We start from the raw sequence: 144179 nt of genomic DNA on the forward strand, positions 1-144179 counted from the left end.
CCAGCACATTGGACATGGCATCGTCTTTGCAGTTCATAGATATATGTAATGCCAAGTTGTGGTCTCTTCCCTCCTCAGGGAGATCAGAGTCACAGAAGCTCAAGTTGTTACAAGCGATAATGTTTGCAACAATGCTATCGAATTGTTCTATCGTGACATCGTGATCCACGTATGCCACATCCAAAACCTTCTGCAGAGCCTCTCGGTGTGGTTCTGAATTTAATAGCAATGATAACACCGATATTTTGGATGGCGTTTGTAGAAGCTGGTCTACAACATTGTACTCACTTCTCTTGATGAGCCTCAGCATCTCATCACAGTCTTCTTTCACATTGCCGCTTGGGCCAAAAGAAGCAGGAGTTCCCAATGTAGAGGAGGGCTTAACAACAGGTGCCGGATTCGGAGTGCTCACAGCATTCCCAATCGGGCGTTCAACAGAATCAATACTAGCTTGGTGTCTTGGTGGTGCTGAAAACACACGACCGCTGCGGGTCAAGCCACTAACATCCGCAATGTTAACAACAGAGGAAGATGGTAAGGACACTTCTTTCCCATTTTCTACCACAACAGCATTTTAGCGATAGGGAACCGCCTTCTCGGAAGAGTATGGTACTGGTCTGGCTGGCTTGATGGTTAATGCAGGAGAAACCCTCTGCTTGCTACCATCATACTTGATGATAACAGGTTCGGGTATCCAGAATACTGGAGAAATTACGTTGACCTCATCAGCATCTTCGTCAACATTTCTGTTTTGAAGGATCTCAATGACTCCTTCATCCAGCATTTCTTGCACATCTTTGCGCACCTAGCGACAACCTCTCTGGTTGATAGAACAGACTCGGCATCTATCGTGGTCATGCTCATAATGACTATACTCACATAGCACGCGATGCATCTCGACCAGCGATTGTCGAATATGACTGACGTATTTGACTTTGTATTTGCCAGGGCATCCCTGGACCATGTTGACAGATTTCCCATGCTCGGGCAATGGGTTCTTCTTCACATTAGGACCTACGTCCTCGAAACACAGAATGCCACACCTCACAAGGTCTTGAACCTTGGTCTTCAAAGGGTAACAATTTTCCACGTCGTGGCCGGGAGCACCAGAATGGTAAACATAGTGTAATTCAGGCTTATACCACCACTGGGGGTTAGCAGGTATAGCCGGTGGATCTCTCGGAGTAATCAACTTCCTCTCTATCAAAGAGGGATATAATTCTGCATACGTCATTGGAATAGGATCAAAGGTGACCCTTTTCCTCTCGTAACTCGTGCTGGTTTGATTACTGTTTCGAGGCTGGTAGACCTGCTGCTGCGGTCGGTGTTGTTGTTGTTGATATTGCGGATGTTGTTGCTGATTGTTGTTATGTTGCTGATATTGTTGACTATCTCTGAAGACAGGTGCTATGTGAGCCACCTGGTGCTGGTTACCGGCGTGACGCACGGTCTTCCTCCTCACAGGGGGTCTTCTTGGTTTCATATGGAAGGTCACAGCATGTGCCTCTCCATCTTTCTTCTTTGCAAACGCCCCATAACGTTTGGCAGAAGAGCCTTCTTCTCTGGTTAGACGTCCTTCTCTAACCCCTTCTTCTAGACGCATCCCCATATTCACCATCTCGGTGAAGTCAGAAGAAGCGCTAGCGATCATCCGCTCATAATAAAAAGAACTTAAGGTCTTCAAAAAGATCTTAGTCATCTCTTTCTCTTCTAGCGGAGGCATAATCTGTGCTGCCAACTCTCGCCACCTCTGGGCGTATTCTTTGAATGTTTCCTTGTCCTTCTGGGACATGGCCCTCAATTGATCCCTATCGGGAGCCATATCCACGGTGTACTTGTACTGCTTGACGAAGTCCTCGCCAAGGTCGTTGAAGGATCGGATGTTCGCACTGTCTAAACCCATGTACCAACGCAAAGCGGCACCTGACAGACTGTCCTAAAAGTAGTGGATGAGCAATTGGTCATTGTCGGTCTGAGTCGATATCTTCCTAGCATACATGACCAGGTGGCTGAGAGTACAAGTATTTCCCTTGTATTTTTCAAAGTCAGGGACCTTGAATTTCACTGGGATCTTCACATTGGGGACCAAGCAAAGTTCGGCAGCAGACTTACCGAAAAGATCCTTCCTTTTGAGAGTTTTCAATTCCTTGTGAAGCTCAAGAAATTGATCATTCATAGCATCCATCTTCTCATAGACATCTGGGCCTTCAGATGGCTCAGAATGATAGATGGTGTCGTCTACCCTGGGCATAGTATGCACGACAGAAGGAGGAACAGCAAGGACCGGGCTAGATGCCGGCATAGAAGCAAAGGTAGGAGCAGGACCCTCAGGCATGAAATTAGGAGGCATGCCCCACGGGAATCTAGCTGGCATGGCCGTTGGAACAAAGTGTGCACTGGCTGCGGGCACAGTCGAGGAGACAATCTCAGAAATGACCGTCCTCTGGGGAGGACTTAAAGGTGTTGGAGAAGATTGGCTCTGGATGGCCAAGAATGATTCCATCAAAGCACTTAATCTGGCCACTTCCTCTTTCAGCTCGCGGTTCTCTTGTTCCAAATGATCCATCAGTCTTGAAGTATTGGCTCTGGTGTAGTACCGGTGAGTCAGCTTATCTTCAAAATAAATTAAGAACACAGAGTTAGACCACAGGACAAGAAGTCGGGAACAAAACCTGCTTATGCACATGATGCATGCAATGCTTGTGCATATGATTTGTTTTTTATTTCAAAGGAACTCTAGGGTTTTATTCGCAAATTTTGGAAATATTAAACATTTATCACGTATGGAAATATCTCATCAAATAATATCAGAGGAAAGAAGTACATCATTGTCAATCATATACAAGAGAAAAGGGAAATAACCATTCTATGGATCCCTAGAAACAATCATCTAAAGCTCGGGACACAGGAAGATAAGATGCACGAAGCCTCTTCACTTCCTCCTCATAGGCTGCCTCCATATCTTCCTTCTCCTTGGCGAGTCGGTCGTACTTCCTCTTCCAAAACTTGGAAGACTGAGGAAGTAGAGAAGTCCATGCATCATCAAGATCATCAATTACCCGATGTTCGAGGAACTCTATCAAAGCATCCTTCTCCTTGATCTGCTGAAGCAACTCTTCCCTTTCAGGGATCCAGGCACGTGATCGGTCTTCGTCTCTCAACTCCTCTACTCCTTGGTCAGGGAGGGTTGAAGGCCCAACCATAACCAAAGGTGTAGGTCTCGGATACTCGTAAGGCATGAGATACTCATACGCTCTCTTCCAAACCCAAGCAGTGTACGACTCCATAGCAACACAATTCTTAGGACCCAACTCATTCCTTCCTTTCCTATGAATCTTGCGCCAGGCGCGGACCATTCTGCCCTTCAAGTTTTTGGGATCTTTACCCTCTTGAAAGAATACACCCTCTAACAGAATGTTATTAGGTTTATCCTTTTGGGGGAACCCAAGTTGACGACGTGCTAAAACAGGGTTGTAGTTAATCCCACCACATGTACCAAGAAGAGGTACATTGGAGAATTCACCACAAGAGTCAATAATTTGCACGCCATCATACACACGGTTGTACCAAGAGATATCATCATTAGTGAGAGACATGAGTCTCGTGGACCACCGTAGACATCCCTTGTTCTCCTTGAAGGCGACCGTCTGCGGTAAGTGAGAAATAAACCACTTATACAATAGAGGCAAACAACACACAATGGCGCCACCACCCTTTGCATTCCTCATATGCAAAGAGAAATAGGTATCACCCAACAGAGTCGGAACGGGATTAAGAGTAGAGAAAATCCTAATAGCGTTCACATCCACAAACTTGTCGATGTTGGGGAACAATACCAATTCATAAATGAGAAGTACAAATATGGATTCAAAGGCATCCTCACTCATGGCCTTCCCATATACAGTAGCTTGAGCAATGAGGAACTCAGAAGGGAGACCTTGAATTCCACCTTTGGTAGCCATATGAGCACCAACCAGAGATTCATCTATGTGCAACATGTCAGCTATCTCTTGAGAAGTAGGAATACTCTCCAAGCCACTGAACGACAACTGGTCTAGAATAGGTATACCCACAAGGTAGGCATACTCCTCAAGTGTAGGCAAAAGCTGGAAGTCCGGGAAAGTGAAACAAAGGTACAAGGGATCATAAAACTGCACCAATACACTCATCAACCCTTCATCCACCTGAGTAGTCAGAAGAGGAAGAAACTTCCCAAAACGAGCCTTGAAACCCAAAGGATCTAATACATAGGATGTCAGATTCCTTAACTCTTTCAAATCTGGTTGTCTGAAGTTATACTTCTTTGTATTCCTTCTTTGTCTTTCCATGTCTGAAAATTTTGCAAATAAACCCCTTAAGTTCCTTGATAATTTTCTTCATTAATGATGATATGGATGCAAATGAGTGCATGAATGCAACAATCACACTCAAGGATCAAGCAAAGCACACCAAACAAAGGTCATGGGATGGATCATAGCATCCTTAATATCAATCATCCATTTTGGTGGATTATGGTTTACACCTTATCAACACCCAAGTTCCATTGATATTAAGGATACATGAACGGATCAACCATGAATCAAGGGTTTGTTGCAAGTCACAATCATAGAGTCTCGGTTAAGAACCACCCAAAGGGAGTGTACTAGGGTTTAAACCCGCCAAACATGTTCTACAAGAGGTTCTCATAGTCATCATCCCATCTTTCGGATATTATCGGAGAAACGACTACTCGTATTCCAAAAATATTCTCAAGAGAGACCCTTATGAGTGTAGTATCGCGTAACAATCTGTCGCAACCTGAAAAATACAGTGTGCGAAAAAAAAACCGGCAAAAGAAAATGACAGAAGAGTCGCCACCGTGCGTTATTCATCCCAAAGGAGGGAAAGGAAACGCTCGAAGTAAACCTGAAAAAGGAAAGGAAAGGACGGGGTCTCACAACCAAATCTTGGGTTCGGGAGTCGGTTATGCGAAGGGAAGGTATTAGCACCCCTACGCATCCGTAGTACTCTACGGGATCCACTTTTGTAGTTCTTGTCTAAAGGGTGTGAGTTTATCTTATGCTGTTTACCAAAAAAAAAGGTTAAATGAAAATGACTCGCGCGGATGTCGCATCCACTGCATACGTATCTCATCTGAATATGAGAATCAGAGTCTTCGTAGCTCGGTTGACCTATGGGTTGGGGGGATGTGTGCTCGCTAAGACATCGCGTCTTATGCCTACGTATCTCATCTGGAATGAGAATCAGAGCAAGCCGTAGTTCGGCTAACTACGGGGTTATGGAGTGGGTTTTGGACGAACGACGTTACTACGCAATCTACCGGATGCTCGACCTTTGGAGACTTACTCACCTGTAGTAGAAGGAGTAAACGTGTGTTTAGGAGAAGAAGAATCAATGAAGGGTTAGGGTTTGGTGAACTCATGCAAAAAGGCAGTCCTTGACGAAGGAACCTGTAAAAAAAACACACAAAAACATTGCCTCCTATCGAGGTCTTCCAGCTAGGAAAGCAGTAAAATGCGGGAAAAATGTAAAAGTACCACGCGGATAAAGATCCGAAGTAACAGCAGTTAGAGGAATGGGAAACCCAGGGATCCTTCCAAGCTAAACACCATCAAAGAAAGTGAGTCAGTACAGGTAATCGGAATGAAACCTCCAGGGGGTATCCCACAAATAAAGTAGAAAACCACGCAAGTTATCCCTGCAAAAGTCATGTGAGCCCTCACAAAAACTCAACAAACAAGTTAGAGACAAAAAAAATAGGGTAATCAAGGGTTGCCCTCAAATCAAAATGTAAACCACATGAATCATGCCATTAAAATTCACAAAAAGACATGCATCAAAAGGGTATCAAATTCACCCATAATACCTCATACATTTAGAGCATTCAAATTAAAGGCATAAAGATGATGGATATAGGGCAAACCTAATTGGAGAGCTTGATTGAAATTGAGTTGCACCCGTGAGGTTTACAAAACAATCTTTAGGGTTTATGTGAGGCAGAGGTGATTCTGTGCAGTTGAGTTCCCTTCAGGGTTTGGAGGCTACTCTGAACTCTGTTAGCTCTTCTCTCACTATCTTTTTCCTCAGGGTAATAGGAATGGAATCCATCTTTGTTTCACTGAAACTCTAGTATTTATAGCCTAATATTGGTAGCTTAGTGGGCTTTTGAGAGAGGTCCAAGTCTGAGATTTTTTCTTTTATTTATTTATTTATTTATTATTATTATTATTATTATTTATTTATTTATTTATTTATTTTGTTTTTTTAAATAAAGTTTCTTGGATCTAATTCTGATTGACATGATGAAATGCAATGTATCTAATGTTAAATGACCTAAAAATGAATGCATGCATGAGGTGTAAAGCGTATGCTTCCAGGAAAAATGAAGGGTAAATTTTGGGGTATTACAGCTGCCCCTATTCAATCAACTGGAGACCTGGAAAGAAGATAGCAGCGGCTTTCGTGCTTTCGAGGTATCAAGGGATTGAATACAATAAAAGCCCAAAAATTTGCACTGAAGTGAAGTGAAGTAACAATGTCTGTTAGAATCGGCAAAGAGGTGGTCTTGAAAGAAGAATCCGTCTGGTACGGTGAGAGTCAGTCTGAATACCGAAAAAGAATGTTAACTTGGATACCCAAAATAAATGGTAACACAGAAATAACCATGGCCTGAATGCCGCTCATCAGTCTGAATACTGGAAATCACTTCGATCTGAACATCGGGAGATATGAGATTATTAATATCGGTCTGAACACCGAGAGGCTGGCCTGAATGCCACAAGTTGCGTCGACCTGAACGTCGGAAACTTCTTCGATCTGAACATCGGAAAATTGGCCTGAATGCCACAAGTTGCATCGACCTGAACGTCGGAAACTTCTTGGATCTGAACATCGGAAAACTGGCCTGAACGCCACTTCGGTCTGCATACCGGAAACTGGCCCGAACGCCACTTCGATCTGAATATCGGAAATTGGCCTGAATGCCACTTCGGTCTGAATATCGGAAATTGGCCTGAACGCCACTTCGATCTGAATATCGGAAATTGGCCTGAATGCCACTTCGGTCTGAATACCGGAAAATTGGCCTGAATGCCACTTCGGTCTGAATACCGGAAAATTGGCCTGAATGCCACTTCGGTCTGAATATCGGAAAAACTTCATGCCTGTCAGCATCGGCAGAAATAGGGAAAGATAATAGAGGCGGCGCATGGGCCAATGACACTTGCTGGGGATAACAAAGGTAAGTCATGAACAATCTTCAGTCTGAGTACTGGAAACAACTTATAGCTTATCACTTGGGATACCGAGAATGTTTTATGCTTACATGCGTATGTTTGAATTTTTCAATGGCGTAATGCTCCATGAAAATGGAAATGCTACGCGATTTGGAAGGATGCAATGCAATATGATTCTACATGCAGGGATGCGAAATGCTGGGTAGAATGCCAAGCTGAGGCAAGGGGATCTGCTGGGGAAATGATCACCATCTTCTGGACCCTGGCAAGGCTGCTGGAGATGCACAGCACAAAGAACTCTGTGGGGAAATGACCCGCCACACGGTGTTCTAGCAATGACGAAATACCGAGACTCTGACTGGGGAGAGAACGACACTGAAAACCTGTTGTTGGGGAAAGCGATTGTGGTTCTGGCAACCACGATCTGTGAGAGATGACTCAGCAGGGGAAGCAAACACCGATACGGTACCGAGGTTCTGCTTCAAGGAAAGAAACCATGGATCTGGCATTGGGATTATCGATCTGGCCTCGAACTCTAAGGAGCAGCCACTTCTACTGGGAAGATACAGTCTGGCACTGTCAACTCCGCTGGGGATATATAGTCTGGCACTGTCAACTCTACTGGGGAGTGTATGTCCTGCAACAAACGCTTGGGGAAGTACAGTGGTGAGAACCTGCTGGGGATTGAAGAATCCAACACTCTGATCAGCTCTGCAGGGATAAGACACCGGATTCGTCTGTTGGCGACTTCACTAGGGAAGATATTCACGATCATCTGCAGGGGATTTTAAGGAAATGCCCCGAGGGTATCTGTTCTGAATAGACGATCCAAAGCACTTAAAATTTACAACAATTTTAAATTTTTATTAAGCATGTACCTGTAAAGCCCTTATGTGTCATGATGCAATGTTTATCAAAAATTCGGACGTCATTTTTGCAAACAAAACAGTAAAATGAAAATGAAAACAGAGATATACTGAATAACATGATTTTATTGATTGAATGGCCTCTGAATAGGCATTTACATCAGGAAGCAATCCCTGGAAAGAGGTAATCGCACAAAAGATAAAAACAGAAATTAATCTAATGGCAATGTGAAATGGATTTCTATTGGGTTTCAATTCTGCTATGACTTGCCCGTCTTCAAGATCCTCCAGATGATCAGCCTTCTGAAAAGGTGATTGGACTGTTTCCTACCTTTCGAAAATTTCCAGTCATCGACATGAGATGAGATTCAGAACTAACTCAGAACGCAGTCATTCGCTTAATCCCTAACTTTTGCCTGGATCGCCCTTTTCGGGTTTTCAATCCACCGGGATACCCATTTTTGCCTAAGTTGCCTTTTCAGGTTTTCACCTTACCGGGTGTACGATCTTTTCATTTTTAATCCCTAATTTTTGCCTGGATCGCCCTTTTCGGGTTTTCAATCCACCGGGATACCCATTTTTGCCTAAGTTGCCTTTTCAGGTTTTCAACTTACCGGGTGTACGATCTTTTCATTTTTAATCCCTAATTTTTGCCCGAACCTTTTCATTTTCTTGGTTCGTCAGGATGCCCATTTTTGCCTGGACTATTCTTTTTATTGTCCAGCGGGTCTATTTTATGCGAAGTATTTTTTAACTGCGTCTGAGTTCACAGGGGAAGTGAAGTTTTCACCATCCATAATTGCAAGCATTAAGGCCCCACCATCAAAAACCTTGGTGACAATATACGGTCCATCATAGTTAGGAGTCCACTTGCCCCTGTGATCTGTCTGAGGAGGAAGGATCCTTTTCAACACTAAATCTCCGACTTGGAAACAACGAGGACGCACTTTCTGATCAAAGGCTCTCTTCATCCGACTCTGATACAACTGCCCATGACAAATGGCTGCCATTCGCTTCTCTTCGATAAGACTCAACGCATTAAACCTTGTCCGAATCCATTCGGCTTCGTCTAACTTGACATCCAACAGGACTCTTAGAGAAGGAATCTCCACTTCGACAGGTAGGACTGCTTCCATACCATACACAAGGGAGTAAGGGGTTGCCCCAATCGACGTACGTACTGAAGTACGGTACCCATGCAAGGCGAAGGGTAGCATCTCATGCCAATCGCTGTACGTGACGACCATCTTCTGCACAATCTTCTTTATATTCTTATTTGCCGCCTCAACAGCGTCGTTCATCTTAGGGCGGTAAGGGGAAGAATTGTGATGCTGAATGTTGAAGTTCTGACACAAATCCTTCATCATTTTGTTATTGAGATTAGAACCATTATCAGTAATGATTCTTTCGGGAATCCCATAGCGACAAATGATTTCTTTCTTGATTAAACGGGCAACCACATGTCTGGTGACATTCGCGAACGACGCTGCTTCGACCCACTTGGTGAAATAGTCGATGGCAACAAGGATGAAGCGATGCCCATTGGAAGCAGTCAGCTCAATCTTTCCAATCATGTCAATGCCCCACATAGCAAACGGCCACGGCGAAGTCATCACATTCAAAGGATTTGGCGGCACATGCACCTTATCAGCATAAATCTGGCATTTATGACACTTCCGAGCATATTTGAAGCAATCTGATTCCATGGTCATCCAATAATAACCCGCTCTCAACAATTTCTTAGCCATTGCATGTCCGCCGGCATGAGTACCGAAGGAACCTTCATGAACTTCCTGCATTAACATGTCCGCCTCGTGTCTGTCCACACATCTGAGCAAAACCATGTCGAAGTTCCTCTTATACAGCACATCGTCTTTGTTCAAGAAGAAACTGCCTGCCAATCTTCTCAAAGTCTTTCTGTCATTGTTGGATGCCCCTGCAGGGTACTCTTGATTCTTCAGAAAGCACTTGATATCGTGATACCATGGCTTGTCATCGACTACCAGTTCAGCAGCAAACACATACGCGGCCCTGTCAAGGCGCATCACATCGATCCTGGGAGCATGGTTCCAACGAATTACCTTGATCATGGAGGATAGAGTAGCAAGTGCGTCTGCCATCTGGTTCTCATCACGAGGTATATGATACAATTTTACTGTTGTGAAGAAAGTCAACAATCTTCTCGTGTAATCTCTGTAGGGGACCAAAGTGGGCTGGAGAGTATTCCAATCACCATTCACTTGATTGATCACCAGAGCTGAGTCTCCGAAGATGTCCAGAGTCTTGATTCTCAAATCAATGGCTTGCTCAATACCCAAGATACAGGCCTCGTACTCAGCTTCATTATTTGTGCACTCAAAAGTCAAACGAGCGGTGAAAGGCATGTGGGCACCTTTCGGAGTAGTAATGACAGCGCCAATTCCACTTCCTCTAGCATTGACAACCCCATCAAACAACAAAGTCCACTTTTCGTTTGGATCAGGTCCCTCCTCAACAACTGGCTCTTCACAGTCTTTCATCTTGAGGAACATGATGTCTTCATCTGGAAAATCAAACTTCATCGGCTCATAATCATCAATCAGCTGCTGAGCAAGATAGTCTGACATAATACTCCCTTTGATGGCTTTCTGGGATGTATACTGGATATCGTACTCTGTCAGTACCATTTGCCAACGAGCCACCCTTCCGGTGAGAGTTGGCTTCTCGAATATGTATTTGACTGGATCCATCTTGGAGATCAGTAGGGTTGTGTGAGACAGCATGTACTGTCTCAATCGCTTAGCAGCCCATGCAAGTGCACAACATGTCTTCTCAAGCATTGAGTATCTCGACTCGCAATCTGTGAACTTCTTACTCAAGTAGTAGATGGCATGTTCTTTCCTACCCGTCTCGTCGTGTTGACCGAGAACACAACCCATAGAATTGTCAAGTACTGTCAAGTACATAATCAGCGGTCTCCCTGGGACTGGAGGCATAAGGATAGGAGGATTCTGCAAATACTCTTTTATCTTCTCGAAAGCCCTTTGACAATCTTCATTCCCCCTGATAGCCTGATCTTTCCTCAGCAATTTGAAAATTGGCTCACACGTGGTTGTTAGGTGAGAGATGAACCTTGCAATGTAGTTCAACCTCCCTAAGAAACTACGGACTTGCTTCTCTGTTCTTGGCTCAGGCATTTCCTGTATTGCTTTCACTTTGTCAGGATCCACCTCAATCCCTTTTCCGCTAACAATAAAACCCAGCAATTTTCCCGATCTCACCCCGAAAGTGCACTTGTTCGGATTAAGTCTCAGTTTGAATTTCCTTAACCGTTCAAACAATTTCTGCAGATTCACCAAATGTTCTTCTTCTGTCCGAGATTTGGCAATCATATCGTCCACATAAACCTCGATTTCATGATGAATCATATCATGGAACAGAGTCACCATAGCTCGTTGATATGTTGCTCCGGCATTTTTCAGACCAAACGGCATCACCTTGTAGCAGAAGGTGCCCCATGGGGTTATGAAAGTTGTCTTTTCCATGTCCTCTGGTGCCATATTGATTTGGTTATAGCCAGAAAAGCCATCCATGAAGGAGAATACCGAGAACTGGGTTGTATTATCCACCAAAACATCGATGTGAGGTAATGGGAAATCATCTTTAGGGCTAGCTCTGTTCAGATCCCGGTAGTCGACACACATCTGTACCTTTCCATCCTTCTTAGGTACTGGGACGATATTTGCAACCCATGGCGGATAATTGGTGACTACTAGAAACCCTGCATCCAACTGCTTTTGCACTTCTTCCTTTATCTTGACAACCATCTCTAGTCTTGTTCTTCTGAGCTTCTGCTTGACCGGAGGACAACCTGCTTTGAGAGGCAAGCGGTGTACCACGATGTCTGTGTCCAGCCCGGGCATGTCCTGATAAGACCAGGCGAAGATGTCAACGTATTCTTGCAGTAATTCAATCAGCCCTTTCTTCACATCATCTCCCAAAGCAGCCCCTATCTTGATTTCTCTCTTGGCGTCCTCGGTGCCGAGATTAATCACTTCAGTAGGCTCTTGATACGGTTGAATGACCCTTTCTTCCTGTTTTAAGAACCTGGCAAGTTCTTCAGGGAGTTCACAGTCTTCATCACCCTCTTTTTCAGCTTGAAAGATTGGATTTTCAAAGTCGAAGCGAGCCATAGCAGAATCGTTATCAATAGGATCCGGTGACGTGCATCTGCATGAGTGATGGTATGTGCTTATGAGTGTGAAAGAAAAAAGTGGAAACTAAACAAAACATTGCCATTTTTTATTTTGAAAAACTGCAAAAATAGAAAGAGAGGGAACGAAATATTTGAATGCAAAAAGACGTCCTTTATTTATGATAAAAAATGTAAGTGTCACATAGATGAGCCCTACAATGAGTCATTACGCCCTGGGCGGAACGTAAGACTTGGACATGCATGAATAAACAAAGAAAAATTACTCCTTCAGAAAAGTGACTTGGACAATCTCCTCAGAAGACCAATTGTTGATGACTTCACCCGGGATCCTCGGACGCACCCAGTTGTCGATGTCACAATCATTATCCCCATCTTCATTGTTGACCGCAGAGACCAATTTGACTTCTTCTTCAACCATGCTAACGTTGGCTCCACCATGCTGGGGCATGGGATTGTTGACGACATTAGGAGCCGGTGCAAGGTTGATGGCTTTTGAATCTATGAGGTCCTGAACTACGTGCTTAAAAGCTTTGCAGTTCTCAATGTTATGGCCAGGTGCCCCAGAGTGGAAGCTACACCTAGCGTTAGCGTCGTAACCCACCGGAAGTCTACCAACAGGAGGAGCCAGAGTGCGCAATTGCACAAGTTATAGTTGTTGAAGACTAGAAAGCAACTGAGCGTACGACATTGGAAGGGTGTCGAAACGCCGGTCCATCATCCTTTGCCTCTGTTGATAGGCGGGTCTGTTACCCAGTTGTTGCTGTTGTTGGTACTGAGCTGGTTGAAGTTGTGGTTGTTGTTGTTGTTGTAGTGGTGCTGCAGCTGGAATGGTCACAGCCGCAACATACGGTTGTTGATGATAATTCTGGAAACTGTTCCTTCTAACACCTCTGTTCTGATAGGAAGTCAAAGAATTCACTCCCCCCTTTCTCTGCTTATGCCCTCAAATGAACGACGTTTTTACCCCTGATGAAGATCCACCTCCATTTTGGATCTTGCAGGTCTTCAGGTAATTCTCCACTCTCTCTCCGGTAGAGACCACATCAGCAAAGTTGGAGGCATTGCACCCCACCAGACGCTCCAGATAAGGTCCAGGCAGCGTATTCATGAACATGTTGGCCATTTCCTTTTCCAACATAGGAGGCTGAACACGGGAAGCTATCTCCCTCCAGCGTTGAGCGTATTCCCTGAAGCACTCATTGCTTTTAAGAGACAGATTCTGAAGTTGAGTTCTGTCCGGAGCCATGTCTGCATTATACTGATACTGCTTCACGAAAGCCTCTGCCAAATCCCTCCAGCAACGGATGTGGGCTCTATCCAGCCTCATGTACCATTCCAAGGATGCCCCAACCAGGCTGTCCTGGAAGAAGTACATAAGTAGCTTCTCGTCATCAGAGTATGCAACCATTTTACGGAAATAGGCTTGCACGTGAGTTTTGGGGCAAGAGCTGCCATTGTATTTGTCAAAGACCGGGACTTTGAATTTCGGTGGCACTCTCACACCTGGGATCAGCCCCAAGTCAGCAACATCTACTCCCAGAGGATTCTGTCCTTCCACAGCTTCCAGCCTCTCCTCTAATCTTCTAAACATGGGGTCCATGCCATGGCCCATGCCAAAGTCTTCCTGAAGTAGGGGGAGTTGATCGTCCTGATCATCATGGACGGGCTGTTGATCAAGGTTGACATGTGGGATCGGGATAGGCCCCGGTCCATTGGGTCCATTAACCTCTCCAGCTGGAGGATCAGTCAATGTCTCTGGTTGAGTAGTGGCGGGATTCCTCTGCATCATCTGCCTGAGCTCTTGTTGTCCTTGAGCCACCCCTTGAACCACATCCATGAATTGGGTCATGCGGATCCTCATCTCAGCGAGCTCTGCTTGTACACCTTCCATTGCTCTCTGTTGATTCCTTCGGGTACCGTATCGGTGAATGCCTGAGTCAGCTATCCTGATGATGGAACACCAAACAACTGAGAACACTGCGGCAACACCTGTTACGCAAGACATGCTATGGATATGCAAATGCAATGACATGTTTATCAGTTCCAAAAAGTATTCTACCCCCTTGATTCCAGTCTCACATTTGATAAACAGTGTAAGAAGAAAACCCCGACTAGAATCAAGAAGAAGATGTAAACCCCCTAGAAATGGATAAACATGTGTTAAATGATATGAATGCAGAATGATGTGATGCAATGATGTGAATGCAATGCAGTGGCATGTCAATCAGGATGGCTGTATCTGCTTGAACATCTGTCAGGTTGCACTGTCTGATGAGAAAACCACTGAAGAATATAATTCAAGATCAAAACTCTGCTCCAGAAAACCGGGTTGGTTGGAGGTTAAGGTTTCCTGAATTTAGCCCGCCCCTCACTGGTAGGTTCTAAGAACAGAAGTTCGTCAGCTTCAGCCCTTCAGTCGCGAATAATACGTTTACCACTGAAGGTTTGGTATTATTACGGGACAAAAGACCTCCATTGACTCCCCTCAACAGGACATCCTAATAGCAAGTTCCCAGTCTCGGGATCCTCGGATTGAGCAGCGAGAATGCGCCCACCAGAGCTAACATAATCACGTCTCGGAGGAGAGGCCTCGACTGAGTTCTCGGGAAATGGTCACCAGAGTCGACGATTTCTAGAGGAACATCCTGTCGTTATGGAACACCCGTAAGACATAATATATCCAAAAGAAACCTCGTCTGGGTGTGGTTCTTCATGAACGACTTAACGTAGCAACACACCACGCCAGCCTCATGATTATCCACTCTAAAACCTGTATGTACACTCAAGCCTGGGTAATGGGCTTATCTCTCATAGAACACCCCATCCCAACAATCAAACAAATAGATCCAACAAATACAACAGATGCATGCAAGCAGGTAAGCAAATAAATGTACAAAAGCATGAACACCCAATAAACAAGAAATCACACAAGCTAGGAGGGACTCGCTTAGGGAAGATAGACCAGCAAGAGGTCAACTTCTTAGTGTCCCCAGCAGAGTCGCCATCTGTCGCAACCTGAAAAATACAGTGTGCGAAAAAACAACCGGGGAAAGAAAATGACAGAAGAGTCGCCACCGTGCGTTATTCATCCCAAAGGAGGGAAAGGAAACGCTCGAAGTAAACCTGAAAAAGGAAAGGACAAGACGGGGTCTCGCAACCAAATCTTGGGTTCGGGAGTCGGTTATGCGAAGGGAAGGTATTAGCACCCCTACGCATCCGTAGTACTCTACGGGATCCACTTTTGTAGTTCTTGTCTAAAGGGTGTGAGTTTATCTTATGCTGTTTACAAAAAAAAAGGTTAAATGAAAATGACTCGCGCGGATGTCGCATCGACTGCATACATATCTCATCTGAATATGAGAATCAGAGTCTTCGTAGCTCGGTTGACCTATGGGTTGGGGGGATGTGTGCTCGCTAAGACATCACGTCTTATGCCTACGTATCTCATCTGGAATGAGAATCAGAGCAAGCCGTAGTTCGGCTAACTACGGGGTTATGGAGTGGGTTTTGGACGAACGACGTTACTACGCAATCTACCGGATGCTCGACCTTTGGAGACTTACTCACCTGTAGTAGAAGGAGTAAACGTGTGTTTAGGAGAAGAAGAATCAATGAAGGGTTAGGGTTTGGTGAACTCATGCAAAAAGGCAGTCCTTGACGAAGGAACCTGTAAAAAAAACACACAAAAACATTGCCTCCTATCGAGGTCTTCCAGCTAGGAAAGCAGTAAAATGCGGGAAAAATGTAAAAGTACCACGCGGATAAAGATCCGAAGTAACAGCAGTTAGAGGAATGGGAAACCCAGGGATCCTTCCAAGCTAAACACCATCAAAGAAAGTGAGTCAATACAGGTAATCGGAATGAAACCTCCAGGGGGTATCCCACAAATAAAGTGGAAAACCACGCAAGTTATCCCTGCAAAAGTCATGTGAGCCCTCACAAAAACTCAACAAACAGGTTAGAGAAAAAAAAATAGGGTAATCAAGGGTTGCCCCCAAATCAAAATGTAAACCACATGAATCATGCCATTAAAATTCACAAAAAGACATGCATCAAAAGGGTATCAAATTCACCCATAATACCTCATACATTTAGAGCATTCAAATTAAAGGCATAAAGATGATGGATATGGGGCAAACCTAATTGGAGAGCTTGATTGAAATTGAGTTGCACCCGTGAGGTTTACAAAACAATCTTTAGGGTTTATGTGAGGCAGAGGTGATTCTGTGCAGTTGAGTTCCCTTCAGGGTTTGGAGGCTGCTCTGAACTCTGTTAGTTCTTCTCTCACTATCTTTTTCCTCAGGGTAATAGGAATAGAATCCATCTTTGTTTCATTGAAACTCTAGTATTTATAGCCTAATATTGGTAGCTTAGTGGGCTTTGTAGAGAGGTCCAAGTCTGAGATTTTTTCTTGTATTTATTTATTTATTATTTATTTATTATTATTATTATTATTATTTATTTATATTCGTTTTTTTTTTTTAAATAAAGTTTCTTGGATCTAATTCTGATTGACATGATGAATTGCAATGTATCTAATGTTAAATGACCTAAAAATGAATGCATGCATGAGGTGTAAAGCGTATGCTTCCAGGAAAAATGAAGGGTAAATTTTGGGGTATTACACAATCGTATCAAATCTTACACTTGAACGACTTTCGCACTACATCCTAAGAATAGGCAAAGATGGGCTTGGTAAACTAAGGTCCTTGGCTTCTAAGGTCTATATTGGAAAGAGTAATGTCTAACCACAACTTACTTGTGTGACATTATTGATCCCAACATGACCTCCACCAAGTGAATGGACTTGCAAGTCAACTTGCTAAGGAATAACTCCACACAAGTCAACAAGACTATGCCATTCTCCTATCCTAAGTGCACTCGAGTTCGGGTATAGAACTCATCTCACAAAGATCACCAAGCATACAAGGAATTAATATCAAGCAATTCAATCATTACATACAATACAATAATCCCAAATTGCACAAAAATATGTCACAAAACAATACAATACAACAAGCATGAAAAGTTGGCAAAGCCCACTAGGCAAATGATCCCCAGCAGAGTCGCCACTTTTCTGTAGCGGGGTATTCGTTACCATTAGAGATATTGACTAAATCCAAGGTAAATCATACAAGTCGAGTCGCCACCGCACTTCTATTTATCCAAAGGAATGGTTAGAAAGCGAACAAAAACCTAATAGTTTTAACAAAAACTAGTAAAAGAAACAGAGATCTGGGTAAGGGGGTTGGTTATGCAATGGGAAGGTGTTAGGCACCCAAAACATCCTAGGTACTCCTAGGGAGCCCTTTGCATACTTGTTGTAAAGGTTGTTTGTTTTGTGGAAAATTTTGTTTGTGCAAACATGATTGAAGAGATGAGAAGAGAATGTACAAATTATTTACATTTTGTGTTTGGATGGATAAACCCATTGCCTACGTACCATCTTATAAAGATTAGGATCAAAACCTCGTAGTTCGGGGTAAAAATCTCAAAATGAGTTGGTGAATTGATTGGTCCAAAAGCCTTGAGGTCTTTTGTTATCAAAGGGAGAAAACTCAACCAAACCACAAATCCACCATGTGAGGATAACTTCAACATGCTAGTGAGGGGTTAACCTTATAATAAGCATGGAAGACTTATTGTCCGTCACTAAGGATATAGGTGAGTATTACATCTACCACAAGGATAACTCAAACCTAATAGACAAAGGTTATGAAAGATTTTGATTAAGAAAGTGTCCATTGGAACCACAAAAGACATTTGAATGGGTTATATTTACCAATTAGAAGTATATACAAAAATGGTCAAAGTTGACTTAAAAGTTCAATTCAAAATAAGTGTTATGAAAAGAAAGTTTGAAAATCAAAAGCATAAGGCTTAGGTTTCTAATGTTTAAAAACAATGGTTAAATGTTTGCACAAAGAGTTTTGGCTTGGGTTAGAGTGGAGAGAAGAAGAAGAAGGGCTAAATCCTAAACATACAAGAGGTGAGGGGAAAGAGAACAAAACCACAATGGAGTTCCTCTCTTGAGATCATGTTGATGATCCAAGTAGCTCCCATCCTTTGGAATAAGCAATCACAATAAAGCATAAGCAATCAAACAAGTCTCATAAGAGATCCTCAATGTGTCTTGTATCTTTCACTTTGGATGAACATGGCAATGGTCCTCCAATTAAGCTCAAATGGAAACTCCTAGCACAAAAGCACACACATCAAAAGTTCCATGAAGTAAAACAAGAATGGACAAGAGTGAGTTTAGAGATTTGGTCCTTCTAATCCATCTTCATCATTAAGGTCCATTTACTCCAATTTTTGCATAAGGAAAGTCCTAGAATCTAAGTCCAATTCTCCATTCTTTGCATAGGGAAAGTCCTAGAAACTAAGTCCATTTCTTTGCATTTGGTTCACAACAATCAAAACAAAACACAAGCATAATAATATATACACAATTATGTGCTCAAGTGAGCAAAAGGAAAATGGCATTAACATAAACATGTGCTCAATAGTAAATTGCATAAAAGTAAAGAACAAAAAGTAAATGTTAATTGTCAATAGTTAGTGTTAGTAGTTAGTGTGCCATAAGGCAAATTTAGCGCTATGTTAAGCAATCGTAATTGGACTTATGTAGAAGTCACAACTATCTGAGGCCGGTCAATAATAATGTAGGCAACAACACAAGTTAGAAGTCTTGATTAGTGAACCAAGTTCCAACAACTTGCCATGCCGAAAAGAAAAAGAGAATTGATCTTGTATTGGTTTAAGCCTTTTGCATGATTTAGAAGACAACCTATCCTTAATGCAAAGCCATTCACTTGATCAATTGATCAAGATGAATTAGATTTGAATCAAGGAAGATTAAGTCTCCCTAATCAATGTTAACTTATCAACCTTCAACTCATTGATCAAAAGGAAAGAAGAAAGAAGAAGATGAAGAAGAAGATGAAGAAAGGATAAGAAAATGGAAAGATCAAAATGCATAAGATGAAATAATATGTACCAATCCATATGTATTGACCAAATGACATTCAAAGTCAAAATCAAACAATGATATATCAGAGATGAGATGAAGATTGGAGATCAAACAATAAGCATATAATTTTTGGCATTTTCAATATTAAAATAAACTTGAATTAAAAATAATGGAAAGGTCAAACTTCAAAATCACTTCAAATCAACCTTGAAAGGTCCAAGTAATTTATCCTAAGTTCAACAAGGTCAAACAAAGTTTGACAAAAAATTTCAGCATTTTTAAAAGTCAGAAACTATTTTTAATCAATTAAAAGTGAATAAAAATAACCTAATTGAACTAAAATCTCAAATAAATCTCAAATCAATTTAAAAATTGATGAGAATATTTTTCATAGATCCATCATCACTCAAATAGGTTAGGAAAATATTTTTGTATTTTTTTGAATATCAAAAACTAATTAAAATGAATTAAAAATAACCAGAAAAGAGAAAATTCACAAAAAATATCAAATGACAAAATAAAAAATGTTAAAAATCAGAAATAGAAACTAGAATTTATTTGGAGACTAATGCAATTGGTCCCATAATTTTTGGATTAAAAATGAAAGAGATATTGATTTTTGAAATAAAATTGAATTAAAGAAAATAAAATGGAAATTAATAAAATCAGAAAAAGCCTAGCGCATTGGATGAGATTCATTAAATGATGTGGCACATCAGATGGCTCACAGGCGCGCGCGTACCAAACACACTAGTCAACTGAAGCGCAGGGTGCATTAAAAAAAGTCATAACAACTGAAGGTCCAGATTAGATCTGGAAAAGAGATCACACGGTCCAGATTTGATCTGGAGTTGGGACGGCCACCGGAGCCACCGTCTTCTCCGGTGAGCTTGGATTTTCCAGCCAAAATTGCAGAGATCCAAACCTTAATGAAAATGCACGATCTATACATCTTTGGAAAGCTGGGATGATGTACATCATCCTTGTACCATCCATTTTCACTCTAGATTTCCATGGTGTGAGAAATCAGAGGTTGAAAAATCTGGTGTTCATCATGAACTCAATGGATTTCAAAAATTGAATGCATAATCATGATGCCTCTATTGAGAGGACTTCAACCAACACAAGATCTAAGCAAATAGGTCAATGGATGATGAGATTCGAATAAAATACCAGTTGAAGAGTAAGCTTGAATTCTGGTAACTTGAGCTCAATTCTTTGCTTGCTTTGCCAAAACAGAAGATTAGTGAGATGAATGATGAAGGTTTAGAAGCTTTAGATCTAAGAATTCAACCAGATGAAGTTGAATTTTGGATCTGAAAAATTTGAAGAAAAATGGAAATTGCTTCTTTGGCGAGGTTGGGGAATCACTTCAGCAGGGTTTCAGGCGCCTTTAGGTTGATTTTGAATGAAGCTGAACCCTTCTATTTATAGCAAAACAAACTGCAAGCAAGGTGAATTCTCATGTGCATGGAATTTGGATCCTTCATGCATGGGTCTGTACAGGCGCGTGCAAAGCCCAAAAGCTGATACAAATGCATGTTGAACACAAACCAAGTTGAATTGGACGTGTAGTTTGAATGGCAATTGCTTGTGTATCAAGATTTCATGTGCATTTCATAATTATGCCTAAATGTTCAACTCTTCGAAAATACCATTTACCAAATCCAAATATGATCATGTGAGTAATGGTTGGAAAGGTCTTAATGTAAGGAACAACTGTTATGTTGGGAAAAAATCCATTTGGAGTGTCTTGCATTATCACATGTATTTCCTTTAAGATTTTGAAATTTTGTTCAACATAAAATTTTAAGTAGACATCTTAAGATTTCCAATTAATTTTATCCCACCTCAAAATCATGAAAAATGAATGAGTTATGTCCTTGGGAAGTTGACCCTCAATTAGGGTTTCAGTCAAAATGACCTATAATGTATTGGAATGGGAGATGATCTTCCAAGCTTCAAATAAATTTTTGATGAACATGAAAGTTGTTCACATTGTCCTTAAGAACATGTTTTATTTTGGAACCATCTCCATTTGACCAACACATAAAAAGTTAGGTCTCAGTGCATTTCAAAATAGTTAGATGGATTGACTGATCAACTTCTCAAGTCCACAACCCATATCTTGATGAATTGATGATTGAGGACACTCAAATAAGTTCAAATATGCATGAAATGATGAATTAAAGAACTTCCCTTGATTGTATTTGATCATGGGTTGAGGTTGCTTCATGAGCAAGACATTGTGGTGCACAGATGAATTAGGGTTTCTTTGGGCACAAACCTCAAACCCTTTGACTTGCTTTGATCAAAATGATGAATTGAGGTGCTAGGGAGGAATATTTGATGGATGAGAGCTTTGGGAACCATTACCATGCTTGCTATCATCTCCTCTTGACCTTACCATTGCATAAGTGATCTCTTTGAGGCTCTTGACCTTGTGATTGCTCAAGCTATACACAAAAGATGTTAGTGACATATTTTTGTGCTTTTGGTTAGTAAACAAAATAAGAAAAGCAATGATATACAATTCAAGCATGCTTGGTGATCTCAAACCATTCACAAGGAGTCCCACCCAAAGGCAAGGGGAACCAAGATGCTTATGATCCTTGAGGCTATGCAAATGCAATGTTATGATGCCATGAGGGATCTTAGGGACAAAATTGGGGTCTTACAGCATGGAAGATTATCCACAACCGGTTACTGGGTTAATGAAGGATAAATCGACCGAAGGAAAAGACATCAGGATACCAAATACCAGGTATACAATGATGACCAAATCAAGGGGAGAAACAATCATTACCAACAACAAATAAATGACAGATGACCCGCTGGGGATACATTGACAAAGGCAATGATCCGGGAGATATATCACCGGTTACTGGGAGATATACTCAAAAAAGGGAATATCAATACCGAATATTGGATAAAGATAACCGTCAAATAGGGGATTACATCTACCAATACTGGGTAGAAAACCATGGAAGAGTAACCGTCATCGGTTAGGATGAACAAAATAAGGTCAACTCTGCAAAGGGATAAAATAGGGTTTACAACTACCGGTACAAGGGTAGAAAACCACAGACTCCATCGGGGAAAAAGATGAATAATTACTGGTTACTGAGTAATCATTCATTTAAACCTCGGGGGGAAAGCGCAGGGAAAACTCAAGAAGCCGATCTAGGATCAAACTAGAGAGGTGCGATGAAACGAGACTCATCCCTACGAGGATATAACTCCGAGGAATAATTCCATCCCAATATATATTCTGGGAGGAAACTGAAATAACAATCATCCACGAGGACATAACTCAGTGGGGAATATGGAAGAAAGGATAAACGCTTTCTGTTTATGGGGGCTGACTCTACATGGGGAGATCAGACACAAACATCTGCTTGGGGAAATATATTACCAACTAGCAGGAGTTAACAAACAAAAATATTTATGGCAAATAATGCGACATGAATATTTGAAATGTCAAGATTATATGCATATGTGCGTGTTTTATGTATGATGAATGCTGACAAAACAGGCATATCTAACACAAACAGGTTCAACAATCGATGAACAAACATCCGGTACTACATCTCGAGAGAGAAAGCCATGCCCACTGGAGAACATCCAATATGATGGGGATCAGAGATACCAGGAAACAACGATCTCTACAGGGGAATGATCATCAGTCATTCTAGCTGGGGACAGGATAATCGCACAGATAAAATCTGTCGTAGAAGCAACTCTATTGGGGAAATTATCAGAGGGGAGGATGGATCTCTGTGGGGAACAACCACCAATCAGAAGTCTCCAGGGTCCCATAATTTTTGGACCAATAATGAGAGAGATATGAATTTTAGAAATAAAATGGAATTAAAAGAAATAAAATAAAATAGAAATCAGAATTTAAAATAGCAAAAAAGGAGAAGCGTTGGATGAAGCTCATTAAATGAGCTGGCAGATCACACGGATCACACATGCGCGCCTACTAAACGCTTCAGTCAATGCAACCACACCTAGCCATTAATTAGGTTATAACATTGAAGGGCCTAGATAAAATCTGGAAATGGAAATACACGGTCATAATTCAATCTGGAGACCAGGCGGTGGGCAACGCCACCGTCTTCTTCGGCCAGCTCCGGCGAAGTCCAAAAATTACAGAGGAATAAATGTGCACGAAAAGCCACGATCCAGGTACCAAATGAAAGATGGGGTGATGTACATCACCCTTGTACCAACCAAATCCACTCTAAATTCCTATTGAGAGAGAAATCAGAGGTTGAATTTCATGGAGTTCAACTAAAACTTGTTGGATTTTGAAAATTCAAAGCATGAAATGATTGCCTCGATGAAGAGGACTTCAGACAACACATCAATAACAAGAAACAAGCAATATATGAGTTGATTCGAAGAATTTAAAATCAGAAGTAAACCTCTGATTTTGCAGAGCTTGGATTCACAATTCCTTGGTGCTAAAGCTTGCAGTACACTCTATGAATTAAGGTGATGAGGTTTAGGAACTTTTAGATCTAAGAAAACAGTCGAGGCAACTGAATTCTAGATCCGAAAATTGAGAGAAAAAAGAGAGAGTTCCTTTGGTGTGAGGGTGAGGTTTCAATTACACAGCATTTGGGGCGCCTTCAGGTTGAAGAAATGAGAGGTTAGGCACTCATATATATAGCAATTGGCAAGGTAGAGGCATGAACAAAGCATTGCATGGGTGAAGAGGGCCTCCATGCATGGGCCTGTACAGGCGCATGGAGGGCCCAATTCTGATTGGAATGGCAAGCTTATATCACAAATAGATGGAATGAACGTGCAGAAGTGATGTAATGAGCTCATGCGATGTGTTTTCAATTGGTTTCCAAAAATGCACCTAAGCTTTCCCCTCTTCGACAATGATGCTTCCAAACATAAAACATAGCCTTATGGGTAATGGTTGGAAAGCTTATTGCATAAGGAACAAATTCTATGTTGATCAAAACTCTAATTGGGCCTTGGAAATTAATGAAAATTGAGCTTGAAGTGTAGGGTGCAAACCATGCATATGTGAAATTTCCAAAATTGGCCAATGTTCAAGCCCCTCTGTCCCAATGATGCAAATTCCAAATGACAAAATCTTCAACATGAAAGTTGTATATCCTTTAAAGGCAATCAATTTGGACTTACATTTTGAATCATTTGGATTTTTGATGAAGAAGTTATGGGCACTTGAAGTTGGACTTTTTCACATTTCAATGCATTTGGTCCAAAGTGACCTATAATGTTTTGCATTATCACATGTATTTCTTTTAAGATTTTGCAATTTTGCTCAATATAAAATTTTAAGTAGACATCTTAATATTTCCAATTCATTTTATCCCACCTCCAAACCATGAAAAATGAATGAGTTATATTCTTGGGAAGTTGACCCAAAATTAGGGTTTCAATCAAAATGACCTATAATGTCTTGGAATGGATGATGACCTTCCAAGCTTCAAATCATTTTTTTATGAACATGAAAGTTGTTCATATTATCCTTAAGAACAGTTTTTCTCTTGGGATCATCTCCATTTGCCAAACACATAAAAAAGTTAGGTCTCAGTGTATTTCAAAATAGTCAGATGAATTAACTGATCAACTTCTCAAGTCCAGACCTCATATCTTGATGAGTTGATGATTGAGGACCCTCAAATAAGTCCAAATATGCATGAAATGATGAATTGAAGAACTTAACTTGCTTATATTTGACCATGGGTTGAGGTTGCTTCATGAGCAAGGCACAATTGATGATCAGATGAATTAGGGTTTCCTTGGGAAACAAGCCTCAAGTCCCTTTGATTTGCTTTGATCAAAATGATGAATTGAGACACTTGGGAGGCATATTTGATGGATGAGAGCTTTGAGAACCATATCCATGCTTGCTTTCATCTTCTCTTGGCCATATCAATGCACATAGGGTCTCCTAGAAGCTTTTAGACCTTGTGACTGCTCAAGCTACAAAAAAAAGATGTTAGTGACATATTTTTGTGCTTTTGGTTAGTTAATAAGATGAGAAAAGAAATAATATACAATTCAAGCATGCTTGGTGATCTCAAACCACTCACAATAGGTCCCACCCAAAGGCAAAGGGAACCAAGATGCTTATGATCCTTGAGGCTATGCAAATGCAATGTTATGATGCCATGAGGGATCTTAGGGTCAAAATTAGGGTCTTACAGAAGCTTTTAAGCAAGATCAAGTATGTGTTCTTGAAGAGTGACTTCTTTCTTTGTAATATTTGTTTTTATATCACTATTGTGATTGAGGGGGAGTGAGTAGGGTCTCATATCTAAGAGTTCTTAGATAGAAGTCACACAGGTAGAGATTAGGTGAAAAGACTGTAACTTGGAGTTGTTTACTGAGAGTCTTTGAACTAATTCTGTTTAGTGGATTTCCTTCCTGGCTTGGTAGCACCCAGACGTAGGTGAGTTTGCACCGAATTGGGTTAACAATTGCTTGTGTCACTTGTTCTATTGTTTCTTTGTCTTTTATCTTGTTTATATTTTAGTTGTTGTTTAGATATTAGTGTCGTGACATTACCTTCGACATCTCATATCTGATACCAGAATTTCAGCTACAATACCGTCAAATTGACCCACAGTCACGTCATGATCTACATACACTTATTCTAAAACCTTTTGCGAAGCTTCTCGATGAGCCTTAAAGCTCATTAACAGGGACAACATGGATATCTTTGGTGGTGTGTGCAACATTTTCTCCACCATGTTATACTCGCTTTTCTTTATCAATTTAAGAACTTCATCATTCTCCACCTTCTGATTTGTACCACTAGATTGACCAACCTTCTCAACTAGAATCTCAACCTGAGTTTTCCCTACATTGACATCTTCTGTTCTTTTGGGAGGTGTAGAGGCAAACACACACCCACTTCTTGTGACTCTGCTTACATCAGCAATATTAACAACAGAAGGCAAAGGAACCTCCACCCCATCTTCAATCATGATGGTGTTATACTTGTATGGTATATCCTTATCAAATTTATAAGGAACTGGACCGGGAAAACTGATAACCAAAGGAGAAGCATAAGTCTTTCAGCTGTTATAAATGATCTTCACAGGCTTAGGGACATTGAACTGAGGTACTATAACATTAACTTAATCATCATCATGGTTCATATCATAGGTGATCTTGATAGTCCTTTGATCCAATAACTTCTGAATATCTTGGCGTACAAGAGGACATGCACGCGGATTTACGGAGTAAATTCTACAAGCAGTGTAATTGTGTTCATGATCAACAAAGGCAAGCCTTGTCAAACTAACATGCATTCTGAATAAGGATTCTCTGATAAACCTAACCTCGAAGACTGCAAAATTTCCTGGACAATTATGCACCATGTTTACTGAAGCTCTCCCATGCTGAGGTAAGGGGTTAGCCTGCACATTCAGATTAACATCTTTGAAGGACAAAATTCTACCTTTAATCAGCCTTTGAACATCATATTTTAAGCCATGACAACTCTCTATACCGTGACCAGGCGCTCCTTGATGGTACATACAAAATTGACCAGCTTTGTACCAATATGGGATTTCTTTTGGGACAGCGGGTGGAGATCGAGTCTGAATGTAAATTTTGGCTACCAAAGCTGGGAACAACTCTGCATATAACATTGGAATAAGATAAAAATGGGGCGTTCTTTGGACACGATTATTGTTGTTGAACTGCGGGCGAGCCTGTTGTTGAGGCTGTTAAGTAGATTGTTGAGTAGGTTGTTGACGAAAATGTGGTTGATAGGCTGGAGCTACCACTGGTAGATTGATGATTGGAGAAACAGGTGTGACATGTTGTGGTTGGTACCTTCTTCTTTGTCTGCCATGCAAAACGGCACTAACTTCCCGTTCCTTTTTCGTAATGAAACCACTTTGAAACTTCTTAACATTATTGGAAGAACCCATTTCTTTAGTTAAACTTCCCTCACGGACTGCCTCTTCAAGTCGCATCCCCATGTTCACCATTTCAGTGAAGTCATTTGGCACGCTTGCGATCATATGGTCATAGTAAAACTAACTCAAAGTCTTTAGGAAAATATTTGTCATCTCTTTTTCCTCAAGCGGAGGACATATCTGGGCGGCCATCTCACTTTATCTCTAAGCATACTCCTTAAAACTCTTCTTGTCCTTCTGAGATATGGCTCGAAGTTGGTCCCTATCCGGTGCCATGTCTACATTATATTTATATTGTCTGATAAAAGCTTCTACAAGGTCATTGAAAGTATACATTTGTGCATTGTCCAAACTCATGTACCACTTGAGGGTGACACCAATTAAGCTATCTTGAAAGTAATGCATTAACAGTCGATTATTATTTGTCTGGGTCATCATCTTGCGAGCATACATTACCAGGTGACTTTGAGGGCAAGAGTTGCCTTTGTACTTCTCAAAGTCTGACACCTTGAACTTGTGTGGAATCTTAACATTGTGAACTAAGCAAAGATCAGAAGCATTCTTGCCAAATAAGTCTTTTCCTCAGAGGGCTTTGATTTCTTTTCGCATTTCTAAATATTGATCTCGAAACTCGTCCATTATCTCATCCATTCGAACACCTTCACTTGGAGAGGTGTGGATGATATGGATATGGCACAGTCATCACGATTGTAACAACTAGAGCTTTGGTAGCTTGTGGACGATACCTTTTTGGCATATAATTAGGAGGCATGCCCCAAGGAAAACCGGAGGGCATGTGGTACTGAGGAGCACTGAGGGGTGTCACAAAAATAGGTGTAGACACGATCTCGGATATCATGGTTCTTTGAATAGTCTCTTGAGAATTAGGTGATGGCTGATTCTGAGCAGCCACCAATGCTTCCATCATGTTGGAGAGTCTTTCTAAGATTTCTTTCAGAGCGTTCACTTCTTCCCGGAGCTCCTAGTTTTCTTGCTCGAGTTGATCTGTTCTTCTTTGTCGACTCGCCCGAGTGTTCTATAGATGATACAGTTTAACTAACGAAGATAAAAGACACGAATGAGTTTCCAGGAATGCAAAATGCTTACATGATGCATGATGTGCTAATGCAAATGAATTTTTTTCTCAAGGAACTTTTAATAATTATTGAAAATGTTATAAAGGATAACATTTTTGAAATAGCCAAAAGAACCTCATTTCATTAATAATTGGAAACAATACAAATCAGAAGTTTTAACTTTCAAAAGTTCTAAACAAAACCGAAAATGATAAAAGCTATAATCTAAGAGTCATATGGTATACCATGAGAAGAATAACCAATCCCTCATTGTCACTTCCTATTGAGCTCTTTGATCTGGTCTTCCATCTGAGTCTTCTCAATCACGAGCTTGTCAATAATCAACTTCCAAGCAACTGAGGCGGGAGGAGTATCTGGCTGAATGCTAGAGGAAAATAAACCCTCTTGCACTTTTCTCTTCTTGATGGAAAACCCCTCTTCATTCTTCTTCTTCGAATGATTTTGGAGTTCTTCATTCTCATTGTTGACAAATTGGTATTTGTTCTTCCAAGCGTCCCTTTCTCGTTGCACCTTGGTCAAAGCAATATGAAGTTTCTCTACATCAGTCATGAAAATCAGAGTAGGCTCTCTAGCAGATATAGGCAAAGACTCATGGAGAGAATAAGGCATATTCAACTTGATAGCCTTAGCTTGTACCTATTGAAGATAAGGCTCCAAAGAAATACAGTTTGGCTTCCCTAGAACTTCTCTCCCCTTTTTATGCACATGATGTTAGACATGCATAATCTTCTCCTTAAGTACTTTGTTATCTTCACCTTATTTAAAGAAGAGGCCTTCCAATAGGATATTGCTTGGTTTATCTTTCATAGGATAACCAAGCTGACGACGAGCCAATATTGGGTTGTAGTTGATACCTTATTTTGTACAGAGAAGCGGCACATTAGGATACTTTCCACAATTGTCGATGATATTCACTTCATCGTAAGCATGATTAGACCATTCAATATCAGAATGTGTGAGAGACATAATCTTCTGTGACCATAAAAGACCATCCTTAAGATCCCAAAAAGCAGTAGACTGAGGCAAGTGAGAAATAAGCCACTTGTAAAGCAAAGACACACAATATATAATCATCCCCCCATTATAAGAGTTTCCCAGATGAATGGAATGGTAGGTATATGCAAGTAGAGTGGCACACAATATATAATCGTCCCCCCACAATATATAACAAAGTTGTCAACATTAGGAAAGAGGAACAATCCATAAATGAGCAAGGCAAGAATAGCCTCGAAAGCATCCATACTCTTCATACTAGCAAAGTAACGAGCTTTATCCATCAGAGACTTAGTTGGAAACTCAAGAATACCTCCCTTGGTGGTCATATGAGCTTTAATAACAACCATTTTCAAATAAGTAGCTTCAGAAATAACTTTATCCTTAGGAATCTCCTCCAATCCAGAAAATGGGATCTGATCAGAAATAGGTAATCCAAGCAAATATGAATAATCCTCTAATGTGGGCATAAGTTGGTAGTCTAGAAAGGTGAAGCAATGATACAATGGATCATATAACTGGACTTGTGTAGCAAGAACTCCATCTATTATATTGGTATTCAATAGTGTCAGAAGTCTCCCATATCTATCCTTGAGACCTATTGGTTCAACAACCAAATCCCCTAGTTCTCTTAGATCTTCTAGCTTAGGACTTTTGAAAGTGTACTTTTGAGTTCTTCTTCTTCTTCCAAAATCCATGGTAAAAAAGTTCCTGTGGTGTTTGCAACAAGTGTTTCTAAGTTCCTTTAAAAGTTGGTTAAAAATGATGAATGTATGCATCAATGTATGAATGCACAAACAAGAACACAAACATATGGGGTTCAAAGGTTCGATGTAACAAGCATGGAGTCATAGGTTTAACCATCCTAAAAGGTATGTACTAAGGTTCTAAGAAGGTTCCCAAAGTCATTGATCCATCTTTTGGACATTACTAGCAAACTGATTACTCGTGAATCTATAATATTCTCAAGAGAACCTCGTCTGAGTGTAGCATCGCGTATCAACTATTTTAGGTTTTACACCTTTATAGCCATCGCATTATGTCCTAAAAGGCCGAGTGGGGTAAAGGGATGCTAAATTCCTCAGTTTCTCAGGCTCCCAAGTTGAAAGTAGCAATGCTTTCACGATTACTCGTTTAACAAAGACTACCCTCAAAGGGGCTTCCACTGAGCGAGGGATTCTCAAGTCAGCTTGTTCGAGATTACTCCACCCAAGCTTTCTTGACTATACCACCCTCATATCTTATTTATATACTCAAGTCCGGGTTAGGACATATCTCACAATATATGAATCACCAAAAGAAACCCAAACAATATAGCAAACAAGATAATAACACAAATATACAAGATAGGTTTAACCCTCTTGGGGAGATCCCCACTGAAGTCGCAATTTTTGTCGTGGTGAGAATAGGAGACCAAGCTATTAGGTTAACTTGACTCGCAAAACAAAATGTCATCACCAAATTTTAATTTATCCAAGGGAATGGGAAAAGATCAAATAACCCATAAATATGCAATGCAAAATAGTGCAATAAAGAGATTGAAGGTCCGGGGGGTTTGTTATGAAAAAGGAAGGTACTAGCACCCTAATCATCTATAGTATCATATAGGAACTTATTAATATATTTGTGTTTGGTTATTGTTGTTTGCTAAATATTGAGGAGATAAGACGAAAAATGTGTTTTATTGCTTTTTTTTATTTGAAAAAACATAAAGTCTTGTGCCTACGTACCAATGAAGGATCAAAATATCATAGTTCGGGGTACAAATAACAAAAGGATTTGTTTAGTTGATTTTAGAAGAAGAGACAAATTTTCATCTTAAGGAGAATACTCATCTAAACTGCCACAAATATGAGAAGATGGATCTTTGCATCATTATGAAGAAAGGGCTCCAACTTGGATATATAGTTTATAAGTATGCCATTAACTCTTTCATATGGAAAAGAATCAACACCAATTTCAATCATTACTATGGGGTAGGAAATTTATATCTCAACTATAAAGATGATCCATGTCTAGTCTCTTTTGAGAAAGAGTTTAAAAATGAAAAAGGCAATTGGCAATAGTTTTGAATGAGATTTGTGCTTTTTAGTCTTATAGAAAGAGTTTGATATGCTTAAAGTTTTTTTTGAAGCATTTATGAAGAAAGAAAGTTTGAAAATTCAATCGCTTAAAGTCAAGGTTTTTTTATGAAAGAAGTTTAAGTTTGAAAAATCCTAAGATTGGACTAGGGTTTAGAAGAGGATAAAGGACACAAGGTGGGTGAAGGAAGCTACAAACACACACAATGAATATGCACATGACAATAAGTCAACTATAATCCCCTTCCCTTTGATTGAAACATAAGCACGAATATCATGAGAGAAATATCATGGATTAACAATATGCATTAAGCAAGCATATACATAAAATCACTACCATGTATCAAGCTTAAACATCTTAAGACACCAATCAAGGCCATCAATAAAGAATAGAGCAAAAGGCATGACATAGAGAATAATTCATAACACATGGATCATACAAGCATACAAGAAAAAGTGCCTTAAGAATAAATTTTCAAAGTTCATTAAGTCAAAACATCAAACAAGATATATCATGATATCAATCATAAGACATGTAAAGCAATGGTCAAGACATTTTAAAAGTGGACCTATAAGGAGAATACAAGCATGTTAAATCTTAAACAACTATGTCATGCATTAAGAATAAAGAAATGTTTAGGAGAAAGTTCAAAGCACATCAAAGTATCATTTTATGACAAAAATACACCTCATACAAGGGTTCAAGTCATTAGGGTTCATGCTTCTAAGGTTCATACATTAGGGTTTCAAAGCAAGTCATCAACCATAAACATCCATGTACTTCAAGCACAAATCAAATAAACAAGTTATCATTAAGTCTAAGTCCAAGTATAATCATGATGCTCAACACACATGGATCAAAATGGGAGCCAATTGATCATGGGAAAAATTGAACCAAAGCATACTTTAATGAAAATAAAATAAAAAGGAATAAATAATAAAGTTTTTTTCCCCAATTTTTTAATATAAAATTAAAAACTAAATAACAAAATAAATGAGCTTTTTATGAGGGAGTTCATGTTCAAAACAAACATAATGGTAACAAGAATGAGTGAAAATAATGCTTTTATGAGGGATTTCAAAATGAGCTTCTTTTTACCTAACGGAGTGTGTCAGTTGCACCTTCAAAAGCACTTCCAACTGAGAAATAATGATCCCTCTAGCTTCCTTGAGTCGAAATGTGGAAAGAGTGGAAGAATGATTCAATGTTCTTTCTTGCTTGATGATGGATGTTTTTGTGTGTGTCTTGGAGCATTGCAATGAGGCCTCCTTTTATAATGAATGAATTCAGATTTGGTGCAATGGTTATTGGTATTGTTTGATGGACTTTGGATCAAATCTAAATAAAATGGTGAAAAATACAAAAGTGATTTTGCTTTTGGTGTTTAGATAGAGTAAGATCAAAGCAAGATCTATTTGTAAAGCTCAAAGCAAAAGTGGTTCAGAAAAGTGATCTTTATGGAAATGACAATGAAGCTTTATGGCAAAATGATCCATGAATGGTATGTTGTTTGGATAATGGGTCAAGCCCTTATGTAATGCATCAATGGTTTGTGTAAAACACTAATTATGCTAAGATTTAGAATCATCATAGGCTGAAAAGCAATATCTTGAGGTTTAACTTTGGTTTGAACATGAAACTTGGCATGAATATGGACTTTCAATTTAGTCTAACATGGTGACTTTCCTTCTTCGAAACTCCTAGCTCAAGTGTGATAAATTCATGCCAATGGGATCTTTGGGAATATTTTACCATCCTCTACAAATTTCATGTTGGACATTTAGAGAGGTTCAACTTAGATCATGGAGATGATTGGACACCAACTTTGACAATCTTAACTGCTAAACACTTGGAAAATTTTCCAAGTGTTGAACAATTTTACAACTTTGAGATCTTATCTTTATCACTTCATATATTTCAATCCTTATGATACCTTTGGTTCATTGTTTCTACAAAGTTGAAGTATGGAACATTATCTACAAGTACATCCTTTGAGCATGAAAAATGATGGCTTGAGGAAGAAGTTACAAACTTGTAAAGTGGGCTTCATGAACATGCAATTTCATAACTTGGAGAAAAATTGAAAACCCTATATTTAACATTCTTGAACATTTTCTTGATTTTATTGATCAAATGCATTCATCAACCATATTTTCATGATTCTTGACTTGAGAAACTCATGGTTGACCAAAAAAATCTCAAAAGTCAAACTTTGACCTTAAGTAGTTAACTTTTCATCAGATGAATTCTAATTCTTCAATGATCAATGAATCAAACTTATTTAACCAATTGAAGCACATGAATGGATCATAAAGAAGAAATTGAGGATCTTGAATAATATTTCAAACCATTAGATCATGTCTTGGTCAAAAAGTCAACATCATAGCAATCTTGATCAAAACCCTAATTTAGGCATCAGATGAATTTGGAACTTGTTGATCTTGAATGGATGCAATCTTGAACTTGATTATGATGAATGGAAATCACTTGACTATTATAAATTAATGAGAAGCTTGAATTACTGAGGAATGCCCATAATCTTGACCAATTAATCACTTGAGCTCCTTAAACCAACACACCTACCTTGTGAAAGAATCAAACGAGACAAGACATGTTTTTGTATTTTCATAAGATTAGTAATGCATAAAAGACACACACATGATATGTTTGATGCCATGCGAATGATGAAAATAAGATGGGATCTTAGGGGTAAAAATTAGGGTATGACACATATCGTACTGCCAAACATATCTGGGATGGAAAGGTAAAATGAGTTGGATTCATTTTTTTAATTTATGTTTATTATTATATTGCAAGTTTCTTACATAAATTAATATTTTTGCAGGATTGTGATCTGCTGAAGATTATTAACCATGGGCGGAAGATTATTGGTTTGCCTCAGCCGAATGAGGAATGGTTTGGGGTTGCTTTGTCCCTAACTAGGATGAATGACTTGTGCATGACCGATTATATTATGGTAAACCACGAGATGCTTAATCCATTCGTAGAGAGATGGCACAATGAGACCTCATCATATCATCTACCACTTGGTGAGATGTCTATCACACTCGATGATGTATCGTGTTTGCTGCATCATCCGATCAGAGGGAAACTTTTAGATCATGAGAGGATTATCAAAGACGATTCACTCGATATGATGGTAGACTGTTTGAGAGTTGACCCAGAGACTACCATGAGGAAATTTGAAAAAACCAGTGAGGCTCATGCTAAGTTTGAATTCCTGAAAAAAGGTATATACGAATGAGACCGTTCGAGCATAGTAGGCTAGAGGCAATGACGGATAGGTGGGGCTCCATAAAGTGTATGCTATGAGAGGATACTTGTTATATTTGGTTGGCACTCCAATTTTTATGGACAAGAGTGACACTTACGTGGATGTCGTCTACCTATGGTACTTCAAACGAATTCATGAGTATAACTGAAGGGTCGCTCGTTTGGTCTACTTGTACTCGAAGTTATCAAAGGTTTGTATATGGAAGATGAAGCAGGTCACAGATAATATCACACTACTGACGATAATACTTATGTGTCATTTTCATTGATTTTTATAATGCCCTTACCAATGATTCATGTGTTCCAACACTTTTCAATCTTGGATACTCCAACACTTCCCACACATCTCGAACTGGTCTTGTGTGCTGACTTATACTGAGGATATTTCGTATGCGTCTGCATTTTCCCCGCTCAGAGGGAACCAAACGATACATTTGTTCAAAGTCTATCTTGATCGCTTGGTTGTTGAGGACATGCACTTCAACAGTTATATCGATCACCGTGAGATGCAACCATTTGATGACATAATGCTATACTCATGATGGTTGGCTTGTAGATCATGTCTCACTGCTCCTCATCCGCCTGAGAGTGTGATGCGACAATTTGGCTACACTTAGACCATTCACAGATACCTTGTTGTCTATGCTCCTCCTTCTATGACACGTAGAGAGACGAATGATATGTTTGATGATTATCTTAGCATCTGGTATCAGAGGAGGCACAAAGTATCATAGCTGAAAGCGACTGAAGCTACATTGACATATACATCAGGTGGTTCTTTAGGGTGTCACATCCGTATATGGTGTAGGCTACTCCAAGAGATCCATCGAGGCCAACTCATCAAGAGATACTAGAGGAGGAGGAGACACAATTAGATCATTCTCATGATATCTTGCCTAGATGTCGCTGTATATTGGAGATTGCGCACGCATGCATTGGCAGAGGTATTTTCTTCGATGAGTTTCTGATGTGAGGCAATTCCTAGATGCCTTCATGTCAGAGGCACGAGAGGTATTGATGTACCAGAGACAACGTTAGAGTACGAGGGATATTGAAGGCAGAGGAGCCAGGGGAGACAGAGGAAATAGAGTCCAACATACGCAGTAGTGGAGTAGTATATAATAGTTGTACTTTTAATTCATTATGAATTATATTTTATTTTTAATTAATTTTACTTTATCATTTATTTCAATTTTATTTATATATGTCATTTTGGGACCATATATATATATATATATATATATATATATATATATATATATATATATATATATTTGTCATTTTTGTATATCAATTATATGATTTAAATCCCATCACATAACAAGGTTTTTAACGTTTATAAATCATCACTTTCAGTTGCGTAAACCATAAAACAAACATAACTTGCACTGTTCTGATAGGGTATAAAAATGTATCTTCGTAAACTCTAAACGAATGTGCATCTCCAAAATAATAAGCATGTAAAATGCACTTTAGAGTGAGATGCATGATATATGTTGTAAAATATTACGGAGATGTATCTTTAAATCAATTAATATTTTAATTTAAGACGTGATGCGTCGGAAAATACATCTTTAAAATCTGAGGAGAATTTTAGATTTTTCAGAGAATATTTTTCCACCCTAATGAGATAAGAAATTCCATTAATATTATTTTAAAAAATATTTTTAAAAATACTTCTAATATATGTACTGTATTTTAAAAGTAACCTAAAAATATTTAGAGTATTCCAAACATTCGAAAATGTTTTTCTTTAATTAAAAAAAATTCAGATATTCTTACCTATCTCTCGTAAATATTGGCAGCATTTGGGTTACTTTCGTCCCAACACTCTTCATTCCGACATAGCTAGCCTTCACACACTTCACAACACATTCTCTCTCAGACACATTTCTCTCCTTTACATCTCTACCCGCGCACTCTCTCTCAATCAGATTAGGGTTTCTTCTAGGGTTAGGGTTTCACCTTCTAATGCATCAAAACCCCTAATTCCAATCTACATCCAACAATGTACAACTCTATCAACATGTCCGACCAGATCAAGAACAACGAAGACGGTGAAAATCACATCCATTATGATTCACACACCCTTGAAGATGGTTCTGGCGATGGAGAAGGAGCAATACAAGATGTTTCCATCGAAGACGTTTATGTTTCCGGCGATGGAAACCATGCTGACATGTCAATTCAGCGATTCGATGATTCTAGCCAGCTCACACTTTCGTTTCGTGGTCAAGTGTATGTGTTTGATTCTGTTACCCCTGAAAAGGTTGGTTTTTCCTCTTTTCAGTGTTTATTATTTTTTCTATGAAATTTACATACAATTTTGAATCACTTTTAGGTGAATTTTAAGATTCAAGTTTTGTGTTACAGGTTCAATCGGTTTTGTTACTTTTAGGTGGATGTGAATTATCATCGGGTTCTCAATGTTTGGACTCATCGCCCCTAAATCAGAGAGTATAGATATAAATTTAAATACTATATTAGATTGGATATTATTGCTGTAGAATTTCAATCCCAAGCTAAAGTTACTGACAATGTTTTTTTTCTCTTTTAAATTATTTGGGTATCGTAGAGTGGTACTGAATTTCCTACAAGATGTAGTCAGCCACAGCGAGCAGCATCCTTGATTAGGTTTCGTCAGAAAAGGAAAGAGCGGAACTTTGATAAGAAAGTTAGATATGAAGTGCGTCAAGAGGTTGCACTAAGGTCTGAATCTGATTGTAAGCCTAGTTGTTTTCTAGTTAAAACTTAAAACTTATCGTGATTTTACTCTAGTGTATGACATAATTAAAGGGACAATTCTGTCTTGATTGCTATAAATTAAATCAAAACTTTACTCCTTCCATCCCAGGAGGAGTATCACATTTGCCCCCACAAAATGTCCCAAGATGGTAGAAGGATTCAATCCTAATTTGATGAATAATTTTGTTATGCTATGCATATTAATGGAAATGGTTAATTTCTAAAGAATACTGTTGAATCTGGGTGTAATGAAAGCACGCTCATTTTCTTTCTTATTTAATTTCTTTGTATATTTTGGGATATTGTTATTCACTCCTTGAAGCTATTTTTTCTAGGCTGAAATAGATGTACTCTCAGTGGGTATATTCTGAAAGCACTTTGCTCTTATTTCTTTTGATGAGTGACATGCATGAAGTTACTTTTCGAAATCTGAAGATTGAAAAGATTTTGGTTTCTAGCTATTTTTCTTGTGTACATGCATGTAAATCTGATACTTTTCTTGTGTACACATGCATGTAAATCTGATATTTTTCTTGTGTACACATGTATGTGAATCGGATATGACAGGCACGTTAGATTTTAAATTTAAGGTGTAGAGGCGATAAATTAAATAAACATATATTGATACATGTAAAACATTAAACACTGATGCCTCACCGCTCAGTGAACCTCTTTGCTCCCAATTGCTGGTGTTGGAGCATTTCACTGTTATGGATGAGCCCTGCAAACAGCTCTTGGTGACTGAAGTGGATGACACTCCTTCCTCTGGTTTGCACCATTCTGTCTGTTTTCACCATACGCTACCCTCTCAACTTTTGTAGTTTTTCTTTTCTTTTCTTTCTTCCAAGTAAGCTGCCGATCAAAGAGGAAAAACCTATTTTTTACGTTACTGTCTTTTTTGTTAATGGCAATTGAAATTACTGTCCTTCCTTTATGGGTAATAGTCCGTATTTTCCTTTCATTTAAATATTATAATACCTGTTAGACTTTCAATATGGTGCCACTTTTTTGTCAGGATAATTGATGAAAGCATTTTCATTTTTGTTTACTGAAACTTCTTTTACTGTTGATTTATTTTGAAGTCCAGTGGGTTTAAAGTCATTAGGATTATTAATTAGATGTGCTACAAGTATTTGCAGTAGTTTCATTGCTGCTGCTGTATTTTCAGTAGCAGCCATTCTACACCGTTTACTATTTCACATATAGCCTTTTTGGGGGTATACACTCCAAGCTCTGTTTTGTATCTGTCCTTAACCAGTTTATATTTTTATTACTTTGTTTCTGATTTAGGAGATAAATATTGACCATAATAAGTTCAAAGACAAAACAAACATTAGTGCTTACATGTTATCCGTTCCTCCTGACATCTGCAAAACTTTAATTGAATACAAAGTGACTTCAAGTATATTTCATACTATGATAGTGTACTCAATCAGTACGCTGGATGCTTGATATATCGGCCAATTATATTTAGGGGTGGCAAAACGGGCCCGGCCCGCTGGGCATGCCCATTTGCCTGCATTTTTTCACGGGCCGAGTCAAGGTTTTAGACTCACGTCCTCTACTATGCCCGCCCTGCTTTTTGCGGCCGCAAGTAATAACGGGCATGAAGTTTTGCAACTTTTAGGCTTTAGGGGTGCAGAGTCCGCCCCACCCTCATCTTTTTTGCAGGGGAGCCAAGGTTTTAGACCTGCTTCCTCTACTATGTACGCTCCGCCCCGTCCTGTTTTTGCAGGCTTTTACGGGGTAGGCATGCCCGTTTGCCACTCCTACTTATATTGCTAGCATGCTTTAGTGAAAGGTTATATTTCAAACTCTGAAATTTGGTTCTATGGCATCTTCATTAAACACACCCTTTATGTTTGGTCTATTTTGTGAAAACTCAACACCCTTGTCTCATATATTGATCACTCTTGTAAAAGTTCATTGACTTCTTTAATAATATACCAATCATTAACAGTATCTCCAAAAGACAGTTGCGAGTGTTCCTCTTTATTGGGATGTGCTAGTTTGGATTGTATTGACAAATGGCTTGGTGCCTCGGTATTTGTTCATAATTTGTTTTCAACTTTATTTGCACCATACCTATTTCTTTTCTATTTTTTAATGCAGGATGCAACGTAGTAAGGGCCAATTTACATCAGCTAAGAAACAAGATGGAGCTAATAACTGGGGATCTGATCCAGAGTCAGGGCAAGATGTGGTTCAATCTGAAACTGCGTAAGTTTTTGACTGAATATGGGTTTGGTGGTGCTGTTTTAGATGTGACATTGGATGTTTCACCATCTCCTTGATTTGCTTGGTTGTACAGATGCACGCACTGTGGAATCAGTTCAAGATCCACCCCTATGATGCGAAGGGGGCCATCTGGCCCAAGGACACTTTGCAATGCTTGTGGTCTGTTTTGGGCAAACAGAGTAAGTATTTATCATCCATATGTTTTGTTCTGGGTGGGAATCCTCTTGTACACGTTCATCTATCTAGAGCAGTTGAAATTGAAAATAGATAAGCTATTTCCTCTATGTCTCTCTCGTGTTATGTGTCAGACTCTTGGTCTTGGATCTCACTTTACTTTGCTATTAAAGATTGGCTTGTCCACCTGCAGTGTGGACAGATTATTCTTCACACCAGATGACTTTGATGTAGGAGTGTTATATCAGCTAGATGTTAGTCGCAGAGCTCTCATTTTAAGCAGAGGCTCTCCCCTTCTAGTACTGTTTTTTCATTTTATTGGAAATGCAAAACAGATATGTGAGTTGTTGGCTGAGAGTTGGTTTCATTTTGAGAAGACGTTGAATGCTTACATGTTCATTAGTTTCTACACAATCATCATTGCAAACTCTTGCAGATTTTTGTCTAATATTTGCTCTTGCTATTTGTGATCATCAAAATCTTTGGATGTTGATTTTGTTGATATTGATTTCATTGCACATGTGAACTATTTTCTTCATGAGTGGCAAATGTTTATTTAAACTCTTTTGCCTTCCATTTCAAAGCACATCAAAGGAGGTGCATCTGTATTATTGCAAGCATTAAATTCAAATTTATCCAACTGTGAATCTAATGATTCTAATTGTAGAGCCGCCAGTAGTTGCGCATTCTGACAATGAAATTTTGCAGGGTACTTTGAGGGATCTATCTACTTCTAGGAGAAACCACGAACAGCACGCTCTTCCGCCACCTGAGCAGGTATGCTGTCATTCACTAGATTGGGTATTGTTTAATTGTGTTTTGGGGAGTACAGCAGTCACATTTTGAAAATGAAATTCTGCAGAGTACTTTGAGGGACCTTTCTAATTCTAAGAGAAACCATGAACCCCACGCTCTTCCACCACCCGAGCAGGTATGGTTTCTATTGACTACAATGAGTTAATGTTTGCTCTTAGTGGTAGTAAATGCATCCTTTTACCTCTTATATACACTTGATGACCAGGTCAGCGAGGTTAATGACTTGAACTGTGAGACTGCTATTCCTGCGCATAATGATTCTGTTGATGATAAAACAGCTTTGACATCCGATCAATGAGTTTTCCAGTCCCAGAAAATGACAGTCAATGGCTCTGCGCTCCCGAGTTTATTGTAATTCCACTCGATTCGACTGATAGAATGTACAGCTCTAGAGAGGCTCTCATCAACACACAAGGTCGATTTAAGACGTGCTCTCGGATTAGTCGTACTAGCTGTTTATTTATGAATGTATAAAGTGGAATTTGAATGATGAAGATTTGTTTTCATTGGGTGGACGCTAGTTTTAGTTTGATATTTAAATTAATGTAAAAATGTGCCCAACAGTATGCAATAGTTCCGATGGAATATTTTTCCTCTTCCCATTTAAAGAAGGCTGGTTAGCCATGTGCCAAAAGGGATATTTTTGGTCCTCCGTTATACTATCCGATAATGTGGCACTCTTATTAATGAGTAGGATACATGTTTTTCTATCATTATTGTGGTTATTAATTTTAAGTTTAAATGCACTTTTTTTTAATCAAAAATAATTTTTAGTTTTTTATTAATTAAATTTTGATCTCTATTTTACTTGGGTCCCAACGGCCTCTGATGTTTTGATATCTTTTTGATGCTCGGACGTGAAGAATGGGGTGTGGTATTTCTTGGTGTTGATGACAAGTTATGAGGGTGGTATTTTTGATGTCAGTTTCTCATTTATGATATTTTTTGCAACTATGAATTTCAACTGCCTTTCACCGCATTCGAGTCTTTTGCTGTCAAATCTACTATTGGATCTCTTGCAAATTTACCCTTCATCATGGTATTTTGTGTTGGTTTCTCAAATCTACTATTGGATCTCTTGTTAATTTACCCTTCATCTTGGTATTTTGGACTCAGCGACGAGTTTTTCATCATTTGTGTGTTTATGTTAATTTGAGGTTTGGTATTTTGTATCATGTTTCATTTTAATTGGGAGTGTCTAGGGTTCAGTTGTTTGTGTCGGTGTTCCTGATTTTCTAGCTCTTATTCCGCCCATATTATAATTATTGTTGTTGTTTTGTACTTTATCCACTGATCAAGATCTCACTGGTTGATGTGCACTTTCAGTGTACCTTGTAAATCGCACTTTAACCAGTGTTGGTCGAGTGACCATTTTAATGAAAATGTGTAGGGTTGCATTTTGCTCTTAAGAGGTTGAAAGATGTGGAGACACGATCTTTGAAGAAATTAAGAGACTACACATGACTTGTGTGCAGGCTGCCCACCATGTCTCATAGATTTCTATATTCTCTTTTTCTCCACGAAGGAGGATGATATTGTCATTTTTAGTGTGAATTTTCCTTTATCTTATCGTCTTTATTTTGTTATCTTGTAGATGATGTGATAGGAGGGAATGTATTCAAGAAGATAGTGGAGCAAAAAACTTGTTCTATAAGTACTGGTATGTCGATCCCCATATGCACCAATCCAAGTCCAATAAGGAAGTTATCATTCCCGATGAAGTTGGAAGGCCGTCTTTGTCTTCCAAACAAATTAAATTGTTGTGATTTTGTTCGTCAATGAGTATCTTAAGATGGTTATTTTTTATGATGAGAATGATTCCATTTTTCTTCGTTTAGTCGTAACTCCTCTTCACCCAGACCCGTCAAAGATTCAAGCTTTAGTCTTGGTTGTAGACGTCAATTGCAGGGCCGATCCAATCAATTCAGAGGGTCTATTCTAATTTTAAAAATAGGCCTAAATTTAAAAAATATATAATTTTAATAATTAAAATGACAAGCAAAAGATAAAATTATATATTAAAGAAATGAAGTACCAAAAACTCAAAGTATTGTTTAAACTATAAATATCATTTCATACAACTTAAAGTAACTAACTATTTAAAAGAGTCTTCCTACGAACATTTTTTGAAGCAAATTCGTTAACTAAGTCTTCATATTTTATTGTCTCCAAAATATTATTTTCCACTACTGTTAATGCCAATCCATTAAGTCTTTCCTGTGACATGGTAGACCGCAAGCAAGTCTTTAACAACTTCAATTTTGAAAAACTTCTTTCTGCAGAAGCAACTGTTACAGGAATAGTCAATAAAATTCTATATGCAATAACTCTATTAGGAAAACAATCCAAGCCTTTCAAAAATAATAATATATCAATAGGTCTTATGATTTCTTCAGGCAACATTTCTCTTAGTAACTTCAACTCTGCAAAAAATTCATTCCCGTCAATATCAGATTGCTCATTATGTCAATACCTGTTCAAAGTTACTACAACAAGACTTCAAAGTTGCATCATTCAATGGTTGTAATTTGTGAGAAGTAAACAAAAAACCAAAAATACTTTCATACTCTTGGTATTGCTCAAATCTCTTATTAAGAGAAACAAGAGCTTGATCAACAAGGTAAAGAAAATAATTAACTCTGAAAGATTCTTCTTCTGATAGCTCGACTTCTGGAATATTCAAATTCTCATCAAATTGTCTTTTTCTTTTAATTATACGCCTTTGAGGAAATGTTGGGGCAATATTCAATTCCATCGCAATTTCCTTTAGCGTTAACCAATGCCTTATAAAAATCTGTTTCTTTATATTCCTCAAAATATAAAATCAACCCCTTTATGTTTTTCATAGCAACATCAATAAGCATATTTTTTTTCTGTAAAAGCTTGCTAACAGAATTAATTGCAAATAATATTTCAAACCAAATAATTATGGCCATCAAAAACTCAAAATCATCAAGCTTATTTGTTGCTAGGGATTTAGCTTCATTTTGTATTTTAAGATCAAGATCATTTTCTGACACTTCAAGTAAAACTTCTGTAAAATCTAACATTTGAGTTCTTATAGCTTTGACACTTTCTACACGACTCTCCCAACGAGTGGATGACAATAATTTTGGTGTCAACCCCTTTACATTATCTTTCAAAATTTTCCATTTCTTAGTAGAATTGGCAAAAATTGTATAAATGCGTTGAATAACTCCAAAAAAAATCCTAGCTTTATTACAAGAGTTAGCCATATCACACAATATCAAATTAAGACTATGACAACCACAAGGAGTATAAAAGGCTCTCAGATTCCTATCTAAAAATCTCTTTTGTACACCTTGATGTTTTCCTTTCATATTTGACCCATTATCATAACCTTGCCTTCTCACATCAAATAGGTCGAGACCAAGTTCTTTCAATTCATTTTGTAAAACATCAAAAAGCCATTTATCAGTTGTATCATTCACATTCAAAAATCCTAAAAATGATTCCTCAATACTAATAGAAGCTGAAGAAATATCCACATATCTTATTATCAAAGACATCTGCTCTTGGTGACTAATATCAGGAGTACAATCAAGTATCACTGAGAAATACTTTGCCTGTTTAATTTTTCTAATGATTTCAATTTTAATCGCAGAACCAAGCAATGAAATCAAGTCATTTTGTATTTTATTTCCAAGATAATGAATGTGAATTTTTTGAGTTGCAACACGTCTAACATGTTCTTGGATGATTGGGTCAAATTCAGCTAACATTTCAATCAAACCCAAAAAATTGTCATTGCTATCTTCGTACAATTTCTCCTTAGAACCACGAAAGGCCAAATTATGTTTAGCAATAAACTTCACTATTGAAATAACTCTTTTTAAAACATTTTTCCAATGATTCTTTTCTTTCTCAATTAATCTTTGAGTCGCTTTATCAATAGTTTGAAATTTTTGCAGCCTTTGACGATACTCATACCAAATAGTCATATTTTTAACATGTTCCATACCTAACTCGTGCTCTTTAATTCTTGCACCAACATGTACCCAATCACTATAACCCTCATTTGCTAATTGTCCCCTAGAAATCCCATTTTTAAAAACTTTACAGCAAAAACAAAATAATCTATCAAGCTCTTTCGAATAAATAAGCCAATCTCTATCACACATCTCTCCATTTGCTAAAGTTCTAGTATACAAATTAGTCATAAAGCGTCTATTCAAACTATCTCTAGGACCTTTCACAATAGAATTATCTCCTTTAGGACCTTTCGCAACTAATAAATCAACCATTTTAGGTTGAAGACGATCCCAATTTCTTGGATCAAATATATCATAATCAACATTATTATCATCATTATTAATTTCTTCAAGATTATCAACATCATCATTATTAACTTCATCAACAATGGACACACTATCAAGATTATCATTTTCAATGGGCACAGTATCAAGATTATCATTTTCAAAAGGCACACTATCAAGATTATCATTTTCAATGGGCACATTATCAAGAAATTCAACATCAATATTATCAACATAATGACTTTCATTTGAAACTTGTGGTTCTTTGATTAAAAATTTATCAAGAGCTCCTACTTGAGATTGAATTAACTCTTCAATTTTTTTCTTTTTCTTATGCTTATCATTTCCACATTCATATTTCCTATTCTTAGGAGGGATAGTAAAAAAACCTGGAATATCTCACTATTTCTTTTATGTTTGTTGATGATCTACTAATAATCCTGTTCTGAAATTGTATCCCTACACATTAAATTATTACATTAGTAATAAGAAAAATAGAAAATCAATTACATTTAAATAAAGGAAATTATACATTAATCATAAAAATAAAACATTGAAAATTAGTAATTAAAAATTAGTTAAAAAAAGTAAATTAATATAATAATATTTAATATAACATAAATTCATCCATAAAATAAAATATTGATACTGTATCACTTTCTTTTTCTTTTTGTAAAAAATAACTATTCAAATCATACTTATTCATAAAATGGTACTACTAATCAAATCATACTTATTTATTCATAAAAATCAAATTCAATTAATAATAATACTGCAGTGCATACCATTTATTTTTGTTTTTCTAACAAGATCCTCCACCAATTTATTAATAGTAATAATATAATAATATTAATATCCAACAAATCTTATTAGCACTACTGTTACTGTTACCGTACCAAATAAAATAAAATCTGCATTTTCAACAATTTTTTTTATATGCAGATTTTTATAATTACTCTCTTTTAATACCTTCAAAGTCAATTTAAATATTCAATTTATTCCAATTAAAATTACTCTTTTTTCTACCTTCAAAATCAAATCACAGTAAAAAGTAAATAATTTTTTAAATGGATGGAAAGAAAGTGATTCAAGAAACAAACCTGATAGAGAAGAGGATTGATGTGCGGCGGTGGTACAACGTTTTGTTACAGTGGTGCGGCGAAAGTTTTGTTACAATAGTAAAGAGAAGGTTTTTAGAGAAAATTTTTTGTTTTCCTTTTCTTTATTTCATGGTTCTGAGAAGAGAAAGAGGGAGAAAATCAAAAGTTTTTCTGATACCAAACGTTTTATTTTCCATTTTTTTTATATTCAATAATAATAATAATAAAATATGGCCCCCCTATAATTATGAGGCCCGATGTTACAACACTCCCTGCACATGAATAGGGCCGACACTGGTCAATTGGGTTGTTGATTTGGGACCTTTGGACCGCTAGTCTACGCTTATATAATGTACTTCTCATATAGTTTGCTTAATGACTTAAACTTGTTACTGCTTAGTCGGCGAGGGAAGATCGACTCTTCGAAGGAATTAAGACATGCTAACCTGGAGGCTCACAAAGGCACATATAAAGTCCTGCAAGTGTATGTTAGGATGGAAGAGGTATTCATGAAATTGCGACAACATGATGTGGAGCTGAGAAGTTCTTGGGAGAACTTAAACATAACTGTTGAGAATTACCGAGCTTCAGAAAGTTATCTGAAGGATCAAATTATGTTGACGAAGGAAAAAGTAGATACGAGCCCATAACATTTATATATAATGAGCGTCAGGAGATAATGAAGGCTCGATGAACTACTTTGAAAAATAGGGTTGCTTCTCTTAAATCATAAAATATACGTTTAAAGAAGTATTCTGATAAAGTTAGACTCGTGAATACTTAAAATAAAATTATCTTGTTGGCTGCATTAAACACAAAATTAAAGATACTCCATCAAGAGGCCCACCTTAGTTATGCTCTGAATATGAGTCGAAAATTACTAGCGTCTATATACAAAGCTTTAAAAACGTCCATGCTCAACTTCGTGCATTGAATCCCAACATGCCTATGAAGACCATATGTCTAAATGCTTGCAAAACATAATATATGGTAGGATTTAGTAAACACCGATCTTTGAGTAAGTGTTTACTGTGAATTTTGGTAAACAAAAACAAGTTATAATTCACTTAAGAGATTAAACTCGAAAAGATCCTGAAACATATTTGTGTGAATCATGAATTTTAAATGATTTGTGACATAAATGTCAAAAATGTGCAATTTGACAATAGTGACTGAAAATGGAAATGCAGTTTAAAAGTAATGATTGGAATTTAAATTGAAATCGAAATACATAAGAAATAAAATGACAAATGCAAAAATGATTTGAATATAAAAGAAACTTTAATTGGTAAAAAGTTGAACGCATATGTACATTCTTGACACTATTTTCTCAATCACACAAATATTTTGAGTTTTTGTAGAATTTTTACAATTTGCGGACCTCTAAAACTCAAAATGAATGCTACTTATATACTAATCCTAAAGTAATTGTCTACAACAGTCGACTAAACATAACATGCCACGTTTTCACTTTCATGCAGCCTCCGTCTTCGACGAGCTTCCACGTGTCTTTCAGTAACCGTTTGATCTTATCCATTTACACGTCATTCGACTGTAGAAAATATCTTAAAAGCTCTAAATTTTACTAAGTCCCAAAACTCTTTAGTCCTTATCTGACTGCAATCTCGATCACAGTGACATTCCTTGTCGACAACCAAAATCATTATTATATGATTCTCATTACATTCTTGTAATCTTGCTGGTGTCGAAAATCTGAGATAACAAATTGTTCCCCAAAATGCCATGTTTTGATTTCAAATCAACATAGAAAAATGTGGCATTTTTGAATGTCTTTTCGACACCGTTTCAACTCCTCTGTTGATGTCATTGTCATCATTACCACTTTATGTGCATTGTCTTTTCCAGAAAATATTTTAAGAATCCCATTATTGCTCCTAATTTCTAGAAGATCATGCTTTTGCATGTCTTATTAACCGCTCAACTCACATCAATTTCTCTACTTCTTACAAACTTTTCCACTTCTTAAGACACGAAGTGATCCATATTTCCATGTATCTTCCAAGTGTTTGATACTAAGGCGGAAGGCAACTTTCTAAATACCTTTACAACACACACTTTTCATCTTCTTCACTTTCGTTTTCAACTATTTTTGCGTACATAACAAAATCCTTTCTCTTCTCAACAAGCTATACAAACTTCATTAATGGCGACTAACACAACATCCAACAAGTTCGATACTAGGAAGAATCCAATGGCTTACACAATAAGATGGTGAATGTAGGGATTTTGTCCCTGAACCACCAATGGAAAAAGAGAGAATCGCCATTTGGAAAAACCAAGCACTCATTCCCTTCACTCTTTCTAGTAAACTGCTAGCATTTCTCGGACCATACCCAACTACTAAAACCCGCATTGAAAAAGTAAAGAACTTTTTCTCGTGTTATCCCATCATCATGCCTTCAACGTTCGAAGAACGCTCTCTCGACTTGTCCTTTATGGAGACACCGACGCGTGTCTTTCAATCTACACCTCCTACCCAACGCAAAGAATACCTTGTCTGGCTCAATAAAGTCGAAAGCAAGAAATAAAATCAATGGTGAGATTTAGGCATCTTCTACATGATACAAATTTCTTGAACGGGCCCTAGGTATAACCCGACCATGTTACTTGTTTCAATCTTCTTTTTGGAAGGTTCGACTAATACCTTTTTGTTCCCTTGTGGAATACTTACGACAACTGAAGGTATGAAAAACACAAGAAATAGGGGTTTGAATTGGGTTTTAAAAATAAAAGCTTTTTACCAACTAAAAAAACTTCACACAATCAAAATAACAAAGAGAGAAAGACACAAGGATTTTTATCCTAGTTCGCTTGAAATCAAAGTTACTCCAGTCCAACTGCAAAGGTGATTTCGCCTTATACACAAGGACTTAATCCACTATAAGTAAACAGATTACAAAAATATCACAAAGAACAACTTTCTTTGTCTTCTCAAGGATCCGACTACAACTTAGTCTCCTTAAGGAAATCACAAAGAACAACTTTTTTTGTCTTCTCAAGGATCCGACTACAACTTAGTCTCCTTAAGGAAATACAGACAAAGAAGTTTGAATACAACTTTTTGTGTTACAAGTTACTTCTACACAAACAATTTTACACAAATGAAATACAAATACTTAAAGAAAAATAAGCACAACTTGAGAGCTTTTTCACGTATAAAACAATATTGTAAATTTTTTTAGCAGCTTTCTTCAAGTCTCCAAGTCATACTTATATATCATAAGAAAGGAACTGTTGGAAGGAAAATTCGGGATACTAAAAAGCAGCTGTCCACAAACGAATTAGTGACATGTGTGAAGAATAGTACTGCCCTTCGCCCATGTTTTTAGGTAATGGAAGGAATATTTGATTTGTACCATGTACTATTTTATCACATATTCACTTTGATCTTATCTTCAAATTCATTGGCTTCTGATGAAAAGTTGATGAAACATGAAAATAAGAAACACAAAGCTAAAATCAGAATCTTCAGAATCTTCAGTCAGAGCCTTGACCACGTCAGCGTCTGGCTTGAGATCTTCAAAGTCTTCAGCTAAGTAACATAACTTCAGAGTCTTCAGTCAGAACCTTGACAGCGTTAGTGTCTGACTTGAGATCTTCAGAGACTTCAGTTAAGTAACACAATTTCAGAAGTTTTCCATTCTTCAGAAGCTTGATAACCAGAGTCACATCCAGCAGCAAAAGCGGAGAGAACATTGCAACAACAAACATAACGTCTTTCAGAACTTCTTATGAGTGAATCAACGCATAAGCAGAAAGAACATTGCAGCAAGAACATAACATCTTTCAGAACTTCTTAAGAGTGAATCGGCACAGGAGTAGAAAAACATTGTAGTAACAACATTGCGTCTTTTAGAACTTATCAAGAGTGATTCAACGCATAAGCGGAATTCAGAAACATATGACGTTGCACGTCATAAAATCATAATCATAACTGGTTGTTAAAGATACACAATAACAAACCATTAGAGTATCAAAATTATTCTCACACAACTACTACATTGTTATCACTAAAACCTAAAGGTATGGATGCAGAACTAAGTCTTATTCTAACAATCTCCCTCTTTTTGATGATGACAAAACCATGTATTTTGATGAACAGTTTTGTACATGATAATCACATAAGGATACATTACAAAGAAGCACAAAGCTCCCCTTGAGATGTACAATCCCCAAAAGATAAAATCAAAATGAAATAACACTTTCCTGATTAATCTTTTTGCAGAACCAGAATGATCTTCTATCAGAATCTGACCTGCCTTCAGAAGTTGCTTGAACTTATCCAGAACACTGGTTGTCAAAGTCAACACTTTGATGAACTTCACTTCAGAATCTTGGTTGAACTCTTTTTGAAGGAGCTTCAGAGCCTGATTCTTTTTTAAAGAGATTCAGAGCCTGGTTACAAACTCTTTTTAAAGAGCTTTAGAACCTGGTTAAAACCTTAGAACTTGGTTGAATCAATTCTGGTTAGTATGGAATTCACAATTACTCAGAACGTGATGCCTGGTTATGTCTGGTTGGAAGTCTTTCTCAAACGATGAAGTTAACACTTCAGACTCAAAGAGTAAACCATTTCTTTATAAACTTGTAACTTAAGTTATGATTTGAAAAACTTCAAGAGCTTCTGATCTTTTTGACTTTCCCTTAAAAACAACTAACAAAATATTCTTCGAATTAGTTGTTAGCAGAAACATTTGAAAATGTTTGGGTTCTGATTCACAATGAGAGTCTTTAGAATCACTTCATAATCATTCCAGAAGAAGTTCCAACAACATTCTGATTCTAAAAAACAACAATTTGTTGTTCTAACTCACAATCTTGAGCTTTCTGTTGCTCTTCAGAAACAACTTGCTTGCCTCGATCCAGCTGAGCAAAAGTATCTTTCATGACAACATCTGCATGTCTAGAAGCTTCCTCAGTCTCATTTGCTTCTTTCTTAATTTCAGGAGCATGAGGACATAATGGAGCACGCCATAACTGTAAGACTTCCATTGTAGGTACAAACCTTAAACAAAATTTCCTTTCAGAAACTTTGTATCCAAAGTTCTCCAACTTAGTAAATTTGGAATTAACCCATCTCCGATATGCTTCTCAGGCTGCATCACTTTCTGCTGGATTAATGGATAGAACATTCATCCACATAGCAGCGCGAAAGCACCTTTGTGAATTTGATTCAAATTTCTTAAGAATCTTACCAACATTAGGTTCTTTAGGTTTTGGTTCTGACATAAATATCAGTTATTTTAGGGTGATAGTCAGGGCCATAGACATTGGGAACAACAAGAGAGGGAATGTCTGAATATTATTCAACATCAGAATCAGACACAACGTGATTTGGTTCAAAGTTGAACAAGCCTTGGGGAGTGCCCTTAGAATCTTGGTCACCAGAATCTCTCGAAGAAGTTTTCTGGGTGGCTCACTTGGATTATTTGGTTAGGGAGAAGAAATATCTATTGATAGTGGTGGAATGAATGATGATAGAATTTGTGGATGAGGTGGTGTTTGTGGTTTTTGTTTTTTTTTGTTGTTATTGTAAATGAGTTTTAGAAACTATAAGAGTTTTTGTAGCAGGTTCTAGAATTGTTATATTTATGGGTGGTGGTTGTGGAATTGGATTTGGAATAGTGAAAATGATATGAGATGGAGATGGAGATGGTGGTGTTGGTAAACCACTTTCAAAAACATTAGAATCAGAAACGAAAAGAGTTCCGGCCTTAGAAGACTTACTAGGGATGGATGCATCAAATGCGTTGGATGACTGCTAGGTAACACCAGAAGTATCCTTCAGAATTATAGTTTTCTGGCACTCACTAAGAGACACATCATCTTCATCCATAAACATTGTTCAAAATCTTTGTGCTTGTCGTATCACTTTTATACTTTTGATTGTACATCAAGTATAATTGTAATATATTCTCTTAAGCTATTTGTTTAGAGTATAGGAAGTCTCTTGCTAGTTTGCTTGAGTAGTGGAAGTCTCTTGCTAGTTTTCTTGAGAAGTGGAAGCCTTTTGCTTATGTGCTTGAGCAAAAGTCTCTTGCTGAATTGCTTGAGCGAATGTCTCTTTCTAGTGTGATTGAGCAATTGAAGTCTCTTGATAGTTTTCTTAAGCAAAGTGTAATCGGTTTAATTATAGTGAAAATCTTTTGTTGGATAAGGGGACTGGACTACTCTTAGTTTAAGAGAGGAACCATGATAACTCTGTATGTTGCTTTGTTTCTTGCTTCTGAATATTATTCATTCCACTGGTATTAACTCTGAGATCAAACTCTGAACTTGTTTAGATTCTGAAGTTAGTTTTTCAGAAGAGATAAAGAATTAACATACACAATTCAACCCCCCTTATTGTGTATTTTTCTCACATTCATATAGTTTCATAAAATAAAATATTTGTATTTTTTAAAAATCAAATTCAATATAGATGTAGCCCGATAATATAATAGACTGCATACCATAACTAGTGTGTGCCTTGATTACCGAATTTGCAAGTATAAGTCTTTTAGCAAAGAAAAGTATTTTAGATGTTCATTGATTAGTTGTTGATTCACCTTTATTCTTACCCCCGATATCATCATTCCCATGGAATTACAAACATACTTTTTTTTTTATCATAATAACTTAATTTATATAACGAGTCAGTTGTAGGCATAAATCATTATGAGTTATAGGGAAGCATACTTTCTCTCGGACACTAAATACTTTTGATCTAAGTTTATAGTCCCCTTAAAACTCCGATATTTTCTATCAAATTTAACTCATATGCTGCTAAACTACAAAGTAGACTACGTAACATATGTAAAATGTGTATGGAATACCGAAATGACAAGTGTAAGTCTTCTCAAAGAGGAACCGATTTTATATTTCCACCGATTCGCCGATGATCCATCTTATCAATGAAAAAATGGAATTAATTCTTGTTGATTCTCTTTTGAATGGTAGTATATTAAAGTTTCCACGTTCAATCTTACCCTAATGTCATCCCTTATATTGAATAATTGGAATCTCACTTTTATCTTATACACTAAATTCATATAATAAATTGGTTGTAGACTAAATCATTATGCTTTCTATGAATGCATACTTTCTACACCAACACATACACTTTGAACTAAGTTTATAGTCTCGTCAAATAAAATTAATGTATTTCTTTTTATTAAACTCAATATATATATATATATATATATATATATATATATATATATATATATATATATATATATATATATATATATATATATATATATATATATATATATATATATATATATATATATATATATATATATATATATATAATATATATATATATATATATTCAGAACCTTTGGTAAACTACACTACATAACTAGCGTGTGCCTTGATTATCAATTTGGCAAGTGTAAGTATTCTAAAAAAAAATAAAAGTATTTTGAATTTCCACTTATTAATCGTTAATCCACCATATTAATAGTAAATATGAATGATGCTTATTGGTTCTATATTGTGAATGAGTGACATAATATAGTTTAAACATTTATTCTTATCCAAATATTATCCCTCATGTGTTATAATTGTGAGTCACTTGATTCATTTAATAGATGCATATCTTTTCCCAGGATAACTAATGAACTTTTGAACTAATCTTATAGTCTCCACAAATAAAATTCCTCTATATCATATCAAATACCACAAAAATGCTTCTATATAATAGAGTAGGACGTATAACATAGTTGAAGTGTCCTTTGATTACCAATTTGGCAAGTGAAAGTCATTATTGCATCGTATCAATTAAAAGGTCAAAAGAATGCTTGTTGATTTTCTTGTAAATAAATGACATAAAAGAGTTCCAACATTTATTCTTACACAAATATCATGCATCTTACGGCATAATTGACATCTCACTTTTACATTCACAATAAATTTATAGAATAAGTTGGTTGTAATTAGGGGTGACAAACAGACGTACCCTCCTCAATAAGGTCCGCCCCACAAAGTCTACAAAAAAACGGGGTGGAGTGGAGCGAGCATAATTGAGGATGAGTGTCTAAAACCTAGATCCGCCTTGCAAAAAAGTGAGTGTGAGACAGAAAAAGCCCGCAGACATGCACCTTTTAAGTCTAAATATATAAAATTTAATGTTAATGCTCGTGCCCGCAAAAGCTCGCGAATAAAATGGGACGGGACATGACAAACATATTAGAGGGTGAGGACCTAAATTCTTGGCCTACCCCGTACTTTAAACGAACATTATCCAACGGACCGGACCCGTTTTACCACCCCTAATCATAATCCAAATCATTAAGTTTTATGGATATGAATACTTTCTCCCACAACACCGAATACACTTTTGAACTAAGTTCGTAGTTCATTCAAATAATTTTTTTTATATTTTTTATCAAAAATTCAACATACATGCTGCCAAACAACATAATAGATTGCATAACTTAGACTAGGTGTGCATGTATTACAGATTTAGCAAGTGTAAGTGTTCTCACAAAGTAAAATTTTTGAACTTTCTAGTTATAATCGTTGACGCACCATATCAATGACAAATTGGAATGAATGCTTGTTGATTCTCTCAATAAAGTTTTCACATTAATTCTTACCCAAATATAATCTCTCCTATGACATAATTGACATTCCATTTTTTTTATCGTAGACACTTAATTCATAGAGCAAATTAGTTGTAACCCAATTCATTGGTTTTCTAAGGAAGCATCCTTTTTACCGCAACAATAAATAAACTTTAAAACTAAGCTCATAGTCCCCTAAACTAAAATTCATGTATTTTACGAGGGTAGATTGCATAACATGACTATTATGTGTGTGAATTATCAATTTGGCATGTGTACACAAATAAAAGTATATTAGATTTCCATTGATTAGTTGTATATTCATAATATCAATGATAAATTAGATAGAAAGCTTGTTGTTTCTTTCTCATACATGAACAGCAAGGAACCGTAAAAAGAAACATACACAAAATTGGTTCACTACACTCTGACGCCGTCAGTCAAAATTTCACCATCGTTACTCCACCGATCTTCATTTTTCTCTATAATAAACTTCTCGAACCTTCTTCACAGAGTTCCCGAATTTCATTTCAGAGTTTGATCTACGTTTCAGTCTTCTAAATTAGGGTTTCTACTCTCCTACGGTGACAACCAAGCGGCGAAGCTGATGGCGGAACAGCCTCTCCCGTTCCAGGATCATGCAATTCCGGTTGTCGACGACGACGAGGACTACACTGGTGGCGATGATACCATGGATGAATTGGAGGAGGAGACGCATGTCAATTCAGTGAAAGCTTCAGCTAGTGCGAATCACGACGGCGTCGTTTTGCCTATAACCCGTACTGGTGAGCTCACTCTTTCTTTCGAGGGTGAGGTTTACGTCTTTCCCGCTGTCACACCTCAGAAGGTAATTATTGTTCATCACTTCTAATAATAATAATAATTATTTCTATTTTTTTTATGCTAGTTGATGTTCTCAGTTTAGCTTGTTGTTTTGTTAGCATAATTCTTAACAATCACTTTGATTGAACTCAACACATGCATTGTTATCCAATATACCATTAATTTAGTCCTAAACTATCACTTTCTCTTCAATTTGATCCCTATAAAATCTGTTCAAATTGTCCCTGCTATTAAGATGTTAGAGATTAAACTGATTAATTTTCATATAGATTAAATTGACAAATTTCATTTACTTTAGGCCCTACTTATAGTTTAGGGACTAAATCAGAGAGAGATTGTTAGTTTAATGACTATGCCAGTTTGTTTTAGCTTTAAAAAAATGGATTTTTTCTTTGTATTTTTAGAAATGGATTCTACAAAAATGTTTTTCAAAATATTACAAGTTTTTCTAAATTTGTTTTTTATAAATTAAAAGATTGAATTGTTCATTCTATAATATAAATATACATTATTGAAGATCAAAACATAGTCAAAATCACAATTTTTTCAAAAAGTTGTATCTTAAAAATGATTTTTATGAAAAGCTATTTGAAATAGCTTCAAAATTAAGTGATTTTTTGAAATTTTGATATCCAAAAAAAGTTTCGATGAAATGATGAAATACCTAAAATAACATTTTAAGAATAACTATTCAAACCAAATTTTCATTTGAAGTTTTTATGAAAAGTTTCTTTGTAAATTTTTTTTACACTAAAATATGTAACACTATAAAAATCATTTTTAAAACAAAACAAAACAAGCGGGCCCTAAATTGATGGTTTATTTGATTGTTATTTGTGAAGTTGTTGTTAGGACTGTATATCACAATGAATTGGAATGCTTAGAAGCGTCCTGATTACCTCTTTTATTAACATCGAACATAGACAGTCTGAAAAATGGGATTGTTGTTGTAAAGTAAAGGTACCAATGCTGAATAAATAATGATCTACTTGGCACATGAGTTGCTTGTCTATACCGAAACTGATTTTTTCATACTTAAAAGAAAGGATATGTACATGGATAGAAACTATTTACTTGAAAAGTGCTGCGTGGCTGGGTTATTTACGATGTGTTTATTTATTGTTAATCTATGTTTTGAATTCCTATTCCTACAAGATAGCAAACCTCTGATATTGAAAATTAAGTGACATTTTGTAAGTATTAGCAAATCAAGGGAACATTGACGCAACAGTCAAAGTTGTTGTTGTATGACTAGGAATCAGATCTCTTGCAATTGCAAAGTAATGCTGATTACAATATATTTACCATGTGTGAATCCAACTCGTCTTTTGACCTGTCAAGGTAGGGGCTTTATAACACCGGTTTGTCATTGTAAATGTTAAGAGTCCCATATTGGACAATATATGGCCTGAACATGTGTTTATAAATGGGGGTAGTCCTCACTCTTCCAACCGGTTTTGTAGGGTTGAATTATGCCCAACCACGTTTCTTAATATGGTATCAGAGCCTCGTTTAAGATCCTGGGCGTGAGGGGGTGTGTTAAGAGTCCCACATTGGACAATATATGGCCTGAACATGTGTTTATAAATTTATTCACTCTACCAACCGGTTTTGTAGGGTTGAGTTAGGCCTAACCACACTTCTTAATAGTAAATTTATTCAAATTTCTGATCACTAATAGCAGATTGATAGAATGGAAGAAAAAAAACCTATGTAGCATGTGGAACAAAATCATAATGAAGTCCTATATTTAAATTTGACATTTATTTTTGATTTGTCAAAAGGACAATGATTGAAGGATTTTCTATTTAGGAGTGCTTGCTGATAAAATTTTACATTGCAGGTTCAAGCTGTTTTGCTGCTTTTGGGAGGACGTGATACGCAGGTGCCTGCTGATGAACATCCATTTGATCAAAGTTATAGGGTAAAACACATATTGACTTAACAAAAGCATTTTTATAACTTGTATTGTATTTTTATGCTTGCTTTGTGCATTGTATCTTACAATCTCTAGGGCATGAGTGATATTACAAGGCGTCCGAATCTTTCACGAAGAATAGCCTCCTTGGTCAGGTTCCGTGAAAAACGCAAGGAAAGATGTTTTGACAAGAAAATTAGATACACCGTGAGAAAAGAGGTGGCAGAAAGGTAAATGGAAATTTTATATTTTGCCCTATTACCCCGTAAAGGAAATAACTTATTTCTAGATCTACAATCTATACACTAGAAAATATCTTAGCTTTGATAAAATATGGTCACTCTGTTGTCTTAAACACTACCTATGCTCTTCAATAATTGTAATAAATCTCTGAGTTATTTTATAAATAAATTATTTATATGATTTTTATCCTGGCCAAAATGTCTACTCCGTCACTTTTGTGCATACCATGTAAGACTGATTACAAATATTGAGTTTTGATTTACATCCTACTTGAGAATATATTTTTAATAGAGCTTACAAAAGGAAGTTTGTTGGAGCACACAATTTGTTTAATCCATAAAAAGATCAAGAAAATGAATACCTGTTCATTATGAACTCTAGAATTATGCTCCATAAACTCTAGAATTATGTTCCAGTGGTAAGTGGTTAAGCTCTACCAATAAAAAGGTTTTCAAGATTAACTGGACAAACATATTACTCTCTCAAATGGAGAAACTGTTATTAAACAATTGCCATGTCTTGTCACCGTAAAAGTTTACGTCTGTTACGTTGCTTAGAATTATAGAAATATTTCAATACAGAATACTTGAACCCGAAAGACTTTTATGTACCCAATCAAGTTTTACCTCACTAGGGCATAGATTAATCAACTTGATTAGTCTATATAAAATACCAAATTTAAAGCAAACTGAATTTTCTTTGCACTTGACCAAGCAGTCTTACAAAAAGGATAATATTTTATTATTTATGAACATTTAAACCCTAAACCTTTTCACGGAGAAAGTATAGTTGAGATCTTATTATTTATGAACTATAATGTATGCTGTAACTGAACTTGATTGTCATATAGAGAGTTATGAATAGAAAAGGTTTCATGTTGGGTCTGAATAAATTTTGTTTTTATATTGAATTATCACATTCACACTATGAAATGTTATACCTGACTTAATATTGGGTAGATGCAGAGCAATTAGGAGATTTCTTAACGACTAAAATGAGGAGGGAGAGACATAACTATTCATTGTTGTTGATAGTAGCTTATTGCATTTTGACGTTTTGACGTTCAATAATATTACTCCCTCCTTTTTAGGTTTTGTTTGATTTTAAATTGTTTTTCAAGTTTATGTGTTCATTTCAACTTATAACTTTGGTTATGTTTTGGTTCTCTTTTATTTCTTGCTAGGATGCATCGAGAGAAGGGACAGTTTGCATCTGTGAAGCCAAGCCCTGGTTCCTCTAATTGGTATTCTGCACAGGGTGCCGGTCAAGATGGCACTCCTAATCCTGAAACTCTGTGAGCTTTAAACATAATGGTTCTTTTGTGGGTGTGAGGGAGAGAAAGATTTGTGAATACACATAGTTTTATTCAAATCCTTCTGTTCTTGTCTTATAGGCGTAGATGTAAACATTGCGGAGTCAATGAAAATAATACTCCTGCAATGCGCCGCGGACCAGATGGACCGAGAACTTTATGTAATGCGTGCGGGCTCATGTGGGCCAACAAGGTTAGTCATTTTATAACAAGTATGGTTGTGATAAAATGCTTGTCTCAACTTTTGTACTGTTTGAAGTACAAACAACAACACAATTCTTTACCAGTAGCTGGAGTTGGCTGCATATGGTCTGATGATGCTTTTGTGTTAATCCAAAAAAAACAAGGTCTTTCAGATTTGTCATTTATATTGAAGTAAAATAATTAATATATGATGCACAATACTTTTTTCTTCTATATATTTTGGATTTCTTTCTTTATCTTCTGCTACTGTTCTATCAAATTCTATAAAATCATTACATTCATTATCTTTCATGGTGCCATGTAATTGTTTACGGTCAAGAGTTAAGAGTTGCACATCGTACAATATATGGCCTTATTGAACATATGCTTATAAGTGGAGACAATTCTCACTTTATAAGTTGATTATGTAAGGATGAGTTATGCTCAACCCGAATTCTAAGATGTGATATTGGAACCAAGATCCATTGGACCATCTGCCATTAGGCCAACATATGCTTATAAGTTGGTACAATCCTCACTTTACAAGCCGGTTTTGTAAGGGTGAGTTAGGCCTGTTGACAATGTTGTCAAATTGCGGTCATGGCGCTGGTGGATTGCGGTTGCTGAAATTCAACATAGCGCCATGGAAAAACTGTGACTTCAAGGATTTTGCATTGCAACTGCAACATATTTAAAGTTCATGGCGATATGGCGGATATTGAATTTTTATTTATTTAAAAAATCTGCAAATCCCTGTCTTGGTATTTTTTACCCGACCCATAAACTAGCCAAAAAGAATTAAAACTTTGATTAAATACTAATAACCCTCATCAAATACAAATATCTCTGATTAAATATTTATAAAATCAAAACACGCCGCAACCTTTTCCATTCTCCACCGGTTCTTTTCTTCTTCTCCCTGTGTCAGTCTTCTCGTCCTCACTCAACTTTTATTAGGGTACTCTTAATTCCATCAAAGCAAATTTTTACAGCAGTTTGGAATGTCTTGTTGGGAATCAGATCATTCTATCTTTCTTAAATGCTCATCATCAAATTAATATATCTATATTGTGGTTCATATTGATGACATCATGATTACAAATGATGATAAGGGAGGTATGAAAGCATTAAAACATCTATTTCAAAACTTTCAGACCAAGGACTTGGGTCCTCTACGTTACTTTATAGGGATTAAGGTGACTCAATTGAAGTCAGGTATTGCTATCACTCTTAGGAAGTATGCTCTTGAGATTTTGGAGGAGACATGTCTTATAGTAAACTAGTCTACACTACTATAGATCCTAATGTAAAACTCCTTCCTGACAAGGAGGAGCCATATTTTGATCCTGCTAGACACCGAAGCCTAGTGAGAATTAATTTATCTCACCTAACCATACCTGACATATCTTTTCCAGTTAGCGATGTATGTCAGTTTCTTAACTCTCCTTATGTCAATCACTGAAATGCTGTTGTTATAAGTCTTAAGTACATCAAAAGAGCACCTGGAAAAAGACTTGTTTTCATTGATAGGGCCCGCACTAGTATTGTTTGGTATTCAAATTTCGATTAAGCAGGAGATGCGAGTGATAGGGGAGCTGCTTTTTGTTATTGCATTTTGTGGGTGGAAATTTGATTCATGGAAGAGCAGAAACCAAAGTGTTGTTGCCCGATCAAGTACAGAAGTTGAGTATCGAGCTATATGGCTCATGCTACATGCGAACTTGTTTGGTTGAGACATTTTCCACAAGAATTACAGTTTTGTGAGGTTGGTCAAATGGAACTCGTGTGTGATAATCAATCAACTTTACGCGTTCTCTTCCAATCCATTTTTTACGGAGAACAAAGTATATGGAATTCGATTGCCATTTTATTAGTTAAAATACTCTCCGGAGTTATCAGAATCTCCCCTGTGAATTCTAGGATCATCTGGCCAATATTTTTACTAAATCTCTTCGAAGCCCTCAGATAACTTACCCTGAAGAGCAGTGTTAAAATATTGATATTTATTATAATTGATTTGATAGTATCTTTGGGAATTATGATAGGATTGCATTCCTATTTAGATTATATCTGTCTTGTATATATAGTTGTTTTTAACCTTTTCAACAGCACAAGAAATATTCTTATTCAATAAGGCCCAACCCAAATTCTAAAATTTTCTGTTGGGACAAATGGTCCCACTGGTATGGGAGCTTCCTGGAGCTTTATAGTTCAGGCCCTTGCATCTTAGCAGTGGCAAATTAGATGTTGTATTCAGACTAGATGTTATGTTGGTCGCATTATATATGCTTCCTTTTTACTTTGCAAATATATTCCTCGTTTCTAAGCATGTTTCTTAACTCTGACAGGGGACACTCAGAGATCTCAGTAAGGGTGGAAGAAGTCTTTCTGTTGAGCAAAGTGGTCTGGTGTGTAAATTGGAGCATTTACTGTTTTATTGAGATTTATTTCCTGTTTGTAAGCTGATTGCACATGCTAAATAGGATAAGCTATGCAAGCATTTTAGTAATCAGTTTGAAATCTAATGGTTTTGGTGATGGATTCATTATAAACTGTTGGGTTTGCTGTAGCTTACTCGTGTGCTTTTGGATAGAAAAGGAAGCATAATATTATTATATTGGTGATGGGAAAATAAAATTTAATAGAGAATAGAGATAAGGGAGGAGAATACAAGTTGGAAGGGGATATGATAAGTATCTTAGATTCTTAGTTGCAAGTCAAGTTATTGACGTGCTAACCAACTGCAATTCAATCACTCTCATTTAATACCGCAATTCTCGCACGTATTTACAATTTTAACTCATATTTTCAAATAATATGTTTGTAACCACATTAAATGCCTTTTATCAACATTTTCAATTAAACTTTCGTGAAAATGGAACAAATAAACAAATTGCATGTTTATGCTTTTGATTATTACGAAGAGAAGGAAACACTTCAGATTAACATCAAAATAAATTTCTTGTAGTTCTTTATGGAAGATTTTATTATTAATCATTCTAACTAAGTATAGTATAAGACTTGGGTTTAAATTATTTCTAATTTTAATTCATTTTTGAACAGCCTTACCTGAAAGTCTTTGGGGCTCTAATTGTTAGATCAGTTTAATTATATCACAGTACTTAAACACCCTATCAACTTGAATGAAATTTGTAGGATCGTCCTATTGATGTCAAGCCTACTAATCTTGAAGGGGAATTGTCTGTCATCAGAAATGAACAAGTAAAACTCTTTCACATATTGCAAATTCATTCACAGATCTACAATTTTAGTTCTATTTGCATAAAACTTTTATGGCCTCTTCAGGGTATTTCTGAAGATCATCCTTCCAAGGCCATTGGTGCTGAAGGTTTGAATAATAACGCATTTAATCCAAGTGATGAGGTAGTTTTAATTTTTTCTTTTCTCTCTCTTTCTTTCTTTATTCTCTTGATTCAATTTTGGGTGTTCTGGCACCTTTTATTGGGTATTGACAAAACCAAAACTTCTATGAATTGTTTATAATACTTGCCAAATGGGTATTTGTTTAGGAATTACCTGTATCTGCAGAGCACTTAGCAAGCACACTGCCATCGGTGATTGATCATTCTTCGGAAAATGATGATGAGCAGGTATTCCTATCAAGTAGCTTGTTTTATAACATTATCTACATGGCTCGTATTCACAACTCACGCAACTATACTGGTGCTCCATCCGTGTTCAAGTAGCCACAGTTGAACTTATCCAATGAAACTTGAAATTGAGCTTCTGGTATATTTGTAAATGCTGGAGTTGTGCAGATAATTTTCTATAAGATGCATTTGAGTTGTTTCTTACATGAGACTCATTTGACCTACAGGAACCCCTTGTCGAGCTTTCTAATCCTTCAGATACAGGAATGTCTAATCCTTCAGATACAGATATTGACATTCCTGGAAACTTTGATTAGAAGTACTAAGTAATTCATTATGTGGGTGTTTTAGACAATGGTCAATTTGTAGAATATTCTTCATGTAGATATGGGATGCAGCTCTAGAAGCAGTGATATCAGACAATTTGGACAGTTGGGTTATGTTAGTCTTACTGTATGTAACAGCGAAATGAAGTGGTAATCCTACCAAAGGTGGAGAAGCTCTGCTCTTCCAGCCTGACATTAATTATTCTGCAATGTTGATGCTGGTAGAAGTGTCAAATATTGTTTGTGTAAAAATTATTTGACTATCTGTAAATAAGATGATGTCTGATTGGCTGACTTCGACGATTGAGATCAAAGCTTTACTACATGAAATTTAGAGATAAAACTTTGGTGATATGTTATGCCATCCAAACGATGGATCTCTAGTGTGCTAGTGCCCACAATTGCTGAAGCTTCCAAACTTGTGCTGCTGAAGAGAAGAACATTCAGATGCTTCTTACAAATAGACATGTTTCAAACTGTTGTAAAATGTACATGTACATATAAATAAAGACTAGCTTGTTTTCTTTTCTTCCTTTATCTGTTTTATCCATACAAGTTATCTTTGTCATTTCGTTACCTCAAAAAGATAACATGTCACATGCTACGTTTTGTTTTGGTGAAAGGAAGGGGCTAGAGCTGTAAAAAAAAAGCCTAACATGAAAAGTCCAATTAATTAACCTCTTAACTCCTTATTTTTAGCCCTCTATTGAATATGTATTTTATTAGTCTCTTATTTTGTCCCCTAATATTAGTTTTTAGAAGCATAATTTTTTTTGAAAATTTGTTTTCAACGAAAGATTTTATTTAATTTTTTTTTTCAAAATCTATATTTTTTTCAAAATAAAAAATCATTTTTTGAAAACAATCCATAAATATATTTTAATAAGAGATATTGTTGAAGTTTTATTTCAATGAGGTAAAATGTGTCTTTTATATTAGTGATGGAATCCTTGGAGAGAAAAGGTGAGTATGAATAACAGTAACTAATCGGTGTTATGTGTGAGAGGTGATTCAATATATGATAAACTATTAAGCTGAGTTTAAAGAGAATGCACACAAGAGTTATTTTGGTTCACTATTGTGGTTAGTACAATCCTCTCAATTACTTGAGATTTTTTTTTACTATTTCTTTTGAATACGTATCTTGCAACTATGTACTTTTTTAGTCTAACAAGGCTTACAATACAGAATGGTAAAGTTCTCAGTAAGCTTATAAATTGTACACCGATTTTTTGTTATCACTTAAGATATACACTATAAATGAATTATTTAGTATCAAGGATAATCTATGAATTCACCATATAACAGTACAGATTTAATACGGTGAGAAGGTGGTTTTGTTTTCTATTGAATATGAACGAATGTTTCTTGCTTTGATGCTTTAAATTTCTTTATGCTTCTATTTGTTCTCGTATTCAACCATGCATTTTACAAGTGTGAGTCTTCCTTTATATACTATGATGATATGACATAAGAAAACTTTTGCAAGATTTGCTTGAAAGAAGGAACTTTACAAGAAGCCATAGTTACTAAAAGCCATTTGAATAAAGTGGCTCCTCGGATCTCATGATGAGTTTACTTTTATGCCTTGGTATTCATTATTTGAGAAACAATTAACATTGTTTCTTTGTACTTTGTGACATAGAGTCCAATGTGTCTTATCCTATCAATATTAAGATATTTGTTTATGATACTTGGTGCTCAAGACCGTTTATATGTACTCGCAGTGCTTGTGAATTCTGGGATGTTTGTATCCTCGAAAACAAAATTTTCTTTAGAGAGTTTACATGCTTTTTTATTAAAATTCTTGAATAATCCTATTTTAATATGATATACTTCAACATACAACATAAACATTAGATAAATTTAAGAATATATTAGCTTTAAAACAAAGTAGAGTGTGTTTTAATAATAAGGTCCTATAGGACGTCATGCGAATGTTCGACAATGTGAAAGGAAATTAGGCCAAAAATATCCCTCTTTTTCTATATGCATATTCTTGCGTTAACAACAAAAGTATGTTTTATGATTATCATATTTATACTGACGGATATAAAGACAATTTAATACTGTTTTATTATTCTAAGTAGGAAAACGATTTTGTGGTTGTTGTGATGTGGAAACTAAATGACAAAAAATAAAGTTGGAGATTTCAGTATTAATAGTAAGAATGCTTGTTAGGGGTATATTTCATTAATACATATCTATCATGCACATTCATATGTCATGCACATTTAGATGTCAGTGTATAATACTACTAGTTGTTACCCTCATTCGTATCTCCTTTCGATCTCCACGTCATGAGATTAATGTGTTATCCAATAGCCGATATAAACAATTAACAACCATTGAGCATTAAGTCCCAATGGTTGCAAAGTAGCGAGACTCCACATCGATCCTACTAGAATACGCGGGGATATTGAGCTTAAACTTATGTCTATCTAGGCTTAGTACTCAATATATGATTATCTTGGATCTACAAATGAGAAACATCTTTTGATGTCAAGTCACACCATAAAACATATTTAAGTTTGCCAAGCTAAAACATGCATTCAAAATAAAGAGTCATAGTATGAATATAATTTTATTATATCCTATGAGGGGATAGTCCATGGAAAAGAGGGAAGTTACCTTTAAAAGTCAGGGGCTTCCCAAAGAGGTCATATGGTCGCCCAAAACGGACTGGGAACCCGCCTGGTGCGGACCCACTGTCCACTGACCTAGTAAACATGGGTGATAACATGGAATCACAATGACTAATTTACAAAGGGTTAGTCAAAAGGATAAACCACTCTCCCCACAATCCAAAGAGACAAAGTCCTCCCATGACCACATTCCTTGGTCACGAAGCTAGGGTAAACCATTATCTGGGTCTCTAGCATAGACCCAAGAGACCTATAAAAATAACTCATTCTTAGACTGAGGGATAAATAATACCTTATACACGCATACCTAATCATCACACTAATATACAAAGTCTCTCACCTCACGTGATCAGATCCTCTAAAAACCAATGTAACATCACCCTACATGGCTTCTCGTTGTCATGGGAAAGACCTAACCACCCCATATTGTTAACAACCTACTAAGGCATCTGAGTATCACCTACCCTTGTAGGGATACCATGCACGCTTGTAGTTTTTGACCAATACAGTTGCACCGACCATGAGGTCCGCTAAAATTTATCTACGCCTTAAGATCAATCTGAGTGACGCCGCTCCTGGTGGTGACTGCAACAACAATAACAAAGGAATGTATGTGAATTTTGCACTGGGTTGTTACATATGGACTTTTTTAGGTAACCGTTTTAGTCCTCTTAATTTGTTTAAAACTTTAGCGTTGAAACACACACACGCACACACGCACACACACATACAATATATATATATATATATATATATATATATATATATATATATATATATATATATATATATATTATATATATATATATATATATATATATATATGAAAACAATAAGAAATTGTTTTCCTAACCATAAAGCGTAACAATCAATATTTGGATACAATGATATGTCATGTTACGCAAAATTAGACATAGTCTCTCTATTCTTATTTTGTTGTGTTCTTCTTTCACGATTATCACGTGCACACTGAATGCCACGATGGTTCGTACTGTTTTTGTTTTTTTTCCTACAACAATGATCATTCAAATCAAAAGGAAGACCTTAAACTCTAACTGCATAGGATTTATTTTAGGGGTATTATGGAGAAATGGTCAATTATGTTATTGGCAGAATTGCATTAACATCCTATAAGCATGATGCACCTTTAGGATTTAAGAATTTCAAGCGATCCATAGTCTTAATCACCCTTGTTGTAAACTACATGGAAAAAATAAAGTTTCCTATTAAGTCAACATTCTTAAAACCAAAAGTTCGCATCATCCACTACCTTCTAACAAGAATCCTTCTCCCAAGGAGCTTCAACCTCAACTATGTCACCAGAGATGATGTCGTCTTTCTTTGGATCCTAACCAAAATTATCCTAACAAATTTGGTGGAAGGAATGTTTCTCCATATGATTCACTTTAAAGAAGACCAACCAATATGCCATCCATATGGAGAAACGATCCCTAAACTCCTAGGGAACTTCAACATTGATACCATGGGATAAACAATGGACTCATCCAACAACAAGACTGACTACATCTCCCTCATAAATATGAAGGTTATCATCAAATATGGAGAATTAAGGGACAAATCAATGGTTGAAGAAGAGGTCCTAGAAGAATCAAAAGACACATCAATCAATCAAGTCATGAAGATATGTAAGAATCTATCCAAAGACATGTCAGAAATCAAGAAAATCATGTCAAGAAATGATGTTTCTTATGGCAATAAATAGTGTATCTTATATGTCTTAACTTTTTAAGTTTGCTTCATTTTTTGTTTTTCACATTATTTCAAATTATGCAATTTTCTACTTTCTATACTTTTAATTTTAGTAATATATGAGTTAAGTGTGACGTTTCTCCTTTCAAAAATATGTTTGTGAACATATGTTTGCATATTTAAATTCTCTCAATGCATCTTTTATCAGCCTTTTTTATTTTGACAAAGGAGGGAGAAGTATACTCTCAGTGGGAGAAGAGTATACTCTCTACTTAATTAAGGGGGAGTTACTCCAAATATATATTTTCTTGTATTTTTTGACTTTGGTTTTTGTCAAACTATTGTTCTTTATTTTCATGCACTAGTGCTACTTAAGTTTTTTCTTTGAAACTTTTCCTTTTATTTTCTCCCCAACTTTTGTTTTTACCATACCCTTGATTTTTTCTTACTTTTCTATCCTTAAATAAGATGTTTAACATTGTTTTTATTTTAAAATTTGGATAAGGGTTGTAACTTTGAAAGAACAAAATAATATTTTATGGTACAACCAAAGGGGTTTGTCAAAGGATTGTCACCCTCACAAGGTAGGATTTTTAGGCCAAATAGTTTTTTCATTCAATATAAACAATGCCTTGACCATATCCATGACTATCTAGTACTCCATTCGTTCCTTTTTAAATTTTTATTTTTTTGACTTTTTACACATACCAATAAAGCTAATCATTATTGTTACTTTTCAAACAATAATTCTCCTTTTACCTATAATACCCTTTATCATTTATTACATTCATTTTACTTTTTCTCTCTCTGTAATAATTACCTGAGGGTAATTTTGACAAAAATGCAGTTAATACTACCTTGAACATTGCAAGTGACAATTAAAAAAGAACAATATTTTTTAAAGAAAGTGACACTTAAAAAGGGACAAATGGACTAATTAGAAAGATTGTTGCAAAGTCTACATAGTTATTATGCATATCTACTCTCAGTATTTAGGTAAAACATGAGGTTTCATATTTCTCACTTAGGCAGGATTTACGATTCATGACTTATGTCAACATGTTTTCTCTAGACAATAGAAAAATAAAACTTTGAGTGAAGCAAAAAATTCATAATCATGCTATTTTCCCTAGATAGTTAGGTATTAATTATGACTGAAGCATTTCAAGAGAATAAAACTTTTTTTCATACCATTTGATCTCTGGCCTTTTGTAGTCAACCTATTGTTTGTTGTTCCATGCATTTTTGACAATTTTAGATCATTATTTGAATCGTCTGCAGTCAAACTTCCACAGGTAGTACTTTTTTCAAAAAAGTTCAAAAATTGTGACACTTAATCATGAAAATAATTTAAAACAAACATGTATACGTTTAGTTTGGATCATCTTTATATTCCATCCCTTGCAAAAAACATTTGCATGTCCTCAAGAAACAAAATAAATGAGTGTTACAAAGATGTCCTTGAATAGCCTCAAACTTAGATCGCCCGTGTGACTAAGCTGCGGTAGGCGCACTGGGTGACGCTTAGCCCGCCTTTGCTTCAATATGCGTTAGGCTCACTATGTGGCACACTTAGCTCACCCTCTATGACAACATCATAATATATTTTATGTGTCATTTTCTTTGTTTCGTGCACATCTAATCAGGAAGTAGGTTAATAAGACTTATCACAATATTCAAAATATTTTAGGAACTTTGGGTGTGCTCGTGTACTTAGTACAAAATGGCCAACACACCCAATTCCATTGTGCATGGCTAATGTAAATAATTCTACTACATATTCAAAACAAACAAAAATTATTTAGTAAGCAAATAAAATTAAACTAATAAAGAAATAAAAACTTCGCAATGATGTTGCTTTTCTCGTGTAGGTCAATCTTCCTCACTAGCAGTTTCTTCATCTTCCCCTTATATGCCTTCCTCATATTCGTCATCATTAGATTCTGCACATGCTTGGTATCCGACTCCGTTTTCACCAGTGTCATAATTTCCCCATTCATAATAGAATGCCATATTCGTAGACCATTGTAAATTATCGTTGAACTCCTCTGGAGTGGGTACTAGCTCAAATGGAGCATGCGGGTCCTATATTTTCAATTGTAACCTATGCATAAAAGTCTCAGTGGTATGCCTCAGAGACATCCCACCCATTGGAAAAATAAACTATCATAGTAGGATCTATGCTATCAAAGCTTACTACCTCTGATAGCAGTTGTGTTAGTGCAACAAGAGATAATGGTTGTGGTGGTGTTGGTTCCCCTTTTTCTCTGTGTCCAGTATAGTATCTAGTGATAAAAGCCTCGCCGAGCTTAGACATTGACTGATTTGGTGATGATTAGGAATTTCCATCCCATAATGCTTTCACAAGCCTATTATCATACCTAGGAGACTAAGTGATTTTTTCTTTGATGAGTCCATAATATCCCACTATTTTTTCATACTACTTATGTTATATCCACTTGTTTTCCTTCAACTATATACTAGATTAAATATGCGGTCTTTAGGGGAGCAGGTGACGTGTAACTTACATGTATAACATTTTTGAGGAGGAAGATCATCTAAATTTGAGCCTGGATGGTTAGGTCATATCTTTTGAAACGGACAAGTAGTCCATATTGTCCCATTTCATATGTTTTCCTGCTTCACATATGCCAGTTGTAATTTCATCATAATTCTGATTTCCCTTTGTAAGTTGTCTTGTGAATTGGTCAAACCGACTTAGGTGTACCACATAATTATGTTCGATGTAGGCATGAATGGCATCCCGATCAAATGGAACTATTCTTCCTCGAACCCAAGAGTCTTGCCAAAGGTCCATCTTTAGTGGGATCAACATTAACATAGAATTCTCGTACATTGTCAAGGTTCTTAACATATTTTAGAGTTGTTAGAGTACCCTAACCTCGAGCATAAATCTCTTGAACTACATTTGAATATTCACGTGGATATTCTATTTAAATTGTCTTCTCTCGAACCAAATACCTGATTTCCAACTCAGTGTAGTATTACTCATGGACGAAGCTTCAGAATCTATGGTCTTCATTTGGTACAACATACACACCATTTCCTGATCTTTGTCTCTTCCTTCTAGTATGTGATCTTCCAGAAGCCACCTGAAACAATTAGTAGACAACATATATGGAATTTGGATATGTTAGCATAATATGATAAAATTTCTATATTTGCCGAAAAACATGATATTTACAGAAGTTCCATAGATATGTTATATCAAAGAAATATTTTAGATACACAAATATATTACGCATGTAATGGATAATTTCAAATTCATCTAAATTCATTGTATGTTGCAAAAATTAACATGTGAAAATTTCCCTCTTTGTTCTTTCAAGGATCCAATTCAAATTTTCTAGTAAATCAACCCTATCCTATCCTAATTTATCACTATGGAGCAATAAAGTTTCCCTAAATTGAATCTGAATTAGGGAATTTACAGCAATTTAAAATAAAAGTCCATAATGAATGGAAATTTAAGAAAAATAAAGTAGAATAACATACCTGGGCAATCTGTGTACTGTATTAAAGTTCTAATTGATGAAGATTTTGATCTTGAATGACGTTCTCTAGTGTGTGCTAGGGTTTTTATCAAGTGGGATAACTGAAATGAGTGAGAAAAATTGAGTGGGAAGTCTAAATTTAAGTCTTTTTGCATTTACCAATGTTCTGAAATAGATCTCGTGCTAGGAAAGCTCGTCGTACTAGTCGAGAGCTCGTGTTCTTGACTTCTAGGCTTTCCCCTAGGTACGCTGGGCGGGAAATGGCTTGGCCATTTTGTGTTTAGCAAGCCCACATTTTTTTGGCTTGGCATATTGAATTTTATCAAAATGTTTGAATTAAAATTACATAATTTAAGCCTAATTATAAAGAAAACTATAAAATGTGATTGGATTGCCTCACAACAAGTGTTTGTTTAAGGCCAGTAGCTTGACATTGATTAGTGTCACATGGAACCAATTATATTGCAACTTACCTCACGATGTTTGATTCTGAACTTGACTTCTCCTTTGTCCATGTCTACGAGTATCCTAATAGTTTTCATAAAAGGTATTCCTAAGATGAGAGGTATTTATGGGTCTGCTTTGATATCCAATATTACAACGTCTACACGAAATGAGTGGTTGTAAACATGTATCATCACATTGTTTACTTTAACCACAAGAGTATTGCATGATTTTTCCTTCATATGTAATGTTAATGTCCATGGCTTTATTCGCAGATACCTAATTCTATCTCTAACTTCGAGATGCAACCTAATAGGGGGGAAGGTGAATTAAGGTTTCCGAATTTTTCTAGTTTTTGCGCTATGTCCTATATTTTCTTCGAATATGCAAATGATATGTTCTTAGCAATATAAAGTTCAGATAATTAAAGTGCAAAAATATAAAGAACTCAAATAGATTTATACTAGTTCCCCTTATCAACCAATGATGCATCTAGTTCTTTCAGACCGTGAATTATTTTTCACTATGTTAGATATTTGTACAAACCTCACACTAATACCTCTCTGACATTTTTCTAACATAAACACCAAACCTATGATGGAAATTAAATCTCTCTGAATCAAAGGACCTTTTACAATAAGCAACTTATCACCACAACCTTGGTGATTAAGTTACAATACACTTTTTTTGAATAATCTTAAGTATTTTAATCTTGAATGAATTTTATAGTGTTATATTTGAAATGTTCTCACATGGGGCGACTCTATGGTCCCTGCCAAGCGTGACATCGCCCGGTTGATATCCCCACAGGACGTGGGGGCTCACCCTTAAGCATATGATGTGTATAGTACTAATATCTCATATTAGGTATAAGAGAAAGAGTCATACCCCAAATCCCTGGAAAGTAGGTGGGCAACTGTCCTCCCTTAGTCATATGTGAGTCGTTGTAGCCTCTGAGGGTTACCTAAACCCTAGGTCCAAAGGGCCCCTATATATACTTATCCTCTAAGGGGATAAGATATATCACAACTTATACGCTTATACCTAAGTGCCAAACTGAGATATAGAGTCTCTCACCCCACGTGAACAGGTTCCCTAAAACCACCATAAAACCATTGCATGAGGCTCCTCACCACCATGAGCAAGTCGTAATCTCTTCAAATTATTATATACCTACTAAGGCCTTAAGTTATCCTTACCAGTGTATAGGTAACATGCACATCGATACTTTTTGACTAGTATAACGGTGCTCATTATGGGCCCATAGTAAAACTAGCTTGGTCCACACCTTCTTCATCATAATCACCATACTACTGTCATCCTCCACTCTTATACTTATAATTTATTGGCCTTGGTTAACATGATGGCTTCATACTCTATACTGGAGTATACTAGTGGTAGTGGTGACGCCAACACCCTGACAGATATTTGTGTCTCCATGGATGAACTATGTCGTCAGAATTAAACTTTGGAGAACAACGTCCACAACATCAGACATCACCAGCAAGGATATAACCCCGTAGAGGAGATGGAGGTACTGGATCCCTAACCACTCTCAAATGATATATGGGAAGCACCTATTGTCGAGGGGTTCAAGCCACCATCTTTGGCAAACTTAGATGGGTGCAGATACCCTTATGAACACGTCACTTCCATCTAGGCATGACAACATTACCCGTACCCGTGGGTACCCACCCGAACCTGCCCCGAAGTTGACGGGGAAAACCCGCTTTGACTGGGTTTGGGTTTGGGTTTTCCCCGATTTTAAAATATGGGGACGGGTCGGGAAATGGGGACACTAGTACCCACCCCGAACCTGTCCCCGAACCCGCCCCGTTTATTTCATTATGTACATTATTATTTATTTTTGATAATTTAGAATATTAAATATGTGGTCAATATTTTGATATTTTAATTTTAATTTATTATTTAAAATATTTGAAATGTATGTATGAAATATTTTTATATTATTTTATTTTATTATTTGTATTGTAGCTTTATTTTGGAAAAAATAACTATTTTTACTAAAAAAATCATTTCACTAAATGAATGGTGGCGGGGGCGGGGCCGGACCCAACCCGAACCCGTTTGGGATGGGTTTGGGTTTTGATTCTCCATCCCCGTTTGGGTTTGGGGTGGGGAACGAGGATTGTTTGGGGATTTGGGTTTGAGTTTGGGGGAGGTAAAAACCGTCCCCGACCCGCCCCGTTGCCATGCCTACTTCCATCAATAGGCAGATGACCATCATTGATGCGTCTGACTCTGTGAAGTGTAAGTTTTTATCTATTAACTTCAGGGATGTAGCCTTGCGATGGTACATGGGTCTTCCCCGAGCTTCCATCGCCAGCTGGTAAAGAAACCCGTTCCTTAATTTTCTACTAGCCATCACAAGAAGATGTCCACCATCAGCTTGTTCAACATACGACAAGGTCTGTTAGAATCATTGAGGGACTATCCTGTCTGGTTCAATAAAGACACCAACATATTTTCCCCCTTAAAAAAGAAATGTTCGTGGAGAATTTCAAAATGGACTCGAGGTGGACATTACAACGAGTTTCATACCCAGAAACCAACATTTTTGTTAGCAGGGATGGTTACCTGAGCATAATGATACATAAGGACGAGGAGAGAAACACCAAGAAAAAGGCGTGTGATATCAAAGAACGTGTTCCCAATTTCAAAGGTTTAATGGTGATATTCTCTAGAGAACAGGTGCAAGTAAAATCATATATCACCCTAAAGACCACTTTTAGAGAGCATGAATATGCAAAAGAAATAAAGGTAAAGTATTTGGTTATTGACGCCCCTCCCTTTACAATATGATTATAGGGAGGCTGAATTTTAACCAGTTGTGCGACTTCTTATCCACTTTGTATTTATGCATGAAGTACCCACTCATATAAGGGAAACTCCATGGTTCTTGCCAAGCGTGACATCGCCTGTATGACATCCCCATAGGACGTGGGGGCTCACCCTTAAGTAGATGACATGTATATTATTGATATCCCCCATTAGTTAAATGAGAAGAAGTCATACCATGGATCCCTAAAAAGTATGTGGTCAATAGTCCCCCTAGTCATATGAGAGTCGCTATTGCCTATGAGGCTTCCCTAAACCCTAGCCCAAAAGGCCCATATATATACTTCTCCCAGATCATAACTCATACACTTATACCTAAGCGCCAAACTTAAATATATAGTTTATCACCCCATGTGAGCACATTCCCCAAAACCACCATAAAAGCACCACACAGGAATTCTCGTCACCGAGAGAAAACCCTAATTTCCACAAATTGATATACGCCTACTAAGGCCTCTGAGCATTTGTGCCTTTATAGGGGTAACATGCACATTTATACTTTTTGAACATTACAAATTCCAAGATAAAGTTTAATCTTCTCTTTCATTGTGATAATTCAATAATGCATAAACCTTAAGTGCTCAGGATATGGTTATGAAACTTTTGAATGATTTGAGAGTTATGTACAAAGTTTTAACATTTTGAAAATGAATGAACAATTGATGATTTGTTTGAATAAATATGAAGATTTATTTTTGGAAAGAGGTAAATCGAATTTTTGAAGAGTACATATTATATACTTCATGAAACATTGTCATGAAGAGAAGCACAATCTTTGAGAAATAATTCATGAAGCATTGCAATGATTTTTGAAACTTTAGACTATGATGCAATGTAATCATTTAGATTTTATGAAACCATGAAGTATTGTAATGATTGTGAAACATTTTGAATTTAAAAAATGCATTGTTTCAAGTTGGTATTCAGATACCAAAATATGGTAATCTAATACCACATAAAAAATGTTCAAAAATTCAAAATTTGAAAACTGGTATTCGAATACGATATATTTGTATTTGAATGCCACTCTTTTAAAAGTGATAAATTCGCATCTTTTTCAACTAGTATTATTTGTGGTTCCTTTTGATGCTGAAGATGAGAAGGGAGAGTTAGTAACCATGAAGTGGAATTTTTGCTTTTCAGTTTTCAGATGGAGAGGATTCAATTGCTAGCTGAATTTTTTCTTCCCCCTAATGTGAGTGGGCCTTGTGTCAGCTTTTTTAGTGGAAAGTTGAGATATTTCCTTTTCATTTTTGAATCCCATGTGTTTTTTCTTGCCACTTGGATATAATGTGTTTCCTCTCTAATGACATAGATAATACATGTGTCCTCTCTTGATTGGAGGAATTTTTCAATCATAATTCTCATTGGCTGATGAGTAGTGTTGTTCTTTACTTATTTTTCTTTATTTGATGATGTGTCAAGTGGTTATTGGTGTAAAGGGATAATTGAGGATAACAAACGGGAGATCTTGATTAAACTTGATTCAATGATCCATATTAAAATAAAGAAACACACATTAATTTATATTGCCAAAGTTGCCTATTCTAGAAGCTTTTAAAAGATTAAAATGAAATTATATGCATTAAGTAAATTAAAGTCCACACCTTAAAATAAAACCAATAAAAATAAAATGAAGGCATGGAAAAATCTATTTAATTTTTTTTGAATATTTTGACAAAAGAATAAAAATAAAAGGGATTCGAAATGAATAAAAATCGAGCGTAAAAGTGCTCAAAAAATTAAAATGAATGCACTAAAATAATAACGCAAAATAAACTTCTCGGAAACATACATGTTTTGATCAAATTTTGAAATAAAAAATGATCTGTTGAATAGGCTCAAGCTGATCAAAGTGCGGCCGAAAAACTAATCAAAAAAATAAAACGAGCAAGTCAGGTTAAACTATGAAAACCGTAGATTAATAATACCGAGGTCTACAAGCTCAATTTCAAAACTTTTTGCCTGCTAATATTACGTATATTTGAAAATTGGTTCAATCGGGCTGTGTGTAGATCCGAAGATTTATTCTGGCTGATATTTTATGTATTATGTGTGATGAAATACATGTAATGTTATGCAAATGATGCAAAGTGAAGTAAATTCAGATATATGAAAATTTTAAAATGTCCAGAAAAAATTGGGGTATGACAGTTGCCCCTATTTAAATATCTTCGGCCAGAGGATATGAAGAGGATCGAATCTTCGTATAATCATGGTTGGAGATAATTAAATATCAAAGGATCCAAATTTTGTCCCTTAATGAAATGATATGAGATGTTGTGAATGCATGAAGGATTTTTTTTTTATCGGGAATATGATATGAGAAATAGACTTTGTGGAAATTATGGAAATGACTTGTAGAGGAAATTATTTGGGATTGAATGGAGTAAGGTGAAAGGGCTTGTGGAGAAAAACAATATATCTTTTGAAGATCAGTCAGAATAATTAAGGCATAACCAGCAAAACTTGGAATAGAAGGGACAAGCCCTGGAAAGATAATATGGACATCCAGAAAAGCATTGGATGCAAAAACTCAAATTGGAGATACATCAGAGACATTCAGAACAACATTGAATGTAACAACTCTGGGAAAATTATTAGAAACATCTAGACAAGCAAAGGATAATTCACTAGGGAAAAACGAACTATTTGAAGATACATCATAGACATTCATAAACCATTGAATGTGATAACTCTGGAAAAACAATAAACACATCTAGAAAAGAATTGGATGGAAAAGGAGTCCAAACTCTAGGGAAACATCAGAGACATTAAGAAAAGAATTGAATTCAAAAGGATACCTAAACCCCATAAATACGTCAGAGTCATCCAAAAAAGCATTAGATGAGAGGGAAACCAAATCGAAGATTTTTTAGTAGACATCTAAGAATGAATTGGATGGGGACTTCTTAAAGTAGATTTCCCCAGACTGACTGATTCTTGAAATAATTGTTTTACTGTGCGCTTGAAATGCTTTCCCTAGCATGGGTCTTGAAGATATTTTCTCTTGGTCAACAAATTCTTGGGATGGTTTTCCCTGATTGGCAGATCTTGAACTAATTTTCTCTGAACAACAGGATCTTGATTGTGATAAGCCTCTGATAGGATCATTGATCAAGTTTCTCAACTGTTTGAACTTCCTTGATGATGTGTGCTTATTTGAAAATAAAATTGTTCATTAACAATGGTAATTTTAATTCAATGCTCATGCAATTTTTGAAATCAAAATCATTATTGGAATGATGTGGTTTGTATACAACAATGGATCATAGGTCAAAACACAATATTGACTTAGACATTCAAAGTGAAAGATAATGCAAAGGTATGATATAAAAATAAATAATTAGCAAATCTCGTTAGAGTCAGTTTATGCAACCTTGTTGTAGTATGCTTTCAAAATAAACATAGCTTCAATTAGGTTTTTTGAAGGTTATAACATGGTCTGGTTTATGGTTTTCGAATAAAGGATATAAGAATCAAAATTTAATTTAAACCCAACCCATTCTCCATGGTGATCTTCAGTCCTACGTTCAATTAATTCAACCTATGCATTCAGGTTGCATTGATGAGGATGGCTCAAAATCCACGGGGATTTTCGAGATGGCATTCACTTCTCCTTTTTTGCTAGTCACAACATTCTATTTTTTTTATCAAGAATTTTGGTGACCATTTTTATTTTGATATGATGGTCACCTCATTTTGTCTTTGCTGATGCTTTTTATTGACCTCTTCTGATTGATTTTTCTTTTTGTTATCCCTAACTTTTGCCTTGACTACTTTTTCGAAGTTTTTAGTCCACCGCGATACCCTAATTTTTTCCTAAGTCACCTTTTTAGATTTTGACTTAGAGGGTTTTTTCTTTTTTTGATCTGAAAAGATAGTGACCGCCTTGCTTAATGGTTAATGAGAACAACCACAATCACCTTTTGATTTTCATGGCTTCTTCGACACTTCTTCGATGTGTGTGAAGGAAAGCTCATGCTTGAAACTTTTGTTGAAAGGTGTATGAGACGATTCCCTTGAACTTGAATGCACATTCGAATAAATTGAGAACTACCATCCCCTAGGTTAAGATTACGGGTTTTTTCATACCAAAAGAAACACCAACTTTTAGGATCAAAAGGTTGACTAGGGATTAACTTCCTTATTTCTCTAGTGATTGGGAATTGAAACAATGCCTTACATAGTCAACAAAGTTTTATTTGAAAGCATATCGTTCAACAACTTGGATATTCCGTTTTTGCCATTCTCCCTTCGATATTTGCTTAAACAGAAGTTTGATAAAGAAAGATGAATGGGAGAAACCTTGATATATTTTGACATTTTGAAAAAGGAAAGCATAAATGTGTGTAGATATGGACATGAATGGATTGATTCAAAATATGCAACACTCATTTCATTAACATTAACATTTGAAGAAAAACAAGTTTGAAAGCAAATATACATGATACAGACAAGGAAAATGTAAATGGAAAGAAAACATGGCCTAGTGACTAATCAGCATCGAGGATGAGCTTTCATGTCTGATCCACTGGCTTTAGGAGGTGACCTGTCATGCTCTAACCCAGACTTTACTCACCATGCTTTGGCAAATGATTGTTGTTAATGTTGGGATCAACCTTCTTAAAAGATATAACCTTTCCTCTAACCAAGTCATATACTATATCCTCTAGTGCAAAGAAACTTTCTAAGTCATGACCTATAACTCCCTCATGAAACTTGCAGTGGAGGTTGGAACTAAACCCAACTAGAAGAGAATTTGGAGGAAGAGGTAGAGACCTAGTTGTAATTAAACCTTTTAGGATCGAGTAAGGATATAGTTTGGTATATGTCATGGGAATATGGTAAAATTGAGTTCTATTCCTAGCATTACGATTCTAATTCTGGCCATCATTCTTTTGTTTTTAAGGAGCCTGAATTGGTTGAGTATTAACCATAGGGGCAACTGCAGCTGCATATGGTTGATTATAGTATTGCTGCCTGCGACAAGGTCTCTTTTCATTTGAAAGAGCAGTTGCTTAACCCTTACTTTTCCTATGAAAAGTTATAGAGGACTTTCTTGTACCACAAGAGGATTCAACAATGTTAAAAAATTTCCATTCTTGATACCCTCCTCTAGTCTTTCTCGAATATTTACCAGGTCAACAAAACCATATGATACACTGCTTATCATCTTTTCCCAAAAGAAAGGTTGTAGAGTGTCCATGAATAATCCAGTCAATTCTTTCTCTGCTAATGATGGCCCCACTCGGACAGGCAACTCTCTCCAGCGCTGCGCATACTCTTTAAAATGCTCTTTATCCTTCTGAGACATGTTCTGCAATTGACGATGATCTGGTGCCATGTCCATATTATACTTATATTGCTTCAAGAAAGTTTCGACTAAGTTTTTCCAGCTTCAGATACGACTCTTTTCAAGTCCCATATACCATTTCATTGAAGCTCCACTCAAGTTGTCCTAGAAATAGTGAATGAGCAATTTGTCATTATTGGTATATGTAGCGGTAAATTCATGACCATCAAGCTATGGATAAGCTTGACGTGAATAAAACCAGAGTCGCCGCCGCGCTTTTATTTTTTCCAAAGGAAAAGGGAAAAGTACGAACAAAACCCAAAGATAAGAAGTTTTCAAATCAAAACTAGTAAAATGCCAGAGATTACAGGTAAGGGGGTTGGTTACACAGAGGGAAGGTGTTAGCACCCAAAGTGTCCTAGGTACTCCTAGGGAGCCCTTTTTTATGTGTGTATGTGTTTTTGGTATAAAACATGTTTGAGAAAAATAGAGTGTGGGGGTGAGAAAAGAGTTCATTGATTATATTTTTGTGTTTGACAAGACCTTCAGACCTGTGCCTACGTACCAACATAAAAATGAGGGATCAAAACGTCATAGTTCGTGGTAACAATTTCAAAGTTGGTGAATTGATTTTAACAAAAGTTTAAGTGAATAGAGGCACAAAGGGTCCAAAAGTTTGAATAAGTGTTAGTTCTTTTTGTCTTTTGAAATTTTAAGTCAATATGATTAGGTTTATTTACAAATTTGATTTAAGAAAAAGTTTGAAAATTCATTGGCATAAGACCGAAGTTTCTAATTTGAAACATGTCGAAGTTTAAAGTCACAAGAAAAGAAAGTTTTTGAAAAGGGGGAGAGATTTTGAAATTTAAGAAGTGGGAGAAGATGAAGAGGCTAATCCTAAGCATAAATTTAAAAGTTAAGGGTTAAAAGATCTGACCAATGGGATGCAATCCAACAGACAAGAATGTCATATAGAAAACTCATTTTCCCTTTGGACTTTGAGTCAAGCAATTATCCACAAGCAATTAGCGATATCAAACATCATGAGGATCAAGGCATCAAATAAAGATAGACATATCCAAGCAAGCAAATCCATAGCTAGAAATCTTCTTTTGTCTTCTCATGTATCAGATGAAATACTCCTTGATTAACTCAAAATAATGCCTCAGACACAAGATCAAACTAACAGTTTCATCAAGATAATGTAGCAGATAAGTTCAAATAGATCCCAATACTTGCATCAGATGCAAGCTAAAAACATAATAACTTGGTCTCAAAATGTTGACATTAGCCAAGTCCTTTTGCATAGGGAATGTTGCCTAATCCTAAGTCAAAAGTTCAGATCAAGCTCAATAGTCCACACAAACATTTTTTAGGGTTTTTTGTTGTTTATTAAGTATTTTAAGGTCCTAAGACCACAAACACAGACAAAATACACAAACAAATATATACAATCACAATATATGGCTCAAATGAGCAAAGTAAAAATAGTATAAACATAAACAAGTTTAATGAAATGAAAATGGAAATTAATGATAAATGACTAGAAATTAAATTGCATAAAGTAAATGACTTGAAAGTAAAGTAATATTAACAGTAGCTAGTGTTAGTCAAAGTTAATTAGATGTTAGTGGAGTTTGCTTTTTTAATTGATCAAGTCATTCTTTGGAGAACACTCAACCATCTATTCACAAGCATGGATCCTTGAACCAAGACATCTTCCATAAGAAGGAAAAAGGGCCAAATTTCCATACAATACCATGAAAGATGGGAGACTTACAATCCCACTTAGTAGAATGCTATGCCTTTAGGGTCAAAATTTAGCTCTATGTTAAGCAATCATAATTGGACTTATCTAGAAGTCACAATTATTTGAGGTCGGGAAATAAAAATTTAGGTGTTAATGCATGTTAGAGATTTGGTATAATGAACCAAACTCCTAAAACATACCACACACTAAAAGAAAAGATCAAAAAGGGATGGACCTATCTCATCCATACTTGTAGTGGTTCATCTGACACAAAGTCATTGATGAACCAATTAGCATTAGGATATTAAGACTTCATTGATCAATAAAAGGAATGGGAAAGAATGGGGATGAAGATGAAACGGAAGAGGAATGAGAGAAACACAAATTGGTCATGGGAGAAATTTTATCAAATTAAAATCATCCATTCATTTTGGGAGATGAAATGTACATTTCATCAATCCCCTAAATCCAATGATTTTAATCCAACAAAAGTTAAATCAACCTTGACCAAGGCCCAAACAAATAGTCAAACATCACAAGACCATAGCAATAGCTCAACATAATTTTTACACAATTAAAAAAATCACATTAAAAATGAATTAAAATTCAATTTAAATTGGCCAAAACCTAAAACCTCTTCAAAACACCAACTAAATGACCAATAGATTTATCCTAGGTCAAACAAGGTCAAAGGACCTTAGGCAAAAAATTTCATGATTTTTGAAAAGTCAGAAGTATTTTTAAACAATTAAAAATATGCATAAAAACATTAAATTCATGAAAAATATCAAAATTAATCCAAAAAATATTTTTAATTCAGAAAATGAAAGAGAAAAATATTTAAATATTATTGGTGATAGTCCCATATTTTTTGGATTAAAAATAAAATTAATATGAATTAAACAAAATAAATGGATTAAACATAAAATCAGAAAATACAAAAAAACAAGGGCCATCAAATATCCCTCATTAATTGAGGTGGCAGATATGATGGCCGCACGCGCGCGTTCGACCATACTCATTGGTCAATGGGTTGTACGCGTGGTAATCACAATGAACACTTAAGATTAAAATATTTGAATCAGAGCAGATGGCCTGGGCTTTGCCAACGCACCACCGGAGCCCTAACTCCGGTCATCTTCTCCGGTGAGGACCACCGGTCTGATTCAAGCTCAACTTCATGAAAAATGGAAAATGAATACACTAATTTGAAAAAAAAATGCTCAGGAGCATGAATTTGACCTCCATTTCTTCCAATTCCAAGTATATTGAAAGATACATGGATTTGAAATTTGAGGTACATGATCTGAGTTGCTTTGATTTGACCTCAAAGCAACTCAATCTTGTTGCCTACATTGGTAAGACTTAAGTCAACCCAAAATCACAAAGAATAGTGGAGAAATGAGAGAGAATCGAAGAGATGAAGTTTCTGAAATTTCACCTTTGAGTTGCTTTAAATTCACTTGATCTTGATCTGGATTTGCTTGATCCCTCTTCCTCTTGCTTGCAGTGACCAAATGAGATGAAAAGGGTAATGAATTCTATGAGTTTGAACTTCCAAACAGGAGGTGAAGTTCAAGCTCGATTTCAATTGAAATCTTCAAGAATTCTATTGAATGGAGGGTTTGGATTCTTCTGGAAAAGCTTGGGCAGGGTGTTAATGAAGTTCTGATCTCATTGCTCTTGTATTTATAGGGTTATCACATGCTTTCCACACACTTCCATTTGAAAATCCAAAATAAGCAACTTTGCATCATGAGCTTGCATGGACGTGTTCAAAGCCCAAAGAATGATTGGAAAAGGTCCAAAATCATGCACAAGTCATGCTGAAAGCAATGCATTAAGCCATGCAATGTTGAAATGAATTTGAACATGAGAAATTTCCAAATGGTACCATGCATTGCACCCACGCGCAAGTCCTTCAATATTGATACAAATGAGATGATCTTGAAATTTTTGGAAAGGTGAGGTCAAGGGAAACAACTTTCATGTTTAACAAATTTCCATTTAAATCTTGGATCATGATGAATTTTGAGGTGAAAGTTTGGAAAATCAAACATATTTGAAAATTTCCTAAGTACCAAGTCATATGTTCACTTCTTCCACCTTGAATAACTTTTGTTATGGACTTCAAATGGAAACACTTACCTCATAAAAGTTGTAGCTATTTCAAACCTATTAAATTTGGTCACAAATTTGACCTAATTTGGATTTGGCATGAAGGAATTATGCATTTTAGAAGTTGAGGAAAATCACTTGTTCAATGGTAATGGCCCAAAATGACCTATAATGTTTCCTCTTGGAACATGCATTTGAAATTTGAATTTGAACTTCACCCAAACATAAATGTTGAAAAGGACATCTTGAATTGGATCATGGAATTTGAATGGATTTAAGATCATTAAAAATGAGCAAGTTATGGTGTTTGGAAGTTGACCTGCTAACTAGGGTTCAGACAAAATGACCTATCATCTTTCACCATAAAAAGTGACTTTACAAGCAAATCTAGCTCTTGACTTAAACATGAAAGTTCTCTGGAATGTAATTATGAGTAACTTTCATCTTGGAATCATTTTCATATGACAAACATTATAGGAGATAGGGTCTAGGGAACCCCAGTTTTGACTAGTTGACTTTCTCTGGTCAACCACCATGAACCATCTCGCTAGCTTGACATTATCTTGATTCTTGGGACTCATGGAGCATAATATATGCATAAGATGATGTAATATGGAGTATCCCTTGAAATATTTGATCAGATGTTGAAGAAACTTGCCGAGGAAGTCACACAAGATACTTAGATGAATTAGGGTTTCCAAGGCAAACAAGCTTCAAAATCTTGATGAATTCTTGATAAAAAATGATAAATAAAGAACATGGGGATCCATATATGATGTCTAGAGATATTGTGAACCATTTCTTGATTGGTCTCCTTGCATTGAGGGTCTCAAACCCTAGATATGAGCTTGATGGAGCATAGGTGAGCATACTCACTACCTACAAAAGAGTTAAGCTATACATTGACATATTTTTGGTATTTTGGTTAGTAAATAATGGAAAAAAAAGCATGATACAATCAAATGTGCTTGGTGATCTTTCCCAATGCAAACCCAATGAATGAGGGGTAAGGAGGATGCCAAGGTGTGATCCCAATGCCAATGCATATGATGAGATAGCATGGGGGATCTTAGGGTCAAAATTGGGGTCTTACAACTGCCCCTATTTAAGGACATTCTAATTGAGGATGTGAAGGTTAATATCTACGTATCAACTCGGTATAATGGGTTTAAATAACAATGTATAGAAATAAATTTTGGTCCCTAAGAGACCTCATGATGCATATGATATGAAGGTTAAAATGATCTTTGTGGGGAAAATATTGCCACAAAGGAAATGAATCCGGAGAGACAGAAAGTCCACAAGAGCATAATGCATTCCATAAGAAAAAATCATTGGGGAGACAGAGACTCTAGGGGTAATAAATAGTTATGCGTAGGCCAGGCTACGACTTAAAACTGCTGAAGACACGAGGGAAAATTCCATGAAAATAAATCAATGGAAAGACTCGGTTGGGGATAAAGCGAAAGTTTGCAGGGGAAACGGGTAAATTAGAACAAAACTGAAATACTCGTACCAAACAGGGGATTAGCGGCTTCACTGAGGAAATACACACTCAAACTCAACTGGGGAAAGATAATCTTCAACACAGGAGTACCAGAAGTATATTATCTATTACCGGTTACTGGGTAAGAAGATAATATACTCTGACAGAGAGGCATCCGTTAACGACCAGGGTAAACATATCAAGGATGACCCGCTGATGAGCAAGTGGGTGTATTCGTTACCAGTCACTGGGTAAGAATAGCCTATTAGGGAAAATATCAAATATGATTTACAAATACCGGTTACTGGGCAAAAGACCAAAAAGAGAGAATATCCGTTATTGGTTAAAGTGAACATATCAAAGATAGACTCAGAGGAAGAATATCCGTCATTGATTAGGATAAACATATCAAGGATAGACCACTAGGGGAATTGGGAAGAATATCCGTTACCGGTTAGGGTAAACATATCAAGGATAAACTGCCTGAAAAAGGTAGGAATCATATCTATCGGTTACTGGATAGAATACCAAAGAGAGAATATCTGTAACCGGTTAGGATGAACATATCAAGGATAAACTTAGCAAGGGGAAGCATGATTTACAACTACCAGTTACTGGGTAGAAGACCGCAAAGAGGAGAAAACCCGTCATCGGTTAAGATGAACATATTAAGGATTAAGTCTCTGGAGAAAGAAATAGGGATTACAATTACCTTTTTACTGGGTAGAAAACCACAAAGGGAGAATATTCGTCATCGGTTAGGATGAACATATCAAGGATAGACTGCCTAGGGACACATGAAAACGAATCCGCTGGGGATAACAAAAGAAGTCAATTACTTTTACCGGGTATTCGGCGACAGTAACATACTCAACAATTGAGAGGAATATTACCAGTTACTGGGTAATAGACTCTCAAGGGACTAAAGGTATCTATCTAGGTAAGAGATAGAAAGAGACGGTCATGCAAGGACTCAACCCAATGATAGTATATCTCAAGGGGAGTGGTTCCATCCAGATAATTAATTGGGGAGAAAACTGAAACAATAATCATCCACGAGGAAATAACTCAGTGGGTAATGAGAAAGGTTAAATTCTTTCTGGCTAAGGGGCTGACACTCTACAATTGAAGGAGGACAGACACACCAAATCTGTATAGGGATATAATATCACCATAACAGGGAATCAAAATAATAAAATCAAATGAAATAACAAATGCATAATGGAATATCCGATGTTGTAATTTATGCATGAATATGTATATGTTTGATGATTATGCTGACAAAACTATCGCAAAGGATACAAATGTCACAGATTTGAATCATTGCTACAACACTCGGCTAATCTCAACAAGATGGAAACACCAACTGGAGAAACATGTTGGGGGATGGATACAAATCATCTGGCCCTGAATGTCTCAACCCTGGATGGGGAAAGAAAAATGAAATCTGCCGAAGATCCAAATTGTCCATTCTGTGGGGAACTTTATATCAACGCCATATCAAATGGGAGATAACCTCGCAGGGGACCACTTCAAACACTGCTCTGAATCAACACTGTCGGGAATCATAAATGAAATCTGCTGGGGACCACAGGAGATAAGACTTTGTACAGGGCCCAAGAAAACTGTTGAGGATGTGAGCCTATTACCTAACTGTGGAGGTGATCCACCGACTCAGTTGGGGAAACCCGCCTTACTGATGGGGAGGAATAGGTTACCAAATCAACTGCTTGGGGAAGACCAACAATGCTTCGCACTTTAGGACTTACCTGTTCTCAAATTGTTGTTGACATTCCTTACTGAAATTGATTGCTTTTTAAAGTGACTGCTTTCATATTTTAAGAAAAAAATGATTTTTATTATTCAATTTATTTTAAAATTATCATCATAAAGTTCAATTCTATTTGATGACACTGAAATTTACCGTATTTTGGACTCCGATTTCACATGCATTTTAGTGGTTTTATTGTTATTTTGTTATTTTATTACTATGTTTCTCTTTGTTTTCAGGTTTTCAGTCTAATCAGAGCCCCGATCGAGAAAAGGAGTGAAAACGAGCTAAAAAGACTAAAATTCAACATTTTGCACTTGTGGCTCCCACTGTGGCTGACGCCATGGATCCAACCATGACGTGTCACAACTCAACTTCCCTCAACTGCCATGTTCCCCACTACCTCCACTTGGGCGCCACACTTTGCTCTTGTGGCGGGCGCCACAAGAAGAAAAGTTTTCCCTCCCAATTTCAAAATGAAGGGCATCCTTGTCTTTTCCATTATTTTACTTGCCTATAAATAGAGACTCGAATTCATTTGTTTAATCATCCAAGCTTAGAGCAGATGCAAACTTAGAGCAAACTTAGTTTCACTTAGGCATATATTCAGTATTTTAAAAGTGGTAATCGCTTCGCATTGAGGTGTTACCACAATTGTGTAATCAAGTCTGTGATCGAGTCTGTAATCGAGTTTGGAGCACTTTGGAAGGAAGTTAATCCTGCCGCCATTTTCATTTCTGCTTCGCATTTTACTCAACCCTCCGATTGGAGCAGGTTTTTATTACTTTGCCTTTATCTATTTTATTTTCCCGCACTGTCTTTACTTCATTTATTTCTCGCACTCGCTTTACTTTATTTATTTCTCGCACTGTCTTTACTTTATTTATTTCTCGCACTCGCTTTACTTTATTTATTTCTCGCGCTCGCTTTACTTTCATTTATTTTCCGCACTCGCTTTACTTTATTTATTTCCCGCACTCGCACTACCTTTATTTATTTCCCGCTCTCGCACTACTTTTATTTACTTTCCGCACTCGCACTACTTTTATTTACTTTCCGCACTCGCACTACTTTTATTTACTTTCCGCACTCGCACTACTTTTATTTAAATTAAAATGCACCTTTACTTTACCATGTCTAACTAAATCTATAAAGGTTAGAATGTAAGGATCGTAATTGAACCGATAATCCGTACAATTGTTCTTAGAAATACTTAAGGGCTATTTTAACTTTCAACTTAAGTTTTCCCGCACTTAATTTCCGATGGGTAAGATCGAAAGTCGTCCAACGTCCTTTTAAACTTAATTGTTTTTAACTATTTCAAAAACAGCGAAAGAACTTTGTTTAGTTCATTAGGAGTTTTTAACTTAAGAAGAAAAGTGATTTTAAGACTATTTTCGGACGCGTTTATAGGTTTAGAGTCTGGTTCGTGAGAACCTCTTTTGGTTAAGAAATCCAGATTAAAGTACTTTTCAACTTAGTCAAGATACTATATTTCTTAAAAATAGGTTTACTACTCTAACGCAATGCACGCATTTTTATAAGTGACAATAAGAGGGTTTGATTAGGGATTACAACTCGGTTCTGAATACGCGAAAGCGACAATTCCTGTTAAATTGGTTCTTTTCAAAGTAGGAAACACTGCCCATAAGTAGTTCTATTAGCAAGTACTTGGATTATTAATTGATTATGTGAATTACATTCGAACTTGTCTTTATTAATTGAACTTTATTCAACACTTTACTTTTCATTGCACACTCTAAAAATCCCTATTTTGATTACCTTAGATAAATACCATAACAATAGATAACGATAGATTGACACTTGATCTTTGTGGATTCGACAATCTTTTATATTACTTTGACGCGTTCGTATATTTGCGAAAAGCAACGCATCAAGTTTTTGGCGCCGTTGCCGGGGATCAATTTCGTCGAATTTCGCACCCTGTGGTTATATCGTTTAGACTTAGGTTATTACCCGCCGGTCAATGCGAAGAACTCGCAGCACCGGAAGCTTAGTATACCCTCTGGAGGAACCTGAACGTTACGCTCGCGCACGTTTATTTTTCCATAGCAGGTCTCGCTACCGAGAACCCAAACCAACATTTAAAAATCTTTCTCCAATTAGCAGACACTTTTAAAACCAATGGAGCTTCTCCTGAGGCAATCCGTTTAAGATTATTCCCTTTTTCCCTCAGAGATAAAGCCCTATCATGGTTAGATTCCCTTCCACCCAATTCCATTACGACTTGGGATAACCTTAGAAGAGTATTCATTGCTAGATACTTTCCCCCAAGTAAAACCGCCGTTCTTCGAAACCATATAACTAGATTTACCCAGAACCAAGGAGAATCGCTGTTCGAAGCTTGGGAGAGATATAAAGAGCTGTTAAGAGCATGTCCACATCATGGTTTAGAAAATTGGTTAATCATTCAGACCTTCTATAATGGACTTCACTATAACACTAATGTGATCATCGACGCTGCCGCATGCGGTGCACTGATGAATAAACCTTATCCTGAAGCTAGTGCCCTCATCGAAGATATGGCTTAAAACCATCAATAATGGGGAGTCGAACGAGCGACAGTTGAGAAGAAGCAAGCCCAAGGAGGAGTACATGAACTAAGCTCTATAGACATGATGCAAGCTAAAATGGACGCATTAGCCCTCAAGGTCGAGCATATATGCATAAACCCGAATACTGCAGCCGCAGTTTCGTCGGATTGTGTGATATGTGGAACCAAGGGACACCAATCTGCAGAATGCAGTCTATTAAATGAAACCCACTATGAGCAAGTGAACTACACCCAAGGGAACCCATATTCGAATACCTATAACCCTGGATGGAGGAATCACCCAAACTTCTCCTATAAGAGCAATAACCCTATCCCAAATAATGCACCTCCGAGACAAACAGGTTACCAAGCTCCAATATCAAATCAACCTATGCAACCTGTACCACCAAAGCCGCGCCTTGAGAAAATTATGGAAAATTTTATCACTGCTCAAACCCAACAAAACAAAGAGTTCATGAACCAGAACATTCATGTTAATGAACTGATTACCCAGTTAGGAACCAAGGTTGACCAAATAGTTACTCATACCAAGATGCTTGAAACCTAGATCTCTCAGGTAGCTTTAAACCAAGCCCCCCAAACCACGCCTGGAGGACAGTTCCCTGGACAACCTCAACAAAATCCGAGAGGGCAAGCCAATGCCATTACCCTACGAAGTGGGAACACTTATGTTGAGCCACCAAACCCAAGATTGAGTGAATCCAAAACTTCTAAGGAATATACCGAACCCACAGACGAAGTAAAGGAACCAGAGGAATCTGAAAAACAGGAAGGTCAAGAAAAAGGAGAAGCGCCTAACGACAAAACTTACGTACCACCCCCACTATATAAACCACCTATACCATATCCGCAAAGACTCAAACAAACACAGATCAATAACCAGTATCAGAAATTTATTAAAGTTATAGAAAAACTTCACGTAGAAATCCCTTTCACAGAAGCCATCACCCAAATACCTTCTTATGCAAAGTTTCTCAAAGACATCCTTACCAACAAACGTAGACTCGACGATCCGAAACCCTTGGAATACAATTCTATTTCCGAGAATAAGTTAGCCAAAAAGGATAAAGATCCTGGAAATTTCTCCATTCCTTGTCTTTTGGGTAGTCATGTCATCGAAAAAGCTTTTCTAGGCTTAGGAGCTAGTGTGAGCTTAATGCCTTTAGCAGTTTGTGAGAGGTTAAACTTAGGAGAACTACAGCCTACTAAGATGTCACTTCAGTTAGCCGATAGATCTATTAAGTATCCAATAGGCATTTTAGAAGATGTCCATGTTAGGATAGGTCAGTTATTTATCCTTACTAATTTCGTTGTCATGGACATAAAAGAGGATAATGATATACCAATCCTTCTAGGTAGACCATTCTTATCAACTGTAGGAGCCATAATAGATGTTAAGAGAGGAAAGTTGACCTTTGAGGTAGGTGACGAGAAAATAGAATTTATACTTTCGAAATTTCTTATGGCACCTGTGATGGGAGACGCGTGTTATGCTTTAGATATCATTGATGAATGCGTTAGGGAGTTAGAACAAGAAGAAATCATAAAAACAATTAAGTTGCCATCAACTCTCATACAGGAAGATGATGACTTTAGAAAACCCTACATCGATGATAACCTTTACGAATGTTTATCCCTTACCTCAGATCCTATGCCATGACCTAAGAAACCAACCTTAGAACTTAAGGAGCTGCCTAAGAATTTGAGATATGAGTTCCTCGATGAAGAGATGAATCGTCCAGTTATAGTCAGTGCTACGTTGAGCCAAGAGGAAACAAACCAACTTTTAGATGTTTTTACGAAGATATCCCTCAGCCTTAGGATATAATATCTCTGACCTGAAAGGTATAAGCCCATCTGTATGCATGCATCGGATTTGCTCGAAGAAGATTCAAAACCCTCTAGAGAACATCAGAGAAGAATAAACCCTATAATGAGTGATGTTGTTAAAAAAGAAGTTCTTAAGTTACTTGAGGCAGGTATGATCTATCAGATCTCGGATAGTAAGTGGGTGAGCCCTGTGCATGTAGTACCTAAAAAGGGAGGCATCACAGTCGTGCAAAACGATAAAGGCGAACATGTAGCAAAACGGTTAGAAGGAGGATGGCGGATGTGTATAGATTATAGAAAATTAAATAAAGCAACCAGGAAGGATCATTTTCCTTTACCATTTATAGACCAGATGTTGGAGCGTCTAGCCAGACACTCTTACTTCTGCTATCTAGATGGATACTCTGGATTTTTCCAAATACCTATCCACCCCGAAGATCAAGAAAAAAAACTACCTTTACATGCCCTTATGGAACTTTTGCCTACAAACGAATTCCATTCGGCCTCTGTAACGCCCCAACCACTTTCCAACGCTGCATGACGTCAATCTTTGCAGATTACCTAGATGGTATCATGGAAGTGTTTATGGATGATTTCTCGGTTTGCGGATTTGATTTCCACAATTGTCTTGCTAACCTTGAGAATATCCTGGAGAGATGCGTGGAGGTGAACCTCGTGCTAAACTGGGAAAAGTGTCATTTCATGGTAACCGAAGGAATTGTTTTAGGACATATAGTTTCCGAAAAAGGTATAGAGGTAGATAGAGATAAGATAGAAGTTATAGAGAACCAAAACCACCCAAAACTATCAGAGAAGCCCGAAGTTTTCTTGGACATGCTGGATTCTACCGGCGTTTTACTAAGGACTTCTCCAAAATAACTAAACCTTTAATTGAACTTTTAATGAAAGATGCTGAATTCATTTTTGATGGAAAATGTAATGAAGCATTTAATCTTTTAAAGCAAGCATTAGTATCAGCACCCATTATGAAACCCCCTGATTGGTCAGAACCTTTTGAGATAATGTGCGACGCTAGTGATTATGTCTTTGGAGTCGTTCTAGGACAAAGGAAATATAAAAGATTACATGCAATTTATTATGCCAGTGGAACCCTAGACGCTGCCCAACTCAACTACGCAACAACTGAAAAGGAATTACTCGCGGTAGTTTTCGCTATAGATAAATTTAGGTCTTATCTAGTAGGAGCAAAAATTATAGTTTACACTGATCATGCTGCCATTCGTTACCTATTAAGTAAAAAAGATGCGAAGCCCAGGTTACTCCGATGGATTTTGTTACTACAAGAGTTTGATTTAGATATAAGAGATAAAAAGGCACTGAAAATGTAGTAGTTGATCACCTTTCTAGGCTAGAACACCTAAAACCAGACTCAGTACCCATAAACGATGATTTTGCCTATGATAGACTGATAGCTAGACTAGAAACCATTGAAGATGATAGCCTAGGCCCTCATGAGCACTTCCAAAATTCCTTAGCAGTAAGTAACGTACCATGGTATACAGACTTTGTTAATTACTTAGCTGCTGATATCGTACCCCCTGATCTTGACTACCACCGCAAGAAGAAGTTCTTCAACGATGTGAGAAACTTTTATTGGGATGAACCGCTCCTTTTCAAAAGGGGTAAAGATGGCATTTTTCGCCGTTGCGTTCCAGAAGAGGAGGTAATAAGTATAATTGAGCATTGTCACTCTGCACCCTATGGTGGACATGCGAGCACCTCTAAGACATACGCCAAGATTCTTCGAGCTGGCATATTCTGGCCTACCATGTGGCGTGATGTCCATGCTTGCGTTGTCAAATGTGATAGATGCCAACGCACTGGAAACATTTCAAGGCGTGACGAAATGCCTCTAAGAAACATTCAGGAAGTAGAACTCTTCGACGTTTGGGGTATAGATTTCATGGGATCTTTCCCACCATCCTTAGGAAACAAGTATAACTTAGTAGCTGTAGACTATGTGTCTAAGTGGATTGAAGCTATAGCTGCACCTACAAACGACATTAGGGTGGTGATCAAGCTATTTAAAAACTATATATTCCCTAGATTTGGAACACCCCGTTTAGTCATAAGCGATGGAGGATCACACTTCATATCGAGAATATTTGATAAACTTTTAAGAAAATATGGAGTTAGGCATAGAGTAGCAACACCATACCACCCACAAACTAGTGGCCAAGTAGAAGTATCCAATAGGGAGATAAAACAAATCCTAGAAAAATCTGTTTTAATCTCTAGGAGAGACTGGTCTCAGAAGCTTCAAGAAGCATTATGGGCCTACCGAACCGCTTTCAGAACCCCTATAGGAACAACTCCCTACCAAATAGTTTATGGAAAATCCTGTCACTTACCTTTCGAGTTAGAGCATAAGGCCTATTGGGCCATTAAAACTTTGAATTTAGACTACCTGACCGCTGGTGAAAAGCGTATCCTTGACATTTACAAACGAGAAGAACTCAGGCAATCTGCCTACGAGAATGCCAAAATCTATAAAGAGAAAACAAAAGCCTGGCACGACAAAAGAATAGTTAAGAAAGATTTCAATATAGGCGACCCTGTTCTCTTGTTCAACTCTAGGTTACGACTTTTCCCTGGGAAGCTGCGCTCGAGATGGACTGGCCCTTTCAAAGTATCCAAGATTCTGAGATTCGGAGCCGTAGAAATCAAGAACGAAACTTGTAGTCCATTCATTGTAAATGGACAAAGACTGAAGCTCTACGAAGGAGGAGACATTCCAACGGACTACTCAAGCCACACCCTGATTGATCCACCGATTCCTACTACTACAGGTGTATAAATTCCGATCGTCAAGCTAATGACGTTAAACAAGCGTTGCTTGGGAGGCAACCCATGGTTTCTTACCTTGTTTTACTTTTTTGCATTTACTTTATTTTTAATTTTTAATTTTTATCATATTTTCACCGAGACTAAATATTTGAAATGTTTGTATTTTCAGGATCCCTTCACTAACTTTTACAGGATGCAGGACTCCGACGATATGCACGTAGCCTATAGAGATGATGCTCAGAGAGAGCGCTACATAGCTCTTTACCAGCTCCCTATGGTGCCCACACGCTATCCAGATCAGCACTGCATGGAAGCCCTGGGTATTGAGCCGAGTATCTGATTTCTGAGCCACCAGCTCCATTGGGACGAGTTCGCTGACGACCTGAGCAACACCTACAGGAACTTGACATTGGAGTTCCTTAGTTCATTCGATTATGACCCTTACTCTGGACCGGATGGGTATGCTGCTTTCATACTTTTTGAGATTGATACTCCTTCAACCAAAAGGAGTTCGGTGACATATTAGGCTTCCAGACTACCCCTGACGCTATCCCTGAGACACCGATGGGATGCTTTATGGGTAAGGAAGTGGAAAAGTTCTGGAGTGATATATCCGGTGGAGGGAGTCAGGATCCTTCTACGCAGTTGTCCCAGGCTATACATAACCCTGCTTTTAGATACTTCCAGATGATACTGGCTCACTCCTTCCTGGGAAGACCAGATGCTGAGACGTTACTGAGTGAGGAGGAGATCTTCCTATTATTTTGTGCATCCCAGTCTCGCCCAGTGGCATGTGGGAACTTTCTGTTATGTGGCCTCAACGGTGTTTCCAGATCGTCTGAAGGAGTCATTCATGTAGGAGGGATCATCACACAGATCACCATCGCCTTAGGTCTATCTCGCAAGCTGTTACATCTCCGGACCTACTGAGGGTACACTACCATGGATATCGACTTTTTCTTGACCAGAGGGTTGATGAGGAGATCCTCCTTCAACCCAAGGCAGTTCAGATTACTGGTCAATAGCAAGGCGATTCATTATTTTACACTGCCTGATCCTATGATGACTAGTGTTCATGACCCAGCTAATTGGAGTTATGCCTTGGAGGGTCAGGGAGAGACTATCGAGGAGCCCAGATCCCCACTTATTGCTGAGTATACCCCTACACCGCCTTCACCTAGGATCATTGTATTCTCTAACAATTTATCATTGCAGACCCCAGACATCCGCATCCAGATTGCAGAGTGTCGTCGAGAGATTGCCGGGCTTAGGCAGGAGGTGGATGACCTCACCTTACATATGGGAGTATCCGATCTCACACACGTTACCGAGGCTGACTGTTTATACCAGGAGATCGCCGAGCTTCGCCAGGAGATAGCCATGCTTCGCGGATCTACTCAGGCAGACGAACCCCCTACTATTTGATTTTACCATCTCAGTTTATTTTGTCTCATTTATGCTTATATTTTTCGCATTTACCTAACTTATTTTATATCATTGCATTTGGGATATTTTTTAACTATGCCAGCACATTGATATTTCCACATCTATATATATATATATATATATATATATATATATATATATATATATATGTTTTATATTTGTTTATTATATTTACATCATTATTATAGTTTAATTATACTAATTATTTATTTATTTATTAGTCTAATGTTTTAAATTTTATTTTTATAAAATTATGTAAGCCTTATGTCAATAGGAAATTACAATGCAAACGCTATCCAGACCCCCCAACCGAAAAGAGAACGAGAAGCCCAAGCCAAATGACCAAAATCCGGCCCAGCCGAATTTAGCCTTGTGGCGCCCACCATAGACCTTGTGGCGCCCGCCGACGTCTGTATAAGCTCGGGGCAGACTCCCATTTTTCACCATTTTCATACCTTCAAACCTTCAAAACCCATTTTTCCACCTTGCAAAAACGCCCTTGAACCCCACAAAAGCTTCCACATTTCTCATCTTCACACCATACAAATCATTGTCCCTACTTCCATTTTCATTTTCATCCGTCAAATCTCATAAAAATCCCACCTTTATACAAACTCATCTTCATCTTCTTCATCACATTCCAAGAGCTGAAAAATGGAGTTCAACGGATTCATTCTTCGAGAAGGGAAACCGGGAGATCGACAGAGAAAAATTATCGAAAGGTTGCAAAATCGGGAAATCCTCCCGACAAGGTATGTGGATGAAAATTGTCTTTACACTTTGGCTATCTACCATAGCATTTTTTATTTATTAGATAATTTAGGCTTGCATAATATCTTTTCTAACAAAGAATCTACCTTTGAGCGATTGACAATCGAATTTTTAAGTTCTTTAATTTATATTGTCAATCCTAACACTGCTAGCACAATTGGTACTGTCCGATTTAGAATGTTTGTTGTTGAGTATGAATTCAGTACCGACGAACTAGCAGGCATGTTAGGTATTCCTCATGGGGACGGTGCTATTTGTGAGGCCCCTATGGATTCAGATTGGTCGGTCGAGGTATTTTCCTTCTGGCAGAGATTGTCAAACACTTCCATAAATTCTTTTGAAGGAATTCTTGCCTCGACCATCCATAACCAGGCCATCAGAGTTTTTAGATATCTGTTGGCATGTACTATTTTTGGCCGGGAGAATCCAAACAAGGTCAATGCTCGAGAGCTTCTATTTTTGCAAGGAAGCCTCACAAATAGAAGAATTAATTCGGTCCCGTTCATGCTCGCTCATATGGCTTTAACTCTAAATAAAGCGGGACCGATTATTTTCGGAGGACTTATTACGTCTATTGCTTGGGCGCTTAACCTGAACAATGAGATAGCTACCCTAGATCCCTTACCTCCTCGCACAATCAACCTAAAATTTCTGAGAGATATGAAATTGTGCCGATTGAGGAGAGAAGGAGGTTATGTGCTTATGGTTCATGGTATAGCTATCCCATCTGTTGTCTTACCGTGCACTAGACGTATTGATGTACGTAATGAAAGGAATTGGACCTATGTTTTAGATGCTCCACCTGTTTTGGGTCCTCTTCCTCCTAATGTTCCTGATGAGGAGGGACACGACACTGATGAAGAATATGATCGGAGAGAGTGATCTCCAGTACCTCATGTGTCCCTCCATCACCCTTCACCACCACACACCGTACCATCTTCTTCTTTTGCAGGTTCTGCTCCTGGCTTCTATATTACAGAGGAGATGTGGCGTGACCACATGGCTACACTACGCCAAATAAGGGAAAAGAGGGCGCTTATTTTGGTCTATAACAGCGCTTTTAAGCGCCCTCTAAAGTGGCGCTGGCATAGGTAAAGACAACGCTTTATTTTCCTGGAGAAAGCGCTGTCTAAAGTGGCCCTTTAAGGGCCACATTATAGTGCGCTTTCAGAAAAAAGTGCCCTCTGGAGTGGTCCATAAAGGGCCACCTTAGAGGGCGCTTTCTGGACAAATCGCCCTCTAAAGTTGTCAATGTAAAGTGTTTAGAGGGCGCTTCCTACAGAAAGCGCCCTCTAAAGTGTTAGTTATTTTAAAAAAATTTGTTTGAAAAACAGTGAGTATTTAATTGGGAACCTGTTCGCATGCTGCAAAAGTGTAAAATTCATATTGATTTCATCCTTTAATCCAATGTTATACACCATTAATCCATTGATGTATACAACATGAATCCATTTATATACAACATTAATCCTCCATATATACAACATTAATATATGATTCTTTGATCAACAATATACAACAACATATTCATGATTTAGTAAAAGTACAACAACAATATACAACATATATACAACAACAACATACAACAACAACATTCCATACATATATGTACAACAATATACAACCTGGCTATATGATTCTTTGATCAATAATGAATTGACACAATTCATCCTTCATTTCATCCAAATGAGCTCTTGAGTAAGATTTGTATTCGTCAAAGTACTACAATTAAGAGAATAAAACATATTCATGATTTAGTAACAAATTAGATGAAATATCCGATAATATTAAAATAAACCCTAAGTTATTATTCCATACCATTTTTGGGATGTCTATACGATTCAACGCAATGATATCTCTCATAAATCTCAATACAAAAAATCCGCAATCGACCGAATTGTTTTGCTGAGGACACTACACAGAAAAACAAACAATATATATATAGTTAATTTCTTACAAACACTATTATAAGCAAAAAACAAACACTATTATAAGCAAAAATAAGATACTTAATATATACTTGAACTCTGACCCAGGTAATGTCCTTCCTATTACGATAATTCTTTTTCGATCTAAATTTTAGTATTGCCCTAACAAAATAAAAACGTATATTGAGATCAATCTGACAGACATAATTAAATATACAAATACACACGAATATTTAGGGGAATTTCACTTACGCGTTAACCGTCTTCTTCATACTCGGATATTTACTCCAATCACCCGATAACGAATCGAGATAATACACCATTAGTCTCGAAAGATCCATAGCAACCAACACCCAGTGACCACTGTAAAATAAAACAAAAATTTAGATGCATGAAAATTTTCTACGTAAAAGATATACATAGATTAGAATGAAATTATTAGAAAGAAAATCTAACCCGTTGCCAGAATTAAACGGTAAAAAATACAAACTGGGTGTAGTATTATCGCCGGCCGCCATGAATCTATCGACTAGTTCATTCTTTACGGATGTTGGATTTTTCGTTATAAATATTGTGTTGATACGGGAAGCAGCAATAAAATTGAATCGGTTACACAATTCAGTTCCCCGCATCAATGTGTCATACATATACCTTAAATAGAAACATAATAAATATTAGACTACTCATTGAAATGTGTAAATAAATTGTTCAACTAAGTAAATAATAGATTGATCGGAGTACCATATGTATGTATGAATGACAGCGATGCCCAATTCTTCGTGTTCAAAAAGTTGTTGCATGTCCTCCTTTGCAATTATTTCGGAATGAGCAATTCCGAAAACACCTTCATCAAAATCTACACTACGGATGGCGCCGTGCATAATATCGGACTCTTCCACCATTTTCTCAAGACGCATCATAATTTGAGATTTTGTCCCGGACGTCGTTGGAATATCCTTACCAGCTTTTTTCAACTTTCGACCGGGAACCTAAAAATTCATATAAATTAAATCATGACTTTTTGTGATGCAACATAATCGTTGCGTATATAATTCAATGGGTATATATATTTGTACCTCTTTTTGAGATGCAACCGACTCGATGCGTCTTGAAATCCCTTTACCAGCTTTATGTGTGGGTCTTGTAGGAGTCTAACATTACCATGTAATAAGGATTGATTAAATATCATAATTGTAGCTGAATTGAAATGTGAATACTAAATATTCATAATCATTTAGAACATATATACCTCGGCATCTGGGAAAATTAGATCTGACGGCCATCCAACAAAGGATCCGACTGCATCTCGCATCAACGTTGTCTCTGAAACAACGTCAGGTAATGGTAGAAGCGCGTCGGTATCTAATACAAGGTCAACCGAAACTTTCATATATCCCACCGGGAGGGGATTATGGTGAAGTAATTCACCCGAAGTGTTGTGCACTTTTCCCTTGCCAACTATGCGATAAGTTGGTGACGATAGATACAACTGACAAGGTGTAATGCCCTAAACCAATAATAAATGTTATTGTTAACGTGTATATGTGTCAAGTAAAAAAGTGCTATTTTAATTTCATAATAATATATATAATTACCTCGGGAAATTTCGGTTGACAATTGATACTAGCTCGGTCACTAGTATCTTTTGCCTCGGAACCGCACCTTTCCTCTCTATACCTTACATTCTCCTTTTGCAGTTCGAGTACTTGTGCCCTTAACTCCGCCAAGGTCTCCATCACCTCTTTGTTGGTAGGATTTTTTGTTTTTGGTTTTTTATAAAATGACGACGGATTCACACCAAAACCCTTACCCCTCACACGACCGGAATACTCAGGAACATTTAGTACTCGACTAAGTACGCTCCTGCAATCCTGGACCTCGGTTGAAGGTAAGGTTTGGGATAAAGTCTCCTGAAATATTATTAGAGGAGATTAAAAATGAATTATATGTCTAACAAAATTTTCGATATAATTAAAGAAATAATGTTACATATACTTACACATTCGTCATAAACATTTTGAACCGCTTCAACGACAGCCCCATCCTTCCCAACCCGAGCAGCCTTCCACAATACGTGCTCCGGAAGAGATGTTGCGTCACTTTTCTCCTCGGCTAGCTACACATTGAATCAGATTATAAGATCATCAATTATAACATATTGTGACAATGTATAAGCTCATAGCATTTGAATATACTCACAATTCTTTGTTGTAACCGTGCATATCCCGTACGCCCTTTTTTGTACGGATACGCGGGTTTTGATGCCCTTTTCCGATTTTTGTCGCTTACTTCCTGGATAAAAAAGTTTAAGACATATTAGAACCAAGTAACTTAACAATTGTATAATACCATAATTAATAGACATTACATGGAATTTTTCGTTTCTTTGTTTGGCGACAAAGTTATCCCATTCTTCGGCTGAAATAATCTCCGCATACTTCATTGGCCGTTCTGCTTCAACAAATTTTCCTTCCTCATCCTTGAGAAATTTGTTGGACAAAAAGGATCGAAATCCTCGGAGTCTTTTTCCGGCCAATTGAATACAATATTTTTGCCGGCTTTCATCGATGTGAAAGGATCTCTAAAAAACATACACATGGAGTGTGTTATTATAAGTAATATTATAACAATATATGGTCAACAAATAGTCAAAAAAAAAACATATAACAATATATGGTAAGTACCTGTATCTCGGACCATATTTTTTCTTTGCCAACCTTCAATTCCGGACTTCTCCAATTATCACATGTAATCGGAATATGTTATCGAACAAGGGAACCAATGTAACTTGCCAACATTGAACCGTTAGGCTCAATTAGTTGGTCTTCAGCACTCCAATGTACTTCGAATTTTTCACCCTTATCTCTTGCACAAATGATTGACTTCATAACAGTCAATCCTCGTTTGATTTCGTTTTCAACATTGTTACGTGATCCACTCGCGTCATGGGTATCGTCTTGGTTAGCCATTTTATCTGTAATATAGAAATGATTCAATAAGACCCAAGTAAGACAATGACCATATTCGTGAAGCTACACAAAAAACACATTCATATACCTTCCATTTCTCTCATGTTACAACAATCTAAACTCTCTCTTTTTTTCATCATTATTGAATACAAACTCACACACACCTACTGCATACAAAAGACCAATGCAAACTTATGGTGTTTGGAACATGAACAAACTTGCATCCATAATCATCAAACTTCCAAGCACAAGCTCAAACACACTCCAAATGACATCAGTTTTCAATAAGAAATAAAAAACCTTACAACAAGGTGCTCATGAACACCATATAGTGCTCGTTTGCCCTAAACAACATTAATCAACATAATGCACAAAATGTAAAACTCAGTTTAGAAAATGCCCTAATCAAACACCTGAAAATACAAACTATTAAGAGAAATACCTTCAAGGTGACGGTAACGATGGAGAAGAAAGTGAACAGCGACGGTGGACGCAGATAACTCAGTGAACGTGAACGCAGCAGCAGAAAAAGGCGACGGCGACGACGACGGTGAGGGAGGGAGAACGAACGGAGGACGAGAGTAATCGCAGTAGAGAGAAAACCCAGTTACGTAAATGAAATAGCATATAGAGAGGGAAAATAAAGAGACATGCAGTATATATGTTATAATTTTAATGTTTAATAAAGGGGACCTTAGAGGGCGCTTGTGTAAAAAAAGTGCCCTCTAAAGGGGGCCTAAGAGGGCGCTTCTAAAAGCGCTCTCTAAGGCTTTCCAAAAGCGCCTTATAAACTGGAAATGTACATGGACTTAGAGAGCGCTTTTTTAAAAGCGCCCTCTAAGGGTACCCTTAGAGGGCGCTTTCATAAACGCGCCCTCTATTGGTGTCCCTCCATTTCCTCATTATTTTTTCGCTTCACTTTAGAGGGCACTTTGTTACAAAAGCGCCCTCTAAAGTGCCCTGTCTATTCCAGTTGTTCGCTCCTTATTTTTTCTCTTCACTTTAGAGTGCACTTCTTTAAGAAAGCGCCCTCTATGGTGCACTGTCTATTCCAGTTTTTGGCGTAGTGCTAGAGAGCAAAGGCGTGATGACCTACTCTCTACCATTCAGCAACAACTGGCGGATAACATGAGCTTCATGCAAGAATCACAGCGGAGGATAGATAGATCCTATGAGACTGTTGTACAGTCCCTGCTTACGATCACAAATGAGCAAGCCCGTCAGCAACACTACCACCGTCAACATACTACACTCATAGAAGCCATTCAGGGTTCCATTTTGGGTAACCTTCGAGAGGTGAGGACTGCTCAGACTGCCTTATAGGCCAGGATGGATCAGAGAGACCGTCGTCGTAGCCGATCCCGTCGTCCACCTCAGGATGGCGAAGGCACCAGTGGTCCGCAGTAGTATGTCAGGTGACTCTCCCTCTATCTTATTTCGAAACATTGGGGACAATGTTCGATTTAAGTGTGGGAGGAGACTTTATCGCTTTCTATTTTTCTTTGCTGTTTTTAGTTAGTTAGTTTATTTTTATTGTGTTTGTTTTGTTTACTTTATTTCATTTTGCTTCTAGTTTGAGTGTTTTAGATAATGCATGAGTCTGACGAGTCACCAGTATAGTGTATCTTTAGTACAGTCTAATCTCCCCATTCCTTTAGCCCTACCAAAAATTTTTTTTGCAAAAGAAAACGGTGTTATTATGAAAGTTTTTGGGTTTTTAAGACGGGTTTGAGTAAGGATGCGGTGACTTGGGAGAACTTTTTGAAACATTAGTATTGTTTTAGCACCATAGACTTCATGAATATAGGAATCACTCCCGAAACCCCATATACCATGGCCTTAATCATCATTTTAGTATAAGTCCTCAGTAGTTTATTCCAGCAGTCAGCTCCGGCCTACGCATCCTCTACGTAGGGGACCGATGAACATAAGTGAATGATCCAGTGAAATAAATAAAAGAAAGCAAAAAGGCAACTCAGGTATAGGTGACCCTCACAAAGTCATTTAAACCAAAAAGTTTGTAAACATTTGCTACAAAAGAAAAAGAAAAAGAAAAAGAAAAACTCACCCACTGTTAGTTGGTTCAGAGGTATCTGGCGCTGAACTCGGTAGGGCGGATTACGATCCGATCCCCCACAACTGCAGTTGGGTCAAATAAAAGGGTTTACACAGATTTATGTGCCAGGAACCCCAGGTCTAGATCATAATCACTAACAGGTCACTCTGCTATGAAGCATGTACGGATAACAGGCTTAATGTGATTGCGCCTGAATGAAAAGGACAAAAAAAATGAAGAGGCAGGCCTAGGTATTGTGGGATAATATGGGTTGGTTAATATAGGAATGGAGTTTATGTCAGTGTTTGCGGATAAGTGTCATCATGATACCCTTAGTTCACTCAGTTAGTACCTATCACTGCATCCCGACTTGAACTTAGAAATCTTTTAGCCCGAATCACTCATTGACACCAGTTTTTCTTCTATGAGCTCTTTAGTGTTTTGCTTGAGGACAAGCAAGGGTTTAAGTGTGGGAGAATTTGATGACACTGAAATTCACCATATTTTCGACTCCGATTTCGCATGCATTTTAGTGGTTTTATTGTTATTTTGTTATGTTATTACTATGTTTCTCTTTGTTTTAAGTTTTTCAGTCTAATCAGAGCCCCGATCGAGAAAAGGAGTGAAAACGAGCTAAAAAGACTAAAATTCAGCATTTTGCACTTGTGGCTCCCACTGTGGCTGGCGCCATGGGTCCAGCCATGACGTATCACAACTCAACTTCCCTCAACTACCACGTTCCCCACTACCTCCACTTGGGTGCCACACTTTGCTCTTGTGGCGGGCGCCACAAGAAGAAAAGTTTTCCCTCCTAATTTCAAACTGAAGGGCATCCTTGTCTTTTCCATTATTTTACTTGCCTATAAATAGAGACTCGAATTCATTTGTTTAATCATCCAAACTTAGAGCAGATGCAGACTTAGAGCAAACTTAGTTTCACTTAGGCATATATTCAGTATTTTAAAAGTGGTAATCGCTTCGCATTGAGGTGTTACCACAATTGTGTAATCAAGTCTGTAATCGAGTTTGGAGCACTTTGGAAGGAAGTTAATCCTGCCGCCATTTTCATTTCCGCTTCGCATTTTATTCAACCCTTCGATTGGAGCAGGTTTTTATTACTTTGCCTTTATCTATTTTATTTTCCCGCACTGTCTTTACTTTATTTATTTCTCGCACTCGCTTTACTTTATTTATTTCTCGCATTGTCTTTACTTTATTTATTTCTCGCACTTGCTTTACTTTATTTATTTCTCGCACTCGCTTTACTTTCATTTATTTTCCGCACTCACTTTACTTTATTTATTTCCCGCACTCGCACTGCTTTTATTTATTTCCCGCACTCGCACTACTTTTATTTACTTTCCGCACTCGCACTACTTTTATTTACTTTCCGCACTCGCACTACTTTTATTTAAATTAAAATGCACCTTTACTTTACCATGTCTAACTAAATCTATAAAGGTTAGAATGTAAGGATCGTAAGTGAACCGATAATCCGTACAATTGTTCGTAGAAACACTTAAGGGCTATTTTAACTTTCAACTTAAGTTTTCCCGCACTTAATTTTCGTTGGGTAAGATCGAAAGTCGTCCAACGTCCTTTTAAACTTAATTGTTTTTAACTATTTCAAAAATAACGAAAGCGCTTTGTTTAGTTCATTAGGAGTTTTTAACTTAAGAAGAAAAGTGATTTTAAGACTATTTTCGGACGCGTTTATAAGTTTAGAGTCTGGTTCGTGAGAACCTCTTTTGGTTAAGAAATCCAGGTTAAAATACTTTTCAACTTAGTCAAGATACTATATTTCTTAAAAATAGGTTTACTACTCTAACGCAATGCGCGCCTTTTTATAAGTGACAATAAGAGGGTTTGATTAGGGAGTACAACTCGGTTCTGAATACCCGAAAGCGACAGTTCCTGTTAAATTGGTTCTTTTCAAAGTAGGAAACACTGCCCATAAGTAGTTCTATTAGCAAGTACTTGGATTATTAATTGATTATGTGAATTACATTCGAACCTGTCTTTATTAATTGAACTTTATTCAACACTTTACTTTTCATTGCACACTCTAAAAACCCCTATTTTGATTACCTTAGATAAACACCATAACAATAGATAACGATAAATTGACACTTGGTCTCTGTGGATTCGACAATCTTTTATATTACTCTGACGCGTTCGTATACTTGTGAAAAACACGCATCACTATTTAGCTGAATAGTAAATAAGAGTAGAATCAATTGGACAAAAGCTCAACTTTATTGAATAGAATGGTAGTCTGTAAATGACAAGACTCCATGGACCTTTACAAATTATTGAAAATGGTAATTTACATGGAAAATGGCTACATTGAATACAATGACCACTACTCTCCTCCTACCAACTTCAATATCCACTACGCTCTTGGCTTCAGTTGAGAATGACGAATCAGAACCAACTGACTTACTCAACACTGCTCCCATGACCGGGGGATCAACCGACTGCAGTTACTTGCCATAATCCCTATTTTTGCATAGATTGTCCCAAGGTGGCGTACCTATCGGGATGGATTTTCTATTTTATGTCTCTAACTTTTGCCTGGATCGCCTTTTCGGGTATTCAATCCACCGAGATGCTCTTTTTTTTCCTAAGCCGCCCTTTCGGGTTTTCAACTTAGCGAGTTGTTATTTTCTTTTTAGGTGAAGTATTTCTTGACTACATCAGTATTCACAGGACGAGTGAACTCTTCACCATCCATAGTTGTAAGAATCAGAGCATTGCCTGAAAAGGCTCTCTTAACAACATATTGACCTTCATAATTAGGAGTCCATTTGCCCCTGACATCAGGTTTTAAAGATAGAATCTTTTTGAGCACCAGGTCACCTTCTCTGAACACACGAGGCTTGGCCTTCTTATCAAATGCCTTTTTCATTCTCTACTGATATAATTGACCATGACACATGGTAGTTAATCTCTTCTATTCAATCAAGTTCAGCTGATCATATCTAGTCTGACACCATTCGGCTTCAATCAACTTGACTTCCGTCAAGACACACAATGATGGGATCTCAACCTCTATGGGGAGCACAACCTCCATACCATAAACAAGAGAGAAAGGGGTTGCCCCTGTTGAAGTGCGGACGGATGTACGATACCCATGCAAGGAAAATGGGAGCATCTCATGCCAATCTTTGTAGGTTACAACCATCTTCTGAATGATCTTCTTGATGTTCTTATTTGCAGCTTCAACAACCTCATTCATCTTAGGTCTGTAGGGAGAATAATTATGGGGTGCAATCTTGAAGTCTTTTCAAAGAGCTTCCACCATATTATTATTCAAGTTTAATCCATTGTCAGTAATGATCTTACTTGGCACACCATAACGACATATAATCTGATTCTTGATAAACCTCACGATAACTTGCTTGGTTACATTTGCATACGATGTCGCTTCAACCCACTTTGTGAAGTAATCAATAGCCACTAGAATGAAATGATGTCCACTTGACGCTTTTGGCTCAATCATGCCAATCATATCAGTTCCCCACATGGAGAAGGGCCATGGAGAGGAAATGACATTCAACAATGTTGGAGGAACGTGAATTTTATCTGCATAAACTTGACACTTGTGGCATTTCTTCACAAACTTGCAACAGTCAGATTCCATTGTCAGCCAATAGTAACCTACTCTCAACATCTTCTTTGTCATAACATGTCCATTGAAATGGGTAACAAAGGAACCTTCATGGACTTCAGTCATCAATAAGTCCGCTTCGTATCTATCCACGCATCTAAGCAAGACCATATCAAAGTTTCTCATGTAAATCAGATCACCATTTAGGTAGAAGTTTCCAGCTAATCTCCTCAAAGTCTTCTTATCTTTTAAAGATGCCCCAAGCGGGTAAATATGAATTTGAAGGAAACTATTAATATCAAAGTATAATGGTTTCTCATCTTTAACCTCTTAAACAACAAACACATGAGATGGCCTATCAAGATGCATCACAATCAAATTAGGAACCTCGTTCCAAAAGTTCACCATAATCATTGAAGCCAACGTTTCAAGAGCATCTGCCATCCGGTTTTCATCTCGAGGGATATGATGAAACTCAACCTTTTTAAGAAAGTTGAAATTCTCCTCGCATAGTCTCTATATGGTATCAAACATGGTTGATTCGTCTCCCATTCACCTTTGATCTGATTCACAACCAAAGTCGAATCTTCATAAACGTCCAGATGCTTGATTCTGAGATCAATGGCCTCTTCAATCCCCATTATACAGGCTTCATACTCAGCCATGGTGTTTGTACACTTGAAAGTCAATCTAGCTGTAAACGGAAAATAAGTGCCTTGAGGAGTAATAATCACTGCCCCAATGCCATTACCATACTGATAAACATCTCTATCAAATACCATGCCCCAACGGGAACCAGGTTATGGCCCTTCTTCGAGCAATGGTTCATCAAAATCTTTCATTTTAAAGTACAAACTGTCTTCATCAGGAAATTCATACTGCACTGACCGATAGTCTTCAATCGGTTGGTGAGCCAGATGGTCAGCCAAGATACTACCTTTAATTGCTTTTTGAGATCGATATTCAACATCATACTCAGATAACATTATCTGCCAACGTGCAATCCTTCCAGTTAAAGCAGGCTTCTCAAAGATGTACTTGATTGGATCCATTTTGGATATCAACCAAGTAGTATGATTTAACATATATTGGCGCAGACACTTAGCAGCCCAAGCCAATGCGCAACAAGTCTTTTCAAGCATAGAATACCAAGTCTCACAGTTAGTGAATTTCTTACTGAGGTAGTAAATTGCATATTCTTTCTTTCCAAATTCATCTTGCTGACTCATAACACAACCCATACTCTCATCAAGCAGAGTCAAATACATGATCAACGATCTTCCTGAAATTCTGGTATCAGATATGAGATGTCGAAGGTAATGTCACGACACTAATATCTGAGTAAAACAAACAGGATAAAGATAAATGATAGTAATGCAAAAAGACACAAGCAATTGTTAACCCAGTTTGGTGTAACTCACCTACGTCTGGGGGCTACCAAGCCAGGAAGGAAATCCACTAAATAGAATCAGTTCAAAGACTCTCAGTACACTTCAACAAGTTACAGTCTTTCTCACCTAATCTCTACCCGTGTAATTTCTACCTAAGCACTCTTAGATATGAGAACCCACTCACTCCCCCTCAATCACACCTGTGATTTTAAACAACAATTACTTATGAAAAAGAAGACACTCTTCAATAACACACACTTGATCTTACTTAGCAGTTTCAATCAAGTAGACACACACTTGATTTTGCTTAACAACTTCAATCAAGTAGACACACACTTGATCTTGCTTAACAGCTTCGATCAAGTAGACACACACTCTTGCTTACAAGCTTAGAGTGACAAATTACAACTCACAAATCAGACCAATTCAATCATCTATGGATGAATTGAATGGCTTACAAGTCACACGACCAAACACGACACAAACCCTCATATTCTCTCAATATTTTGCTCAGTATTGGTTGTGTATCAAATCAGGTTTTCCATGTCCTTTTTATAGAAGCTTTCAACTGGGCTTGGACATCTTGAAAACCCTAAGACTATTTTCCAATTAAATCTTCTCATGACAGTTGGTTAGATCTCCTTGGAAAATAAATAAATGAGGTTGTAATTAATGATTGAATGTGCCTGCAAATCAGATCTTCAATCATACATAGATTGCCATTAAATGCGCAATCATAAAACACATAACATTCACCCTGAATGTTCTGTGTACAGGATGTCATGACATCGGGTCTGACATCCTGGAACAATCCTGCATAATTCCATTTTAAATATCCAGCAGGTACATAATATCAGATGTCATGACATCGTGTATGACATCCTGAAACAATCCTGCATAATTATATTTTTAAACTCCAGCAGGTACATAAATATCTTATGTTAAGACATCACATGCAGCATCTTGTGAACACTCTTTGTTTTACCAAAATTGCTGCCAACACTTAGAACTAACACTTCTTTCAACAGGTGGAGACAGAATCGGAGTCTAAAGCAAATACTCCTTGATACTATCAAAAGCTTTCTAGCAATCTTCGGTCCAATCACAAGACTGGTCTTTCCGAAGAAGCTTGAAAATAGGCGCACATATGGCTGTCATGTGCGATATAAATCTTGAGATATAGTTCAAGCGGCCGAGAAAACCTCTGACTTGCTTCTCAATTTTGGGCGCATGCATTTCTTGTATTGCTTTGACCTTGGCAGGATCAACTTTAATACCATTCTCACTGACAATAAAGCCCAACAATTTTCCAGAACGAACACCAAATGTACACTTATTGGGATTCAAGCGGAGTTTGTACTTCCTCAAACGCTGGAATAACTTTAACAAATGCTTAACATGTTCTTCTTCATAACTTGATTTGGAAATCATATCATCGACGTAAACCTCGATCTCTTTATGCATCATATCATGAAAAAGAGTGGTCATAGCTCTCTGGTAAGTTGCACCGGCATTCTTTAAACCGAAAGGCATTTCTCTATAACAAAATGTTCCCTAGGGTGTAATGAATGTGGTCTTCTTCATATCTTCAGGTGCCATTTTGATTTGATTATAACCGGATAATCCATCCATAAATGAAAAGACTTTGAACTTAGTTGTATTATCTACCAGGATGTCAATGTGTGGCAGAGGAAAATCATCTTTTGGGCTAGCTTTGTTCAAATCTCTATAATTGACACACATGCGGACTTTTCCATCCTTCTTCGGAATAGGCACAATATTGGCCATCCACTGCAGATACTCGGAGGTAACAAGAAAACCAGTATCAAACTACTTCTGCATTCCTCTTTGATCTTAATTGCCATATCAGGATGAGTCCTTCTCAACTTCTGCTTGACTGGAGGGCATTCTGGCTTCAACGATAATCTATGCTCCACTATCTCAGAATCCAACCCAGGCATGTCTTGATAGTACCAAGCAAACACATCTGAATATTCTCGAAGAAGATCAATTAACCCCTTCTTATCCTCTGGATACAATTGAGACCCAATATTGACTTACTTCACATCATCTTCGAAACCTAAGTTGACTAGTTCAATCTGCTCTTCAAACGGCTGAATGGTTTTTCCTTCATGCTCAAGTAAACGAGATAATTCATCAGATACTTCATCATCAGTCTCTTCCTCAACTTCAAACACATGGGAATCAAAGTTGGGAGAGGGAGTAGGATCATTGTATTCAATGGGTTTGAGAACCAACCTGCATAATAATTTGATATTTTGATTTTAGATAAGTGAATTGTGATCAAATATCATGCATATGGAAAATTATTATTTATTTATGTTTTTTGTGATTACCGTTTTCAGAAAAGCAAAAAGTAAAAATAAAACATCATAGACGTGGATGAATAAAATTGTATTTCATTGATGATAATTGAAATTCCTAACAATGTTCACTTCTCCCTTAGGCATATGAGAAGGATTTTTTCTTAAAAATGAAAACAAATTACTTAGAGCGATGAATAACAGTAGGAACATCAACAACAACCCAATTGTTGCAAGTCTGGCCATGCGTCACAAAGTTGGCGCAAGCTTCGTCTTCATCATCACCATCCTCGATCACAGTAGCTGAGTGTTAATCATTACCATGAATGAACCCTCCACTGCGGAAACTCGGTTGAACATCTTCAGCTTTGATGTTGAACAACCCTAGTTGAAATCCCAATCTGGCTCTATTCTTGTTTTCAACAATTTCTACCACACACCCCCACTAATCGGTGCTTCCAGTCTCAATAGCTTTCTGAGCATCCTTCAAAGAAGACATGGGTGCCCCAGTTTTCTTCACTTCAGCATTAGACAAGGCTTGGAATGGAGTTCCAACCTCCTCTTCAACTTCAACATAAGAAAAGGATGACAAATGGCTTACTAAATGTGCCTTCTCTCCACCAACAACGACAAGCTTGTCGTTCTTCATAAATTTAAGCTTTTGGTGTAGAGTAGATGTCACAGCTCCTACCTCTTGAATCCATGGCCTCCCTAATAAACATCTATAGGCCGGATGGATATCCATTACCTGGAAAGTAATTTGGAAATCACTCGGACCTATCTTGACTGGCAGGTCCGCTTCACCAATGACGGTTTTGCGAGAACCATCTAATGCTTTGACAATTACGCCACTGTACCTCATTGGGGCGCCTTGGTAGGAAAGTATGGACAAAGTTGATTTCGGGAGCATGTTCAGAGACGAACCAGTATCGACCAATACGTTGGATAGTGCGTCCTCCTTGCAGTTCATAGTAATATGGAGTGCTAGATTGTGATTTCTATCTTCCTCGGGAAACACTTCATCACAAAATCTCAAATTATTGCAAGAAGTAATGTTGGCAACTATGTGGTCAAACTGATCCACAGTCACATCATGCTCAACATAGGCTTGCTCAAGCACCTTCTACAATGCCTCTCTATGTGCCTCAGAATTCATTAACAGAGACAACACCAAAATCTCTGAAGGGGTTTGGAGCAGCTGCTCCACCACATTGAACTCACTCCTCTTTAGTAATCTCAAAACTTTATCATCATCATTAGCCTTCAGCTTGCTGGATTCCCCAGACTGACATACTGGAGCACTAATTGGATTCACCATTGGAATCTCCACCTTCTTACTGATTGAAACATCTTCTACCTCTTTCAGAAAGACCGAACCAAAAATACGACCACTATGGGTCACCTTCGCAATATCAACTATATTCACCATAGAGTCTGCTACAGGTAAACGAACCTCTTGACCATTTTCCACCATTGCAGCGTTATACTGATAAGGAACAACTTTATCAGATGCATACGGGACGGGGCCCGCTAACCGTATTACCAACAGTGATACTGATCTATTGACGTTGTTGTTGCTGCTGTTATCAAATTGGATTACTACCCGCTCAGGGGTCTTAAACACATGAACAATCACATTAACATCGTCTATATCCATCGACTATTGAATCTGGATTACATTCTCATCCATCAACCTCTGGATATCTCTCTTGACAATCATACACCCACGGGGGTTCACGCTACAGATTGCACAACCATCATGGTCGTGCTTACAGTCACTGATCGAACACAAAGTCTTATACATTTCCACCAATGATCTACGGATACGTCGTACATCAAATACTTTGAAATTCCCTGGACAACCATCCACCATGTTGACTGAAGCATTACCATGAGTAGGCAACATGTTAGCTTTTACATTAGGCGCACGGTCCTCAAAGGACACCATCCCACTTTTCACAAGCTTTTGTACTTCATACTTCAACGTGTAGCAGTTCTCAATGTCGTGGCCAGGGGCTCCCTGGTGAAAGGCACAACGCAGTTCAGGTTTGAACCACCATGGAAGTCGCTCGAGAATTTGAGGTGGATTTCTGGGTTGAAGTAGGTTCTTGAGAACCAAAGATGGATATAATTCTGCATATGACATAGGAATAGGGTCAAAGGAGACCTTCTTCCTCTCAAAATTTTGTGGTTGACTATTGTTGTTGTTGTAGTTGGTTCTTTGTCGCGGTTGTTTTTGACGTTGTTGTTGTTGAATCGGAACAGATTGATTGTTGGAATTGTTGGAAAACACAGGAATTACAGATGAAACTTGATGTTAATGCTGACATGGTTGAGAACCCCTTCTGACATGAGGCCTCTTATGCCTCCCTACAGATACGGAATTGGATTCCCCCTTCTTCCTCTTGGAGAAACCACTCTCATACTTCTTACTAGACGACACTTCTTCCAATGATAGACGTCCTTCGCGGACTCCTTCTTCTAACCTCATCCCCATATTTACCATTTTGGTAAAGTCATTGGGGGCACTAAAAATCATACGTTCGTAATAAAACAAACTCAGGGTCTTTAGGAAAATCTTCGTCATCTTTTTCTCTTCTAATGGAGGATTAATCTAGGCAACAAGTTCCCTCCATCTCTGAGCATACTCTTTAAATGTCTACTTATCCTTTTGAGACATAGACCTCAGTTGGTCTCTATCAGGCGCCATATCTAAGTTGTATTTGTACTGCTTAACAAAAGCTTCAACCAAATTGTTGAAAGTACGAACACTTGCACTGTCCAACCCCATATACCATCTTAGAGCAGCACCAGTCAAATTGTCATGGAAGTAGTGAATCAGCAACTAATCATTATCAGTTTGAGTTGACATCTTTCTGGCATACATAACAAGGTGGCTTAGTGGACAAGTATTTCCCTTATACTTTTCAAAGTCATGGACTTTGAACTTCATCGAGATCTTCACATTCGACACTAGGCAATGTTCAGCAGCACTTTTACCAAACATGTCTTTTCCTCGTAACATCTTCAACTCCTTTCGCAGCTCAAGGAACTGATCCTTCATTTCGTCCATCTTCTCATATACATCTGTCCCTCAGATGGCACAAAGTGGTAGATAGTATCCTCAACACGAGGCAAGGTATGAACAACTGGAGGTGGCACACACATGATTGGGCTATATGCCTGCATATAGGAAAAGGTGGGTGCAAACCCTTCATGCATAAAGTTTGGTGGCATTCCCCAAGGGAATCCAACTGGCATAGAAGGATCGGATTGGCTGGAAGCAATGTGAACAGTCGAGGTAGCTACCTCTGAAATGACATTCCTCTGGGGAGGAGTTGTAGGAGTTGCTGAAGACTGGCTCTGCGCGACAAGAACTGTGCAATTTCATGGCAGTATACCGTGCAATTTCATCCTCCAGCTCTCTATTCTCTTGCTCCAAATGTTCCATGATCTAGGGTTCATTAGCGCGAGTGTTGTATCGGTGAGTCAGCTTGGCTGAAGCACAGAAGAATAACCGATAAGACATCTGGCAGAAGAAAACTTGCTATGTAAATGATGCATGAAATTAAATGTTTTTGTTTTGTTTAGTTTCAAGGAACGTATGAAGTTCTATTTGCAAATATTAAATAATAACAATAGTAACAATTTGATTCACCATAAAATCTCTTTTCATTCATAAATTTTTGGAAGGATTACACTAAGTACAATTTCAGAGACCAAAATACAAATACAAGAGAAAAGGAAGCTGTAGCGGTGTATTCGTCACTTTATGATTTATTGATTAAATCAAAAGCAAAGCATACAAGGAATCGAGTCGCCACCGCACTTTTATTTATCCCAAGGAATGGCTAAAAAGCGAACAAAAGCCTAAGAAGTTTTACACATAGAAAACTAATGAAAAGATCAGAGAATCTGGGTAAGGGGTAAATTACGCAATGGGAAGGTGTTAGGCACCCAAAACGTCCTAGGTACTCCTAGGGAGCCCTTTTCACAATTGTTGTATAAAAATGTTATTTGTTATGAGAATATTATTGTGCAAACATGAATGGGATGATGAGAAAAGAATATACAATTTTTATTGTTTTTGTGTTTGAACGGATGAACCCGTTGCCTACGTACCTTCCATGAAAGGTAAGGATCAAAACGCCGTAGTTCGGCTAAAAGATTTCCAAAAATTAGTGAATTCATTTTAAAACACAGGCCCTAAGGTTTTTCATTACCAATGGGAGAAAACTCAACCTGAATCAACAATCCACCATGCGAGGACGGCTTCAACATACTAGTGAGGGGTTAACCCTATAATAAGTATGGAAGACTTACAATCAACTCAACTAAGGATAAGGTAAGATTTACATCAACCACTATGGTAATTGAAACCTACGGCTAATGTATGAAAAACTTAACACGAATGGACAAAGCCACCAAAACAATTGAATGGGTGAAGTTAACTGATTATGAATATTCACAAAGTATGGTCAAGGTATGATTAAGGTATAATTCAGAAAGGAGTATCATCAAAAATGGAGTTTGAAAAATCAAGGACTTAAGGTCCAGGTTTCTAATTTGAAAAGGCATGAAGATGTTTGCACAATAATATTTCAAGTTTGAAAGCAACATGTGAAAAGGTTTAGGACAAAAAGGGTGAATGGATAATGGAGTGTAAAACTTCTCAGAAAGGTTCACCTCTTGAAATCATATAGAAGATGATTCAAGTGTGTCCTTAGGAATAGGCAATGAGTAATAACAAATAAACAAAACAAATGATACCGGATGCCAATTGCTGGACTTACACCAATCTCACAAACAAAGGTGGATACCGGATACCAATAAATGGATTTACACCAGTCTCCTAAAACAAACAAGGATATCAGATGCCAATAAATGGACTTATACTAATCTCCTAAAGCAAAACAATATGGATGTCGGATGCCAATAAATGGGCTTACTCCAATCTCCTAAAACAAAACAAAACATGGATGTCAGATGCCAATCTATCTGGGCTTACTCTAACCTCCACAGGATGATCATAGGAATACAAATGCCAACAACATGGACTTACAATTGCATCCTCCCATACAACAAACAAATAAAAGCACTAAGCAAAGAGGGCATAAGTGGCCAATGGAATGGTCTTACACTCAATCCCTTCCAAATCATAGGAACAATGGCCAATGGATGGTCTTACTGTTGATTCCTCAATGGGCAAACAAAGATGTGTCACAAAGATATGAAATGATGATCATGCAATAATGAGCAATTAATGATGATAAATGCACAAAGGCAAACAAGCAAACATGTATAGATGAACCAATAAGCAATCAATGATTCAGTTAGCACACACTATATACAAGCAATTAGGCTCAAGCAAGGGTTAGACTTTAAAGTCAACTGGAATGGGGTAAGTGTGCTCTTAACCTTAACATTGAGAGTTAAGGTGAAGCAGATGAAAGGATATGAGGGGTGTGCCTCATTGCTCTTATCCCTGGTCAGGGAGAGCTTTGAATATCAGAAGGTGTGGGAGTTCAGAAAGTTGGAACTCTCTCCACAAGTTAATGACTCGATAGATCTTGGGTTAAGATCCACAATGCTACAACATGTAATGTGAGCAAAGGGAAGACACACAGAATAGTAGGAGATGGACTACACATCTCTTTTATCTACCAATTGCCTCATATGAGGTCTTTTCCTGCTTGGGGACAAAGATAAACAATCACAAACATTGCCTCTTAAGGAGGACTTCAGACAGGTGCCTGGCCAAGTAACAGGCCAGGTCTTCCAGACTACATGAAGAAGAGATGTTATACCTCAATGCTTAAGCTATCAAGCAAAGCAAAAGCAAGTTCACAATGGACTATAGCAACTAAGGTACCTGAAAACATCAAACACAATTAGTATACTATACAGACAATCAACCAACAGTTAATGCAACAGACAACCAATATAGGCAAAGGCATAAGCCACAAGTCAATCCCAATTGAATCAACTTCAACCTACAAAACACACATTAGTAATCAAAAGCAAATATCAAATGCTCTCAAGATGAGGCATCATCAATTGTGTAACTTGTATGTGTAACCTGAAACCAAACTTCAAACATGAGAGGCAAACCCTTAGGCCAAAGCCTAGGGTCAAAGATGAGGAAAAATTTTAAAACAGAACATGAAAATTGACAAGAATCAAGCTTAATCAATCAAGAACAATATCCAAGTGGTCTCATATCAAAAGCATCAACCAATTTCATTTCATAAATAAATCATGTCAAAGCATGCAAGTTGAAAGCTTAATGAGGCAAACAGAATGAACCAATTCAAATCAAATCAAAAAAATGGCTCAATAAATTCCAATAAAAATCATGTCTAAACAGAACACATCAAATGAGCAACATACCAAAAATCATGGCATTTGGATGAGTATAAGCATGTCAAGGAAAATCATGAAGTCAAGGTAAGCATAAACAAGCTCGAACAAGGCCACAAATGGTATATCAAGTTCAAACAAGCATAAAACAGTGATGACAAATGATAAATGATCCAAACCAAATCCAAAATGAACTTCAGTGTGTCTAGAAAACATGTGTAAAATTTCAAGTCCATATGATAAGGCATAAGAATTTCACAAATCATCTAAATTCAACACTCAACAAAAGTCCAATTATGACAAGCCAGAAGAGAAAATCTCAAACAAATTGGAAATGGATCTAAAAATTCTACCAAAAATCATGATCAAACTTAACATCCAGAAGTAGCATCATGCAAAAATTCAGATTATTTGGCAAATGAAGGGAATAGTAAATAAAATCAACAAGTTGGACAAGAAATGGTGTGACACACATTGTCACACCTTCATTGATCAGATCATATCTCACAAACCAAAAGTGAAAAAATAGCAAACTCAAAGCCAAAATGTCACTTAGGATCTCTAGTTAATGCATGCAAATTTTCAGCTCCATTTGATCAAGCATCATGATTTCATAAAAGAAATGGCAAGCAATGTGCAATGAATGACATGCAAGAACAAACCCTAGGCAATTTTTAAATCCAACCGAGCACAAATTCTGGAAAAATCATCAAAAAAAAGTAGACATTTCAGGGAATATTATGCAAAAAATTTCATGTGAATTGGATGTGTATTTTTTGAGTTATGAATTTTTTAATGGAGAGAAAAAATAAAAATCATGTGAAATAAGGCATATAAACATGTAAAGCATAAGTGAAGAAAATACAAAAGCCAAAATATGAAAATGCTTGGAGCCGGAATCGAACCACGCTCGAATTTAAAAATGGCGCTCACTTAATGAAACACACCGTTTCATTAAGTGATGTGGCATGGCGCTCAAATCTGAGCCAATCATTCAGCCACGTGAGTGCTTGTGTGGACCAATACATGAGCATTAACAAGATTTTTCATGCAAACACGGCCAAGGCAGATCAAATAAATTCTGGAAAACAGAAACCCTAGCATTCATCGCGTGTTCATCATGTTCATCATCATCAAGATCCAATGTGCACAGAAATTCACAAAACATACCTCATTGGAATCATCATTCAACACACATCAATAATCCAGCATCAGTTTGACCTAAATCTAACTATGTTCAGAGAATCGAGCAATGGAAGTTTCACATATCAACATTCAAATCCACATAACTACCTCAAAACTCAACGAAAATCCACGATCTAAAGTTTAGCATAACCAGTGTTAAAGGATCTACAAGATGCACATGGTTATTTCAAGAATTATGAGCATCGAAATCTAACCTCTATGAAGATGCAGAGTTGGATTTGCTTGATTCAAGGCCTGGAAGTGTGAAACAGATGTTCTACAACACTTGAATGAATGAATGAATGCACGAGATCAGCTCAACAATGCTTGATTCCTCTTGAAATCTCAACTGCCATGGGAGATGCAATGCTTCAACAGTCACGATTCTTCAAGAATGCTTCAAGATCCAGCTTCAATCTACTCCAATTGTACCTGTAGATGATGAATAGATCGAAAGCAAAGCAAAAGAGATGAAGAAAATTGATGAAGAAAGTTGAGAGAATTTGAGATGAAAAGTTTGGATCTGAAATTATGAAGTTGTTGTTATGATTTTCTGTTATGATTAGCATTATATACCCTCTGTTAATGATGCTGATTAAACATGTTTAGCCAAAAACCCAAGGATTAGTGAAATGAGCATGTTTATGCAATTTGGCCAAAACACCCTTATGCATATGCAAGGCAATGGAACAGTGCGAATTTCACTTGAAACAAGTGGCAAAATCTGTTTTGATGCAAATGGGATTGGTTGGAATTGAAAATGATGCATATTTTTCAAATGGATATTTTCCCTCCGAAATTCAAAATGAAATCAAGTGAAAAATGCACTATTTTTGTGATGAGTTTTAATGAAATGTGATGCATGATTATGATAGTAGAGATCAAGAGAGAAATGCTCCAAAAAGAATCACTTGAATTGGCCATTTGGTGCAAGAGTTATGCCTTCTTGAAGTTCAAAATCCATTGACAATGATTTGATCATAACTTGCCAACCACAAATGAGAAATGGAAGTTCTTGGACTTTTTGGAAAGGTGAGAGCAAGATCTTCAACTTTCATGTTGGACAAAATTTGATTTGAAGCTTGCTTGAGGATGTAAATTTGAGGAGAAGACCTTTCCATTTTTGGCAGTTTGAAATTACAGGTCACTTACTATTTTTGGAAACTTTTCATCTGACCTCAAATTCCTCAATGATGATGTTTGAAATGTCAAATGAGACTTGTATGGACATGAATAAGGTCTCTCAAACCATCTCCCACCTTCAAATCCATGATTGAATGCACAGTTGACTTGTGTTGACTTTTCTAGGGTTTCAGCTGACCTAGTTATGCTCTGATGAAATCCAAGCCTCTACCACTTGAGACCTTGATTCAAAACGATATCGCAACTCATATGAACTCTTGATGAATGATCATGGTGCCCAAATTCTTCAGAATGGCCACCATCCATTGCTCAATGGCTGCCTTTGACTGGTTTGACCTAATGTTGCTTCATCTGCAAGTAACAAGGTTAGATGACAATATTTTTGTACTTTTGATTAGTAAACAAATGAAAAGCAATGATATACAAATGCAAAACATGCTTGGTGATCAAGAACCACTCTCAAAAGATAACCCACCCACTAGGAAGAAGGCAAAGGTGCACAATGATCCTTGAGGCAATGATATGATATGATGCCATGAGGGATCTTAGGGACAAAATTGGGGTCTTACAGAAGCCAATCATCCTAAGGATCCCCTAGCAATAATATCAGATGATCTAGCTACGGGTGCGTACTTCCTTCGGATGCGTCGAATCTCAGACTCAAAAGATGTCTTCATCTGAGTCTTCTCAAGGACAAGCTGATCAATAATCTTCTTCCAAGCACCGGAAGGCTGAGGCATACTAGAGGAAGATGGACCCTTTGGCTCTCTCTATCTCTTCACTGCTCGGTCTTCAAGAAGTTCAATAAGTGCATCCATGTTTTTCGATTCAAGCTGCGACTCCTCATGCTTTTGGCTCAAAGCTTGGAACCGTTCTTCCCACGTATCTCTCTCCTGCTTCATCTTAGTGAGAGCGTCTTCCAACTCCTCTACATCTTGGTTAGGGAGAGTTGATGGCTCAGCCACAACCAAAGACATAGGTCTTTCACAAGCATACAACATCTTCAACTCCAAAGCTCTCTTCTTCACCAAAATAGTGTAAGCTTCCAAAGTTACATTGTTGAACGGACCAAGCTCAGATCTTCCTTTCTTATGTACATTATGCCAAGCATGAATCATCTTCTGCTTCAAATGTTGGGGATCTTTACCCTCTTGATAGAAAAGACCTTCTAACCGAGTGTTATTAGGTTTATCTCTCAAGGGGAACCCAAGTTAACGACGAGCCAAAGCAGGGTTGTATCTGATTCCTCATTGTGTACCAATTAGAGGCACATTAGAGAACTCATCACCACTATCAATAATATCCACACTACTCAATGCAGAATCATACCAAACAATATCATCATTAGTGAGAGACATAAGTCTCTGAGACCACCTTAGACATTGCTTGTTCTCCAAGAAAGCAGGTGTCTGAGGCAAGTGCGAAATAAACCACTTGTACAGAAGAGGAACACGACACACAATAGTCCCACCACCTTTAGAATTCCTTAAATGCATAGAGAAATACATATCTCCCAACAGAGTAGGAACAGGATTCCCAATCCAGAAAATTCTAATGGAGTTAACATCAACAAAACCGTCAATGTTAGGGAACAAAGCCAAACCATAGATGAGCAAAACAAAGATTGCTTCAAAAGCGTCCACACTCCTAGCTTGAGCAAAAACAATAGCTTTTCCAATGAGGAACTCAGAAGTCAACCCAAACATTTCACCTTTCTTCACCCAATGAGTCTCAATCTCAGACTTCTTCAAATTAAGAGCTTCAGCTATGGTATGAGATTTGGGAATCTCCTTCAATCCACTAAAAGGCACTTTGTCAGAAACGGGTATTCCCAAGAGATGGGCATACTCCTCTAACATAGACATAAGCTGATGATCGAGAAAAGTGAAGCAACGGTAGAGGGGATCATAGAATTGAACCAAAATACTCAGAAGTCCTTCAACTACATCAACAGATAACACAGACAAAAGTTTCATATGACGTTGCTTGAAGTCCAAGGTATCTAGTACAAAGGATGATAACTTCCTTAGATCTTTTAAATCAGGACATCTGAAACTGTACTTCTTAGTGTTCCTTCGTCCATAATCCATGGTCTGAAAATATTTTCAAATAAGACCTTAGTTCCTTGAAATTTATTTTGGTGATGAATGTTATGATGTGCATGAATGCATGAATTGGAACAATCACAAATAAGGCATCACACACAAGGCAAGACACAAACAAAGGTCAAAGGATGGATCAAGTCATCATCAAGATCAATCATCCATTTTGGTGGATTATGGTTTTCACCTTATCAACACCCAAGTTCCATTGATATTGACAAGACTTGATCAAATCAACCACAAATCAAAGGGTTTATTGTGAGTCACGAGCATGGAGTGAGGTTAAGAACCATCCCAAAGGAGTGTACTAAGGATAAAAACCTGTAGATTATGTTCTAAAAAGTTCCCAGAGTCTTAATTCCATCTTTCGGGTATTACAGGTTAGGATGACTGACTCATCAACCCATAATATTCTCAAGAGAAACTCGTCTGAGTGTAGTATCGCGTAACAACTGTTATCAAGTCTACACATGAACAGTCTCTGCACTACGTCCTAAATAAGCCAAGTTGGGTTAAATGTTCTACGGTCCTCAGCTTCTCGGACCCCAAATCAGAGAAAGTAATGCCTATCCACAAATAACTTGTGTGACATCAGTAACTCCAAAAGGGTTTCCACTAAGTATATGGGTCTCAAGCCAACTTGTTAAGGACTACTACACACAAGTCAAACATGATTATACTATCCTCCTATCTTAATTGCACTCAAGTTCAGGTTAGAACTTATCTCACCACTCAGAGATCACCAAGCACAACAAGCAGATTATATCATATAAACTAGTATACAAACATCAAATGCACAAATATATACACATATAAAAAAGTAGGCTAAACCCACTGAGGACTACTCCCCAGCAGAGTCTCCACTTAATTTATGTAGTGGTAAATTCATGACCATCAAGCTATGGATAAGCTTGACGTCAATAAAACCAGAGTCGCCACCCAGCTTTTATTGTTTCCAAAGGAAAAAGGAAAAGTACGAACAAAACCCAAAGATAAGAAGTTTTCAAATCAAAACTAATTAAATGCCAAAGATTACATGTAAGGGGGTTGGTTACACAGAGGGAAGGTGTTAGCACCCAAAGTGTCCTAGGTACTCCTAGGGAGCCCTTTTTTATATGTGTATGTGTTTTTGGTATAAAAGATGTTTGAGAAAAATAGAGTGTGGGGTGAGAAAAAAGTTCATTGATTATATTTTTGTATTTGACAAGACCTTCGGACTTGTGCCTATGTACCAACATAAAAATGAGGGATCAAAACCTCGTAGTTCGTGGTAACAATTTCAAAGTTGGTGAATTGCTTTTAGAAAAAGTTTAAGTGAATAGAGGCACAAAGGGTCAAAAAGTTTGAATGAGTGTTATTTCTTTTTGTCTTTTGAAATTTTAAGTCAATATGATTAGGTTTCTTTAAAAAATTGATTTAAGATTTTTTTTAAAAATTCATTGGCATAAGGCCAAAGTTTCTAATTTGAAACTTGTCGAAGCTTGAAGTCACAAGCAAAGAAAGTTTTTGAAAAGGGGGAGGGATTTTGAAATTTAAGAAGTGGGAGAAGATGAAGAGGCTAATCCTAGCATAAATTTAAAAGTTAAGGGTTAAAAGATCTGACCAATGGGATGCAATCTAACAGACAAGAATGTCATATAGAAAACCCATTTTCCCTTTGGACTTTGAATCAAACAATTATCCACAAGAAATTATCCACAAGGAAATAGCAATATAAAAAATCATGAAGATCAAGGCATCAAATAAAGATAGCCATATCCAAGCAAGTAAATCCATAGCTAGCAGTCTTCTTTTGTCTTCTCATGTATCAGATGAAATACTCCTTGATTAACTCAGAATAATGCCTCATGCACAAGATCAAACTAATAGTTACATCAAGACAATGTAGCAGATAAGTTCAAATAGATCTCAATACTTGCATCAGATGAAAGCTCAAATCACAATAACTTGATCTCAAAATGTTGGCATTGGCCAAATCCTTTTGCATAGGGAATGTGCCTATTCCTAAGTCCAAAAGTTCAGATCAAGCTCAATAGTCCACATAAACATTTTTTAGGGTTTTTTGTTGTTTATTAAGTATTTTAAGGTCCTAAGACCACAAACACAAACAAAATACACAAACAAATATATACAATCACAATATATGGCTCAAATGAGCAAAGTGAAAATGGAATAAACATAAACAAGTTTAATGAAATGAAAATGGAAATGAATGATAAATGACTAGAAATTAAATTGCATAAAGTAAATGACTTTAAAGTAAATCAATATTAACAATAGCTAGTGTTAGTTAAAGTTAATTAGATGTTAGTGGAGTTTTGCTTTTTTAATTGATCAAGTCATTCTTTGGAGAATACTCAACCATCTATTCACAAGCATGGATCCTTGAACCAAGACATCTTCCATAGGAAGGAAAAAAGGGCCAAGTTTCCACACAATACCATGAAAGATGGGAGACTTACAATCCCATTTACTAGAATGATATGCCTTTAGGGTCAAAATTTAGCTCTATGTTAAGCAATCGTAATTGGACTTATGTAGAAGTCACAACTATCTGACACCGGGGAATAAAAACTTAGGTGTTAATGCATGTTAGAGATTTGGTATAATGAACCAAACTCCTAAAGCATACCACACACTAAAAGAAAAGATCAAAAAGGGGTGAACCTATCTCATCCATACTTGTATTGGTTCATCTGACACAAAGTCATTGATGAACCAATTAGCCTTAGGATATTGAGACTTCATTGGTCAATGAAAGGAATGAGAAAGAATGGGGATGAAGATGAAAAGTAAGGGGAATGAGATAAACACAAATTGGTCATGGGAGGAATTTTATCAAATTAAAATCATCCGTTCATTTTGGGAGATGAAATGTACATTTCATCAATCCCCTAAATCCAATAATTTTAATCCAACAAAAGTCAAATCAACCTTGACCAGTGCCCAAACAAATAGTCAAACATCACAAGACCATAGCAATAGCTCAACATAATTTTAACACAATTAAAAAAATTAAATTAAAAAAGAATTAAAATTCAATTTAAATTGGCCAAAACCTAAAACCTCTTCAAAACACCAAATAAATGGCCAAAAGATTTATCCTAGGTCAAACAAGGTCAAAGGACCTTAGGCAAAAAAATTCATGATTTTTGAAAAGTCAGTAGTATTTTTGAACAATTAAAAATATGCACAAAAACATTAAATTCGTGAAAAATATCAAAATTAATCCAAAAAATAATTTTAATTCAGAGAATGAGAGAGAAAAATATTCAAAGATTTTTGGTGAAAGTCCCATATTTTTGGATTAAAAATGAAATTAATACGAATTAAACAAAATAAATGGATTAAACATAAAATCAAAAAATACAAAAAAAAACAAGGGCCATCAGATCTCCCTCATTAATTCAGGTGGCAGATCTGATGGCCACACGCATGTGTTCCACCATACTCCTTGGTCAATGTGTTGTACGCGTGGTAATCACAATGAACACTTAAGATTAAAACATTTGTATCAGATCAGATGGCCTCGGCTTTGCCAACACACCACCGGAGCCCTAGCTCCTGTCATCTTCTCCAGTGAGGAGCACCAGTCTGGTTCAAGCTCAACTTCATGAAAAATGGAAAATGAACACTAATTTGAAGAAAAAATGCTCAGGAGCACAAATCTGGCCTCCATTTCTTCCAATTCCAAGTATATTGAAAGATACATGGATTTGAAATTTGAGGTTCATGATCTGAGTTGCTTAGATTTAACCTTAAAGCAACTTAATCTTGTTGCCTACATTGGTAGGACTTCAGCCAACCAAAAATCACAAAGAATGTTGGACAAATGAGAGAGAATCAAAGAGATGAAGTTTTTTAAATTTCACCTTTGAGTTGCTTCAAATTCACTTGATCTTGATCTGGATTTGCTTGATTCCTCTTCCTCTTACTTGCAGTGATCAATTGAGGTGAACAAGGCAATGAATTCTTGGAGTTTGAACTTCCAAATAGGAGGTGAAGTTCAAGCTCGATTTCAATTGAAATCTTCAAAAATTCTATGGAATTGAGGGTTTGGATTCTTTTGGCAAAGCTTGGGCAGGGTGTTGATGAAGTTTTGATCTCATTGCTCTTGTATTTATAGGGTTAGCACATGCTTTCCACACACTTCCATTTGAAAATACAAAATTAGAAATTTTGCATCATGAGTTTGCATGGGCTTGTACAAAGCCCAAATAATGATTGGAAAAGGTCCAAAATCGTGCATAAGTCATGCTGAAAGTAATGCATTAAGCCATGCAATGTTGAAATGAATTTGAACATGAGAAATTTCCAAATGGTACCATGCATTGCACCCATGCGCAAGTCCTTCAAAATTGATTCAAATGAGATGATCTTGGACTTTTTGGAAAGGTTAGATCAAAGGGAACAACTTTCATGTTGAACACTTTTCCATTTGAATCTTGGATCATGATGAATTTTGAGGTGGAAGTTTGGAAAATTAAACATATTTGAAAATTTTCTAAGTACCAAGTCATATGTTCACTTCTTCCACCTTGAATAACTTTTGTTATGGACTTGAAATGGAAAAACTTCCTTCATCAAAGTTGTATCTCTTTCAAACCTCTTCAATTTTATCACAAATTTGACCTCATTTGGATTTGGCATGAATGAGTTATGTATTTTAGAAGTTGAGGAAAATCACTTGTTCAATGGTAATGGCCTAAAATGACCTATAATGTTTCCTCTTGGCACATGCATTTTCAAGTTGAATTTGAACTTCCTCCAAACATAAAAGTTGAAAAGTTATGGTCTTTGGAAGTTGACCTCCTAACTAGGGTTCAGACAAAATGACATATAATCTTTCACCATAAAAAATGACTTTCCAAGTAAAACTATCTCTTGACTTCAATATGAAAGTTGTTTGGAATGTCATTATAAGTAACTTTTCTCTTGTAATCATTTTCATATGACAAAACTAATAGGAGATAGGGTCTAGGGAACCCCAGTTTTGACCAGTTGACTTTCTCTGGTCAACCACCATGAACCATCTTGCTAGCTTGACATTCTCTTAATTCTTGGGACTCATGGAGGATCATATATGCATAAGATGATGTAATATGGAGTATCCCTTGAAACATTTGATCAAATGTTGAAGAAACTTGCTGAGGAAGTCACACAAGATACCCAAATGAATTAGGGTTTCCAAGGCAAACAAGCTTCAAACTCTTGATGAATTCTTGATTAAAAATGATAAATAAAGAACATGGGGATCGATATATGATGTCTAGAGCTATTGTGAACCATTTCTTGATTGGTATCCTTGCATTAAGGGTCTCAAACCCTAGATATGAGCTTGATGGAGCATAGGTGAGCATACACATTACCTACAAAAGAGTTAAACTATACATTGACATATTTTTGGTATTTTGGTTAGTAAATAATGAAAGACAAACCATGATACAATCAAATGTGCTTGGAGATCTTTCCCAATGTAAACCCAATGAATGAGGGGTAAGGAGGATGCCAAGGTGTGATCCCAATGCCAATGCATGTGATGAGATAGCATGAGGGATCCTAGGGTCAAAATTGGGGTCTTACAGTATATGAAACCATCTTACGATAGTACATCATCAAATGGATTTTTAGATAGATGTGCCCCTTGTATTTTTCAAATTCTAGAGTTTTGAATTTGGTAGGCATAACCAAGTCTGAAACTAAGTACATGTCCATTGTAGCAGCACCAATGGCATCATTACCTTCCATAACTCTTAATCTCTTCTCCAGAGTTTGGCATTGCTCTCTGACTTCATCAATGTCTCCAGCTTCTTCTTGACTTCCAAACTGGGGACCAACATCATGGTACATGTGTAACACGGTGGGAGAACTGACTTTAGTTAAATGTTGCAGATAGCAAGAGTCGCCACCGACTTTTATTTTATCCAAAAGGAAAGGACATAAAAGAACAGGAAAGACCTTAAAAAGATTTTGAGTTCGGGGGGTAGGTTATACAAAGGGAAGGTATTAGCACCCTTTATATCCATGGTTATCCATGGGCTCTTAGTTACTTAGCTCACTTTGTTTGTTTGCAAGAGTGTAGTGTGTGATTAGAAAAATTTCTTTAAGTACTTTGTAATGACCCTCGTATGGGTGTATACAAAGCCTAGTTTAGAAATTGTGAGGTGTAAAAGTAATTTTGAAAAGTGTGAGCAAGTAACTATGAGATACCTACCTTAGATTAAGTCTTTCGTGTTCTCGTATATTCTTTCAATGGTAAGACTGTCCCTATTATTAAGGAATAGGTAGTCATTACCTTGGATGTGTTTAAGGGACGGGCGTAGGGTCATCGTATGGTCAATGAAGGCAACATAAGGGGTGTCTTTAGTAACTCGTAGGGACTATCATCATATTTACCAAAGGGACAAGATCATTATATCGTAGGCAACCTCGTAGGGACTTGATCTTTTAAGTTTATATAGGGACTTGATGATTTTTCTGTTTGAAGGGACTTTGCTTAAGACACCCCTATTTTCGAGGGACTTGACCATTTAAAGAAGGCAACCAAGAGGAATACCCTAGGAAGTACAGATGGCGATCAAAGATCGACTTACGTGTGTGAGTGTTATTTTTCAGATATTTGTCTTGAATTTAATTTTCTAAGTTCAATTATTTACAGTTAGTTTTTTGCACTCCCTAAATTACTAACCACGCAATAAATATTTAAAAATAAAAGCAAGAAAAATAAATTCTTAAACTATTACATGGCTATGGGACAGATACATAATAATCAAGCGAGAAAGAATAAATTTACAACCTATACATTTGTTCCTAATATTATAAATAAAACAAAATTAAAATAAGGAAAATAATGAAGCAAAAATAGAATAGATAAAAGCAAATAATAATAAAATAATAAATAAACAATAGTAATAAAGCAACAATAATAATAAAGTGATAATAAAAAGGTTAGAATTTTAAAAGAAATTATTTTAGGTTAAACAAGTTAGATTTTTTTAGAAGTTATTAGAAAAATATGAGTTTAAAATAAATTAGTAATAATAAAAGAATTTAAAATATATTAATGTACAAATTATAAAATAAAAGAGTTATATGAAAAATATTAAGTTAGTTATTTACAAAATAAATAAAGATTATAGAAAATATCAAATTATTAGATTAATAGGTTTATTATTATTATTCAATTAGAAAAATGGTCAATTAGATTTTATTTACAAAATATATAAGGATTTATTATTATAAGTAAGTAATAAAAAAAAAGTTATTAAAATAGTTAGTATTTATTATTTATTTACAAAATAAATAAATAAAGGTTATAGAAAAATATTAAATAATTAATTTAGTAGGTTTTCACACCCTACATTACTAAACCACACAGTTAATATAGGATCAATGGCAGGAATTTAAATGACAGAAAAATAAATGGTAGAAAAATAAAATGGCAGAAAATCAATGGCAGAAAATAAAACCCTAATTATTACAACGCTTTGGTGCAGTTACATAATAAAGATGGCGAAAAGTAAAACTGAAAATATTACAAGTTAAAACTTAAAATATTACAAGGGCGAAGCAGTTACAGTGTATGAATAACATAAAAATGAGTGAAAATAGGAAATAATAATAAGGTTTGTTAAGGTTTAAGAAAATGTTTATGGTTTAAAGGAAATAACACGGTTAAAGTTTTAGGTTTGAAATTTAGAGTTTGTGGCGAAATTGTCAGGGTTTAGGAAAAATCAGGGTAGTTAGTTATGAAAAAAAATGTGCAGATCTAAATATATGTATATAAAAAAAATATGAATTAAAAAAACAACGGCGTTGCTAGCGCAAAATTGCGATCATCGCAACTGGATCGGATAACACAAGTGTCACGCCTCATACATGTATATGTGAAAACGGCGTATTGACACGATCCGATCCGAAAACATAATCAAATTATAACATAAAATAGAAATATATATATATATATATATTTAACACACTAGTTACACATATGAACATGTATTTGAAACATAGTAACAAATATATCAACAAAATAGATAAAGTATATATCATATATGAACTATTACCAAACTGTGTTTACGATAGTATAGATCAGCCACTCTCAGTTTCTCTTTTTTGTTCTGTCTTTCCGGCCTCTCTCTATCAGTCATGCTAGTAAATATATATAGGAACAAATTAGGTTAATGATAATGGGCCTAAGTTTATTTTGAAACCCAATATTAAATTAAAAACTGAATAAAGTTAAATAATTAAAATAGTTAAAATTAAAATAAAAACTAATTAACCTATTTATTTATTCTAGACCCAATATAAAAATAAATAGACTCAAAAAAAAAGTCGGGCACCAAAATGCTCGAAAAAATAAAATGAACACGTCAAAATAATCGGCGCGAAATAAATGACTCGGAAAAATACAGCGTTTGGTCGGATTTTGAAATAAAAATTTTTCAAAAATTCTGGGGTCTGCACGGGCCGTGCCAACCTGCACGGCCGGCCGTGCAAAGCCACGGCTTTTTGTATGGGGCAGAATTCTGGAATTCTGCACGGGCCATGCCAGTCTGAAATTTTTGAAAATTTTTTCGTTGACTAATTTTAGGCATAGTTAAAAAGTTAATTTGACCAGTCTGTTTGTAAATTCCGAGAAATTATTCCGGCTAATATTAAGACAGAAAAAAATGTTATGCTATGAAGATGATGCAAATGAATGTGAAACAAAAAATTGGTTAGAGTTAAAAATAGAGGGCAAATTTTGGGGTGCAACAACATGGAGTGAGGATCTTCATAAGCAGCTTGAGCAACCATATGCATGATAGGTTAAGGTGTAATGATTTCTGGAGCTTGGAATACTGGAAATACATATAGGCTAACCCTTGGTATATTTGCAGGGGCGAAGAATAATTTGGTGGTAATCCAAATTCTGGCCAAGAACTAACTAGTCTCTAGGGAGGCATGTGGTCAACAATAAAACTAGTGATTTCAGAGATGACAGTCCTCTAAGGTTAAGCGTCCCTAACATTCAAGGCTTATAACATTTCCATGATCTTGCTCACATTTCCTTTCAACTCATCAATGTCTTCCCTAACTCTTTCATTATGCTGCTCTTGATCAGCCAGTCTTCTTTTAACGTTGTCCCTAGTTATGCACTTATGTTGAGGAATCAACTTAATGGTAGAGTGACAACTCTGAAGATAAGAAAAAATGAAATGATTTTTTTGACAACTTGAATATACGCATGAAGCCTTATGCAAAGGAATGCAATTTTATGTAAATGGATGCAATAAGATGCCAATATTATTTCAGGTAAATCATGTTTTCAGATCAATTAGAACACCAGGTAAATAAGTAGTATCTATGATTAAAGGAACCCCGTGGGTATACTCTATGGTTGTAGGTTCCAAGAGTCATGGATCATTTTTAGAAATATAATCGCTATAATGACTAATCGTTAGACAATCATATTTCTAAGAGAATCTACTCTGGGTGAGGTCTTCGTATCGACCCAACGAGTCCTAAGTCTCGTAGTTCCATACTACTCAACCATCGACTCCAAGGTTATAAAAAGGTCCCTAAAGTCATGGACCCTAAGTAAAACATTATCACCATAACGACTACCCATCAAACACAAATTTCTCAATAGGATTTACTATAGGCGTGTTGGTGTAAGCCCTATAGGCCAATACTTTTGGTACTTGTATCGAATTATTTATTAATAATAAAAGGCTTTTTTTCTTTATTATGTTTGTTTAATAAAGTCCCTAGAATAGCTAGGATATTTAATGTATCAAGTGTGACTTAATCATGAGATCTCATTAAATATAAGGACATTATTCTTAAAGTATCCGTAGTCGAGCTTTGTTGTGAAGTGGGATACTATTATGAATATAGGCTGATGATCACATCTCATGGATCATGGATAAAGAGTTATCAAGTCTTAAACATAGGTATGAATATTATGAGTAATATTTGTCGCATCAAATGACTCAAATATGGTTGGAATAGAGGCAATCTATCAATGCCTCAAAGTATCATGAATGATATTGATCAACCATTAATAGGTTTGAAGTATTGAAGATTTAATCAACTCTAAACAACCGTGGTCATGATCTAATAGAACTCATCAACCAAATAAATGTAACAACAAGTCAACAATAAATATTAAACAATAACAAGAAACAATGTAAAGGAAATGGTTTCATCTATGTATCAAATGACCCAAACATGGTTGAAATAGAGGCAACCTATCAATGCCTCAAAGTATCATGAAGGATCTATTGATCAATCATTAATAGGTTTGAAACATTGAAGGTTTTATCAACTCCAAACAACCATAGTCATGATCTAATAGATCTCATCAACCAAATAAATGTAAATGATAACAAGAAACAAAGTTTGATTGAAAATGGTGGATAAAAAGTAATAAGAGCAAAAAATCCCCAAAAGGGTGTAAACCAAACAAAAACCACTTGTCTCAAAGTTGACTCAAATATCTCTCAAAATACAACCCAAGAGTAAAAATCCATTTTTAAACACAAAACAAAACCAAAAATATCAAGGAGTTTGAGTCCAAAATATTACCAAGATTGGGGTGTCAAAACTAGGTTGTTGTTGTGTTTGGGTTTGAGAATGAAGCAAAAGCTTGGAAGAGGGTGGCTATGGTTGTTGTGGTAGAAAACTGGAAGGGAAGAAAGTTGTATGTTTGTGTGGTGGTGGTGAATGATTATGTAAGTGAAGGTTACAAGTTTGCTACTGTTTTGGTTGTGTGGAGATTGTGGATTTTTTCATGGTGGTTGGGTGGTTCAAAGAAGAAAAGAGGGTTTGGGTGAGTTAGGGTTTAGGTTGAAGAGAGGGAGCTTGAAGGTGATTTGGGAAGAGGTTTTGTGGCTTTCAAGCTTGAAAAATGAGTGAGGATAGTGCTCTATTTATAGGGGAAGCAAAGGGGTTGAAGTGGGTGAACCAAAAGGTCTTCTGGGTAAAAAAAACGGAGCCATTTCTGCTGTCTGCGCAGGTGTAATCGGTTACCCTGATTAGGGTAATCGGTTACACAGTCCAAAATGGCCAAAAAATCAATTTTGGGTCTGTGTAACCGGTTACGCTGATTAGGGTAACCAGTTACCCAATTTTTTTAAATATTTTTTTATAGAAATAATGAATGTATGCATGTGCAGTAGGGTTATGGATCAGATGAAAATTGTATCGGGGTAGGGACAAAATTGGGGTATGACAGCTGCCCCTATTTAATTACCTTGAACCAGAAAGTACGAATGACCGCAGTCTTCGTACATTCACGGTGGAAGATAATTAAATACTTAAAAGACCCGAATTTTGTCCTTTGAAATGTAAGGAAGAAATACGGAAACAAAATGCAGTGAGAAATATAGTAGGAAAAGATTATCGAAAGGTAAAATAAAACAATCAAGACTCTCTGGGAATTATCATAACAACATCTTGGATGCCATGATCGAGATTTTCCAACAATAGAACGATACCTTAATGGTATCTAAAACTTTTGAAAATTAGCAGAACATTGTCTTGAACAGAAAACATGATATTCTCTGGGGATCAAACAGAGCAGTTTCTTATCATGATATCGTCAAGATATTCCAACAAGGGAATGATACCTCAATCGTATCTAAGATTCTCCGAGGATACTAGAGCAGTATCTTGAAAACAAATGAGATTCTTCAAATCAATGAAACAGTGTCTCAAACAGACAAATGAGATTCTTCGGATAAATGAAGCAGTATCTCAAACAGGCAAATGAGATTCTTCGGATAAACGAAGCAGTATCTCAAACAGAATCTGAAATGAGACTCTTCATATTGATGAACCAGTATCTCGAACAGTAAAAATGAGACTCTCTGTATCGAGTCGAAGCAGCATCTTATATGATAGAATTAAGATATTCCGAACAAGGGAATGATACCTTAATTGAATTTAAGACTCTCCGAGGATACTAGAGCAATATCTCAAAAAAAATCTGAAATGAGACTCTTCATATTGATGAAGCAGTATCTCAAACAGTAAAAATGAGACTCTCTGTATCGAGTCGAAGCAGCATCTTATATGATAGAATTAAGATATTCCGAACAAGGGAATGATACCTTAATTGAATCTAAGACTCTCCGAGGATACTAGAGCAGTATATCTAAAAAAACTGAAATGAGACTCTTCATATTGATGAAGCAGCATCTCAAACAGCAAAAATGAGATTCTCTATATCGAGTCGAAGCAGCATCTTATATGACAGAATTAAGATATTCTGAACAAGGGAATGATACCTTAATTGAATCTAAGACTCTCTGAGGATACTTGGAGCAGCATCTCTAAAAAATCTGAAATGAGACTCTTCATATTGATGAAGCAGTATCTCAAACAGTAAAAACGAGATTCTCTATATCGAGTCGAAGAAGCATCTTATATGATAGAATTAAGATGTTCCAAACAAGGGATTGATACCTTAATTGAATCTAAGACTCTCCGAGGATACTTAGAGCAGTATCTCTAAAAAATTTGAAATGAGACTCTTCATATTGATGAAGCAGTATCTCAAACAGTAAAAATGAGACTCTCTGTATCGAGTCGAAGCAGCATCTTATATGATAGAATTAAGATATTCCGAACAAAGGGAATGATACATTAATTGAATCTAAGACTCTCCGAGGATACTTAGAGCAGTATCTCTAAAAAATCTTGAAATGAGACTCTTCATATTGATGAAGCAGTATCTCAAACAGATAAATGAGATTCTTCAGATAAACGAAACAGTATCTCGAATATTCGTCTGTTGGGGGAATTTTAAGAAAAGGCTCCTTTTGAGGGAGACATACTGGAAATGCTCTGCAGGGGAAAAAGCTCATAAGAGACTTTTTAGGGTAACCTCTGCTTGGGGAGCAACGATAGCAAAGAAAATGCTGGGAATATCATTATTAATCATAAATTCAAAAAAATGATTTACTGAGATATAATCCCACGAGTATATGCAGGGTAATAACTTCATTTGGAATGAGGAATGTCCAAGATATACATGAATGACCTTGGATCCTGACATTTTATATTTGATTTTTGTATGACGTCCCACTTTAGGTGGGATTTCCATGCATGGGATGATGCATGGGATGTATGTAAATATGCAATTTGCTGGGGATATTTGGCTGTGTATGAGAATGTAAATGATTTTTTTTTTATTTTGTATAAGGTTATGCATAAGTATGCTGATGATTGATATGACTGTGTTTTTTTCGAATTTTCTGTTTGGTAGGAAAACCATGTATGGATGATTCGTGTGATGCATGTGGGAATGCAATTGGGTAATTGGATGCTTTTGTAGGGTTTTATTCTTGACTGCCAATGAGGTTGGACTTTAAATGGGAACTGCCAGATGAGAAATGGTGAAGGAGATTGAACTGCCAGATGAAGACAACACTTGAAGGATATGTTACCAGACACGAATTGGTGAAAATGATTGAAATGTCAGACGGGACTGAATTTGTTTTTGTTTATCAGACAGAGATTGATTTTTAAAGTAGGCTACCAGACGAGAGCTGGTGGAAATAATTGACTACCAGACGAGAACTGGTATCGAAATAGGTGACCTATCAGACGAGAACTGGTATTAAGAGATAATTTACCAGACGAGAACTAGTATTAAGCGATAATTTGCCAGACGAGAACTAGTATTAAGAGATAATTTACCAGACGAGAACTGGTATTTGGCAAATGATTTGTCGTACAAGAACTGATTTTTGATATAGTTTGCCAGACGGGAACTGGACTTTGGAATAAGTTGTCAGACAGGAACTGGACTTTGAAATAAATTGCCAAACGAGAATTGGACTTTGAAATAAATTTCCAGGCGAGAAATGGACTTTGTAATAAATTGCCAGACGGGAACTGTTTTTTTAAAAAGGTTTGCCAGACGGGAACTGGGCTTTTGAAATAAGTTGCCAGACGAGAACTGGTGTTTTGAGAAAGGTTTGCCAGACGGGAACTGGGCTTTTGAAATAAGTTGCCAGGCGAGAACTGGTTTTTTGAGAAAGGTTTTCCAGACGGGAACTAGGCTTTTGAAATAAGTTGCCAGATGGGAACTGGGCTTTTGAAATAAGTTGCCAGATGGGAACTGGACTTTGAAATAAATTTCCAGACGAGAACTGGACTTTGAAATGGCCAAGCGATGTTAGGCTTTGGTGTCAGATTTTGTGTTTCAAGGCTTTTTGAAGCCAGGTTCATGTTATGGGGTTAGACCCGATGAATTTTATGAGATGCATGGTTTTATCTTAGAGCAAAGTGACATGACTAATGCATGAGGATGCTTTATGCAATGATTTGAAAGTTTCCAAAATACCCCTGCGTGGGTATTGGAAGAGAAGGTTCTTTGCAGAAAGGCTTCTGTCTGCCAGATGGTTGTTTTATGGGATGATATCATGAGTCCCCGCCACTCATTTTCAACTCTGCATTTGCTGACTTGCGAAAAAGCTCTTGCTTGAACAACTTGAAACATGGAGAGGACTCGCTCCTGTATGGCTCATCTTGCCCCAATGTGATGGGTCCATGCAAAATGTTTACCTCGAAAGGATTTTGAAAGCAATTGTACCATAATTTGGAGATGGATTGCCCCAGAATTTTGATCCATGAAAGGATTTATCCTCGGTTAACCGACTCTTGGAGTGGTTAACTTTCTATGCTCTTGAGGTAGCTTGCCCCGGTATGAGCGTTGAAGCGACTTAACTCACCCCAACTGAATATTGAAGGGGTCTGCCCCTAGCCAACAGAACCTTTAGGTGATCTGCCCCTAGTTAATAGAGTCTTGAGATGATTTACTCTGGATAAAATGATTCTTGAAATAACTTGCCCCTAATTAACAGATGTTTGGAGATTGTTTAAGACTGGCCAATTCTTGGAATAATCTTCCTATGATCAACTGTTGTTTAGGTGGCATGCCCCATATTCATAGGTTCGGAGGTAGTCTTGATTCTGATAAATGGTCAAGCTTCTCTGATTGCTCTTTGTTGAAATTTTCCTGACGTCAAGTACTGACTTGCAGTTAAAATTGTTTATTCATAAATGGTAATTTTAATGCGATACTCATGCAGGTTTTGAAAAGAATCATTTATTGGAATGATGTGATAGTATGTGACGAGTGGACCATGAGTCCAAATGTAATACTGATTTAGCAATTTAAAGTGTGAAAGACACAACGAGAATAATGACATTGATGTTGAATATTAGCAAATCCTTAGGAGTGAGTTTACACAACTTTGTTGTAATATGCTTTCGGAAATAACCCTACCTCAATCAGGTCTTTTGAGGGTTGTAACGTGGCTTGGTTCATGGTTATTGAAACAAAGGATGTAAGGCTCAAATTTTGTTTTAACCCACCCATTCTTCACGATGATCTCCAATCCTATGCTCAGTTAATTCAACATACACATTCGTCTTTTAAGAGAGTTTGCAGGTGTAAGATCTCTTGAAATGACAAACACTTTATTTTGCTCTTCATGGATGTTGGTGACCCTTTGATTCTTGATATGGTGGTCACTAAATCTTGTTTTTATTTTGTTGAGGGTTTTCGTGACCTCCTTTGATTTTTGTTTTGATCCCTAACTTTTGCATGGACCGCTTTTTGAAGCTTTAGTCCATCGGGATTGCCCCCGTTTTTGCTTAAGTCTCCTTTTGGGGTATCGACTTAGCGGGCTTTTTCATTGATTCTATTTTTGATAGGTTGTGACTGCCAAGTCAATGGTCATTTGGAGAACAACGAACATAACTTTTGGATTTTGCAAGGTTCCTTCGACACTCGAAGAATATCATGTGGTTGATCCTTAGACACGATATTTCATCTTGAAATTCGAATGTGTGGTTAGATTAACTGAACACTACCCTGCCCCAGGTTTAATGTAAGGTTTTTTAGATCCGAAAGAAACTCCTACTTCTAGGCTCGAAGTGGTTGACTAGGGATTAACTCCTTATCTCTCCAGTGTTTGGGGATTTGAAATAATGCTTGTACATCATCAGTAGGATTTTATCCGAAAGCATATAGTCAGCAATTATGGGTATCTTGCTTTCGTCATCCTCCCTCAAATCTTTGCTAAAACAAAAGTTATGATAAAGAGAAGTGAATGGGAGAAACACTGATGTATTTTTTTGTTTTTGATATAAGAGAAGAAAAATGAGCGAATGCGAGATAATTAATTCAAAATATGCATCATTACTTCATCAATATTACCATTAATAACAAACAATGTTTAAACACAAGTAGCTTTTAACAACAAAGAAACTACAAATGCAAAAATAGAAACAAATTAGTCCAACGATTGCCAGTGTTGAGGATGTCTTCCTGTCTGAACTACTGGCATTAGGAGACACTCTGTGAAATCTTTGAACTCATTCTGACGAGAGGTTTACGTGCACCAACAGGCTTCCTTTTGAAAAGGATGTGTACCTTTTGTCGATCAATTGTTTCACTTTAGCCTTGAAAGCATTGCAGTCTTCAGTTGAATGCCCTATTGTTCCGACATGATATCCACATTTCACATCAGGATCATATCCAGGTGGGTAGAGGTTGGGTAGGACCATTTACTGGAGCTGGAATAACATTCTCTATGACTGCAGTCTGCTGAATGTTATCCTCCCTCTTTTCTAAAGCTATCATAGCCTCCACAAGTTGGTCTACCTGGTTTTTCATTGAGTTAACATCTCCTCTTAATGCAATGTGATTTTGCTCCAATGGATCCATGGTTTTTCAAGAGCTACCTTTAGTCTGATATAAGTGTCGGGAAATCAACTGCAGGTTATGGACGAAGGATGGATGAGTTTTTTTTGTATTTATTTTTTGGTTAAAAATGATATAAAATGTATGATGATGAATGCAAATGCAATGATATGCGTATGAATGTAGTGACATGTTTAGGATCACAGGTTCAAGGTGTTCTCAGATGGATCAGAATAACGGGTAAATAACGGGTATCTCTGACTAATGGAAACCCCATGGATGGGCTCTATAGTTGGTAGGTTCCTAGAGTCATGGATATTTCCTGAGAACGTCACTGCCGTGACGAAGACTCGTCGGACAATAATATCCTTAAGAAGATCTCGTCTAGGTGAGGTCTTCGTATTGTCCCAACAAGGAAGGCTCCATGGGGATTCTACTACACGACTCCCGAGTCCAGGGTTCTAACAAGGTTCTCAGAGTCATAGGTCAAGGTTGGAAATATTACTGTAAGATAGTAATACGTCCAAGGGATCTCATCTTATTGGGGCTTTCGTATTAACCCAACAAGTCTGAAACTTCGTAGGTTAATACTACATAACCGCTAGATAGAGTGGGTTAAAAGGTCCCTAGATTCATTGATCCAACTTGAAAATACTATTGTCGTGACGAAAACTCGTCGGACAATAATATCTCAAGAGAATCTCCTCTAGGCGGGGTCTTCGTATCTTCCCAACAAGTAAGACTCCTTGTGGACGCCCACTATGCAACCACCAACTTAATCTTATGGTTTTTCTCAGACTCGGGTGGAGAGCCTATCTCACAAAGTATCACCGACCAGAGAACCCCAAATAAAACATATTCAATTAATCACAGTACAATAATCATGACAGCATAATAATAATAAAATAAATAACAAATAGATAAAATTAACACACAATACATCAACTGAACTAAGTTAGGCTTCACTCTCTTTTGCTTGGAGCTAGTCCCCAGCAGAGTCGCCATCTGTCGCATCTCGAAAAATACGATTCCTCGCGATGGTCGTGAAAAAAAACTTATGTTTGAACAGAGTCGCCACCGAACTTTATTTATCCCAATGAAGGAATAGGAAAATATCGATAAAACTTTTAGGAAATGGAATAATGGTCGTCGCAACCATATTCGGGTTCGGGAGTGGATTACGTAAGGGGAAGGTATTAGCACCCCTTACGTTCGTTGTACTCAACGGGAACCTTTTAGTTCTAATGTGCGTTTTGAGTGTCAATTTATGTTTGTTTGTTATCTTTGAGTTATAAAATATTAAAAGTAGAAATGGATGAGAACCTCAAAAAGGGAAAGGGGAGGTTTTTTATTAGTGTGCTCGCGAAGATACAACAATCTCTTGCCTACGTATCCTTATGGTAATAAGGAAATCAGAGCATTCGTAGTTCGGGAAACTACGGTTGGGTGGTGTTTTTTAGTGAACAACTGTTTTGAATCGTGTTCTAAAGGCTAAACGCTGGCTTGTCTACTCTCGGCGGAGGCTTAAGCACTGGTTTGTTGTGCACATTAGAAAGGATTAAACAGTGTTCTTTCTGAAAAAAGTTTTGATCACACGAGGGTGACAAGTTGGATTAATATGTTGTATGTTTTGTTTGACTGGTTTCGATCGCACGAGGGCGAGAAAGGATAAACTCGATAGGTTAAGATATTTTTGGTTGGATGACGATTACTCAGATAGTCGAGTAAGACAACTCGTATCCTAACAGTCGGGAAAGGGAATAGAAGACTCTAGACCACTTTCTTTTTCATCCTTAATTATAGAAAGGATTTGATAATAATTACGGTATTTTGAATGGATGACGAATACTCGGATAATCGAGTAAGACAACTCGTATCCTAATAATCGGGAAAGGGAATAGAAGACTCTATACCGCTTTCTTTTTCATCTGAGTGATTATGAAAATAAGTTTGCGTATGATTGATGTATTTTCAGAATGAATGACAAGTACTTGAATAGCTGAGTAAGACAACTCATATCCAAGCATTTGAGAAGAGGAATTGAAAGCTCAAAACCATCTCCTTTTTCGTATAGTTTTTTAGGGAAATGATTTGATTAAGTTGTATGTTTGGCGGAAAATGACAATTGTACGACTGACCGAGTAAGAAAACTCGTATTCGTCTAATTGAGGAGTGAAGTTGAAAACTCAAAGTCAACTCCTTTTTCATTCAACTTATTGTAAAAATGTTTTGATTTAATCGGGGTATTTCAATTGAGTTTGAGAGAAAATACTCGCCGTTGGATCGAGGTTTTAGATTTGTGTTTTGGATGAAGTGAATTTATTTAGTGTATTGCTCTTCTACTCGATAAAAATCGAATAGGTCTCATTTTAAGAAAGCCCAAGAGTAAGCTATGGGAGGTTGATGGCGATGCTTTAAAAGCGATCGACTTACAAGGGTGTTTTAAATTGATTTGGAAAAGGTGCACTCGATATTGATCGAGGTTTGTATTTACATGTGCATATGAATTGAATTATGAAAATGGTCTCGAAATGAGATTGCTTATGAATTTTAGCTCATGCAACGCGAATGCAAAATAACCAACAAGAAAATAAAGAGTCTCATTGTAAGGTAGCCCAAGAGAAAGCCTTTTGTGTGCTAAAGTGACCTATGCTAAACAAAGGATAATGGTCTTACAAACATGTCCCCCTAAGGTGGTGCCATGATGCCATTCTTACAAAATGCATATAATTACAGATGAAAATCCAAGTGTTTACAAAGTATCACAAAGAGTGAAGGAAGGCCTCCAAGCAAAGGTCCTAAGATGAAATCCTCTAAGTCCAAGTTGGTTAAGAGTGAAGTGAATATTTTTGGTCTTACCATTTTATCATGTTTTTGTTATTTTTAATGTATGATGATAATAAAATAAATAACAAGTAAATAAACATGCATGATGAGTTTGTACAATGATGATGATACTGAGTACTTGATTGTAAATTACAAGGTAATGACATAAAAGTAAATCACAAGATAAAGAATGGTAATATCACAATAATAATGGTTAGTGAATGTAAATGAACAATAAAATAAATTGCAAGGAAGTAAAGTGCAATAATGTAAATGTTAGAAGTTAGTAGTTAATAGTTAGTAAAAATAAAATAAATTGCAAGAAATTAAAGTGCAATAATATAAATGTTAGTAGTTAGTAGTTAGTAGAATAACAATAAGCAAATGGGTTAGCAAGTTAATATAGAGAATAGGGTTTCATCTATGCATCAAATGACTCAAATATGGTTGGAATAAAGGCAATCTATCAATGCCTCAAAGTATCATGAATGATCTATTGATCAACCATTAATAGGTTTGAAGTATTGAAGATTTAATCAACTCTAAACAACCATGGTCATGATCTAATAGAACTTATCAACCACATAAATGTAACAACAAGTCAACAATAAATATTAAATGATAACAAGAAACAATGTAAAGGAAATGGTTTCATCTATGTATCAAATGACCCAAACATGGTTGAAATAGAGGCAATCTATCAATGCCTCAAAGTATCATGAAGGGTCTATTGATCAATCATTAATAGGTTTGAAACATTGAAGGTTTTATCAACTCCAAACAACCATAGTCATGGTTTAATAGATCTCATCAACCAAATAAATGTAAATGATAACAAGAAATAAAGTTTGATTAAAAATGGTGGATAAAAAGTAATAAGAGCAAAAAATCCCCAAAAGGGTGTAAACCCAACAAAAACCACTTGTCTCAAAGTTGACTCAAATATCTCTCAAAATACAACCCAAGAGTAAAAATCCATTTTTAAACACAAAACAAAACCAAAAATATCAAGGAGTTTGAGTCCAAAATATTACCAAGATTGTGGTGTCAAAACTAGGTTGTTGTTGTGTTTGGATTTGAGAATGAAGCAAAAAGCTTGGAAGAGGATGGCTATGGTTGTTGTGGTAGAAAAGTGGAAGGGAAGAAAGTTGTATGTTTATGTGGTGGTGGTGAATGATTATGTAAGTGAAGGTTACAAGTTTGCTACTGTTTTTGTTGTATGGAGATTGTGGATTTTTTCATGGTGGTTGGGTGGTTCAAAGAAGAAAAGAGGGTTTGGGTGAGTTAGGGTTTAGGTTGAAGAGAGGGAGCTTGAAGGTGATTTAGGCAGAGGTTTTATGGCTTTCAAGCTTGAAAAATGAGTGAGGATAGTGCTCTATTTATAGGGGAAGCAAAGGGGTTGAAGTGGGTGAACTAAAAGGTCTTCTGGGTAAAAAAACAGGGCCATTTCTGCTGTCTGCGGAGGTGTAATCGGTTACCCTGATTAGGGTAACCGGTTTCACAGTCCAAAATGGCCAAAAAATCAATTTTGGGTCTGTGTAACCGGTTACGCTGATTAGGGTAACCGGTTACCCAGTTTTTTTTTTTTTTTTTAGAAATAATGAATGTATGCATGTGCAGTAGAGTAATGGATCAGATGAAAATTATATCGGGGTAGGGACAAAATTGGGGTATGACAATATTTATACTAGATTGACCCGCTATGAGAATACTATATAGAATGTTATGCAAAGTGTCATAAGTTATTTTCGTGGTGATAGTGGTGTATATCACCCTTCGACCTGAAACCACTATGGACCTTAGATGTAGAGTCCAGTGCTTTATTGTTGATCAAACATTGTTTGTAACTGGATGACCATAAAGATAGTTGATGGGTACTCCACGAAGCATGTTGAGGGATATGAGTGACATAGATGGAATTTGCCCATCATGCGTAACAGGATGAATATCTAAGGGCCCAATATTGAATTGGACAAGGATGATACGGTATATGCCTTGTGTTCAATATAGACATAAGGGCAAAAGGGTAATTGTACACATAAGTATTATCACAAAAGGATTTGTCAGATCACATGACATTTTCGTGTCTTGGGTAGCAGTGATGTGTTGCTAGATACGGCTCACTATTTATTATGTTAAATACGTGATTTAATATAATTGTCAATGTCGCGAAAACCTACAGGGTCACACACAAAAGGACGGATTGATGAGAGATGGAGTAAATAAAGAACATTGTAAGGTACGGTGCACTTAAGTGAATTATAGAACATCGTAAGATACAATGCACTTAAGTAGAATACGAAATATGGTAAGGTACTACGCGCTTAAGTGATTTTGGTATATCATAAGATATGGGCCACATACACTTAAGTGAGCTTTTTAGCTTGCAACCCATACAAGTGGTTCTATAAATAGAACCCTTGTGCATAAGCATTTGATTTGATGAAATTTCATTTCTCTCTCTCACTCAAAGCCTTCATTCGTAGCATCTAGCACTGAGACTGAAGGAATCCGTTCATGTGGACTGAGTAGAGGCGTTGTCACCATTCAACGTTCGTGATCAGTTTTTAGATCTGCATCAAAGGTTTCAATCGCCACAAGAAGTAATGATTATATCACTGATAATGCCCTTTTGTAAGGATCACTAAAGGATAAATTTTAAATTTCGCTGCGTTTTGGATCGCCATTCTCCTTCAGTGGTATCAGAGCCACTTACGAAACCATGCATCTGATAGTTGTTAATTTTCTGTATTTTCTGTATTAATATGATTAAAAGATAGAATAAATTAAATAATAAACGAGTGATTAAATTTGGCATCGTGTGTGTATGATTTGGATGATTGATGTTAACTATGCTTAGGAATTCAACGTTAGTATGGTGAAGCAGCGATACATCGATTGTCCATAGGTTACACAATTTAGATCGATCAAGTTATATATATGATATAAGTAATTCTGATGCAAAATATGGTATATATGATATACTATTTCTGTTTCTTTCATTCAAACATTTAATGTTTGTTTTCCTTTGGACGATCAATGGTCATTTGCTTCGGAATCCGACGTTAGTATGGTGAAGTACTGACGTGTTGATCAATCATACTGAATTAACAATTGAGGTGTGTTTAACGGTATGAAATTGTTGCATTAGGGTTCATGACGGTACAAGGGTTTTGTTGTTATTTGTTTAGGGTTGTGACTGCGCAAGATTTATGCTTTAAAGTATCAAGTGTTGATGTGAAAAGTATCAAGTATCAAGAGTTAGTGGAACCCCCGACTAACTCTGCGTAGTGTGATCAGTCGTCAAAATTTAATTTGGTTTATTTAATATACAAAATTTAAATTAATAATAATAATAATGTGTTTATTATTATCTTCCTGTGGTGATCGGTTATGGCCTTAGTTTTCCTTTATTTTGTTTTTGGGATTTTAAAATATGACTTACGCGTCGTGGCTCTCTTTTAATCTCTTAATGTAACTTCTTTTCTCATCTCACTCCCTCGTATGTAAAACGCGTATCTTTTATGTAATGTAATA

General features: G+C 36.8%; 4 protein-coding genes and 1 non-coding gene across 7 annotated transcripts; 2 read left to right on the forward strand and 3 right to left on the reverse strand.

The window, feature by feature from the left end:
* Positions 1–36433: 36433 nt before the first annotated feature.
* LOC127088284 (GATA transcription factor 25) lies at positions 36434–41343 on the forward strand. Its single transcript, XM_051029211.1, has 8 exons — positions 36434–36926; positions 37031–37114; positions 37233–37366; positions 39515–39622; positions 39714–39819; positions 40523–40591; positions 40677–40745; positions 40836–41343. The coding sequence occupies exons 1-8, from the start codon at positions 36666–36668 to the stop codon at positions 40926–40928; spliced, it is 924 nt and encodes a 307-aa protein (XP_050885168.1). The 5' UTR covers positions 36434–36665; the 3' UTR covers positions 40929–41343.
* Positions 41344–43338: 1995 nt separating this feature from the next.
* On the reverse strand, positions 43339–51020 carry LOC127079199 (uncharacterized). Its single transcript, XM_051019616.1, has 3 exons — positions 50843–51020; positions 45297–45366; positions 43339–45019 (listed from the first exon to the last, which is right to left on the reverse strand). Exons 1-3 carry the CDS (start codon positions 51018–51020, stop codon positions 43339–43341), a joined length of 1929 nt encoding a protein of 642 aa, XP_050875573.1.
* Positions 51021–54801: 3781 nt separating this feature from the next.
* LOC127088283 (GATA transcription factor 24) lies at positions 54802–63553 on the forward strand. Of its 3 annotated transcripts, none has more exons than XM_051029210.1 (10): positions 54802–55427; positions 57267–57308; positions 57438–57571; positions 58768–58878; positions 58978–59089; positions 61428–61487; positions 62236–62301; positions 62386–62463; positions 62610–62690; positions 62918–63553. In XM_051029210.1, the coding sequence occupies exons 1-10, from the start codon at positions 55188–55190 to the stop codon at positions 63005–63007; spliced, it is 1014 nt and encodes a 337-aa protein (XP_050885167.1). In that variant the 5' UTR covers positions 54802–55187; the 3' UTR covers positions 63008–63553. The 3 variants fall into 3 exon arrangements, with proteins under 3 accessions (XP_050885167.1, XP_050885165.1, XP_050885166.1); XM_051029209.1 differs by having other exon boundaries at positions 54816–55427; positions 57267–57347; XM_051029208.1 differs by having other exon boundaries at positions 54804–55427; positions 57267–57347; positions 62236–62463.
* A 6841-nt stretch (positions 63554–70394) lies between these two features.
* On the reverse strand, positions 70395–99359 carry LOC127079200 (uncharacterized). The gene is made up of 4 exons (XM_051019617.1): positions 99218–99359; positions 99045–99119; positions 98733–98957; positions 70395–70484 (listed from the first exon to the last, which is right to left on the reverse strand). Exons 1-4 carry the CDS (start codon positions 99356–99358, stop codon positions 70395–70397), a joined length of 531 nt encoding a protein of 176 aa, XP_050875574.1. The 5' UTR covers position 99359.
* On the reverse strand, positions 88917–89023 carry LOC127088887 (small nucleolar RNA R71). Its single transcript, XR_007790697.1, has one exon. It is a non-coding gene; the product is annotated as a small nucleolar RNA R71 (small nucleolar RNA).
* Positions 99360–144179: the final 44820 nt, after the last annotated feature.

This window comes from Lathyrus oleraceus, chromosome 5 (assembly GCF_024323335.1).
Source record: "Lathyrus oleraceus cultivar Zhongwan6 chromosome 5, CAAS_Psat_ZW6_1.0, whole genome shotgun sequence".
In the NCBI taxonomy this organism is placed as follows: domain Eukaryota; kingdom Viridiplantae; phylum Streptophyta; class Magnoliopsida; order Fabales; family Fabaceae; genus Lathyrus; species Lathyrus oleraceus.

Bases quoted from the DNA above. Each gene is read 5' to 3' on its own strand.
- LOC127088284 (XM_051029211.1), top strand. From the start codon at position 36,666: ATGTACAACTCTATCAACATGTCCGACCAGATCAAGAACAACGAAGAC. The intron at 36,927-37,030 runs GTTGGTTTTTCC...TTTGTGTTACAG, and splicing joins ATTCTGTTACCCCTGAAAAG to GTTCAATCGGTTTTGTTACT. The intron at 40,592-40,676 runs GTATGCTGTCAT...GAAATTCTGCAG, and splicing joins CTCTTCCGCCACCTGAGCAG to AGTACTTTGAGGGACCTTTC.
- LOC127079199 (XM_051019616.1), bottom strand. From the start codon at position 51,020: ATGGAAGTCTTACAGTTATGGCGTGCTCCATTATGTCCTCATGCTCCT. The intron at 45,367-50,842 runs GTGAGTTAGAAC...TTTAATGTGTAG, and splicing joins GCAACAGAAAGCTCAAGATT to GGATACAATTTCAGAACAGG. The intron at 45,020-45,296 runs GTTTTTTTACTA...TAATCTTGATAG, and splicing joins GAAATAGTGAGATATTCCAG to TGTGTCCATTGTTGATGAAG.
- LOC127088283 (XM_051029208.1), top strand. From the start codon at position 55,188: ATGGCGGAACAGCCTCTCCCGTTCCAGGATCATGCAATTCCGGTTGTC. The intron at 57,572-58,767 runs GTAAATGGAAAT...ATTTCTTGCTAG, and splicing joins AGAAAAGAGGTGGCAGAAAG to GATGCATCGAGAGAAGGGAC. The intron at 62,464-62,609 runs GTAGTTTTAATT...GTATTTGTTTAG, and splicing joins CATTTAATCCAAGTGATGAG to GAATTACCTGTATCTGCAGA.
- LOC127079200 (XM_051019617.1), bottom strand. From the start codon at position 99,358: ATGAAAGTTTCGGTTGACCTTGTATTAGATACCGACGCGCTTCTACCA. The intron at 98,958-99,044 runs GTACAAATATAT...ATGAATTTTTAG, and splicing joins CGGTTGCATCTCAAAAAGAG to GTTCCCGGTCGAAAGTTGAA. The intron at 70,485-98,732 runs GCTGTCATTCAT...TAATTGTTTCAG, and splicing joins AACACGAAGAATTGGGCATC to GTGGCTTCTGGAAGATCACA.